Source organism: Blennius ocellaris, assembly GCF_963422515.1.
Source record: "Blennius ocellaris genome assembly, chromosome: 10".
Classification (NCBI taxonomy): Eukaryota; Metazoa; Chordata; class Actinopteri; order Blenniiformes; family Blenniidae; genus Blennius; species Blennius ocellaris.
The window spans coordinates 20987034-21114511 of record NC_137659.1 but is presented as its reverse complement, the minus strand read 5'-3'; the positions used below and the strand labels follow the sequence as shown (position 1 = coordinate 21114511).

At 40.1% G+C, this 127478-nt stretch overlaps 5 protein-coding genes across 6 annotated transcripts in view; 4 read left to right on the top strand and 1 right to left on the bottom strand.

The window, feature by feature from the left end:
- Positions 1 to 17725: 17725 nt before the first annotated feature.
- On the top strand, positions 17726 to 26839 carry kiaa0040 (KIAA0040 ortholog). Its single transcript, XM_080503991.1, has 2 exons — positions 17726 to 17862; positions 22854 to 26839. Exon 2 carries the CDS (start codon positions 23423 to 23425, stop codon positions 23753 to 23755), a length of 333 nt encoding a protein of 110 aa, XP_080360117.1. The 5' UTR covers positions 17726 to 17862; positions 22854 to 23422; the 3' UTR covers positions 23756 to 26839.
- Positions 26840 to 32210: 5371 nt separating this feature from the next.
- tnn (tenascin N) lies at positions 32211 to 84630 on the bottom strand. 2 transcript variants are annotated; one of them, XM_080503848.1, is made up of 18 exons: positions 84495 to 84630; positions 76633 to 76830; positions 76334 to 76534; positions 75835 to 76209; positions 70476 to 70609; positions 69021 to 69150; positions 60701 to 60883; positions 59873 to 59962; positions 51308 to 51571; positions 48036 to 48299; positions 45610 to 45873; positions 42211 to 42341; positions 40926 to 41064; positions 40549 to 40700; positions 39652 to 39748; positions 39366 to 39530; positions 37625 to 37788; positions 32211 to 34969 (listed from the first exon to the last, which is right to left on the bottom strand). In XM_080503848.1, exons 2-18 carry the CDS (start codon positions 76826 to 76828, stop codon positions 34820 to 34822), a joined length of 3099 nt encoding a protein of 1032 aa, XP_080359974.1. In that variant the 5' UTR covers positions 76829 to 76830; positions 84495 to 84630; the 3' UTR covers positions 32211 to 34819. The 2 variants fall into 2 exon arrangements, with proteins under 2 accessions (XP_080359974.1, XP_080359975.1); XM_080503849.1 differs by having other exon boundaries at positions 84566 to 84592.
- A 23030-nt stretch (positions 84631 to 107660) lies between these two features.
- On the top strand, positions 107661 to 111146 carry mrps14 (mitochondrial ribosomal protein S14). The gene is made up of 3 exons (XM_080503674.1): positions 107661 to 107738; positions 109657 to 109821; positions 110766 to 111146. The coding sequence occupies exons 1-3, from the start codon at positions 107670 to 107672 to the stop codon at positions 110946 to 110948; spliced, it is 417 nt and encodes a 138-aa protein (XP_080359800.1). The 5' UTR covers positions 107661 to 107669; the 3' UTR covers positions 110949 to 111146.
- Positions 111147 to 111932: 786 nt separating this feature from the next.
- cacybp (calcyclin binding protein) lies at positions 111933 to 118580 on the top strand. The gene is made up of 6 exons (XM_080503164.1): positions 111933 to 112053; positions 113284 to 113494; positions 115035 to 115131; positions 115218 to 115317; positions 117226 to 117320; positions 117569 to 118580. The coding sequence occupies exons 1-6, from the start codon at positions 112036 to 112038 to the stop codon at positions 117729 to 117731; spliced, it is 684 nt and encodes a 227-aa protein (XP_080359290.1). The 5' UTR covers positions 111933 to 112035; the 3' UTR covers positions 117732 to 118580.
- A 1532-nt stretch (positions 118581 to 120112) lies between these two features.
- plk3 (polo-like kinase 3) overlaps positions 120113 to 127478 on the top strand; it is a 10681-nt gene continuing 3315 nt past the window's right edge. The window contains exons 1-11 of the mRNA XM_080503911.1: positions 120113 to 120436; positions 121384 to 121491; positions 121582 to 121698; positions 122034 to 122163; positions 122305 to 122392; positions 123259 to 123354; positions 123602 to 123800; positions 123951 to 124077; positions 124308 to 124423; positions 125432 to 125552; positions 125690 to 125773. Of these exons, the coding sequence (XP_080360037.1) occupies positions 120221 to 120436; positions 121384 to 121491; positions 121582 to 121698; positions 122034 to 122163; positions 122305 to 122392; positions 123259 to 123354; positions 123602 to 123800; positions 123951 to 124077; positions 124308 to 124423; positions 125432 to 125552; positions 125690 to 125773 (1402 nt within the window). The 5' untranslated portion in view covers positions 120113 to 120220. The remainder of the gene's footprint in view (positions 120437 to 121383; positions 121492 to 121581; positions 121699 to 122033; positions 122164 to 122304; positions 122393 to 123258; positions 123355 to 123601; positions 123801 to 123950; positions 124078 to 124307; positions 124424 to 125431; positions 125553 to 125689; positions 125774 to 127478) is intronic.

Below are 127478 nucleotides of genomic sequence, written 5' to 3'. Positions count from 1 at the left end.
AGTTCAGAGGCCACATAACAGCCCAATTTCATGAGCCGGCCTGACCTATATAGATAGTGCCATAATAACCTTCAAATTTAAACTTTAGGGTGTTTCTTTGTTGCGACACAGTCTATACGTGATGAAAATGTCTATACGTTCGCTCAACCAAACAATGACAAGCAAAAATTTAAATAATCTCGACGTAAAGCCAATTTCAATGAGCACTTCTGGTACGAAATACAATAAAATGTCCAGAAAGCTTCTCCTATAGCTTTTGCATTATGCATGTTTTTACAAATTCACCCTGACAGCATGGCTAGAGAGACAAAGTAACTGGCTTTCTTGCCAATATTGTAGCTCAGTTCTCAGTGTTGTGTTTTGTCTGCTCATCTCAAGGAATTTGTTTCAAAAAGGAAAAAACAATCATTCTTTTCTTTGAAAATTTAAAAATGTGCTTGGTGGTTTGGCCAGATTGGAGCCTCTTGTAGGGCGGGTTTACTCCACAGGCCTTAAGTTTGACCCCCATAGTTTAAAATTGTTCCTTTAATGTGATGCGAAACTCCTCGGGGTTGAAGAATAGCCACATTTCCCTTGCACATCTACAAATCAAGTTAAATTAATCCATGCTTTGAAGTGTTTTCTGACGCAGCAGGAGGAAGCTAAACCTACTTGTGACTGTTTATAAAATAAAACAACAACTTTCAAATTATATTATTTACTAATTAGTGATTTAATTGCACATAAACCCAGTGCAGCCATGTGGAGATATTATAAAGGTTGTGTCCACGTCAACACTTTGTTTTCCAAGCATTCAGTGAGCTGCAATTATAATCTAATACACCACCTTAATGCACTCTGAAAATAAATACATGAATAAAACCAAAGCTGTTGGGCAGAAAGATTAGTTCATGTAAAATGAGATCTTTTCTTTCTGTAAAATATTATGAGACGTGAATATGACCTTGGTTACAGTGTGTGGGAAAACAAACTGCATTCATTAATTTATTAATTAATCGACATGGTGCACTGAGTCACCTCTATATTACTTTTAGATAGTTATATTATATGAAAGAGATGGATGTTTGAATAACTTTTTTTAATATGTTTTTAGGAGCCTGGACTAATATGGAATTTCCATACATTTTTCAATCTTCTTCCCTGCCTTGTCCGTTGCTTAGTCTGTAAAGGTCCAACTTTAAGACCACTGTTTGAGTGCTGTTTATCTGCTTGTCAGTTCTCTAATTCCCAGTGTCTTCCTTCTCCGCTTCATGGATTTTTTGGGGGGCAAATTCAAGTTGGGTCCATCAGCTCATACAAAGTCCCGGGACTGTCTCCGCCAAAGAGCCAGAGGGGCAAGATATGTTTGTTTTGATGTTATTGTGCGGCTGCAAAGCAGCAAAAACCCCAGGAAAGATTACTGAGGCCCAAATACTTTAGCTTCACTTTTCGTGGTCAAAGAAAAAACAAACAAAAAAAAACTGAAAACTCTTGGTGAAGTTTGTTTTTGCTTTTAGGATCAGATTCAGTCACTCACTTGTTGCACAAATGCGCGATGCTTAGTTTAGCATCAGAGATGAGCTGGTGATTAAATAGTCTGCGACCACACACTTTTCAACTGCAAAGTCATGCTTTTTCATTTTTCTTTTCAGTTAAGAGTCAATCAGTGTAGTTTAACTGCACGGCACTGCAGTACGTGATACAAAAGACAAATTTTGAAAAATATCAAAATGACAATATGTACAACACTGAATTTAAAACACAAATGGGACAGATTACTGAAAACAAGCTAAAAATAATTAAAAACATTCTTTTTCCCAAAATTTCCAACCAAAACATGTTTCAAGTAATAAAATTACTGTCCATATCAGTAGTTGAGGTGTTTTTGTGACATATGATCAATAAATTGGGAGATGATTGGGAGACATCTTTTTCTTTTTGCTGATGAGAGGAGATGAGAGGAAGACTCTCTTCCTCTCATCTCCGTAATGCCTCCACATGTCTCACCAGGCCGGAGCATGGGAGCCAGCGATGGCGTGAAGCTGATGAAAAGTGGCGTTGTGAGCCATCCCCAGTCTCCCACCCGCTCCCAGAGTCTCTTTACATCTCACTGAGCCCAGAAAGTTAACGGGGCCTGGCATGCGTCTGGAGGTGCAGCGCAGATCTTCCCTGTTAGAGCCTCTCAGTGATGGTGCAGTAAACACTGGGCCTTTAATTGGAAGAGCCGCCGGTGAACAGCTTGATTTCATCAGACGTTTACTGATGCTCAGTGCTCTCTGACTTTGGATGAGGGAGAGTGAACGGGGTCTCCCATCAGTCGCAGTCGACTCCTCACACCCTCAGCAGAGTTCAGTCAGAGGTAGGAAGTGGCAGATTTGTTTCACAGCACATTTTACAACTCTAAGAAGTTGACTTTGTTTGTGTTAACTGGTGGTTAACAAATGAAAATGAAAATGAAAAAAAAAAAAGAAGCTATTGGACAGGATGATCAAACCATTCATTAAGGATTTCAGCACACTTGAACACTTGCAGTTAATGAATGAACGCATGAACAGAGCTTCTGCTGTCTGATCGTTGTTTAATGAGACTGTTTCTTCTTCCCTTGAGTAATAATGACTGACCCATGATGGACCTGCATTCATTTATCTTTTAGCTTTAAATAAGTCTTCACTTGCAGCCGTGGCGTTTTGAAGCTTAAACCATAAAGCAAAGAAGGATTCTACAGCCAACAGGCCACACCGGGGCCTTCAGCTGTCCCCACCAGCCTGCAAGATAATATTCAGACATCATCATGCTTTATTTCCATTTTGAAGACGGCTGCTTTCATCATGTAGTTCCTGCTCGTGGATAGCAAATCATTTTAGCTCATAATGTAATTGAAAAAGACAGACTATACAGCAAAGTGCAGCAGAGATATGTAACCTCTTGTTCAGTCCCTCTGTTGTGGCTTTAACATGATTGTATGTAAATGAATGTGATAATCTATATTTAATTGTACTCAATGCAAGAGATTCCTAGTTAGAAGAGACAAATGTTACAGTCAAATAATTTAAAAAAGAAAGAAAGAAAGAAAAAAAACAAAAAACTTAAGTGGCCAAAATGACCACCACAGTGAAAATGGTTATAGAGATAGATTTAGAAATAGCTACAATGGTGAAAGCAGCTGAAATTGTGTGAATTCCCTAAAAGGTAAAACAATAATAATAAAAAAAAAAATCATGCATGCAAAATAAGCTACAGTTTTGGTTAATATATCAACATTTTATAGACAAATTTATGAGCTGTTTTCTTCATTTTGAAGGTTGTGATGGTGGAAAATGGACAAAAGATTACGATCCCTGGAAGAGACAATAACACAATGCCCCTGCTTGTGCTCGTTTGATGGTTTCATTGTGAAATATTTTTATATAATTTTATATTCATATCATATAATTTTGTTTTTATACACAGTTTTTAATTGCAACTAAAGTTCATTTTGATATTTTAATGTGTCTCTTACAATAAAATCAGTTCTAAAATGTATGTTTTACAGAGTAAATGTATAGTCCTACCCTTCATTTATTTCTTTTCATTTGGATTTATTCTCAAACATCAAAAGGAAAACTTTACATCACAGAAGAAAAAAAACAGGCCTCCCCCTGACCCCCAGTGAAACATTACCCCTTGAGTTTGAGAGTTTTTAACAAGACAGGGACATACAATATAAATACTTAAGTTGGTAATCATAAAGATAAATCTGTGTGAATAGTTTGTGGGGAACAGAACAGTGCTCAAGGTTTATGAACTGATTTGTAGCAGAATCTCATTGTAAACATTTCAAGCATACCTTGTTTTATCAAGAGATATTTTCATATTCAGCAGAACTGAGTTCAAACACTGACTCCCCTCTTCCATATCAGTCTCAGTCTTTCATAAGACCTTTCAGGAAATAATATATTTGCACGCCCCTGTAACAGACGCATCTCACTGCAGTATCCGCCTCCTGGATGTGTGTGCTATCCTGGAAATAGAAGCTGACGTGGTTCCGACACTGAAGACAGTCAGACTGACAGCACAGCTCCAAGAATTAAGAAACAAGCAAACTTGAATTCCAAAAAACAGGAACTCATGACAAGAGTGAATTTGTTAACATTCATTTATTTTAAGATTTTTCTAACCCTAACCCTATTTTGTAATATTTGCTATTGGTTGTTGTTATTTCAGTCCCCATGTAACCATCCTGTCCTCTGACGTTGTATTCGCTATACAATTCACGTCATCCCAGTTTTATTGAATATATATACTGAAAACAAATATAAACACAACACCTTTGTTTTTGTTCCCATTTTTCATGAGCTGAACTCAAAGATCTAAAACATTTTCTGTACACACAAAAGGCCTATTTCTCTTTCAAATATTGTTCACAAATGCGCACACACCTGTGCAATAATCCTGCTGTCCAATCAGCATCTTGATAAGCCACACCTGTGAGGTGGGATGGATTATCTCGGCCAAGGAGAAGCGCTCACTAACACAGATTTAGACAGATTTGTCAACAATATTTGATAAATATAGGTCTTTCGTGTATGTATATCGTCACACCCTGTTTTGTTTTTTGTTTTGTTTTTTTATAGATATGTTGTATTTATCTGCAGGGAAACACGGCCTGTCAATCACAGCTTAGATTTTTAGTTTAGTTCATATTTACCAACATCCATATTTTACAGGTTTTTATCAATTTTGAAACAACACAACTTTGTGTTGCAAAGAAAAATGCAGTATGAATAATTTACAACGCCAATCGCTTTCACCTTATTGATGTTTTCTTTCAGTCTGCGTACAGCGACAGTACCAGTATTTCATTAAATTTTCATAATTTTTTATTCATTTCAATCACGTTATTTTCTTATGGCTTATACGGTTTGATCATTATCCTGACAATAACCCAATACTCACTAATAGTTTAAAGTGGCAATGTTGCGCTTGTAAATTAATAAAGCTGCTTACTACTCATTACTTTTGTTACACATAAAAATACCTTGAAGGCTGCAGAGCTGCTATCTCTCTCTGTTCTGCTCACTGACGATACTTTTAGCTTTATCATCACATGAAGTTGGTTTCCTAAGGTTACTGTTTCACTAAATTCCTAGAATGGGAATGTTTAACCAATCCTCAACTTGCTCAGCATAAGTTTATATAACTCTTAACATTTTACAACATCTTTTTAACAATACTTGTCTTAGATGAACATTATATAAATGCTAGTTGTATGTTGGTAGTTTAACTCAGCTGTTTCGTACCTGCTTACTCTTGTTTTAAGTATTTCAGAAGTTTTTTTTTTTTTTTTTTAAGAAGTACTGAAATAATACTGGCAGATCAACTTATTAAAAGACCTCAAGAAAAAATGTTCGACTGATATTTGATGTGACAGACTTTTATGTGTTTTCCTTAAAAGTCAAACCTGACTGTTTCCGGTTTGATTGGCATTTTCAAAAGTCACTTGCCCTGTATATACATCACACACTCCTGACAGGCACAGTTGTAGGTGCAGTGGAAACGCTCCACAAAGCTGCATAGGGCTTTTCTTATTGGATTTTCACCGGATTAAGAAATGCCCTTGGGTGTTGGATGACTCGTCTGACATCTAAATCTGGCTTATAGGAAAAGAAAAGTATGCGATTTGATGCGAAACTTGTCCCGAGATATTTTTTGGAGGGCAATTATTTGGCACAGATCAAGGAGTGAACAGTTATTTTATGAGGTCATTAAATTTACATTAAGTCAGAATTTCAGAGGCATTTTTAAAAAATTGCTCCTTCAAAAAAAAAACATTTGGACTGCTGGCCATTTGATTTACAGCAAAGGAGAAATGACTTTTCTAACCTTTATAACGGTTTGATTTAACTGACTGTGTCATTCATACATGGAATATGCAGTTTTATTCTCTGATTTTCGTGTGATTGTGAAGATTTTTTTCCCCTCTTCAGCTGTGAAGAGATTCACCCTTCACCATGTAGATTGTCATGCATCTGTATGAGTAACGCAAATTCAATTTCACACATGTTTGACACGTGTTTTACGACAATATAAATATGTCGTCTTCACTGATCTGGTTGTCAAGCATGTCAGTATTCTTTTTTCTCTTCCTCTATTTTGCACTGACATGTTTTGCCATTTTCTTTCAGTGATTCCGTGGGAAATAGGAAATGGAGTTTCATTTTAGTAATGTGCCAGCAGGGATCCTTAATGCCCCTTCGCATCAGCAGAACTGCACAGAGGTCCTCAGGAGCCATTCAGATATGAGAGCTGAGACATGTGAAAGAGGCTCTCAGGGCGACAGTGACCTGAGGGACCGGCGCCGCTGAGAGTTTGTCCACTGCTTTATCACATCACCTGCAGGAGAAGCAATTCTCCATACATACGACTTTTCCTCGGCTGAAGGCACACTGCAAAATGCGTGGGTTGTTGTTTTTTGTTTTTAATGTGCGCGTGTTCATGAAAGCCAGAGCGTGCATTAGCTATTTGAGAGCAAATTTACGACGCAGCGCACAGAGTTGAAAAAAGTGAAAGGGAATCATGCTGTCAGAGCGTTAAAGTAGGGCTGTCAACTTTGTTTTTGTAAATTATGACTTGAAATGGACTGTCAGTCAGACTGCTTAAAAGGAAAATGTTTATCTCATTAAATGACATTTGGTTACACGACATGCAGCACATTGGTTGAGATATTTTAACTTCTACCAAACTTTGCAGGATAGATCCAAGTACAGTGAATGTAAATGTATCGGAAGGCAGAGGAACACATTCATACCCTTGTCTATCACACTTCATCAAACTTACGGTCCCAGACGACGATGGCTGAAGGCGGGATACATCCTGGAGAGGGCATCAGTCCGTGACATTCATATGAGCAATCGTAGTCACCAATTACCCTCAAACACATGTTTTTTTTAGACTGCATGGGAGGAACATGCAAAGTCCACAGACAAAGCTTCCCAACTATCGAGCACTATGTTCCTGATCACTTCAGCCACTGGTCAAATCCCAAACAGACGTTGTTCTGTCTGTTGTTAACCAATCACCTCTGCAACACCGTCTAGTATAAAAAGCAACTGAAGGCCCAGAAGGTGTAACAGCATGCTTTGAAATTATTACTATTTGTTCGATATCTTACATATGTGCTTCCATTGTTGTTACTATTGCAACAACACATCATCAGTAGGGTAAAACTAACCGTCAGAAGGATCGTGAGGCCCCGCTTTCTCCCCCTTGAACTGCAACCTTATCGTGGTGGGGGAGTTTGAGCACCCGAATGACCCTCGGAGCTATGTTGTCGGGGGGCTTGCCCCCCCAGTAGGGTCTCCCAAGGCAAACAGGTCTGAGGCGACGGGTCAGACTAAAAGCAGTTCACAAGACCCTATGGACACACTCACGAGGAACAAGGTGACGTCGCCCGGTTTGGCGCAGCCGGGGCCTCACCCTGGAGCCAGGCCCGGGGTGGAGGCTCGCACGCGAGCGCCTGGTGGCCGCGTTCTTGCCCGCGGGACTCGGCCGGGCTCAGCCCGAAGGGACGACGCGGGCCCCTCTTCCTCATCCTCCTGTGGACCCACCACCCACAGAGGCTGCCGTAGGGGTCGGGTGCAGTGTGGATTGGGTGGCAGTCGACAGCAGGGGCCTCGACGACCCGATCCCCGGACACGGACTCTGGCTTTTGGGACATGGAATGTGACCTCGCTGGGGGGGAAGGAGCCCGAGCTTGTGAGGGAGGTTGAGAGATACCGTCTAGATATAGTCGGGCTCACATCCACTCACAGCTTGGACTCCGGAACCCAGCTCCTCGACAGGGGCTGGATACTCCACTTCTCTGGAGTTGCCCGCGGTGTAAGGCGGCGGGCTGGAGTGGGCTTGCTTATTGCCCCACAGCTCAGCCGCCATGTGTTGGAGTTCACCCCGGTGAACGAGAGGGTTGCGTCCCTACGCCTACAAGTAGGGGACAGGTCTCTGACTGTTGTCTCGGCCTATGCACCGAACAGCAGTTCAGAGTACCCAACCTTCTTGGAGTCCCTGGGAGGGGTGCTGGATAGTGCCCCAACTGGGGACTCCATTGTTCTCCTGGGGGACTTCAACGCCCACGTGGGCAATGACAGCGAGACTTGGAAGAGGGTGATTGGGAGGAACGGCCTCCCCGATCTGAACCCGAGTGGTGTTCTGTTATTGGACTTCTGTGCTAGTCACAGTTTGACGATAACGAACACCATGTTCGAGCACAGGGGTGTCCATAAGTGCACATGGCACCAGGACACCGTAGGCCGGAGGTCAATGATAGACTTTGTGGTCGTGTCATCTGATCTCTGGCCGCGTGTCTTGGACACTCGGGTAAAGAGAGGGGCAGAGCTGTCAACTGATCACCACCTGGTGGTGAGTTGGATGCGCTGGACTGGGAGGAGGCCGGATAGACTTGGCAGGCCCAAACGTGTTGTGAGGGTCTGCTGGGAACATCTGGCCGAGCCCTCCGTCCACGCAGCCTTCAACTCCCACCTCCGGGAGAGCTTCTCACAGATCCCGAGGGAGGTTGGAGACATTGAGTCCGAGTGGACCATGTTCTCCACTTCCATTGTCGAAGCTGCTGCTCGGAGCTGTGGCCGCAGGGTCTCTGGCGCCTGTCGTGGCGGCAATCCCCGAACCCGGTGGTGGACACCGGAAGTAAGGGATGCCGTCAAGCTGAAGAAGGAGTCCAACCGGGCACTGTTAGCTCATAGGACTCCCGAGGCAATCGACAGGTACCGGCAGGCCAAGCGAGCTGCAGCCCGGGCTGTGGTGGAGGCAAAAACTCGGGTCTGGGAGGAGTTCGGAGAGGCCATGGAGGAGGACTTTCGGTCGGCCTCGAGGAAATTCTGGCAAACCGTCCGGCGCCTCAGGCGGGGGAAGCAGTTCTCCACCAACACTGTTTACAGTGGAAGTGGGGAGCTGTTGACCTCAACTGGGGACATTGTTGGGCGGTGGAAGGAATACTTCGAGGACCTCCTCAATCCCACCACCACGTCTTCCATTGAGGAAGCAGAGACTGGGTTCTCAGAGGTGGACTCGTCCATTTCCCAAGCTGAAGTCACCGAGGTTGTTGTGAAGCTCCTCGGTGGCAAGGCACCGGGAGTGGATGAGATTCGCCCAGAGTTCCTTAAGTCTCTGGATGTGCAGGGGCTGTCGTGGCTGACTCGTCTCTGCAACATCGCGTGGCGGGCGGGGACAGTACCTCTGGACTGGCAGACCGGGGTGGTGGTCCCTCTCTTTAAGAAGGGGGATCGGAGGGTGTGTTCCAACTACAGAGGGATCACACTCCTCAGCCTCCCTGGGAAAGTCTATTCCAGGGTACTGGAGAGGAGGGTCCGGCCGTTAGTCGAACCTCGGATTCAAGAGGAACAATGCGGTTTTCGTCCTGGTCGTGGAACACTGGACCAGCTCTATACCCTCCACCAGGTGCTTGAGGGTTCGTGGGAGTTCACCCAACCAGTCCACATGTGTTTTGTGGATCTGGAGAAGGCGTTCGACCGCATCCCCCGAGATGTCCTGTGGGGGGTGCTCCACGACGTATAGTATCCAGACGTATAGTTGTAAGTTGTGCTCGGTGACTCGGCAACTATTTCTTTTGAGAAATAACTTTATTATTCCAAGTTTATGGGATCTTTTTGTCTTGGTAAATAGGAGGAATTCTCAAGTATTTTCTGTCTGACTTGCTGCAGCAAACATCAGCAGTAAAATGTTACAAGTTCAATAAAATGGTGTTGATTGTAGGGGGAGCGTTAATCCTGGAAAAGACTGAATCATTATTTTAATTCATCGTTAAATATGTCTGACTGTGAGAAACGTCAACACTTCAGCTTTACATTAATGCAACGAAACTGCCGCCGATTATTTTTATTCCTGAGGTGTTTGTTGTTGCTGCTCTTTTTAAAATCAAGGCTGTATTGCAGACTCATTATAAAGTGACAAGTTACAATAATACCACTACTTTTATCAGTAACAAGTCAGTAACTAATTACTTCAATGGAAGAAAGGCAAACATTGACTTAAACCTACTCATGCATCCTACTCAAGCTGCATGCATGCTGGCAGTTCCTCTGCACTGTTGTTGCGGTTTGCTATATAGAGTATCGTCCCTCAACTAACTAATGCAACCTAAACTGAACTTAATGATACAGTGCAAGGGTTTACTCTGAGTGATCCGGTTTCATACTGCTGTCCAAAACCACAGCTTGAAATTGTTGTGTTTTGTGAAAGGTCTGTGTGCAGATGTTATTTTCCAAAGTAATTAAATGATAGTACAGAACATGCTTACCTTCAAAAGTCACTTTTATTTTTAAATATGTGAAGACTGTCAGACAACTTTGCCCCTCAGTTCTTTACAACGACAATTCAATTCAATTACCATCATAGTGATGATTAAATGTTTTTTTTTCTTGTTTCTAACTGTTGAAAAAGTGACTTTTTAATCATCGTGTTGCTGCTTTAACCTTAATAATTAACCACCACCACTTCAGTCTAAAGGTTTGCCATCATTTTTTTTATTAAAAAGCTGGGAAATTCTGACTTTTTAATACTGTGTAATATTGTATGCGCAGACACAGCAAGCAGGAAATCCTGAAAATTTGAATGATCGGCGCAGAAAGTCCCGTCACAAAGTGTGTTCAACTGTCAGTCTGACGCTGCTCGGAAACCACTCCAGGTCTGTCTGTGGGAGATTATGACACAGCAAATATTATGTGCCACCACATTTGTTCTTTTACCCAGTTAACTGATTCGTGGATATTACACAAATATGAGCATCGATTCTTCCTCATTCACTCGCAAAAGATCTGCTGGGAATCCAAACATAGTCAATAACAATTTAGAAGCCTGTTTGTTCAGCTCAGTGGGGAAGGATCAACTAACATGCCTTCCACATTTGAGTGATTTGCAGTTATTCATAGTCTGTTTTTTTTTCCACACAACTGGAAATTCACATGTCCATGACAACCAAAAACTTTGGCAAAGATGAATGGCTCTTTATTCCCACAGTGTCTCATTTGGCTTCTCCTGGATTTGGAAATTCTAGCAACACAAAGAGGAACTTAGAAAGTCCCCGCTGATTAAAGTTTAAATAACGCTTCCTTTACCGTGTGCTGACAGACTCGCTCTTTATTTATCTATGCAGCACGAAAACAAAGGTTGAACTTCTCTTCCTCACAAGCCAAGAAAAAGCTGTTTAAAAAGAAAAAAAAAACAGTCCCAGAGTGCAGTATGTCATATGAGAACTATGCTGAGATTATTGCATACTGAAATGTTAAAATAGCAGTATGACTTCATAGCTGGAAAGAGTAATTAGACTCTTTAGGTTTACGTGCCAGCCAATAGCTCTTCAATGATGGCTTCTCCCGGGAGTAAGAAGCAATTCCTTATATAGACTAATCAGGGGCTTCCTCCTGCTAGTTGTGTGTCGCAGTGCTGGTCCAAACATTTTAGAGGAGCTGAATCACAGCTCAGGTTTGCCTGCAGGGCGGAGGGGCAGGGTTTTATTAGCCGGCTATTTCTAGACACTTGTCAGATTCCGCTACAACAACCCTTTAGTCACTTCATGGCAGAACCAGCAGGTTGTAGTGATCGGTAGATGCCATTTAGTACACTCCAGTAATTCCGTGAGGCTTTAGCTTAATACCACTGGTAATGTCACGGACATTTTTTTTTTTTGCCATCATGATGGTATGAGCAGTGATCCGACATGAGCTCAGTGATCTTCCTGCAATTTGTTCAGCCACAGACCCGAGTGGGATAAAAGGATATGTTGTGCGAGCTCTCCCTCATAGGTGAACACACTGTGAGAGGATTTTCGTAAACCTGATGGGAGCTACACCAACTATTGCACAGGATCAATGTGGTGTAAATTGAGAACGATGTTTCCATACAGGTAATGGGACGTATATGAGGGTCAATGCAATGGCACATACGGTGTCCTCGGGGAGTTTTGAAAGAATAATGAAGTCCTGATTTCATATGAACGAAATAGAAAGAAATACAATTGAATTGCCCAGTTGTCCTGAGACTGCTATGCTACCTCATGTTTTCTTTTTCAGCAACCTAAAAATAATCGGGATGATCCATGTCCTTTTTTCTAAATTATATTGTCATGTCAACTTTAGTTTAGTTTAGTTTAGTATTTTTGCACAGGGGAGTCAGTATTATAGGGGCTATGATAAATGGTTATAGTCATTAGTGTGGGGTACAACACTTTATCTATTGTACTCAGGCAGTGCACTTGCATTATACTGTAACAGGGTTGCACTGATGCAGCATGTCAGTGGGTGTAAATTTGGTCGAGAGTTACTCATCAAAGATTTATTTCTCACACTGGTTTGTTTAATAAGAAGATTCTTTCTGGCTTTCTTAAGTATTTGTGCAACAATTCCTTGAACTTTAGTCACATCACTTTGATAATAGGTTATACAAGGACTCAGCGAAAAATAAAAGTTGGAGGTGAAGATGAGGTGATTATGGCGACCTTCTAAATAAAAGTAATTTTTTCAATGGCAGAGTACGGAGCCCCTCTGGTGACATTGGTGAAAAAAAATATTATTGCTTAGTGTTAGACCTCGGATCTCCGATATGGCCTCAGAATGGCTGGCGAGCGGTTTGAGCAGTGAGTAAAATCAGGGAGGAGTCAGCTTTGCAGGTGGTCCACATCTTTCTTTCTTTTATTTTTCACACGTGCCCAAAACAAAAACTTACAACGTGCTAACATGCATTGGAGGATTGAGGAGTGTGGCTTCTCCAGCAGCAGAACAGTGAATGATGTACAAAGGCGCCTTAAATCCACTTCCCTCAACTGGGTGAAACCATTAAAACTCCATAGGTACTAAAAGTTAACATTAGTGTCTAAAAACCAAGTTAAAATCCTCCAAACCAAAACCCTAACTATAACTTAATGAACCAAAACTCCTATCAGCCAATACTTCTAAAACCAAACCCCTAAATAGTCAATTAAATCCTAAACCCCACTAAAACTATGTGCAACACCCCCACTTGCTCCTCCTCTTGGTTCAGCCCGGAACCTTCTTCAACGTGTCTGTCCCAGGGGGAATCTTTTACTGGGACACCAGCCTGAACACAAGACAAGGTAAGTGGAAACTCCTCACAGACCACACAACACACATCTTCAAACATTCACAGCACACACATCAACAATTAAAATAATAAGATATTCTTAAATACACATATTGCACATTGCTCAATTCATTGTTGTGTTTCTCCACAGGTGGCCGGACCTATCGACAACAGACGATTCAATAAATAAGTTAAAACAACAATTGTGTGCAAATTCATTTATATATGTGCAAATATCTTTATCTTAAAGTGCCGTGTGCTTCTTAAAGTGCTGATGAACATTATAAAGTGCTGAAAAAGTGCTGTGAGTGCATCAAAATAAAGGAACGAGCTTCCTGTTCGTTACACTTAGTAACGCGTGGCCACGCGTTATTAAGGCGTGAGATATATAAGACGTGACCTTTAACTCATCATCATTGTTCCTTTAGCTGCTTGCAAACATGGACGAGTTTGAATACATTTCGTTTTATTTCAATCTGGGAATGAATTACAATGATATTCTTCAGGCGCTTGCAGTTAGGCTGGGAGTCATTCTTAGCAAGAGACAAAAAGCATAGGCTCACACGCAAACAGTATGCTACGGAGCCCCTCTGGTGCTAAAGGAACAATGATGATGAGTTAAAGGTAAACGTCATATATATCTCATGCCTTAATAACGCGTGGCCACGACTTATTTATCTCGTTCCCACGCCTTAATAACGCGTGGCCACACGTTATTAAGGCGTGGGAACGAGATAAATAAGTCGTGGCCACGCGTTATTAAGCAATAATATTTTTTTCACCAATGTCACCAGAGGGGCTTCATAGCAGAGACCTCCAGAAATTTGTTTATTTTAAGTGCTCAATTGAGTGGTTTTAGAGGAATAGATTTTAGAAGTAAATTTTTATGTCATGTAACCCACACTTTATTGTAACGACCCTAAGCCACACCTGTGTAATAATCCTGCTGTCTAATCAGCATCTTGATAAGCCACACCTGTGAGTTGGGATGGATTATCTCAGCAAAGGAGAAGCACTTACTAATACAGATTTAGACAGATTTGTGAACAATATTTGAAAGAAATAGGTCTTTTGTGTATACAGAAAATATTTTACATCTTTGAGTCCAGCTCATGTTAAATGAGAGCAAAAACAAAAGTGTTGCATTTATATTTTTGCTCAGTGTATATGTCTCATATAATATATCACTGAACAGCTTCTTTTTAATAGTTTTCTATATGTTGTATGAACATATTGAACATAACTTAGAGGGAAAGTAAAAAAAAGTAAATGTTAAGAATATGATAGAGTGTGTCAGACATCACATGTTATAAATAGCAACATCAGCATCATATACCCCCTCCCAATCTGCTCAGTGGATAGATAATGAAGAATTAACTGAAAAGGAAATAACAATTTCCAAAACTCTCGGCTGCACTTCAAAATATGTTGGTGCTTGTTGAAGGTTTAATTACAAGGATAAACCCATTGAGATGTATCGGGTCAATTTTCAAGGGTTATGAATAACATGAAGTAAACAATGAAATAACAGAAGACAAAATCTGGTACAACTTCAGAGTGGGTGATGGAGTAATAGAGGGCTTATTGTAGGAAGACAAACATTTGTCTTTAAGTTGCAATATATTCCATTTTCATATATATGTATATATATATATATTTATATATATAATTACATGTGAACAACAGTGAACTTTCATCATGATCTTATACTTCAGAATAATTAAGCTAAACTTTTCTTCTCCCTGGAGGTGAATTGATTTGAGTCTTGACCCTGATTTTGTGGTACAGAATTTTAAATCTCAGTTGCTGAGGGAAGGACATTTGCTGTGAAAATCAGCCAAGTCTACTGTGCTTTGTGATTTACTGTTGTGACCTCTGTGAAAGGGTGCAGCTCAATAGACACTTAATTTTCTTCAAAGTAATGCATTTGAACAAAAGTGACCTAAAATCAGAGGCATATTTATGAGGCGATAATGGTCATGGGATCATGTCACATATATTCTGTGCTGCTGATTTATCTACTGAAGTTAGCAAGCCAAGGAAGACGTCCAACCTGTCCAATCTTGTTGTCCTATTTCACGTTACAACATGGCATATTGAGCCACCAACACCTTATCTGTTCTGCAGAGAAAGAAGAAGCAATTCAGACACTCAATGTCTCAATCTCTCTGCACCACCAAAGTGTCAGAGCAGCTGGATTGAAGGTGAACTGGATTCTACAGTGTCTCAAGCTACCTCCATCCAATCCATTGTATGTTGAAAACATCTTTTGACTTTTCCATCAGCCTTGTGTTGACTCGAACTGAAGAAGAATATCAAAAATACACTCATATAATCTGGGGTTTCTAAATAACCATGCAGGTTTAAAATCATCTCCATATAAAGCACATCTAACCCAAAGAAATGCTGATTTCTGCATGGAGGTTTGTGAAGACGCAATCACAAGCAGAAAATGGAATATATTGCAAAGCCATTTTCATATAAACTACTGTAAAGAAGGATTTCCATCAAGGGAAGTGCAGCTACACTGAGGTCATTAATCAGCACTTGCTCGAGGTGACTGGGCACTGTAGTGCTCCTGCAGCAGCCGGGATGTAGTTTCACAGAGTAGCACTACACACCCTGCCAGTCAGAAGGCTGTGTGTGTGTGTGTGTGTGTGTGTGCGTGTGTGTGTGTGTGCGTGCGTGCGTGCGTGCGTGCGTGCGTGCGTGCGTGCGTGTGCGTGTGCGTGTGTGCGTGTGTGCGCGCGCATGCAAGCGTGCGTGGATATAGGAGTGGATTTGGTGTAAGATGGCTCAGACACACCTGCAAACGTGGTGAGGCTTGTCTCATCAATTTCCATGTAAGCATGCCCTGTAGCTACAAAAGAGCCCGCTGCTCGTTCAGCCACTCAGGAAGTGACTATCGGACAAAAAGTTTCCGTCTCTGGTAGCTGCAATAGATCACTACAAAACAGCACCGGTGTTTCGATCACATATTAAATATAGACCATCCAATTTTCTTTACTCTTAAGCGTCAATGCACTTGTTACAACTTGTCAAATCATTCACCACTGACAACTTCAAAGATCCTTACGGGTGAATTCCTCCTCTGGGTTTGCTAACACAGAGCATTGTTATAGTAAACTCTAATACAGACACAAATCTCCCATGAGAAACCAGCACCACACTGCAATAGTAACTGCACCAAGGTATTCCTTTGCTGAGTGATATAGTGTCGAAAATAGTGATTGATATTGTACCATTATGTACAACGTCATACTGTCAACAATACTCCGACATGTAAAATGGTTATTGCAGACACCTGAATATATGGTTACTGGAAAACCACCATAGCATGCTTCAGCATCAGAAGATAGACTTGTATAGAGTACTGACAGTATCATTATGTCCAGGAAGACCACGGAAGAAGAGCATTTTATTTGTCACACATAAACCCCAATGGGGACCTGATGTGACATTTGAACAAACACCCTCTGATCCAAAGATCCAAATAACAGTACTGTATGATACTACTAAATTACCAGACCATTTATAATAATAAAGCCAAATTGCATGGTGAATAGTACTACACTTCAAAAGCTGCGTGCTATACAGAGGGATACCATGGTCAAATCAGCCATGCTGTCAAGCATGACACTATCAAGTACAATAAATATGGTATATACATCAAAGAGACTGTGTTCTACTCTATGATTATGTCAGAAATGCTGTACTATATAGTGTGATACAGTCAGAATCATTTTCTGTGTTAATTACCATGTTATAGAACATTTACTATAAAATTTTGACTCAAATGCGAAGCCACTATATTTTGTACAATGGCTGACCACGGTAAAAAAAAGTCTTGTGTGAACACTTTTTGAGTTCTTTCGGGCGGCTGCACGTCCAGAAGCACACATTATACAGTATGTGAGCACATATACAGGACACATCTGAATGAACTTTAACTCTAAAGTACCCCTTAAAGGAGCTGCACACTTTTTTTGTTTCCTCACTTGAATGAGAAATCAGCGTTTGCTCGACTGAGCTGAAAGGGCATTGACCACAATGCCACAGGCACAAGATGTGTGTATGTGTGTATGTGTGTGCACTTCGCGTGACCTCACTCTTTCATACGCCGCTTGCGTCTGACTGCTTCACCTGGTCTTATTCACCACACATGCACAGTCTTGCAGTCTTCAGTTCCCATTTGTATTCACACTTTGGGGCTCCAACACGGGCGGCGATGTCGTTTGTTTAAATAGTAATTTTGTGTTATTATGCAAAGTGCTTCAATCTTTGCTCAGTGCAAGGTTTTATAGAGCAGTGCTCATGAGCACCTCTTTATGAAGAATGTGTTTTGAGACATTTAATCCAGCCTTTTGTGGGACTATTTCACACATATCCTGAGTGGGTTTACTTAACTTTCTGCTTCTGCTACTGACGTCATCCAGCTCCACTTGTGTGAGTTATAGTGAAGTAACCACAAGAATCCAGGAAACACATATGCGCAGACAGAGGGCCCATTCTTACACAAAGTGGGCAGGGTGCAGTGACGCTGTGACCAAAACACACACTCACAGAGCAAGGAGGAGGTGGAGTAAATGAAGGAGGATGGGAAACAAGGGCAGGGAGGGAAACAGGAACAGAAAGTGAAGACTTGTCAAGATGTCTGGGTGAGGGGGACCAGAACTGAGCAGAAGCCAGATGCCAAAACAACAACAGAAGTCTGAGCAGCTGACTGGATTAGACATGAGGGGAGACCTGACCTGCTACTTCACAAGTGCCTGTGGGGTAAGATGCTGCTTTCAAAGAGATCTGGAGTGCCAGCGAACACTTTGAAAGTGTTCGGAGTGGCTTATATGAGCTGGTGATGCTTTCTTGTTGTGTGACTCAAGGTAAAACTGCCGCCTCTGTGGCAGACTCCTCTTAAAAACATGTTGTTTTGGCTACGGTTCGTTTTGACAGGATGTATGACAAGATGCAAAGATAAACTGGTAGGTTTCTTCCTGTCTTTGTGTCACACTCTGAACCTTTTCCTTGGAAAATACATTCAATTCAAAGATCATTTCATGGAAAAACATTCACATTTAGCCATTCATTAGAGCTACTTTATGGGCAACATCATGCATTCGGAGCGATTTAGTGATTTATGACAGCTTTTAGTGTCATCTGGAGACTTCCCTCCTCCCTTACAGTGAAACCTCATTTCATTTTGCTCGCCTCATTCAAACATGATCGAGTTGACACAAGTTTGTACTATAACAGACTTGTATAAATGCTTCACTGTCGAGAACTGTACAGAATGTCAGCAGGCCTATTGGTAAAGAAATGAAGCCGCTGCCCTCTGATCCCAAAAATCGTATGTCTTCTGCCCCCAAAATAGAGCAGCAAGCAAAAATGCATTGCCTCAAGTTGTTTATTGGTGTTTGACTCAAGTCCAACTGAGCATGTCTGAGCACTTCATTCTGATACTGACTGATAAAGGATCTGCTGTGACCGTGTGCTCGGGGCCACTCATTAAAGATTCCTGCTTTGCCTTCTGTCACAACTTTGTCTTTTAGGTCACACATGTTCCTCGAAAAGCAGCAGGGGCTAACTGAGTGCAATCCTAACATTTCTCAGCTCCTTCCTGGCTTTGTGTGCTTCAGAAATGGCCTTTTCCTGTATATGAATTGCTCAAGGATAGCACAAAGTCACGAGAAAGCGAAGGAGTCATCGAATCAGTGAGGTCATTTGAAGTGGAGATATATTTAAAGACTTTAGTCTTTTTCAAACAGCATTGGGAAGATCCTATCAATCGCAGCTTTACTCCCTTCATGAGTTGTGTTCCCTTTTTAAAATGACTTGTACTCTGTTTTATTGAATCTTAAACTATTCTTAGCCTCGATACAGATTGACGACTTGAACCCCAACCCTAGCTAAGGCATGCATGGTCATCTCACAAGTATTAGCATAGTTGCAGGCATTTACCCAAATGTTTAACTGTAGCTAGGACATGCATCTTCAACAGTGTATCGAGGTTGGTATATCCCATTGGCCTTTACCCTAATGCTAACACCAGTTTTGTTAAAAGTGTGAAAACGCCCAGACAGGTACCTCTGAACTCAGCAGTGATGTTAAAAAAAAAAACAGGGACTCCAATTAAAATCTCATAAACCTCTTGTGGTTGAGGTACCATGCACTTGCAAAGCACAGTAACAGGTAAACAGACATACGAGCCTCCTAAAAACAGCATCATTCCTTCTTCAGTAAAACCCTTGTGTTACCACCGAATCCATTAAATACATCCTGTTATTTGTGCAGTAATACCTGCTGGCCTGCTGAGGCACAAACTTTTATTGTAATCACTTTGTTTACCTTCTTATGTGCAAAACAGACTTAACTGGGGAGACACCTATTCACAGGCCACTAAGTAACAACAAAAATGACATCATAATATGAATTCTCCAAGATCCCTCTTTACATTAAATCTGTTAGCTTGAAACCCACACTTCACCAATGTGAGCACATATCTTACAGGGAGCTCATTGTCCCCTGCCAAACACTGTAATCATCATAACTCTCTGTGACTTACTCATTCTATTAAATAGCTTTACAACTCATTCAGCATTAGTCATACCTTTCACGTGGCTAGATCATACCTCTGTGCCTTACCTCCCTCTCTCTCTCTCTCTCTCTCTCTCTCTCTCTCTCTCGCTCTCTCTCGCTCTCTCTCCTGCAGACTTATTGTTCGGTGACTCTAGTTGCTTGTGTTAACAATGTTTTCATAATGTGAAGAAGATCAGAGAGCGCACAAAGGGGCTGCAGCTCACCCACACTCATCACAACAACATGTATTTGCTGCCAGTAATCAGCAAAGATGCGGCAGCAACATTGTGTTCCCAAGGTCTTAAGTGGAGAGACCAACAATAAAAGAGTTCAATAACTACAGATGTATTCCATGAAAAGGTTGCATTGGTCTAGGATATGACAGGTTTTGCTGTCTATATGCTCCTGATGAGACAAAAGCTGTACTACAATCACCAGTCAATTTCCATCCATCCATCCATCCATCCATCCATCCATCCATCCAGCCATCCATCCTTAACAAGAAATGTGGGCTCTTAATGCTCTACAGGGTTCACCAGTTCTTCCATCCATCTTCCATGGCACGTCAATCAAAGTTGTGATTTCCCGTCACTGATCCACGGCAACAATCCTGGAGTCTAAACTGGACAGGTCACCAATTCATATCCCGGTTAACACAGTGTGACACACATTACAATTATTTTCCTTCTGTATGTATGGGCAATCAAGAGCCATTAACTCATCCAACATGCATGTCTATTAATTGTAAGAGGAAGCCAGGGTGCTTGGAGAAAACCTATACATGCACATTGAGAACATGCAAACGTCACATAAAAGGGCCCCTGACACTGAAGCAATTCACCAAGCGCTGCAGTGGTTTTCCAATCCCTGAGGGTGAAATCTGCCTTTTTATATGCTGATTCTTTCACCGTTTTTTCTCTTGACATAAAAAAATCTTAATTACAGATGTATTAATCAACAAGGGTATATATATTTAACATTTTAAATGCAAAGCTCTTTGTTGTCTTGCTTTTAAAATTGCTATTAAATCATCACAAGTGATGAGCCACAGTTGCTACTTGAAGAAATAAAATAATAGTATCTCTGTTCCTTATTATCCCTACTTCAACCTGATTAATTCAACTATATAATAACTGGAAGATAATATCCACCTCTGGGTCAGCTGTATTTAGGCTTTGTAAGCCTGTCTAAAGTTCCCATGCAATTATGATGTGAATCTAAACCCTTAGAATATCTAGGATTCTTTTGTTTTTTGGAAATGAAGAGTTGGTGAAGGAGGTAATTTTCCCCCTCAGTTGCCTTTAACTAACTCATTATGATGCGGATGTATCAGATGTTTTTCACTGTCATTATTTTTCTTCACATCACTGGAGCAATGATTAGCAATAAAGTTGCATGATTTGCAGATTAATCACTTAGTCTGTTTGCGTGTCAAGTTTATTGCTTCATCAAAATGTCAGCGCCGGCCTCACAAGTTGAAATATGCATAAAAGTAATTGGATGCATGCAAAAAGGGCTTGTGTTGTAGTGAGCACCCTCATCTCATAACGAGACGTTTGCATGTTCTCCCTGTACTGGTGTGGATGTTCTCTGAGCACATTGGCTCCCACAATCCAAAAACAAACTCAAAATGTGACTAACTTTGGTTTGCTATTTCTACTGAGATGAAACTGCTACCTCTTGACTGTTGTTTTATCATTTCTGGCACTTGTAGCTTCCTGTTGAGCAAATGAAGAGGTGGAAGTTAGCCAGCCGTCTGCAGGTCAACTAATTTCGCAAATGAGACACAATGTGTGGTGACAGCCACATCGGATCTATTTGCTCTCCTCTTGCAGGCGTATCTTCCCCTGTCGCTTTGTCTCACTAAAAGAAACTGAACGTAAGATGAAAGTCTTTTTGCTGTCCTGCAACTACAAAACAAAGTCTCCATAGCTTTGGGCTAGGGAGGCTCTGTAAGGGGAGCACTTGAGTTAAACAGTGTTTGAAATCATTTGAAAGACCATAGTTGTTAAACACAATTTAAATAAAGATGTTGCCTTGAGGCTTCTGACTTAATCAAACAGTTTATTCTCTCATGGTAAAAGGGAACAATATCACTTTTATCTCTGAGGTGGCCTCTTTTGCAGAGTCTTGAGTGGCGACACAGTGGTCTCTGGGTTACCACACTTTATCACAGTGGGAAAAAACCTCCAGTTCAATTCCATGTACTTTGCATGTTCTCCTTCTGCGTACAGTATGTGTGGGTTATTTCTTATCACCCAGTCCCATTGACAGCAACACAAAACACACCAGGATTTTATTAACAGTAACATCAAACCATATCCACATGTGACTCATTAGCTTTTTCGTATTAATATCACCTTTCAAGAGCTGTTCTTGTAACAGTGTTAAATCAGGGTTTTTTTTTTCAACATAGAGATTATAGAGAGCATCTTCCTCCAACTGATGACTCACTGCTGACAGCTCAGTTAATGTCACTAAAATTAAACCACCACATGTTCATAAAGACAGGGGGAAACAGGAAGTAACAATTAACTTTAGTTTATACTGTTTAATTTGCTCATTTTGACTTGCTTGAGATTAACCTATTACCTCCTGGGATTGACTTCAGCAGAGCACAACATCAAATGGGCTTAAGCAGGTTCAAAGAATGGATGAATGGAAGTTCATCGCCTCACTTTATTTTGTCCTGGATCAATGTGAGATTTGGCGTCAGCTGAAAAAACATGTGATACAATCAGACACTTATGAAAACTTAAACCACATTCCATCTATTTCATGCAATGGGAACCATTAGCTGAATATATTCGTATGAATCTACTGCAGCAGGTCCGTTTCTGACACTCTGCCACACTCTCCATCTCAGTGGGCCGCTTTGGAAGATTGCTTACCTCTATCACTGTCCTGCCTTCTCTCAGACACAATCTCCCTCCATTTCTCCCTCTCCTTCTTCATCTCCTCCTCTTTTTCCTCAGTGGGAGACTTGGCGAGATCTGCCTTGAATCCTGAATGACGACTCTGCAATATTAATGAGAAAGAAAATAAGAAGCTGACATTGACAGTGGGGGAGAGCAGGAGAAGAGATGTTAAAGACAGACACAAAGATGGATTGAAGGGAGAGAAAAGAGAGGAAAAGTGAGGAAGATGAGCTGAAAAACCTCCTTTTTAACTGTCTTCATTTTGTTATTTCACAGGTGCATCTATGTTGAAATGTCGGGCAAGAGGACGAAAGGAAACAATCAGTGAAATGTCCACCTGCATTAAAAAACCTGGCTTTAGTGCAGATTGTGGCAGTCTTCGTCAAGATCTGGATCAGTTCTCCTGATTTCACACGAGACCCTGGAGACCTTTTAATTTTTGGTTTGAAAATTGCAGGCGGGGTTTGAGGTATCCATGAAGTGAGCTTTCAGAGGCATTGTGCTCATCGACTGGGGCTGTGAAAATCTTTCCTTGGATGTGCACAAGTCAAAGGAGAGTGTCACAGTTGAATGTCAAGTCACAAGTCACACAGAAACTGTCTGACTCGACAGCTGTTGGATTGAAGGTTGTTTTATTGAAGACGGAGTCAAACTTCAAACTTTTAAAGTGGATGCAGGCCATGTAAAACTCAAATCAACACCACATCGTCTTTATTTCTGGTTTGTGAACATTTACTGCCTTATAAACCTTTCCGGTCTCTGAAGGATTTATTAAAAAAAATTATTGTTTTACAAGAGCGAGGGAGCCTCAATTAAAAGAAGCTTCAGCTGTGTATCTGAAAGCCATGGATGGGAATACAGACGGCATTCTGGATTTTTTCAACCAGCTTTGGAGCTTCGCTACGGAGAAACACAACCAGGGGGTGTACAACACCGTCTGCCTGGTAGTGCTCCTCACTCTGCCCCTGCTGGTGCTCCTCACCGCGCTGGTGGTGTGCTGCCACTGCTGCTGCTGTCGCCATGCCAACAGCTGCTGTAGCTCCTGCTGTGGAGACGGCGTGGCAATCTCCAGGTCAGAAACAAAAAAGAAGAAGAACTCAGCCAACACCGATGATCTGTGGATCTCCGTTAAGACGGGGCCCATGACGCCGGACAGGGTCGCTCTGGCCATGGAGTAGCAGTCTGAACAGTGAGACGAAGGATATTCGCATTTGGTAATTATTTCTGGGCCGTGACAATGATAAAATGGAAGCAAATATGTCTTATTTATTTTCACTTTAATTCGATGATGAGTAAGCTCTGACGCTCATCCCACAAATGCACGTCGAAATGATCATTTAAAGGTTAAATCAACAGGCTTTCCAAGAATCACTGATTTATTGCCATTAAGTACATATATTAACAGCAAAGAAATAATCATCTACCAAACAGAAATGACCTTTCTTCATGTACCATGTTCAGTCCTCAGTCCTCCCACACTGTTGGTCCTGGAACTGATGGAGTGTCTCACAAGTGTAAATCTGAATCTGCCCTGGACTCAATGGAGGCTGAACACATTGTTCAAACTAATAGGAAGGACTTTGGGCACCGGTTGGGCTGAAATATGTAAACTATGTATATAGTCTTGTCACTTTGTATTCATACAATGCCGTGCAAGGTGGTTTTATGACAATGTTTACAAGATTTTTATGAGCTTTTTTTTGTGTGTGGTACATAAAGGAAGAAATATGCAGGTAGAAGCCTCTAACCTCTGTGTGTGAGAGGAGTACAGTGTTATTGGGAGCACTTTGTTCTTAGCACTCCCTTGTGAAATTCGTTGGCTCTGTATTTGTGGTTAGAGCCAATCTAAGGTCTGCCCAGTGTTCAAATAGCTGTATTACTGCTACTTTTCATATTCAGTAGGAAGTGTAGACCATGATTGGCTCTCCATTTTTGAAATAAAAGGCACTGACATGCAACTAACTAAAAAGACCACCTGCAATAAAATGCCGTCTTCTCTTCATTTGGATATTTGTCCATTATTTGAAATCACATCATTCACAGGAAAAGAACTTCTCCTAGTTTTTGGAGAGTTGCGCTACTTCTCAAAATAAATCCAAATCTAAACCACTAAAACACACAATATTGACAGTGAAGTTAATTAGACAACATGGAATCATGGTGAGTACAAACCACAATTGTTGACTAACTTTACCTTTTTACTGTAAATATAAATTATTACTTTGAATGTGAGGTCAGCATTAAAAACCAGTATTGATGTTGTTCTCATCAAACTTTGCAAAGACTCTACTGATGCATATTCATCATGTATAAATCATGTTGACCAATGACTTAGTATTAGCTTACTTAGTATTATCCCAACAGTTATTTGCACTTGATCACATGATATACTACTTTCGTCTCCTTTTCAAAATATTCAATATAAAAACAACATTAAAATTTTTTGGACAAAGTTTAAATTGCAAAACATTACAAAGAATAAGCAACATTTTTTTCTTTCCTTGGCTGTTCCAGGTCCAAACTTGACATATTACGGTGTTCTATTGCTTTGTTCTCATTTCAAGCACACAACGGCAGAATTAGCATCTTGTGCATTAAGTGCTGCTGAGAAAACAGGTGTTACTCATTCAATACACTTCAGACAGAAACATCACATTGGACTACATTGGATTTACAGACACTGTGAGTTTTCGACTAAATTTAGAGGAATTTTTCAACATGTTGCGATAAAATTATTTCTGCATTTGCTTGCTCGGATGAGTCACTGTCACACTTTTGTGCTAAGTGTGAGGAAGAGACATCCAAGTGGTATCTATGCTTTCGTCAGCCCGACACATTCTCAAACCACAAGCAGAGTTTCACATGCAAAGGGGAGTGAGAAAAGCAATCTCAAGTTTCTGAGATGTAAAACGTATATGAACAGTTCAAGAAAACTTGCTTTGCTTACAGTATTCTGCCACACATTTCATCCGTGAAATTCAAAGATGGGAAAAAATATGTCTTTGCATGACACTAATTTGTTTGAAACATGAAGACCGATAGTTGGAAGTTTCTTCCATCTACTTTGTCTCCAATAAGTCAAAAGATGATCATAACAATGCAAATAGATTTTTTGTTACATAAAGAGTTTGCAATCACTTTTTTTTTCTCTTTACATGCACACACTATTCAGGCTTTATTCAACTTTTTTACAGTGCTTGTAAACAAAAATGTGGAATTGTCATAAATTGCTGGGGCTGCGTTCCTTTAATTCTAGAGTTTTTGTTTAGATTTTGATGGTTCATATAGAAGGATTAAATCAAGAATGGTAAGTCAATTTAGACCATTTAAGTAATATTAATGTTACCATCATCAGAAATAGAGGATATTGAGAAGAATGAAAGTATCTTTAACGTTCCCTTCCTTATTTTTGTAAGCCAGTTACAGTGGGTCAGGTTTTTTTTTCACTTTGAAGCACTTCCACTGATCCACAGGCAGGGAAATGGACCAAGCCATCGTATAACGAATTGGAATTGATTTATACTTTTTAGAATTTACAAATGCATTATTTTGTGTGTATTTTTGGCACATGGGATCTCAGTTTGAGATATTTTCCAGTTTGAAATTGTACAGTTTCTTCAAATGTTGTGTTGAAAGACACATTTACCAGGAATCCACGTCCATGTTTGTCATGTTGAGCCTGACTGTGTTTCACTTTCATTCACTTTAATAAAGCTATTTTCCCTGTTTGATGTATTATGTAAATCGGTTTGTGGGAGTCAATAATGGGAGGGGTAATATGAAGGGTATATGTCGCCCCCCCCCCAAATCGTCAGTTTTCTGTGATCAAAGGGAACGGAGGCGTGAGGGTTTTGTCATCTGTTTGAAGACAATCTGCCCCAATGGATAGTTTCTCCATACAATGACAGGTTGTTGTTTTTTTTCTTCTTCTTTTTTTTTTATCCCATCCGATTATGCATGACATTGTATATTTAGGATGTTTGTTTGATGCTCCACAGTTGAAAAAACACTGAGGTGATTTCTTCTTTTGTTTTAATTATGTGCCTGGCTGGTTTTTGTCGGTTGTTCCGCATGCGTAATTACATTTAGAGACACAATGATAATGCACATCCAGCTCAATGTGAAAAGTGGCACGGAGGGAATAAAGTATTTTTCTATCACTCTGGAAACTTTTTTTTTTCTACATCGAAATGAAATCCAATGTAACAAAGCTTTTAAACTTTGAATTAATATGTTTACGCCTGCTCAGGCGCTGTCATTCAATTTACCAGAATTACCAGAATAAACTTCATAAACAATGTAATGAAGGGGTGAAAAAGAGTTTTGTTAAGGTACTAACTGTGTAATCAACCAGAACTGAAAGCTGCTGAGGCAACGTAATTAATAAACACTTTTGCCCCCAGTGATCTTTTAGAAGATGTGATTTTCATCACTTTGATGGCCGTGGCTGAGAAACCTTTGATGCAACTAATCAGTTTGGCTTCAGGAGAGATTTGTCTTTTACAATACATATGTTTAGTCGGAATTAGTTCTGTCTCACAGTTTTGTCACCTCGGAGGTGTGAGAGTCTTACCTTCACTTAAATTTCAGTTTGTAAACATGTTTGTTTATTTCCTTCTTTGAGGCTCGAGGTCAAAATCGTGTGATGAGTTCTCACTTTTCCACGCTGACGTGTGCACAAATGGTTATAATCGTGCAAGTTGCATTTGATCTTGGGGTGTACCAACTCCATGACAACTGCTCTTTAGCCATTGATGTGCTCAGTCTGCGTGTGGAAAATTCTCAGTAAATCATTGGTGCGATGACAGGAGGTTTTAACACTTCAGAGACATCGACTCTGAACTATTTATGAAGATGCAACACCTTGTAGTTCAGCTGACGTTATCCTCTCCCCAGCAACACCTTAATGGTGCCAAATAAAAATTCCATGTGGAACTGTGTTAGTAGTCGAACTGAAACTAAGTGAACTGTTAAATTAATGTAGAATATTCAATATCTGTTACAACATTTGTGATTTAAATATATTTTAGGAAATTGTAACAAACACCTCACATTGTGGCTGCTGGGATTAGAAAACAAGCCAGTGCGTCTTCCAGCATGTGGACATACTTTGGTACTTGTCTGCAGTGTTGTGGAAGTTAGTGAGAACTCGTTTATGATTACAATCACTCATTACTTTTACTGTAAATTAGTGGGGATTTACTTCCTGTAAATAAAACAGGAACACGTTTAACACGCAAAATGACTATTGCATTCCATTTAATGTTCTCCCTCAGTTCGGCCTGCCCTGATGATTTGAACTTTGCTGCGGTGTTTCTTTCTTATGTTATCTGAGGTGCAGTTGATCAATTCATTTGGTTCCGCTAAAGCTCCACTGATTAGATGGAGGGAGATACTCTATAATCTGAATGTTAACACTTTGTGGAAAAAAAGTGGATTTATGATCATATGACAATGAGAAAATGCAGCAACAAAACAGCTGAGATAAAACACCCATATGCAGGCAGCTCTTATTAAGTGAAGGGATGATATTTATTTAGGGCTGCAGTGTGTTGCAGCAGCAGCATCACTTTAGGGAGACTGGAGAAATCACCAGGCTACAGGATCCTTATTTGATCAGAATCAGTAGTGAATGAATTGTGTCTTTCATGCAGCAGTCAGAACCAGAAGAGCAGATCTACCGTTGCATAATATCCAGATGCGGCCACTTGATGAGCCTAGTTTACTGGGATTCTGTATTAAAGCATGCTAATTGGCATGCTCACGTGAATTTATTGCAAAAGAGTTTTGTGTGTATGAGAACCTGCTTACACAATAACAATCAGCTTGTATCATTTTTTTTTTTAAAGATGATTGGGCAAAAGGTCTAAGAAGTTGTACAATAATATATCTTATCATCCTCCCAGTATTTTAACACAGTATATTTCAACACATAGCATACTTCAACAAACTGCATATAAAAGAAGGCCAATGTTCTAAATGGATTGAGTGAGTTGCTAAGCACATCTGTGGAACGCCATCAGTGCATCTCATCAAAAGATCAGCTTCAGCACGTGTGAAAGCTTTAATAGCATCATATAGTGACTAACGTAACATAACAGCTCAATGGTGTCAGGAGGGAATAAACAATCAGTAGCCTCAACTCACTGTCGTGTTACACTAATGTGTCCCCTCATCGGTCTTAACTGAGCGTCTTGTGGGGCACACCTGACAATTCAGCCAATCATGTTCATTGGTCTGAGACAAACCTCGTTTTTCACGCTCAACAAAGCACAATCATCTGGAAACATGGCCACGTGGTAACAGATGCCTCAGGGCAGTCCCCTACAAACTGCCTGGCAGGCTACGGCAGGCTGATTACAGCCACACAGTCATCAAACTGTTAAATTATAGTACACTTTGTTTTTATTGCTGTTTAGAACCATCATAGCTGTCACATGCAAATGGTGATGACTATATCTTTTACCAAACTCCTCATGTGCTGGAATGAAATACAAGCTACATGTTGTCTTGCATGATTTGTCCCTTTGCCTTCATAGTTAAGCTGGATATTTTTTATTTACATTGATAGATTTGAAATACATTGGCAATATTGCCATAGTTACCTTAATACCACAACTTTATCTAACGTTAAGGCTGAGAGTGGGCTCAGCGAGCTGAGACGGGCGGCAGCTTTCCACCAATAAGGACCTCACAGAACATCACTAGTTGTAATTACATTACTAATCTCACTATCAGGGCCGCCCCTGGCCAAGTGGGGGCCCTAAGCAGGATTTTATTTTGGGGGCCCCCTTCCAATAACATAATAATAATAATAATAATAATAATAATAATAATAATAATAATAATAATAATAATAATAATAATAATAATAATAATAATAATAATAATAATAATATTACAATTACTAACGAATCAAATGAACAGCCTCTATCAACAGTGGAACAAGAACTTTACAGATGCACACGTCTGAAAAAACTTTGTGACATAAACAGTTTATGCCACAAAGTTTTTTCTTTTTTATTTCAACAACATCCCACCTTCAAGTGAAGCACGAGCCTCTTCTTGTTTGGACTTTTTCTTCCTTTTGCTAGCTCCCAAATCGTATTGACGTTTGGAAGCCGTCTCTCTCTCTCTCTCTCTCTCTCTCTCTCTCTCTCTCTCTCTCTCTCTCTCTCTCTCTCTCTCTCTCTCTCTCTCTCTCTCTCTCTCTCTCTCTCTCTCTACCTGGAAACAACTGCCTGCCGGCCCTTCTGACCGCTGATTGGTCAGATGCTGACGCTTCGCGCTTTCAATCATTGCGTCTCTTTTCTCTCTCTCTCTCTCTCTCTCTCTCTCTCTCTCTCTCTCTCTCTCCTGCCTCAGGCTGACTTGGTGGCGGTGCTCTACGCACCTCTCGGCAAAATGCACGCGCATCCTTTGCACATTTGCAGAGAATGATGATACTTTATTGATCCCGAGGGAAATTCAATTCACTTGCACAAAATGGGGCCCCCCATGGATCGCGGGGCCCTACGCACAGCGCGTGTTCTGCGTGTAGAGAGGGGCGGGCCTGCTCACTATAATAATCAGTTTCAAGCTTGTTCCATCCCCAAACCCTTGTTACTATACTACAGTATGTTATCCCCAACACCATCTGCGTGTGTGTTTTTGCATGTAACCTGACAGCGAATCGGTTTTTCACTCTTTCCATTTTGGGCTCACACTCCACCCCTTTAAACAAACATTTCCTTGTTGCCACATTACCGAGACGTCTCATGGAAAAAACGCGTCACGCTGAGCCCAAGACGTAAGCGTCAACTCAAGTGACACAGACAGACAAATGTGTGTGTCAGCATGCTTATACTGCACTCTCTATACGTGTACATGCACACACACACACACACGGAAAAGATTGAAAAAGAAACAGAGAGAGGAGGAAAAATGCTCCTTCCCCTTCCTCTCTGTTTATCCTGGCACACAGCAGACCACTTGCCTCACAAAGCAACGGCAGGAACCAATCTTCTTAAAGTAATTTGCAATCACTGTGGCTGAAAAGGCCTCTCGCATCAATGAGCTTTTGTAAGACATTTCATTTCAAAGTTGAAATGAAACGTTATTCTCGAAATGTTTGCTGCCAAATTTCAGGCTGGAGTCCTCTCAAACACTCATTTGATTTTGATGAATAAACACTCGAAAATATTATCATTTCACTTCCTCATTTGGCTTCTTGGAGGGATCGTCACGCCTCCCAGTTTCATTGTTGCATGAATGCATAATATCTTTCATCCGTATCTGTTTGTGTTTGTGATGCACTTTCATTATCCTTTTTGTGCACTTTTAACAGCTGTGTGAAAACAGTTCCCGCCCAGGCTGGTTCTGTGAACAGATTATGGGAATTGGGAAACTGTTATGAGACCAGACGGCTAACAGTTATCAGTTCCTGCAAGTACAGTTGCTCAACTCAGTGTGACAAAAGCATCGGCCTTTAGAAACCCTGCAGTTCTAAAAACAGAAACTCAGCTACAGACATGTATAATACCACACTCAGGGTAGGGAAGGAGTGGATTGATTTATTGCTGTTGTCAAAGTTAAAAAAAAAAAAAAAAAAAAAGAATTAAAGACAAACTTTGCAGCCACAAAAAAAAGTAAGGATTTCAGCTTAAATTGAGTCGATTTCCATCAATCAATTAGAAATGTATTTGTAGAGTGAATATAGCCTCAATTGCAAAAAAACCCCAAAACAAAACACAATACTTTTTTGTGACAATCATTGCTGTGATATAAGTCTTCACATAATGGACATATAAAGACATCAGACTGCTTTTGGAATACTTTTGGTGGTTTTTGAATTTGTGAAAACTTGCTGTGAGATGTCTTTGCATGTCTGAGGTGCTCTTTACTGCCCCCTATTGGCCATTATGGCACACAGCGTTTAGTCGGTCGAATGCTCCGTTCTAATGCCACTAAAGTCCTGTTTCTGCAAAAAGAGTCCCTCATTAATCCTGAAATAACTCCTCCTACCAGCAACATGAATGAGCCAACACTGTACAGCATTATATTTACTATTTTCAGGTGTCGTTTCCATCAGCTATTTGTAAAGAGCTTTATTGACTAAACTTTTATTTCTGTTTCAGTTAAGAATCATGATAAGATTGTAACATTTGTAGTAGTTGAATTTGTTTTTTGGTTTTTGTTTAGTTTTTTTCAAAACTCGTGAGAAAAAAAAGTTGTACAAATCACAATGTATAGTATAAAGAAAAGAAAATCCATTGGTTTGACTGGAAACATGTGAACACAATAAGGGAGGGCCAACAGAGCATTATTTCAGATTGTTTGAACAATTAATTGAAAGATTTTGTATTTATTGACTTAATATGTATAATTGTTTGTATTGCTGTTCCAATATTTTTTAGCAGTACACATTTTTCCTTATACATTCGATGGCACTCTTTGCAGATAAACAAAGGTTAACAAATTTATACGAAATATCAAAAATTCTTATTCAACTCCCCGGAGCAAATGACTAAGCTACTCACCTAAAAATATTTATTTCCAACCAAAATAACTTGGATTTTAAGCAACAAAAGAAAAACCACCATGTCATCATGTAACAAAAATAATTTTCAAATATTTTTATTTATAAATGGCGAGATGAATATGAATGTGGAGTTCAACAATACAATTAGTAAAAGAAATTATTAATATACATTTTTTTTGCTGTAAATGAGGACCCTACTTCCTGACCTTGTATATGCTGATGAAGGAGTAGACGAGTGAAACTTTACAAGCTATAAAATCTCAAAAAGAGATCTTTTTTTGGGGGGGGGGGGGGGTGTTAAAACATATGAGAGGAAGAGACCACAAATCAATTCTGGCAGATTAGCTGAAAGGTTGATTGATGAGCTCTGTCTTTGTCACATAAACCGAGTTTGTGGGGGGAAAAAAAAATGTAATTAAGTAACGTCAAAGTCAAAACAGTATTAATAACTGCTGTCAGGTTTCCCGATTGAACACACGAGTTTGGTCATTAAGTTCTCGAGGTTGGAGCAAACAAACTTCATTCTTATTGACATGTGATATAGACACATCACGGTGATTGATATGAGCTGTCACCAGCATATGAATGTAAAGCAGGAGCAGTATGGCTAATCCAGACAGCCGTCTGTTGTTATTCTTGGGCTCTGCCCGTGCAAACTGATGCAATGTGACAGCGTTAGAGGCTCTGTGGCAGTTTAATGTGACAAAGACAGACAGCTTCACAATCGATAAACTCAGGGCACTAACTCCTAATAGTTTGCACCTGATCCATAAACAAAGCAAAACAAGCCAGCTTTGACACTTTCAGTTTTACATTTATGCCTTCAAGACAATACCACTATACAGTTCGTTTCAGCCTCGGTCGTGAAATAAACAAATATAATACAAGTCACTCAGGCGCGTCCTGAGGTTAATAATACAAATCAAATAAATGCAGTAATTGGAGGAAAAAGTTTATGTTCTTCAATCTACTCTTTCCTGATTATAGTTTCTAGTATAATCAGGGAAAAGGAGTTTTCAAAATTGTAATTATACCAAAACAACAACTTCAGCAAAGTTCTTAATTACCTTTAAAAATCATGCTAAACGTAGAACAGATAATAAGTTATGAGTGTGAGATTTGTCTTTCTTTTTTCCCCTCCATAATGTTCAAAGATGTATAGAGTTGTAGCAGTGGTGAATGGGGATGGGTATCAAAAACTAGTATTAGGTTGATAAAAATTTAAATCATGTCTTTTAAAGTTTGATATCATGCTGGTTTTAGTCTCTCACCCGTCCGCAGACACAACGTGAGGACACATGATGAGTGCGCATTAGAAGAAAAGAGGACGGCACAGAGAGACACAGCTGAGTGGAGAAGTCATCACGGAGTCATGAGGTCAACGCACATTAGAGCAGACAGGACGCTGTGGAGATATGGAGTGAGCATTGCACAGTCTGTAGGACACCATGGAGACACGGGGTCGGCAAATATTAATGCTGAAGACGTGAAGTCACCGCCGATTAGAGGAGGGAGGATGACATGGAGACACGGGGCGTCGTGCATGGCGGAGGACACTTTGAGACACAAGGCCAGCGCACAATAGATCTGAGAGTGAGACATGGAGACAATATGGTGGATGCAAAGCACAGCGAAGAGGACATAATGGAGACAAGAGATCGAAAAACAGGAGGGCCGACACAATAAATCTGAAAGGGAGCCACAGAGACACAATGTTGGAGTGTGGAGGACATGGTGGAGACATGATGTCAACACAAACCAGAGCAGAAAGGACAACATTCAGACACAAAGTCAATGTAAACAGCAGAGCTTAGATGACAACAAGGAGACGCAGGTTCAGAGCATGACAGAGAGTGGATGGCAATGTGGAGACATGAGGACAGACAGGATGCTCCGGAGGTTAGCAGACATTATATAGCGTTATAATAACATTATAATAGCTACACTCATCGCTGTCAGCAGGTGCATTAATAACTTAAAACCCCAATAATTTATCAAGACATTGTTTAATGAGAGAAACATTGAAAACTACTTTCATTCCGCTCTGTCTGCAGTCTCTCGTCCACCACCCACCAAACAATTAACAGAAAGAAAAGGAAAGAAATGTGCATAGTGGGGGAAAATAGGAGCGATAATATATTATTGTTATTACTTAAGCTGGGAAGTAAATGCAAAGAGGAGACTCTATTGCTTGTGACCCCACTACACTGCTTGTTGGTGCAACTGAGTTTGTTGAAGGAGCTCAGCAGAGGGTTTGCTACAAAGCAGTTGGAGGAGTCACTGCAGAGCCTCTGTGGTTGGAGGCTCAGTGGTAGTGGATCAAGACTCTGTGATCGCCACACTTTCACTTCGAGGACTCCTTGTTCTTCTTCACACAGAGAACAGTTCGCAGCGACCTTGTCTGTATGTGTGAGATCAGTGTCTTGCCGCAGTATAGATCTTGACACTCAGATGTCTCCATGAAGACACTGTTTGATAAATAAAAAGTCTTCTAGTATCTTGGAAGCAAAGTCTCATCTCTTTTTTTTTTTCTTTCATTTCTATCTTCATCTATTATATTTCAACAATTAAAGTACATTCAGAAACTTAAGGGAGATATTGATGGAGTCTGTTATATTGTTTAAAGGTGTATACCCATCCCCAGTGGAGCACCATCACATATGTGTGTACAAGACAAATCATAGGGCCTGATGACTTGTTGTATGGGGTTTAGTTGCAGCTTCTATTTCGTTTGAAGCTTTGGATGTCTGCTTTTCTCTCTGGCCGTCAGCGATCGCCTCTTCCTGCTGGACAGCGCTCCCACCGGTCGGATCTTCATCTCGGTGAAGTCGAGGGACACCAGGTGGCCCTTCCACGGCTCCCAGTTCACTCCCTGACAGCAAAGCAGCAGATTGAGACAGAAAACAGGTGGAGAGAGAGGAGCAGCAACCACGTTTAGAGACAGACAGGGAGCAGAGAGACAGCGTCTTGTGGACAGCAGACAGGCAGAATGACAAACAGTAATAAATACCAGCCTCGGGCTTCATTTCATGTGAGTACAAACTTGTTTTGACTGTTATTGCATTTCGCCGACAAACATTGCAGGAGACATCTGCAACAGCAATATTATGGATGAAATCTCGACAGGAGCAGAGAAATCCCCCAGCATTTCCTTCAGTATCAGTCTCCTTTAGACATAATAACTGTTGTTGTTACCCTATCAGCCTGGTAAAAAACACTTATGGTTTATAGCTGGTGTGAGAAATGTGTTTTCTTATCACCGCTGATGGATTCTGGCCATTTCTGCTACACCTCAACAACTGTGAAAAAAAAAACAACTACGGGTGGGCTGGAGCGAAGCCGTCTTTGATTGCTGACCAGGGAACGGCCTCCAGGGGGGGCGGATTTTGTTGTCTTGGCACAAAAATGCTTAGCAGCCTTTTCGTTTTATTTATTTTGGGGTTTTTTTGTAATCCTAAAGAAGCAAATTAAGTCTTTAAGGTTGGGTGCAAAGCAACTGTACAGATGTTTGCTTACGACAGTCATTTTGGCCTGCGATTGATTGAAATGAGCAAACACATTAAACCATTGCGGGATCAATACTGTCACAATTCTTTTTGTGGTTTTAGCAAAAAAAAAAAGGTCATTATTATTTAGTTACTCCATCCAAAGTAGCTGTGTATAAATGGATTATTTTCTATGTGGCACTGCTGAGTCACCAAGTTTCTTGCAGTTTCTTAATGGATTCCTAATTACTGAGATCTCCAGTTTTGTATTTCCAGTCCAAACAGCCATTCTTTGTATTAGACTGACTATATGATGCACGTATTACAACATTGGTCTTGCTTGTGCTCGCTGGCTCGTTTTCTAAATGCAGTCCTTTAACATCCTGCATGAAAAGGCCTTACTTTAAATAGTACTGTATAGAGTACATTTAAGATGCACTTGAACCCCGTCTGTGTTTACGGTGTTGAATAATGATATTTTATAAGCAAACTGAAAGCATAATATTTGTGTTTGCTTCACACGAAATGACTGTCAGTCTTTTTCAGAGAATGATGGGAACAATGTGTGTGTATGAATACAACTTTTCAGAGACATGCAGGCGGTGAAAATAATCGACAGAAATAACTGGCGTGGGCAATGATGATGGACTTGCTATCAGTGGAAAGGTATCTAAAAATCTGGATGAGCCGCGCTGGTCTAAGTATCCTCTGATCCATCGATCCCTCTGCTCACATAATATCAGCACCGGCAGGAACAACAAATTATTTTAACCTCTTACACCGACTTAATGAGACTTTGCCATCAGTTCTCATTTAATTATCAATCTATCTTGTAGTTTTAGTTGAACTTTCAGTTTCAAGCATTGGAAGTGAGATTCGCGCAATTAAAAACTGTATCCTCACACGTTCACATTTTTCACCTCAGCAAGTGTGTTTTTTCGATGAATGGCAAAGTTTCTGATGTGTTTCATATTAGAAGACGCCGTTGCTCAGTGGCATCGTGCTCCAGAGGCGACAGAGACGACTGGTGAGAATCTACTCATTCAGGGGTCTCTGAGCTCCTCCTAGCATTCCCAGCATTAAATGTAATATATTTCATTTCTCTGTTCTTGTATCAAAGTAGAATATCTTTCAAAAATCATCCTATTTGTCTAAAAAGTATCAAGAGAAAATGTGGTGTTTGAATTAATATGGACTCATGACAGGAAGGCAGCCATAAATTAATTTTCATCATAAAGGTTATCAATCTATTTTTTTTGTTAAGTACTGTCTGCATTTGCACTGCCTGCTTCCTGTTAGCCTTTTTCAATTAACCTCACTCATTTTTGCCATCATTTTTTACTTTAAAAATGTTAGTTTTCCTAAATAAATCTGCTTTTATACAAGCAGATTATTTGCAAGGTTTTTTTTTAACAAAAACTGTGTGAAATAAAGTTTTATTGTAGAATTCCCTCCTTGTTTTTTCCCCAATTCACCCCCTCAATGGGGTAAAATTACAAAATACTGTCAGTGCCACCTGTTGGTGTCAATGAACAATACCCACTCCCATAAACACCCCCCCAATAAAACAAGTAATTTCTATGGCTCACCACTCATTTTGAATACAAGGTCGAGAGAAATAATGTAATTAATTGTAATATGATAATGTAAATGTATTGTCACACTTTAAGTGCTTAATTAATTTGGTGAATGCTAATCTTGTCAGAGAATGAATCACATTCATACTGAGATTGCATCCAAATCACCTCGGTTTCATCTATTCACACAGCGATGGCTCAGATCTGCCAATGAAAGTCATTAGTGTTGTGTTCAATGATAAAACGTGGACAACACTGTGATTACTGGCTAAACCACTCTGCTGCTGTTTTTTTTTGTTTTTTTTCTGTCCACATTTTCAGCCTTTGAAAGGCCTTTTAATAGCCCACCTTAACATAATTAGATGTAGCTGAAACACACCTCATCACAGGATAATTAGCATTAATTTTTGTGTTTGTGAGCCAATGAACTGCAGGTCAGCGATGCAAAGCTGCGTCCTCACTCACCAGGCTGTGTCTGTTGTCGCCCCACTTTCCGTTGATATTGGCCAGGTGACAGTTTTTGTACCACCAGGCACCGCGGTGGGTCAGGGCACAGTTCCCCAGCGCGATGTCATTATCTGAATCAATGGTAGTCCAAGGCCGGCCTTGGTGGTAGGTCATCGCATCACCTGAGAATTATCAACAAAATAAGGAATTTCAAGTTACTTGTGCAAGAAATCATGATTATTCTGCTTAGATATGTTGTACATTTCATCTGATGGATGTAATTTCATATAAAGCCGAATGAAGAGTGATTCACTGCTGTGGGACAAAATCTTTCAGGTGTATGTCGACACAAAGTCCCATTTGTGTCCATATATGTCTTCCTTCCAAATCCACTTAATCCTTTATTGTGCAAGTGACTATTACGTGTATTCCACAGTAACATTGGGAAGTTATGGGATGAGAGTAATACAATACATTTTTAAACTGTTTTAAGCAACAAGGACCACAGCCATCAAGCAGTTTTATTATGCATTTTCATTTGATTGATTATCAACTTGAGTAGAAAAAAAGTGGAAAATATCTGATGTTATGAAATTTTAGAATGATTCAAGACACCAGATATTTTACTGTTTTGCTTTTTGAGCTAAAATTAAGAGTAAACAAGCTTGAAATGCCTGTTTATTGAATGTAATATATTGAAAATGGATGAAAGTTCAACACTTTGAATTACATTTTGGAAAAAAATTCACTTTTTAACTGCCTTCTATTCAGTGCATTTAGTTTATTATCTTAAATGACATCACATTGTAGGGTGGTAGTATAAAGAAAGTGATCACAGAATTGTTTAAGTCATAGGTCTCCAACATGTAACAGGACTCCTTCATGGTAGCCTACAAGGGTTATGAATTAAATAATACAAATTGGATTTGTCATTTAGTAAACTGATATGATGTTATATTTAATCAAAATTAGACGCATCGGCCCGACTCAAGATTGATCAACTGTTTGACAACAAGCTGTCAATCAAAGATTTGCAGTGTTCTGAAAAAAAAACAACATACAAACTGATTGTATGGGGTTGATTGTTGCTTTTGAGCATGAATTGTAATTTTAACAACTTATTAAGAATTTAAATGAATGTGTATGTTTTGATTTTTATGATACAGTATTGTTGCATTTCACAACTTTTGAAACACATGCATGTGATTTTAAGTTAATAATCAAATCACCTTTTTTGTATTTTTTTATGTTTTATATCTAAAAACAAACATATTCACTTCTGTTTCATGGAAATTCGCTACGTGAGTAAATGCTGTGAGACATGAGCTTTTTCATTTTGTGAAAGTTGTAGAAGGTAAAACATTGGAAACCCCTGGTATAAGTATTAATTAGGGAATTAATCCAATTTAACTCCATGTTTATAACATTACAAGGGAGAATATGTGTTATTTTAGAAAGCTTTACAATCACCATCTTCTGCGCTCATGTTTTCCAAGTAGGAGCGTTTCCCTTCTAACAACAAGCAAATGGTCTGAACATGGAGATGTGTAGATACTGTATGTCGTTGCTGTGTCAGAAACAAATATCCCTCCTACTGTGAGTGCATATATGATAGTGTCACACAGCACCATGAAAGGGGTGTCTAGTTTGAGTTGCCATCTCAATTTTATTTGACAAACAGGGAGGAGATTTGATTGCAAAAGCCTGTATTCACATTCTTAATTATTTAACATATAAAAAAAAAGACTGAAATTCCCACCTGCTGTCCCTCTGTATTTGCCAACACTGAGTTTGAACTTCTGTTTGACCGGTGCGATCTTAAAGTCGTCGTACACAGCGTAGGCCCTCTCTGAGCCCAGGCCCAAGTCGAATCTCACCTCGTACCGAGTCGGAGTGTTGGTGAGCTCATATATCTTATCCAGACCTGAGGAGAAAGGCACACAGAGTGAGAGAGAGAGAGACTCAGCTGTGCATGTTTCACCACCTGTAGAAACTACACCTCCCCACCTATTAAAAAAACAAAAACAACCAAAAAACGTGCTCACCAATCCAGAATTCGTCGGTCATGTCGCCAAAACCCGCTATGTACTGCTTCCAGCGTTTCATAAAGTCCAGCCTGCCAGTGTTACGGCGCTGAAGCACCTGAATGCAGAAAGCACAAGGTTGTTACCAACAGATGTTGCACAAACATTTCAAAACATTTGCTACAGGGTGTTAGTTATCATGTCCACCACAAAAATACAAGCAGTAAATGCATCCAAGTGTCATGACCACCTGAGATTTTCTATTGTATTTTCATAAAGCTCGAGAAAAAGTGATTTACAAAGACTGAGGCAGGGAAAGCTGAAAAAAAATCCTTTTCGTCCCATGGCTTAGACAAGCTATCCAACCTGGATTTGTTTCCCATAATGCAACTGAGCAGCATGTAGGCATCATCGGGATCATTTTTTTAAAAACTTACTTCAGAGGGGATAAAGACATTACACTATGTATTTCACCGGCTGAGTGGCTCTTTGAGTTAATGCTGAATAAAGGAAACGTGACAGTCTTCACTGGTATCAGAGGAGCACGTTATACACAAAGTGAGGGTCTAATTTACCGCACTGCCTTCTTCTGCTTTATTACCACAGTGATTAAAGTTACAAGACCATCACAGCAGCGAAAACATGTACATAAAATACAAGTAAGCAAACTCTCACTCAGTGAATTGCACAAAAATCAAACTCAAAGATGCATTCTTTTGATAACAACCAGTATGTTTAATGTTAAGTTCTGAAACAGTGTGCTTTATTCGAAGTAACTATTACTTTTACCATTATTGATTTTTGTTTTCTCACAAATCCCAGAATGACCATATTGCTCTCCTTAGATCATGTCTGTACGGATAAATGTGTGATTCTTATTATAAAATCTGGAAAGAGGCTTTTTTTGTGTGAGCTTACCACCCAGCCGCCTCCATCAGTGTCCATGTCACAGTAAACCTCGATGGGTTTGGAGCGGTCATTGTTAATATAGATCGTAAAAATGCCACTCTGCATGTTGCCATTCTTCATGATCTGAAGACAGTCCATGGGGAAGGGGTACTGGACACCAACTGAGGAAATAAGAAAAAAACCATCACCACAGTTTATTTTCTATTCATAACATGACGTGACATTTCTAACACAGAATAATAAGATGGTGAATGAGATCCAACTTGGGATAAACTATGATTAAAGCAAAGCCGGTCAAAGCAAAGCCCGTTTCATATTACCTTATGAATACTTCCCCTGTCAATTGAATGAATACATTGCTATGCAGTTTAGTGGTGTGCGCATACTTGTTTTGAAGACGGTCTCCACCACCTTGCTCCTCTTGTTTCCCCGGTATGCAATGATCGTCACGATGTACCTCTTCCCCGTCTCCAGAGTGGATGTAAAGAAGCTGTTTTCATGGGCTCGAAGCTGCTGCTCAACAGTCTGATCACAACACAAAACACTAAATATCACTGCATCACTGTAAGCCAACAAAAGGCTCCTTAAGTTTCTGATATGAAAAAAACAATTCTCCTTGAAAAAGAAAGAAGAAAAACACCAACAGATGTTGAATACTTCAAGTATCTTCTTATTAAAGAGCTATTTTTTGGGGAGGGGAGGGCAGGTGTTTCATTTATGGCCACAAGAGGGCAATGTTTTACATATTTTAACATGCAATTTTGGCATAGATCGTTCTTAGCCAGTCTTCATAATATTCAGAGAATTAGACGTTTTGTTGTTGTTTTTTTTCCCTCATAGACTTTGTTTTTACTCAGTGGATTTATGTGACCACCTTTTCTTCAGGTGTGCCATTTGCCATTTCTGTGATTGTTGCAAAAAAAAAGAATACCAGCTCAATACACTTGATGCACATTAATTCTGCTCAGCTCTTGCAGGTTAACAAGAACATTTCTCAGTGTAATTCGGAGCAGTGCTAAACAACTGCAAACTGCAATCTCAAAAATTGATAATTACACTGTTTAACAGCAGAATTCATGCTGTACCGGCTCATTTAAAAACTGGTCGGTGTATTATTGGATTGATCAGCACCATACTGTCATTTCATTGTATCTTTAACACCATACTCTATATATATACATCATGTTCATCGACCTAATATTATATGTCATATCAATGAACTGATATATTGCAACAGCTTTCAATGTATAACATAAATCTGAATTCTGATGTCTGAATAGAAATCTTATAATAATAAAATATTTTAGAAAGAAAATCCCAAAAAAGCTCCACTACAAGCAATTCTGATGTAATACAACTGAAAGACATCCTGGAGATCCTGTTAAGAATGAAATTGTGTCAGTGTTCTTTAAAAACATGTCTAAAAATAAAAATAAAAATTTGCTATTTGTTATCACGATAATAATACTATAATTTTTCCCTTAGGATCAAATTGCGTTGCAAACTCATACACATTCTAATAGCAGGTGACAGACCTTGTTTTCAATGTATGCATGACCAGCACAACTAATGAAGAGATCATAGTTTTAAAAATGGACCTAGATGTGGGATTAAACTGTCGTAGTGGTGATCGGTTCGAGTGAGTGAGTGAGTGAGTGAGTGGTTGTGTACCTCCATGCTGCCCATTTCATCTCTGTAGGTGAGAATATATCCATCAATGTCAGCCAGCGGAGGAATCCAAGTCAACGCGGCCGAGTCCATCGTCACATCTGTAGCCTTCAGGTCCTTCGGAGAGTCTATGTCTGTGAGCACGAGTGTAAATCAAAGTGGATTATAAGACAAGACAAGGTATTCATGGAATAACTGGTCTGCCCTTTAAAGATCCTCCTGGGTTGAGGATATGAAGGGTTTTGCTGCTGCTTTCATCAGACTGCTTCATACACAAGAACAACAAAGTTGAATCTGTCATCTTTTGTTAGTTTGTGTGAATCTGTCCTATTTCCATTTTTAATGGTGCAAATATTACCATCTTTATTCATTTCCCTTTATTCCTCTGATGAAACTCAATGATTGAATGTAAGGTTTGTCTCGCACCCAAGAGCAGAAATGACCACTACCTGCTTGAACTGTCGCCATCTACATTATTTATATGCTTTAGTGGCTTAATCATGAAACAGACGCTGAAATAATGTGTCTGTCATGGAGAGATCTGACAGCAGAAAACTGGCCAGAAACCTTGTGATGTTTTCAGAAATGAGAGGAAATGTGCTGTGCTGCAAAACCAACATAATCTTCTATCTTCATGCAGGAATGATGAGATCATCTATTCCACTGTAAGCAGTATAAAAGGTGTGAAAATCACTGGCAACACTGGTATGACAAACAGAAATAAACATTCCTGAGAAACCTGCCACGTTCTGAGATGTTGGTTTGAGCCAGTATTCACTGACATATTAATGGTGTTTGTTACCATCCTCAATAAAGTTCCAAATGTAATAACATTCTTGTTTATGTATCCCAGATGATTTGCTCTGGACATAACTGTCCTGTTTCAACCCACGTTACTGATGGTGTCTGATGAGTTACGACAAGCAAAGTTTATACTCCAAAACTGGGCCGTTTGCTGCCTAATTGAAAAGGCTCCGGCTTTCACTTAGAGCTCCCCGGAGATTTTACACATCATCTCTCCTACACAAAGGTACCCGTGTTGTGAGCCACTCGCCGTGTGCTGCCGTTTTTTAACACCACAGTGAGTTACGAGACATACCCGTTGACCTGGATTGGGCAGTACGAAGTGTTTCCTGACAAAACAGGCCTGTTTGTACTTCCTGTTACTGGGACCTGTCGTCAGTGTTGACTTTATAGGAAACCTGCTCACCTGAAATTTAAAATGCTAAAGGTGTTCCCTGCTTCTCACCCTGTGTTGGCTGGAAAAGGTCCAACATAGAAGACGAAAAGATTGATGGATTACAATTAAGGACGGCACATGGTGGTATTAGTTTGAACTATCTATACTAAGTTTTCTGAGTTAATTCAACTAAGAAACAAAATTTGTCTTTAATTTCATGAAAAATCCTGAAAATAGCCACCTGGACACTTTAACCCACCACAAGAATTTAAAAAGTCAAATGAATTAATACTTCTGCTCCTTTTTCTAAGATAACATGCACTTTCGGACTCCTCTTAGCAGGTGTGTGATGATTCTTGTGATACTTTTCTGTTTTCTGCTTAATTTAGAATTTCTTTAGATAGCAAAAGCCCTGGGGGATGATTAAAAAAAAAAAGAAGTCTGGATTTGTCTGTTCAGCTGTAACAGAGTAGAATGGGTTAAAATTGTTGAGTTTAACCAATTGTTATTTTCACTTAAAAACCTTTTTTCTTTTCTTTAATATTTACTTTCATTAAGCTAATATAATGTGACAGAGGGCTTTAACACACAGTTCAACCCCGCCTAAAATACTATAACAGATCTGTTCTTCCGATTCCATCTTGAAAACTACTGCAAAACAACCATGATTGATGTCCGTAGCTTCTAAAGCAAACAATGTGACTAAAAAAAGAAAAAAACAAACAAATGTGACCTACATCTTCCCTAAACATCACGGCAGAGATTCTGTCATGATGATTTGTCTTTGCTGTGGCTTCTGTTCAGTTCTGCAAAGATGAACACTGTTCTGCCAGCGTTTCTTAAGATCAAACTTTGTGGTACGAAATTGAAAATATTGATTTGTAAATAAGCTAATATAAGTGTATTTTTCTATATTGAACATTTTGGGAATTTCAAATTGCAGTTATGTGGAATTTTATTGATGTTTTTGCTCCATTTTGCTCAAGTTTTTTTTTTTTTTCTTCTTAATAAATTGTTTATTTATAAAATCATACATAGTTACATGATATTAGATAGTCTAGCCTTTAAATATAGTATTATGGTAGCAAACTTTGTGATTACATTTATTAAACTTAATGTAGGTTTAACACAAGAAAAAATGTTAGGGGGACATTTCTGGGTTTGCTTGTTTTTTTTTTTCTTTTTAATCTTAACCTGTTTTTAATCAAAATTATCAAAACATTAAAAAAAACATCAAATCCCTTCACCTATGGCTCCTACATAGTGTCTGTTTCTGCACTAGTTACTATTCTAATGGGTAAACTAATGAGTTCCTGCACTTTCATCACAAACTATCACATGTGAGTCTGGCTAAAGACTGGAAAGGTTTTCAGCTGAAACAAGATGACCGAGGATCTATTTCCTAAACCACTTAACCCCTCGACCCCTGTGAATGCCAAGCTTTGCTGCACCGTCATTAAAAACAACTTAAAGGAGTCCTGTGCAACTCCAGGAATCCCTGACCTAATCTCATGTTTTTCATCATCCGTGTACAAATTACCAGCTCTATAGGAGTGAAATTACTGCACTTCTTGTCATCACTTGGAAATGAGCGGTTTTCCTCCATCTGCACATAAAGCTGCTCCAGGTGGGCAAACGACTGTGTCTGTACTTCTGTGTTAACCATAAACCCCCTCCTCACTAAATTATGGCCACATGTAGCAGACCCTGACTGAGTGGAAACTCTTATCAACGGTTTCAGACTAAGATCGTTTTTTATTAACAGTAATAGAGCAGTAAGTTTGAGCTTGTATATTTAACACCACCCACCTGGGACTCATTACTGAAAGGCAGCATTGTGTATTGATGATAATGATTATGGTCTCGCTTGTTCTAAACAGTATGCAGTTGAAATACTATAGGGTGCCACACGGCTCTTAAAAGATTTCCACAGTAACCATCTTTGGTATGTCACGCATATAAGGATTTGGTAGTTTTTTGATTTGTTTGACGTTTAGTTATTTATTTCACTGTATTTATTGTGTGTTTAAAAATGTTGGTATAATTGTGTAGCATGGATGATGGGGAAAACACCAGAGAAAATCAGCTTTTAATTGGAGGGTAGAAAACAACCTGTTGTTTTGTTAAAGTGCAGAATGTAGGGAGAAGAAATCTTAAAAAAAAAAAAAAAAAAGAGTTTAATATTCCAGGTAGAAAAATCTGCCTGTTCAGACTGTATTAACCTGTCTCGGCTTGTGTTGAAATCTTCCTGGTGGCTTTATTCCCCTTGGTGGCCCAGACGTAGACAGTGTAGAGGACTCCAGGCCTCAGGCTAGACAGTGTGTAAGAGGTCCTGTCGGACCCAACTGGGATTTCCTCACTAGAGCCCTCAGACGAGCTATAGGTCAGGATGTAGCCATCAATTTCTGCCTGGACTGGATCCCAAGACACGGTGAAGCTGGACTCTGTCTCGTCTTGGACTAAGAGGTTAGCGGGAGCATCCAGTTCTGGAGGAAGACGTTAGTGAAGGTGGATTAATACACTACTCATGCAAACTACCAGAGGAGTTGTTTCATCTCGCACTCAGAGTGGTAATGAAACAACTCCAAACGACACAAATGGACTAGCATTAGTAATCATTAAACACGAATTACATATACATACCAACATTTTTGAAATAAATTAGTATATTACCGAAAAATCATTAGATCAGTATTGCCATATGAAAACCTCAGAATAACAAAAGTAATCCTAACATTGCTCCAGATGGGATCTGTATCTACAAAATCGGTGATGTATCCAGTGAAAGAAGCCCGTTCTCAATGTGATGACAGCAAATGGATGGACTCCCTCTCAGACCAGGAACATCCACACCTTTCAAGAAATTGTATTTTAGCCCAAGCTGAGAAAACCGGGATGAAGTCCTCCAGGCTGTGGGTCTTGTGGTTGGGTCAACCCAGCAGCTTGGCCAGTATGCTAAATGATAGCACAGATATGATGGAAAAAGCCCAGACTGATTTTAATGGTGTGGATGACACCTGTATGAAAGTCACTGTAGGTACATGATCTTGAAAAGGAGCCAAAGATCCAGATTAAAAAGTGCGGCTTGAATCTTTTTTGGCTCACCTGTACTCAACATCTGTTCTTGGACTGGACTTGTTCTAATAAAGTATTTATCCTGTTTGGGCAGAAGTTTTCTATTTTGAGTAGACACGCTCACAGATTCGGGCTGATGCATAGTTGTAGATTTGCTTCTCAAAGTTAAGCTCGACCCTGGTACGGCTGAAAAGAATGCATTGTTTTTTTCTGCCAATAAAAAGTCTTGGCTCTTGTCATGCTGTAGGATGATATGGACAGTAGATGGAGAATGCTTGAGGATGATAAAACTGAGTAAGGAGTCCTTCTGGGCTTTCTTTCATCCCCACTGTCATAAAATGTCTTATCCCATTCAAATAGAATGAGGGCAATGCAAAGGTCAGGTCAAATGCCGCCGTGGCAATTCATCCATTTATTCCACTCTGCAGGGTTGCTGATAGCAGGTGAGCAGGTGAGACCAGAGCTCATCAAACATTTCCACCAATGGTTCTGAAACTGCAATTTTGACATATGGGGTCAGCCACCTTGAGAACTAAAACTCCTGAGGTCCTCACCAGTGGTGCCGGTAATAAAAGCAGAGCTATCGCTTGCAAATCAGGGATTAGGCCCCGTCAAGCACCTTTTGTTTGAACACAAGAAGTTGCCAACATCCAATGTTGATGCACAAAGTTTCATATTTCTGAAGCCAAAAGTGGTACCAAAACCTTTTCCCCCATGCTCAGACGCTGTGAGGGCTTCATAGTCTTGTAAAAATTCCAAAGTCGATGCATCCCTCTGTGGGCTGTGCAAAGGTGAGTAACTGACTAACTAACTAACTAACTAACTGAATAAGTGCAGTTCTCCAGGACTTTGACATTCATGCCAGCAGCAGGGACTGAGTCAACGGAAGCAAAGAGTGTGAGAGCTGATTGAAGGCCTCTTTAGTTTCATCCAGACGGTATTCCAGTACCTCTTTGCTGGGTTTCACATGACTCCACTCTCCAGACCCTCATAATCTTCTTTTTCTTCGCTCACAGACCCCTCAAAAAACACATTATATACTCACGAATAAAGGAAAATGTTGATATGAGCATCTTCTTTGCTAAAATAGTTAAGTTCTCCAACATGCTTGCGGACTCCAGTCCGAATGATTGAAGGAAGGATTTGTTCATTTAAAATTAACAGCTACTCAGCCAGCATAACAAATAAAAGAAATACTGTTAGGGCACTTGTAAAAACTACCATTGAGCTCTGAGTCTCTCTTTGTACCAGGATAAGCTCCAGCCGCTGCAAGGGACTACTGAGGAAGTTATTTGGGGGAAAGGACGTCTGGGCTGCTCTTCGTGACCCAAAGAAGAAGTTGGCAAGTGGGTGGATGAACCAATGGAAGAATACATTGGAAAACTACTTTAAACAAACAAGCAGAGTCTGATTGGTCTACCATGTGAGACTTTTTTTTCCCCCCTGTCGGAGGTGCACAAGGGGCCCTTGTTGTCTTGTCTAAATAATTGTAGCTACAGGCTACTTGTAGCTCTGAGGCATTGAACATGGATATACCCAATGAGTGATTTGTTTGAACAAAACGGTTTGACACCTGTCTCAGCTTGGGTTGAGGTCTTCCTGCTGGATTTGTTCCCCTTGGTGGCCCAGATGTACACCGTGTAGGGACGTCCAGGCTTGAGGCCAGTCAGTGTGTATGAGGTACGGCCAGGCCCTACTGGGATTTCCCCACTGGAGCCATCAGAGGAGGTGTAAGTGAGGATGTAGCCGTCAATGTTTGCCTGGACAGGATCCCAAGATACGATGAAGCTGGACTCTGTTTCTTCTCGGGACAAGAGGTTAGCAGGAGCATCCAGTTCTACAGAAAGATGTTAGTGGAAGATATTAATGACAAAATTACAACGATGCAAAGCCCAAGCTGCAGATGGGTGAAGAATAAATGGGAAAACATAAACTTAGTTTACACTTTTACAATACCAAAACTGAATGCTAAAAAAGTCATACGCTTACAACAAAAAGAAAAACTGATTCCTGTTTCCTGTAATAAGTCGATTATCCACAGAAAACCTGTACTTGTACTTTTTTTTTTTTTTTTTTTTTTTTTTTTAACTTAGCCAAAAACCTTGCAAAAAAAATTATTTTTCCTATAATCCGTCACCCATCTACATATTTGGATATTCTTAATCGCTCAAATTAAGTTAGAAAACAAAATGTGTCACAAGGACAAATCAACTTGAAGAACAGTTGCCTTCATGACCCCACCAAAGTTATAAAATGTCTGATAAATGTTCACATAAATGATTGTAAATACATTTACGGACATTATATATCTGACAGTGCTAGACAGTGAATCATGTTACAATGCTACACACAGTTAAAAAGGTTTACTGTACAATCGATGGATACTGATTAAAGGTTTTGCTTTTGAACAGAAAGCTGCATGTCGGAGAGAAGTCTCAGCTCGTTCTGAGCTCTTCTTGCTGGCTTTGCTTCCTTTGACAGCCCAGATGTCGACGGTCTCGGGCCTCGAGCCAGTCAGCATGTATGGAATACTGTCAGACCCAATTAGGAATCCTCACTTGAACCCTCCACAAAACCCCAAAACTATTGGTGAGGATGTAGCCATACATTTCTGCCTGAGTGCAATCCCACTCCACCCTGAAGCCAACTCTGTCTCATCATGAGCCAAGACATTATTAAGAGCATCGAGCTCTGTGTGAGAAATTAACATTAGTAGACATGATTAAAAGACAACACAAACATAATAGACTCAATAATGTGAAGTTGAGTCTGTATTCGCTGTATAAGAGGTTAAAATGGAGTGAGTATGTTAAACTTGGATTAAACAGGATGGAAAGGTTTTTCAGATAGATGCGTTTTAAACCTGTCCGACATCAGTTATGAAGTCTGTATTAAGCATTTTCTGCTAAATCCGAGTTTGACTTCAAGAGAGGGTACTTATTGTGAACTATGAGCTATGTTAAAATCATGCAAGATATGCAGCAGCACACTATCGGTTTCACTAAGACCAGACTATGAAATTAAGTTGTCAGGGGTTGGACGAATCACAAAAGTTGAATAAATCGCTTAGGTATTTCTATTTGGTTCACTGATTCATAATAAAAAGCTATGACCTATATTATGACTTACAGTAAATGTCCATAGTGTAATACTCCTGTATATCTCAACAGTCAATATAATTGTAAGCAATTAAATTATATAGTATGAAAACTATTAGAAATATGAAATAATCTGACATAAAAGCAAAAGTTACTGGTGCAATGTTATTAGGGTGCTCTTCATCTACACATTTAGAATCTCTGCTTTACCCCAATCATGACAGACTTTTTTAAATGTATGTTCTATTTTCAAACATCATAATTATGCACATTTAGTTGGGAAGAAACTATTTGTAAGCTCAGAAGATAAGCTTAATCTCTGCCTCTGGAGTTACTGCTGTTGTCTTTTGCAGGACAGTGTCTCTTTAAGTATCCCCTGTAAGTAGTCCTGGGGACAAGTACATTCTTTTAGCATTACGGAATTGTTGAAATTTTCTCTGGACTTTCAGGAGAACCTAAATGACATGTTCTGCAATAATTCAGATACCTGAGGCGCATCCTCTCATGCTGTTTTTCTTTACCGGTTTTTGCATTGTGATGGATGAGTGATGTTATTGGAGCAAAATGTGGGACCCGGTGCCCAAAAGATCTGGGATATCAATCAGGATTTTTTTTTAAAAATGAAACATGAAATCGAGTTTAAAAAGGGTAAAAAAGGACATGTGGTATATTCACTAAACTGGAACTGAATGGCAACAGTACAAAGTGATATTAAGCAATATCCCATCTTATATAAGATGCATAGTGAAGATTACCTTCAAATTACTAATAATGTATCAAATGTGCTAAATGTAGGTCATGATACATGTGACTTCTCATACTGTATTTCTGGACACCTCGAACGTTAAATCTGTTTAATCAGTGAAAACATTAGAATTATCTCTATCTTATTTCATTACTCAGGAGTATGCAAATATTCTGAAAGCTTTTGATCCTGATGCTGAGCTGCAATTTTAAAGCGATTTGGATAAATGCCAGTCTGGACTCACAACTGTTCTTCCGCGGACTTTCCTCCAAAATGCAAATGCGAGCAGACAGCAACAGCTGCTAACCCCCACAACTAGATTAAGATTAAGAGACAGGACAACATAAGAGACTGCAAAAAACAAAATAAGTGTCTTCGTTGACCCAGCAAAATCGTGTCTTCCTCATCCTTCCTCAGCCTCAAGCTACACTAAACCACGTTTAACTGAGGTGTCCAGACTAATTATGTTAAATAGCCCCTGTTAAGGGAGAGTTCAAGTTTCCCCCTTGGCATTTGGGATAAGACTTGTTAGTGCACTTTGTGTGAAGTGTCTCCGCTGATGCTTCTCACTTCTCACCACCACGGAAATATAAGCGAGCTGTGCATGGAAATCAAAATCAAGAGATCAAAAGGGAAAATGATTGGTGCATTGTAATATCTGAAGGTAAGAGTGTTTTACACCTGAGAAAAGAGATACTTAATGCATTCATCTTTCTGTTAAAAGGCTGTAAAGCTCAAAGCCGGAATAGATTCCCTGTGGGTTTGAACACTTTTCTGAGAATCACAGGTCATTGGGCAGGTTGTAGAAAGGTTAACAGGAGGTGGAAGATATTTGTTTGGACCTCGTGGGTTCTACATCAACTTTAAAAGCAAATGTTAGAAGTTAATCTTTTGTGTCTTACCTTGTGCTAACTGAGTTTTTAAACTTGGCGTCCACCTTTAACCCAAATAGAAAGCTCTTCTGTGAAGCTGCAAAATAGCGAGTTCTGGGGTCGGGTTTACCTGTCTCAGCCTCTGTTGAGCTCTTCCCACTGGCTTTGTCTCCCCTGTAGGCCCAGACATAGACAGTATGGAGAACTCCGGGCCTCAAGCCAACCAGCATGTACGAGGTCCTGTCGCGTCCAACAGGGATGTCTGAGCTGGATCCCCCGGAGGACGTGTAGCTCAACATGTAGCCGTCTATTTCTGCCTGGACCCCGTCCCAGGAAACGGTTGCAGTGTCCTCAGTTACCCCAGTGGTGACAACGTGTGTCGGCACATCAATGTCTAAAGGAATGAGGATAAATCAGAAAAATAAAGAGAGAGCTTCCTTACGATCTTGCAATTTTGGCTGTTAAAACTCAGCTGGGCAGGTCGAACAGTCTAACTGCTCTCATGAGACACATAACAGTAAAATGGATTATATTGGTTATTAAATCATAATGATCATGGGTCATCTCGTTATACTATGTATACCTTCATAGAGTTATTAATCATTGAAGTTAGGGTTGGTTTTCTTTATCTATTTACATTAAATCGAAATCAGTCTTTTTTCCTGTAACTGTTATGATTTATTGAGTACAATTCATTTTTAGGCTGATAAGTGGTTAGCACTACTACATCCCTGTGGGACTACTATGGGATGGATAAATCATATTCAGGCTTCCCTTAACAACAGGAAATATTTTTTTATTCCTTTGACTTGATTGCAAAATAGCATGGCATACTGAGACCAGATGTAAATAGACTTCACTTACAGTATATGTAGCCTTTGTATTTTTTGAGCACTGGCAAATGCCTTTGGGCATTAGTCTAAAATAATGCTGTAAACAAATTTAAGTTTCTACTTTCTCATCAAACTTTTGAATCTGATTTCTTGCAAGAATTGCACACACTTGCTTGAATGGCACTTCACAACAAACCTGCCATGCCTCATATGATTTGTCTTTCAAATAACTGTTTCCCTAATGTTGTAATATATTATTAATAAGGTCTATTGGGATCCGGAGGCTTTTAAACAAATAACTCTTGATGATACGATGATAACGGTGATAACTTCGACGACATTAAGTTAGAATGACACTGTAAGTCTCTATATTATACAGTAGTACACAACCATGTCACTTTCTCCATTCTGTTCTAAAGTTATGTGGTTTAATGCAACAACGTAGTTCAACTTACCTGTTTTTTTTTTGTTTATTAAGAGGAAAGAGCTGTGGAAATGAATGCCCTGACCCCTCGTCTTTTGTTTTAAAGAAGAATGCGCTGAAAGTTTAAACTCTGAGCAGCTTGGTCGTGGGAAATGAAATGCTTTAATTTGTGTCCGAAAAATATTTGTTTCTACATTATATGGAATCGAAACTGTTTATTGTGATCCCAATGGGCACAGTCTAAGGCAGCTTGAAAGATATATTTGATGGAGAGTAGTGAGGGGTAATAATGAGATGCATATGTGGGTATTATTCTATTCTGGCAGACATGTACAACGTTGCACTTTCACTAATCCGTTTGAGACAATTAATCAAAATTGTTTGGAGAGGAAAAAAAAAAGAAAAGCTGTGAACGTTGTTTAAACTGCCAACTTTGTTACTCCAGCACAGCTGGGTAAAGTGAGTGTGAAAAATTGCAATCCTGACATGGGGCATCTGTGGAGAGAGGCAGTTTATGGAGCTGTTTGACCAATTTGGCAACCCCCTCGATGGGTAAACTGCCAGACATACAGACGAGGCTGTACAACACTTTTTTTCCCCAGCATTCCTGATAAAATAGGTTAAATTTAGCTATATTTCCCCTTCGCCAGACACATTTTCTTGATGACACTGGAAATATGTATTTGAACAATGGAAAATCTACCTATTGAAGAGAGGGTTTGGCATATGTGTGCTGAAGATGAAAGGTGCATGAAAAGAGAATTTGTACTCTGGCGCAGTTGAAGTGCTCTGTGAAGCTCTTCAAAGGAACATCATAAGCAAGCAGTCCGGCGCATGGCCCTCTCCTGATTATTGCACTCCACAGCAGGAGCGGCAGGCGGAGAAGGACAGGCAGACAGAACAACACACAGAGCCTCTGTTTTCAAACATCGGGTGGACTCGAGGAATCACAGGAGACATATGGGAAGACGCGGGCGGAGCAGTTGGTGGTACACGTGTGTGGATGGGTGTTAGGGTCTGCCGAGGCAATGAAAGCAAAGACAGGGAGTAACAAAGGGAGGAAGGCAGATTATAAAAGGGAGAGTCACAGAGGCCTAGCGGGAGACGTGCAGAGGAAGCGGAGGGAAATGTAAAAGTAATCATCATTTAGGATTATTCCTCTGTGGCAGCCGAGGTCAGTCTGGTGTCAGTGTGCAGTCTGCATCGTGAAAACTGATTGATGATGCATCCAGGAGAAGAAAGGAGCTGCGCAACTGTCCAACTCCATATCCCCCTTTTTGGTCTTTCCTCCCATCCACTTCTGTCACTTCCGTGTCCTTGTGGTTGCACAGCCTGACAGTCTGTCATGAGCTAGGCCACAGAGTGAATTTATAATGGCACTGCTTTTATTAGAAATGAGCATCTCCTCCAAAACATAGAGGGAAAAAAAGTGGCCATTGAATAGTGTAAGTACTTTAAGGGAGCTCAGGATGCTGACTTAACGGCTCACTCCAAGAAAGAACATGTTTATAAAATCATTGAACGACTGTGTGAGACGTCTGAGGAAAATCATTATCAGATATGGAAAGGGATTCATAAAACCTCACCGAAAATACTACATGTGGACATCCCATTTCAATTACCGAAATCTCAGAGGTGCAATGTGGGTTTTTAGAAGGCCCCTTCTCACACAATTATATATTTCAATTTCAAAGATCCGTTACAAGGCCAGACATGAAATACAGACCGTCAATAGTGAGATTTATATTCATCCAACCATATTCTATCCTGATATATTAGGCAAACATTTGGTAAAAGGCTGGGTACACACAGGACAATCACATATGCACATATTTACACCTACAAGCAATTTACAAGCACAACTACAAGGAGAGCATGCAAACAGAAAGCCTCAGCAACGAATAGAACGCTAACCACTAGACCTTTTCATAGTAATAGAAGGACATCTTTAAAACACAAGACAAAGTTAGTAGCATCTATCACCCCAGCATTACCACCTGTTGTATAATGTTTTCATTCTTTAATTTCTTTTAACTCTCCCTGATATCTCAGTTTTGATTTTCTACTCATCCGCATGGGTTCTCTTTCTCTGGATCCGTTTGCTGCTCATACACTTGTGATGTTTTATATTATTAATCTTTATTCAAACTCCCGAACATACAGGCCTGTAGTCATGATCTACTTGGAAATAGGCAGAGCCCTCGAGTATAAGAATGAATTATGAACTCCTTTCAAAATGTCAGAAAAACACATTTGCAACTCAAAACACTCAACCCCCCCCCCCCCCCCCCCCCCCCCCAGTAGTACTGTAAGATATATAAAAAGCTGTTAAGTTGTGTTGTCCTACACTTTCGCACCACGTCTGCAATATTAATTTCACAGTTTCACACGTATAAGTGCATAAATGGCAACATGGTCTACTAGGCTCCAAAATCATGTTTGCAGCTTTTAATTTGGCAGCAACTGCACAGTGAACATCACACATACTTCTCTTGTTAAACCTGAGCAGCATTCTGGCAGCATGTGGACGTGTGACCGTCCCTTTACAGCTGGAGGCTGCGTGATTTCACCACCTCAGATGCTTATTTCTGCAGACTTTGATGCATTTCACTGATTTGTAGAGCTGATGATGTGATACTTCGCTCACAGCAACAGTCTGCATGTTCCACCTGTGCATATGTGGCATTTCGGCTACTGGTGACACTCAAGTATTCTTTAGTGTATGTGATTCTATGTCTGTCTGGTGTAATGTACTGTAAGGTGTTATGATGTCCCAGGCGACATTGTGTTAAACATTCTTGATAAAGACAGAAAACCATTGTTGCATTTTATCACAAATACCAAAGGTAAAAACTAAATTTTATCTTATTTAAAAAACAAAGTGTTACACCAAAGTCTGACAGTAGGCATTGTTTTTCATTGCATAACTTAAATGGATTAGCAATTAAAGTGACTAAGTGTCTGATTTCTTTAAAGGTTCATTTGAAAATAGGCTGGTTTTGGAACCCTGTGAATCCAGACCATGTTCAAAAAGGAATTCAAAGTTTCCTTTTCGCTCTCCGCCGTGTTTTTCTTTTCTTCTCAACAAAGAAAAGGAGTTTCCTTTGCCGCCTTGGCTTTCTGACATATTCTATATGTTATTACATTTTCCTCGAGGTGCTGCAAGCTACAATAGCATCGGCGCTGAAGTTTCACCATGTGATGGATCCAGTAACTTGAGGCGCTCTGCCTCAGCAGCACAGCAGAGTCATCGGCTATCAGGCAAAACACAACACAAGCTGTGACCTTGGCCATTTGGAAAACAGCTTATCCATTACGCGTGGCGTGTTCAGCAGAGGCACTGACCACAAGGCACGCAGTAACAGGCCGTCTCTCACCATATAGAGCCTCACTGTACGCTGGAAGAAAACATTGCGTCCACAGATGGGAGTCAATAAGGTGCTACTCGTTTGGAGACTACAATATGTCAGGCATGACTTATGCTCTGCTGTGGAGACCTCCGGCAACTGTAGAATTCTTCTGTTCGCCAGAGAATCTATAGATACTATAAGCAGCTCATAACTCTTCATGCCAGCCCTGACTTATTTATTGAGTTACATCCAGAGCTAATATGTAATAGGAATGATATGAAATCTCTTTCACTGGGTTTGTCCACTGGAAGGCAGCTTTACAGCCTGGCTCAACCCATCCACAGCTCGGCTTTGGTTATGCTTTGTCTTTAGAATAGGTAATATCCACAATCCAATCAATAAGCAAACGCCACCGTTTCCCTTGGACGATTATGAAAGTGTACTGAAATATGAACACGTAAAAAGCTTAACATGATCATCACTCGGCCAACCACAAATATATACTCTCAAATTAAACATGCATGTTTGCATTAGAAGAAACATTACTTTAGCAAACATATTAGTTTCTTTTTCTATTTTTGCTCCAGACCTTTTCACACCTTAAAGAAGCCCATTCATGGCCTAATCACACGAATGTCGTGGCTCCCGTTACATTTGTGTATTTGTCAGCCTCAGTTTGACTAATCGATTTGTTTATTACTTGCAAAAATATCAAATATTAGCCTTTGACTTGACATTTATCTGCATCTTACACATAGAGCTAAGTGGCGTTTTGATGGACAAGTGTGAGTAGACAGAGTAATCCCACTGCACCACATGAGATGCTATAGTGTATCCCGATAACAGAAAGCCTTAAAATCCAACCCATTTTCTCCAGCCAAGCCATCTGCTTAAGTTATACAAGCCTTAGTGGTGACTATATTGAATCTGAATCAGCGCTCGCAGCCCGTGGTATATTGTGTTTATACTCCTTCAAAAAGTTTGGCAGGTCAATAACTTTGCTACGCCTCCTCCGTATTGAAATTTCTTATATGTTTGGCATTTTCCTAAAAGTTGGCCTTCACTAGATCGTTTTAGTTTGGAGCTGCTGGTGAAAACACATCCACCTACAGAATCACACATCTTGCACGACCTGTAAGAGGAGCATAACGTTAACATACCACAGACTGAAAGATGATAATGTATGGAACCACACTGGAAGCACATACGGAGGTCCAACCACGCAATAAATAATAAATGTAGATGTTGGAACTGCTGGTTCATTACTTTGTGCTGAATATAAAAGATGCTTCAGTGCATCTATATGAAGCTGCCACAGCACGGACTCCATCATCAAATTTGATTGGTTAAATAAATGGAGATATCAACTGGCTTTATGTGGAATATATTTACATTTTACATAAATGTAGGTGAAATGGAAAGTTATTTTCACAGTGTTTACATTGAAATATAAGAAACGTTCTCTTCCGAGATCCCTCACAACATTTTACTGACATTTATCATTGTGTGAGCAGCAGAAATGTAGGATATACTGTATGTGTCCTGTGGTAGTGTCACCAAAACATTTTCCATATTTGTTTTTTTTCTCCCACACCAGCCATGGTTAATTTCAATCCAGTTAAATTGATGTCATGTAAACACTTTGATCTGATCACTTTGGCCCGGTGTAGTTGAAATTAGACGGTAAACCCGAACAAGCTCACAGAACTCAAAACGTTTTATGTAATAGATTACACGAGAATATTTAATTGATGTTGTTAAACGTTTATTAAAGATAATATTTAAATAATTTATTTTATATTAACTTAAAACATTTCACACCATCACTTAAATGTTTTTGTATAATCTCTTACACAAATAGTTTGGAGTTCTGTGAGCTTTGTTCAGATTTACAGTGTACAAATCGAGTAGGTGGCACTTTTTCAAGAAAGTAGTGTAGTAATCCTACTTTTTGAAGAAGTTAAATAATTACTCTGTTCAGGTGCTACTGTCCAGTAACTTCACCAATACTTGTACCTTTTTTTAAATTTTCTATGATATTGTCACACTTGAAATGTTGACATTTTATCCACCCACTGCCTGAATGAAAATACAACCAACAAACAATGTTTGACACCCAATGTTTGTAATAAAGAGTAATAAGAATTCCTCTAAGGATAACTATAGATTATCTAAAGGTTTCATGTTCTAATATGGATCAGGACTGATCGCAACTTTGATTTATTTTCACCAGCTTTGGTCCTGTCACGTCATGATTCGTAGAAAGAGGGAAGCGTGTGATCAGTCTTGGTTTGTTTTGTGTTGAGATGTATGACAGTTTTCTTTTGACCACGGTTAAGCAATAAATCTTTAGGGCTCATCAATACAAAGTTATTTTAGATCATTTGAGTTTCTAGTTGGAACTAAACCAGGGGGATTGTTTGTTTTTTTTTACTTAGAAATATCTCTGCAATTGCTCATTATTAATGACTCATAACCATCCTCCAATTATTTTAAATGTCTGGAGCCACTTTTTATGATATAAACATTAAGTATTTCTTCAATTTGACGGACTCCAACAAATTATTCTTAAACAATGTTGAGAAAGAGAAAAAAATTAAAGAGCCAATACAATTAATTCTTTCAACAGTTTTTAGAAGAGAAGTCGTCAGCTTAAAACCAAGTTGTTTGCTTCACTTATAGCTCCACAATAATGAAATGTATGTTACATAATAGCTTTATTATTTTCACAACCTCATATTTGTTGCTGATTATATTTAAAAAAAAATTTAACCTTGTGATGCAATTTGTGTCATATATTACTTAATTACTGCTTGCTCTGCGTGTGTGCACTTTCCATATATTTTTTCTCCTTATGTTTGCTTTCATCTCTGGCGCTGTGTAGCCACACTGGCCACAGGCGTGTTTAGTGAGATAATAGGTGAGTGCGCTTTCCGTTGCGCCGTGCCAGTCATCGTGAACCCGGCATATCCTCTCTGGCAGCCGGAGCTAAGGACTATCCTCTTCAATCACCTCTAAGCCTGTTTGTGCTACACCTAAAATGAAGGATTGTAGCTACTGGAGTGGAGACAAGCCACTGTCTGTCTGGTGTAGATTAGCCCATTCACACACACATAAACACACATGTGAGTTGAGACACACGCAGGTCGCAGACTCACACAGAAAAAAAAGGATTAGCAAAAACAGGAGCCCTTAAGTACCTGCCTGGTTTCAAAAGAAGAGGGGCGAGGCTGGAAAATGCCCAGAGAACGCTGATGACTAAAAACCATTAAATTGGCTGACGTTGGGGCCAAAAATACGGGAAGAGGCGTCAACCTGGGGCCTGCTTTTTAACTGACTAAGCTCTGGAGGAGGGTGGGAGTGAAGGTGAAGGAGGAAAGAAGGGAAGCAGGATGGTAAAGCAGAATAAAGCGAGATGTGTTGTGGAGCAAAATTGAAAGATGAATTTCTCATCACGTCCTAAAGCCAGTCCAGACCAGCATGCTAATGTTCAACATTACCAGACGAGCTCGGTAAATCGCGGATCTTCTCACCTCAACCATGAGGGAGAATCTTTTAGTCGTCACACTCTTCATATCATATTTCCCCCGCGCTCGCCACAGCCACGAGAGTAGTCTACATTATTAGACAGTAAATTACAGCCCCTCGTCATTAACCCGTGAGCTTGACTCTTGCTGGTTGAATCCCTTATGCTTTTATCATTGGCTATGTGTGGAAGCTAATCACAGGTTGTGTAATACAGTATGACAGTAGTTTGTACGACCGATTATGTGTTTTTCCTATTAGGCTGCAACCACTGGCGAATGATCGGTGACTCGGCATGAGCGAAGAGCCGTTTCTGATACTGCATCCAATTCAAAAATAAGTGGAACACGGTGTCTCCGCCGTATACTTTAATGTATTTATTGCGCCACAAGTGGCTGATTCATCCCTTCAAGTGTCATCCACAGCCAGACACTGCCAGTGGTGTCAGATGCTGTCGCAGAGTGCAATTAATGTCAGGCAGGAGTCAAATTCAGGAAAATTTAGACTATTTTGTGCTTTATAATAAGCACATAAGTCAACAATACTGATGTGTTGGCACTGACCTGTGACACCAGTGACAGAAGAAGGCTTCCCCTCAGTGTTTCCTCTGATAGCTTGGACTGAAATCTGGTACTCAGTTCCTGGATATAGACCTAGAGAAAGAAAGAGACACTTTAATGCGACATGGGCTTGAACGAGGCTTTATTCTGTGCCGCAGTGCTTTTAACCATAGGCTGACCACAGTTACAAGATACTTAAAAGGATAAAACCTAAATATCTTCATCTGTTTCTATTTTGCTGGCCTTGATTCTTGAAAACTTCTAGGTTCCAAGCCTAAAACCTGACCAGAACAATCTCTGAAGGAAATCTGAGACATAATGTTTTGATTTAGGGACACACAATCCAAAATAACTAATACCACTGTGAATAATATATGCAAGTATGCTTTTTTTCCCTGAGATTTAACCCAAAGATATAGCGTGGGAAAGACATAATTCACTATGTCAGTGTTTTTTGGTAGTTTAGACTTTTTTTTTTTTATTGTTAATTATGAAAACGATGACTTCAAGCAATTCATGGTTGTATTTGAGAATAAAGAATGTATATGCAGGCAAATTGTACCGGTGACAAAAGAAATGTTTTGTACTCTGCTAAAGTCTAAAAAGCCTAATATCACCTGAACTGGAAGGTTAGCTGGTGAAAGTCTTATGGGACAGAATTGAAAAGCAAAGATTTACAGCCTCCGAATGTTAAGAAAAACAGCAACTTCAAGGTTTTCCCTTTATATTAATAGATTTTAAGTAAATATGCAGGCAAAACAATTTCAGAAATGACCACAGGCATTTTTAAATCCTCTGTATAATGTGCGCTCCCTCCGTTCCAAGACTTACCCACAATAGTGTGTTTGGTGCGGGCCTCCTGGCTCATCTTCACATTCAACTCCTCTTCCATTCCCGCGGGGTCAGTGTGTGTGAGCCTGAAGTAATCCACCGCGGCTTCTGGGTTCTCCCAGTCCACCTGGATGGAGACTTCTGTCTGGTCGAGCACTTGGATATTGTCAATGACGGAGACATCTGGGAATGACACAAGGGTCGATGGAACGGAGTGCACAGACACTAAAGTCACACTGAAAAGTCGCCGTTGGAACTTGTCTAACTGGCAGCATCTGGCTTGGCTGGGTCACACAAGTCTTTAAGGTACATGAGGATGCTACTGTAAATAACATTGATACTGATGATGATGATGATGATGATGAAGCCCATTACATGGAAGTGACAGAAATCAGAGTGCAATATAGGATTACATAAACTAAAGTGGAGAGAGCACTGAAATAATCTTGAATCTGCAAAAAATGAAGTGGATTGGCATAGAGTGTTACATTTAGAGCCTGTTCAGAAACTTGCTCATAAAACTAAATGAGGCGGGAGCCGCTGCGCAGCAGCGTTGTCGCATGCCTCATTTACGGCGACGTAGCGTAACGGCTCATGGGCGCTGAGATTTAATTCCACCATATCTGTTAAGGGCAGACTTGAAGCTTCGTGCCAGTCGTTCAATCGTGTCGATAGACCAAGTAAAACCAGATTCACGATGAAAACAAAACGTGATGTTGTCGGCCGCGCTTGGTGAATGGTTGGAGCTGCTAATAACCGTTTTTTTTAATTAATTTGTGCATGATCTATGATCTATGATCATAAGTTTCAATTCATTCTACAAACATACCTCTATCTCTATCCTATAGCTCTATGCTCCCCCCCTCCCTTGCAGAATCAAGTGAAGCCCACATCCAGCCAATCAAAATGCAAAAATGGCAGGCATTTCAGGAAATGAGGTTTTGTTTACGGTCTGAGTATTTCAGACGATAAACATCATCAAGTAGATAACAGCTTTAGAAGCGATCGAAGCAACTCCTCTTTGATTGTCCAATTCATTTGTTTTTGTAATCAGCTGGCAGAATCACGGCGGCCGCAGCAGTCCACGCCTGCAGAGCTAAACTTAGCTGTTGGCTAATCATCAGGACTCGATGTGAAAAGTCATTTTGCACACAAAATATGCAACTTTTCTCACGAGAATTAGAGTTTAGAGGTCTTTTTACATATAAGTGTGGAGAAATCCCATGTTTTCAGGTGCAATACAAAAGAATACCTCCGCACACCGGGGTCTCTCGGACCACCTATTCAAAATATACGTCAGTTGGCCGGCGTCTGAGCACATGAAGCACCACTGATTTAGCGTGTCACATCAAACTGGTGCCGTTATTCATGGTACAGTGGAGAAATTCATGGAAATGTTTGTTTATAAATGCTATCCGGAGCTTTACAGCCAGAGATGCCCGCTTCTGCCCCCAGCAGAGTGGCATCTCAGCCGGGGGGCACCGCCTGTGCCTGTGCCTGTGCCCCTGCTACTAATTAGAACATGCACCAGTCACGTGAAAACTAATTTCCACGTATAAATTGTAACTCTTTTAGTACGAATTCAATTAGATATGCCTCAATTCATCTTTGTTTATCTTTGTTATTATGTTTGTGTGTGTCAATATCAAAACCTATCTTTTTCATGCTCATATTTTGTAATTTGTTGCAATTTTATGTCTAGTATGTTCATCTAGTATGTCCAAACAAATAAATAATTGTAGAATCAAAAAAACGATACCTAACACTCCCGATTTATCAGCTTCTAATAGTGAAATATGAGGTCAAATCAATAGTAGGGATGTCCGATAATATCGGTGGGCCGATATTATCGGCCGATATTGACTTAAAAATGTAATATTTGGAAATATCGGTATCGGATTTTTACAACCGATATCGGAATTTCCGAGTCTGCATGAACGCAGCATGGGATGTTTACGGGCGCGCGCTTGATGACGTTTAACAACAACAAGTACAACACGCTGGACTCGTGGCTAAAAAGGAGAAACCCGGTGAATGAAATGTCCGTGGAGGACTGGAGGCTCAACCAGGCCCTCTTCCCTGCTGGTGCAAGTACCTGACTGCACCCTGCACCAGTGTTGACAGTGAACCACTGTTCAGCACTGGTGCCAGTACCTGACTGCACCCTGCACCAGTGTTGACAGTGAACCACTGTTCAGCACTGGTACCAGTACCTGACTGCACCCTGCACCAGTGTTGACAGTGAACCACTGTTCAGCACTGGTACCAGTACCTGACTGCACCCTGCACCAGTGTTGACAGTGAACCACTATTCAGCACTGGTGCCCACATCATTGATGAGAAGAGAAATCGCAGACATTGCGACAATGCTGAGACGCTTGTATTCATACAGGGAAATCTACCTCTTACACATGAGGACATGGGGAAAAGAAATAGACCAGTTATGTGGACGAGTCAACTTCAGTCTTTGTTTTTGTTGCACTTTAAAGGACGGCTGTTTTAATTTTGTGAGCATTTCTGTGCCTTTCTTGTTTATATTTGCACTATTTTGTTACTCTTAAAAGAGATTGAGCCCAGTTTGAGTATATTATTTGACAAGTTATGTCCAGTTATTCATTCATTGACTGTTTACAACTAATGGACTGAAGATATGCCTCTTCCTTTTTTTTTATATTGTCTGTGGTGTTGTTGAGGTTTCTCTCTAACACTAAATAAATATGGCACTTTTTTCCATAATTTAAGTTGTTGTTCTCTTGTTTTTCTCAGTGTGTACATTTGGAAAGCCATGTTTGATTCACATATGCATCCAGTGGGGCATCACAATAAAATTAGGCATAATGTGTTAATTCCACAGTAGGAGATATTTTATGTTGTTGTTACCTAACAGTTTTGATGTAAAAAGCCAGCATATATCGGTATCGGTGATATCGGTATCGGAAATTAAGAGTTGGACAATATCGGAATATCGGATATCGGTAGAAAAGCCAATATCAAGCATCCCTAATCAATAGTATTGTCAAAATGGTGACTTTATACAATGGTCTATATATTGAATTTGGTATAGATTTGTATACATTTCACATTGATTTGTGTAATGACGTAGTGGGATGACCTGACAGTTGTGAAATAATTTCGATAAACATCCTCTTGGCACCAAATTTGAAAAAAAATACCAAAATATTTCTTAGTTTTTTGTTGTTGTTTTTTTGCTTTTTGGTTTAGTGTGTTCTTCCAGTGTGTCAAAATGAAGAAATGATTGTAGAATCGTGTAGGCGAGCTTGTGCTTCATAAAGGGACACCAGATAGTCACGATAAACACTTTAAATAGTGAGATATGAATGTAACAGCAGTGAAAACAGTCAAAATGAGCTTAGGATAGGAACAACATCTTTAGAGAAGAATGTTTCCAAGCAATTACAAAAACTAATGCAGTGAATTTACTTGTTGGTTGCATTTGTTCCTTTGCTTAATTTCCCTTCATTTTTATTGTGGCTAAAGTGAGTTCATAGAAAATAACTTATTATGTTGCCATAAAACATAAGACAATATGAATGACATACAATATTAATATCAAAATGCAGTGATTGTTATTGTTATCCTTTATAAAACAAGAAACCTCAGACTAAAACCCTGGCAGAGTAAATCGATCAAATAAATGATTCATGTAATTTTTTGCTACATTTATATTTAAAATGATGAAAGAAAAAATATACATGGTTAAAGTGCTGAGCATGATTTGTATTGAATAATGCTCAAGCACATATTGTGTACTTGCAGATTCATTCAAGAATAAAGCACACAACCACACACACACTTAACTATTTTTAGCACATCTAATTCACTTTGATACAGACTCTGCTGTAACAGGCTAAGAATAAAACGCACAGGACAAATAGCAAACAAATGGAATGAGATAAAAGAAGCAAAGTCAGCAAACAACAGGAGGGCAAACCATCTCTGCATCCAGCTGATGTTCTGGGGATAAATACCCTAAATTTTCCCAGTAAGTGAGCCAGCAGCAAAGGTGCATATAATTTAATGGCGTCATGTAAGTGGGTGGTGGTCATCACGAGGAATTTGTGAGGACGTAAAATAAAGTTGCATCCACTAATCCCATCTAATTGATGACTAGTTTAATGCTTCACTCAGTAATTATGTTAAGTGGCACAAATTAAACACAATCATGTGGCACAGTCAAAAAGTGCAAGCTGGGCCTGAGTAAATGCTAAATGCTAAAATGGTTGAGGTGGATGTTCAAGCTGTTTAGTGAGGTCTATAATTTTTGACAGTTCATGCTGTGACTGTAAAGCAGCCGGCCAACTGTGCAGCTGAAACGCAGATGCTGAATGGAAACATTACATTGTGCATTAAAAATAAAATAGCTTTCTTAGACATAAAAAGTAGAGCTGATCGAGGTGGAATTCATCGAGCCAAAGCTCATAGAAAGTCATTTACAACAACAAGCTGACTGATAAGTAACTCGCAGTCCAATGGGTCCCATTTGATTTTTAAAACTAATGTTGAACAACAAGTCTCAAAAGCACTGACTGTTGAAAATAACAGACTGTTGAAAATAACAGACTTGCATTGCAATAATATTGCAATGCAAACTGTTAAATTGATGTATCTTTAACAAATTCCCTGTTGAAACACTGAACTTCCATACACTGGATTATGAAAACCCTCACATCCGCAGCACTTTGAGCCAGACTGGATTGCTTATTGAATTCGATTGCACAGACTGATCTTCTCCAATTCTTTAAGCTTGGATATTTTTTTGTGATACGCCAACATTAAAGAAAATACGATGCTCACTGACTGCTGAACACTGACAGGAGTACTGATGAAGAGATCCTCAATCATCAAGTACTTAACCAGCAGTATTGCCACAGTTAATTAAAAAAACTAATCCGATTATTGATCACTAGTTACTGCTTGAAAAAGTAACTTAGTTACTTCACTGAGTACTTGTTTTTAAAAGTAACTATGTTGGATTACAAGTTACTTTTGTAGTTACTTTCAGCAGCTGCCAACACCACCCCCCATCGTCTGAACATAAACATTACAACAGGTTTTACCAAAAACTCTGCTGACCCCTGCCTTCTGCACCTGCTGATGCATATTTAACCTTTGACCTTCATTCTTCATTGTATTTATATCTGACTCATGCTTTTATGATCACATTTTTACTATTAATGGTATTTATTTACCGGGATATGTAGTTGTAGTCTGTTGTTGCACTATTTATTTATTTATTTATTCATTCATTTGCACTGCCTGCTCTCTGCGACTTAATTTCCCCCCCCCCCCGGACAAATTAAGTCTTTCATTCATAGATTGATCAATTTAAGAAGAGGGGGTTTATTGCAACGTTAAGGTTTATTGATGACAGTGGTTGGTTCCAATTATTTTGTGTCACCTCAACGCACAGTTCCAGCATTGGCCTGTGATTGGCTGAGAGTGGAGAAGGGGGCGGGTCATGCAGTGTCTGCACGCGCTGCCTGTGTCTTTCTCAGTGGCAGAGAACGGAGGCGCGGCGGTTCTGTTTAGTAATAAAGAGGCTTTGCAGACAAGGAACTCGTCCTGCGGGACACTATAATAGTAACGCCCAGTGACTTGGACAAGTAACTTTAATCTGATTACTGGTTTGGAAATAGTAACGCATTAGATTACCACTAGAAGTGGTCATATGAGAGTAACGCATTACTAATTAACGTGTTGCTGGTATCACTGTTAACCAGTCAGTGGTCATATGGTTATGACTGATTAGTGTATCACTTTGTCGCGGTTGCTTCTATGTGATTGGCTGTGAACGATTTTAATTACATTTCCCTTGTTTGTCTTATTCTGTGTCTGATTCCAGTAGGTGCAGGAATGCAATAGTATATTGGAAATAATTTCTATGAGGGGAATGTATTATTGTGCTTACTTTATTGAGTACAACGTTTCACTGACTTGTCTCATCTTTTCTGTCTTTTTTCACGTTTTTCAGCTATTTTTCCTCTCCTTAGTGTTTTTTTTTTTTTTTCATTTGAAAGGATATAAGGGGTGTGGGTGTGTGTGCACTTCTGAAACAGCAATTTCCTGTAAAGAATCTATGAAGTGCTATTATATTCTCAGCTGAATATTTACTGCATCCTTCTACTTGAAAGTGTTTTAAGTAACAAGTTCTTCACATATTTCCAGTATCGTTTCCATGACGACATACATCATTGTACATATATCCACTGACTATATTTAGAGGCATATTTTTCCACACCTGCTTGTGAGGAACATGCATCGTATATACATATACATGTACGTATATATAATGTACAGACAGTGACCCCCTGACAACACTGAATCTCATCATAATCAGGAGGGAGAAAAAAAGCTCATGAAACAAATCAAGCATTACCAAATGAAAAGGTTGAACATTTTTTTGTGCCAGCTTTTTTTGTTTCTTCCTGAATGGAAACAGAAAAGTATTCACTGAAACCCTCTTTTGAAGTAGACCGTCTTTTGAAGTTCAAACTGTGCGACCAGTGAAACGGCCGCCTCATACTGTGCACAACCTCACACGACATAAACGCCAGATGATGGCCTGTTTTCATACACCCATATGGGAATGCCATGCTCTGGGAGGTTTTCCACTGGCAAGCCGGGCCAACCACACGTGAGCGTCAACCTCAGTCACTCCTACTTTCTGAAGGTTTCAGTCACTCCCATCAATCCTGTCGAGTACCGCCTGTCTTCACACATCTGTCTTCCACCACATCTGTGAGCCAATGCTATTCACATTAAATACATCCGTGCAGTCATTACCTTGTAATTGCTTGAACAGTTAATGGTTAACAAACCAGAGTGTAATGAAACACTTAGTGATGTCAGGCTGCTGCTTGTTCATATGTATGGGAGATGAATACATCTTGGGAGAGTATGTCTCATCCTGTGCTGCTCGGACCCTAATTATATTATTTAGCATAAAGGATCTGAACTGTCCAATCACTCACGTTAAATAGAGGATCCCTCATTATCTCTCTGCTGATCTGCAAAGCTAATCTTCTTGCCTCATCACCCTCATATATTCTCTAATGTGACTATGTAATCCCCCCAAAGGAAAAAATAATAAAAATCTAAGTTTATCCTACAAATGTGCTGGCCACACCTAACCACATGAGTCTGTAATGGGTCACATCTGCTTTGAGCTTTGTACCACCACCTCATTTAAATGCAACACATTGCATCCACCTTAGCAGGAAGAAAGCTTATTCTCAAACTCAAACTTTAAAAGCCTGGTTGTTGTTTTTTGTTGTTCTTTTTTCGGCTTTTTCTGTTCATTATCACTGGGTTTATAATTATAAAACTTCAGGACATCCATCAACCCCAATGTATATTCATTTAGTCAATCATAAACATAACACAAACACAAAAACAATCCATTATTTACATTATTTTTATTGCTGTTTCTTTCTTTCTTTTTCTAGATGAAAGATTCCACCATTTGAATCATGTTTTCCTTTTTCCTCCCAGTTTTCTATACCCACCATCACAGTCATAGGTTATTCAACTCAGAGCTTTCAGAAATTAAAGTGTCCAACAATGAGGACTTTTTTTTTTTTTTTTATTCCTCTCAGTTGACACGCATGTGGAGCACTCACTGCTCATTCTGCTGCGGCTTTACCTGCACTGTAAACCCGAACAAGCTCATAGAACTTAAAACTTTTTGTGTAACAGATTACATAAGAATATTTAAGTGATGTTGTGAAATGTTTGAAGTCAATATAAAATGTATTATTTAAATATTATCTTTAAACATTTAACAACATCACTTGAATATTGTTGTGTAATCTGTTGCACATAAAGTTTTGAGTTCTGTGAGCTTGTTCGGGTTTACAGTGTCATGTGCTGCTATCACCATGACCATCATTGAAAAATGTCGCTTTTCATTTATCTCGGGTAGAATGAAAAACAATTAGGAGTCAAAATCCTGAATACTCATGATAAGAATTGAAGGAAGAATTGCGCATCTGCAACTGAACATGCGTATCGCTCAACATCATGACATCAGAATGTCAGCACGTTGGATTAAACTATTCGATTCGCGTATGAAGTGGGACATTATATCAGTGGGCTGTACAGTCATTGCTTCATAGTGTGTGTGTGTGTGTGTGTGTGTGTGTGTGTGTGTGTGTGTGTGTGTGTGTGTGCTGGGGGGACTCCAACTAAAAGCCCTTGATACTTTTTTTTTTTTCATTTAACTTTAACTTTAAATTGCCTGTCAGTGTGACTGTGGGTGTGTGATTGTCTCTGTGTCTAATGGGACATCTCCAGCTCTCACCTGTGGTGGCTTCAATCTTGTCGGCTTCACTCTGGATTTCTTTGATCACAGCATGGACTTGGACAATGTAAGTTACTCCCGGGGTCAGTCCTGTGACGAGGTAGGAGTTGTCTGTGTTTGGGATACGGACCTGGTACAGGGAGGATCAAAGAAGAGACATTTACAAGATACTAATAATATCAATTATGATAACAATGTTATAGTACAATACTTGTTGTATGATTTATAGAAACTATAATTAGTATTATTGACAGCTAGAGACATACAGTACAGAATCTAGCAGCAAAATACAAAACTAATGTTTTGATGGTGATCAAAAATTGTGTAATAATGAAAAAAGTGAGCTTAGTTTTAGTCTCTAAAGTTAATATATAGATAAAAGGTTGCAATAGCATTAATTTAAATGCCACTTTAGGTCTATGATGGTGACAGTTAGTAGGATTCTGTGTACAAGTTACCCAAAATGTATAGATAACTCCAGTTAGTAGACACTTATCTCATGTGCTCAAAGTTCAAATTTTGTATTATCAACTGATTCACATGATGAGTTGAGCTTAAATTACAATGAGTTAGTTGGTAGAAGATGGCAGCTGTTTTTGGGCGGCATTGATTCCTGAAAAGGAAACAAAATAGCTACAAATCAGCTGAAACAAGAGCAATCAGCGATTTCAGACGTCCGCCAAAGGTTGGCCTGCACTCAGGAAAAAAGTTTTCAAATCACCTCAGAAATTTGATGGAATCTTCTATAGCCTAATATCTATCTGTGGTGAACATTTTTGACATAATCCATGCAGCAGTTTTGATATAATCTTGCAAACAGACATACAGACAAACAAATATACGGCAAGTATCATATTATGTCCTCGTAATAATACATCTTCATACAGCAGCAGACAGCTCTTATAAAACCTGCATCTGTGGATACAGGTTAGTTAAAGTCAGACATCTGTTGTGTGGCTGTCGGTGCGAATAATTGATATTTCTCTCCTCCCGTAAACTGGGGTTTAGTGATACTGTTAAAACAGCTCTCCAACTGTTTTTATTTCTAAAGAAAAACATGATCGTATAAAATATAAAGTCTAAAAGTGACACCATTACTGTTACTGTAACATGTAAATCGATATAAAGGTATTGATGATGATGATTGTACATACTAAAGTAGTTGAAGAGATTTTAACCCTGCAGAATTGCTTCTTTCACCTGTCAGGGTTGAATTACAGCTGTATAGAAGCCCCCTGCAGTTGCACCAAGGTCATACAGTCAGAATCTGGTGGGGCGGTAGACCATAAACACAGTCATGTGTTTTTAAGCTCCAACAAGAAGACCAGTATTACTGTGTGTTATGTTGGATAAAAACAAGAATCATCCAATCAATATGATGTGAATTACATTTTCCTGTCTGTAACATTAGATTTGGTTTAACTTGGTAGCAAAAAACCCACCCAAAAAACATACCTTTTCCATTGCACCTTCATCATGTTTGGGATGGTATGTTAGCAAGTAATACTCGGCCCTTCGTACGGACTCCCACTCAACCAGGAGAGAGACATCAGTCACCTTGACCAACCGCAAACCTTGAGGTCCGAAGACTGGGTGAGACGGAAAGAAAGATGTAAACACGTTCATAGGAGTTGGAAAAACATTTTAATTTTTTTATTATTTCATTTTATTGTTATCCAAAGTCTTTTTTGTTTTCTCCCAAGTATGCCTATCAACCTCATGGAGCTACTTGCCATTTTCTCATTTGGCTTGTCTAAAGGTGCGAAGAACACAAAGTGATGAACCAGACAAAAACTGTACTCCACTGCACTCTGTGGTCTCTTCCCAAGCTGGAAAGAAATACTGCTTTTCAGTAGTTTTACAAGGCCACTGTGCTTCAATGGAGATGATGGAAAAAAATACAGTTGGGGAGGTGGGTGAGAAGGTATATAACTATGGAGGTGTACAATAATAAAACACCAGCCAAAAAGACAGAAGACAGGACGTCAGCACTGCTGTGTGGAGTGGGGCTTCCCACAAACAGGATGAACTTTCTGCGGGTGCGATAGGGGCAAATAAAAAATAGACAGAAGTAGATTAAAAAAAAAAATACAACATAGTGCATAGAAACATAAGTATATGTCAAGGGGGGGATACTGAAACGGGTGGTGAAGGCGTCTGCCATAGGTTTGGCAGGGAAGGAATTCGCATCAGGTTCAGATGCTGTTCCACAAGTAGAAGTCAGGAAGCTTAATGTTTTTCCTGACAAGTAGCGCTCCTTTTCCATCCAGTAGCACTTAATATCCCCCTGTTGCCACTCCAGGCATGACTGTCAACAGTCTTCACCCTCAAATAATAGTTTGTCACACTTGGGGTGAATAAATTAACATATTAAAATTGTAAAAGTGGAAAGTGATGGTCATTTGTGTTTTCTCTGATTGGAAATGATTGAAAAACATTGGAAAGGGAAAAAATGACATCTGGAGGTCTCAGAAAGACTATAAAACTGCAGAAATCCAACACTAACTGATGAAATGAAAGAATAAATCCCCATCTGGTTATTCATACTCTGGATAGGTATGTGTGACATTCCTGAACGATTCACCAAAATATGGACAAACATGGTTCCAAAATGAAGGGGCATTTCACAAGATACATTATGCATGACTGAATCTCACCAAATGTGTGTATATATGCAAAGGAAAGACTTCTTAGACATCAATAAAAGACTAAATAATAGAATCAAATCAAGAGCATCTCACTTTCACAGCAAGAAAATACTCAGTTTGGGTCCAGTCAGGGCCTTTTTGTGTGGGTTTACCCACACATGCACATTGTGTTTCCTCCCTCGATCCAAAAATGTACTTCTGAGGTTAATTACTGAAGCAAAATTGACAGTAGGGTGTTGGTATGTTTGTTTCTCCGTGTTTGCTGTGATGGACTGGTGACCGGATGGATGGATGGATGGATGGATTATGTCCCCCAAAATTATGTAACTATTACTAAATTTACTAAGTTTCCTACAAATGTTATTCCAAGTGAGGAAATGCATCGTGATTATCTGCAGAAATAAATTATTGTATTCTACTTAGATTAGAAAAAATTACATATTTAGGTTTTATTTTTTAATAACATAGATATGAAGTTTTTCTTTTTAATAGCCTGTGTGTACTTTGTGTTTTCTTGAAATGAAACACTTAAATAAAAGCAATAAGGGATGTTAAGTGTGTGGTAAAAAATAATATTTATTTCATTAAAACACATATTTGAATAACTGAACGTACTACTAATGTAACCAAGATGTGGCGTGAAAAGACCTTTTGTCTGTCCAAGGGTTTCTGAACATCCATCCTAATCTTTCCACAGCCATCATTAATACTGTTAGTCACAGGCATCTGCATATAATATTGAAGATAAAGCTGGGAGCATTAACATCAATTGCACCAACTGGAACTGCACTATGCTGAATGAATGGTACTGTATATCGAAAGCCATATTTCAAAAGCCACATTGCCGTCATCACCCACCAGAGAGCAGATTGGCGTCCATCATCCAGGTGTTGAAATGGACACGAGCCACATAAAACAAAGAACGTTTCCACTGTTTTGCTTTTGTGATCCCCCTCTCCTGCTGCTTATTACTACTATTATTACTAACACTTTAAATCAACTCAATGTATTTTTGTATCCATGACTCCCACTCTCTCTTCCGCCCTAACTTTTCCTCTGACACGGTGCCACTGTTGATGTTGGACTTTGATCAACGGCTCCTACACACCAAGCTGTAGCGCTCGCCCTCTTTCTCCGGCTGTTCTCTGCCATCGCGGAGCAAAGCTCAGCGTGAGGAAACTAAATCGTCATCTAAGGTTGGCCATAACTGACCTGCTACTGTAAACCCTGGACGATTTACGCTCTGACACGGTGTCTACAACTGGAGTTGAGGAACAGATGAAATTTATGGGGCTGCTTTTGATGGATTCACTCAATGTCAAAATCCCTGTGCTTCAGAGTTTAATCTCATACGTTACATTCGAGGCAAATGAAAACATGCCTGAGACAGATATTCCCATTAGTCTGCTGAAAAGTTTAATTTATATCGCGCTCTTATATGTGCTCTTAATCCATCTTCTACACCCACTTTTGAACCTTGGGGTGATGCTGGAGCTGATAATGGGTCAAAGGCAGGTCTTTGGACCACGGACTCACAGGGAAACCATGCAAACCCAAGACCAGAATCGACCAGGTTGTTCTCAATATAAACTGAGACAGATAACCACTCCACAACCATGTGCTCCCACACTTGCACCAAACTCTTTTATTTCTTTTTTGAGAGCCTCAGAGTGAATCCAGGACTGTTTTTGCTCATTTTTTTGCCTTAAATTGCAACAAATTGCAGTTTTGTCCTGAACTCCTGAAGCTGCATGGTGCTCGTCTCTCTGAACTGCACATTTAGCAACAAAAGGGATCATTTTACTCCAGGCTAAAAGCCAAACAGAGCCCCAAACGACTGATGACTGTGTTTAAGTTCCTGCGCTATCCTGTGACCAGATGTCATATGTTGTATGGAGGCCAGAGATTCAGTGGTCATGAGGTCAGCCCACTGAAAGCTCCCCTTCAGAGGCTAAATCTGGAATAACTGTTCAAACAGATACTTTGAATGCCACTCAAGTAGGTCACAATGGACATCAGGGTAACTGGCAACACTTCATGTTCGGTCAGAAAATCTTGCATCATAATTGAATGAACCAGTTATAGCAAGTGATTAACAAATAAAATGGGGAACTACTCATCATTGAAAGGCCACTCAAGTCCAAATGACTTTCACAATAAAATCCTCGAGGCCAAAAAACCTGAGTAAGGGTGTGAAGGCAGTGGTTCCACTGACAAATTAATGTTGGTGAAATATGCTGAGCTGCAAACTTCTGATTAGACTTTTATCTTTGGTGTCTGTTAATGATTCCGATGCCCAGTGTGCTGTCAGGTGATTACCATTCAACTGATGCATGAGCTGCTGACACACATCAAACAGATGGCAGCATATAGCTGACTCAAGCCCAACCACACCGAGTCTCCAGAATCATTCAGACGGGCCCCGAAAAGATTTCATTAAATTACTGTGGGAAGAAAATTTATAAGAAGGTGAACTGGATATGAGGAACAAGCCTAATAATTTTAATGGTCCCAAAGCTCCCATCAGCATATGCGAGATAACCAATAAAATGCTTGGACAATGGAGGTGACTGTATGACAAAGTTGGAGGAACACAGGTCAAGCTCAATGCAAACTTTGGTCATGAAATGTTATCATCCGCTCACCAAATACCTAACTGGCCCATTAAAGGTTCATGGTGGAATATGTTCACTCAGACACTAATATTCTCCACAGAACACATCAAATGTCGTCCGACAGGATAATGGGAACTGACCACGGGAATGAATTCTTTAACAATGAGCAATGTGTGAGGACACAAGTTATGACAGAAAATCATCGCCAGATAAAAGAGGAAAAAAATTGTAGATAAATGATTTTCTGTTTTCCCTGTGGCAATGTCTACAGCTGCAGCCTGTAATATTTCCACCGGGTACGATTATAGAGTGCCACAATTAATGTCTTGAAATTCTGTCACTGCTCCTTCCACTGTTGGTGCCACTTTAGTTTTAGCATTTAAGCGCTTTCTACCTGACTAATTGTAGTGCACATGTTACATCTGATGAGTTCTTATAGTAGTTTCCCAACAAAAATTAGCTGACCACTTTTTATTGGACGTTTATTAAGAATGTCTAAGTGAGCATATAGCTTAGGGGAGTTTAAATCTCAGTGCTGACAGGTTGTGAATCCGTGAGCAAGACCCTAAGACCCCAAATCCCAACTGCTTGGGTGTCCTGTGTAAAACTTGTGCCAAATAAAACTTACATAAACCTGCAAACACAATAGAGCGACCATAGTTGTTTTTCTTTTACAACCACAACTGTGTGGTTAGTCTAATGTCTAATTTACTCATTAAGTTTATCTGAAGTGACATCAGTTGGAAATTAAAAGGTGGTTTGAATTTTCAAGTCTGATATTTTCAACTCCAAGAACTCCTCTGCTCTTACTCCTGGGAGGGGAATACAGTTTTCACCATAACATCTGTTCTTGAGGGAAATGGATCAATGAACACATGAAGATAACAAGACTGAGGAACAAAACAGCTGAAACAAACTACAGACATATCGACGGCAGCAGGTAAGTTAATGGGGTTTTTCTGTGCCTGTGAATGTATTTACATTGTGGAGAAAGGATAATGTCGGCTAAAGCTGGCAGTCACAGTAGCCCTGTTTTCATCTACGGCAAAAGTGAAGAACTGATCCAGCTTTGAATCACACAGTTAGTGGCTGATGATATAAGCAGAATTAAACAATAAAAAGTCCTTTAAAAATTGGTGTTAACATCAATATAATGCAACTAAATAACAAAACACTTGAATGAATTGTTTTGTTGTTGCAAAAATACATAAATTGATTATGTATCGTAACTATAACAACTATATTAAACTATACTACAGGCCATACCAATGGGCATTACCTTTCGCATCCAAATTTAAAAAAGAAATAGACATTAAAAGCCAACCTTATAACCTTTGAAAAAAAAAAATTAATTAACATTCGCACTTCACATCTCTGATTCAGTCTCTTGACAGTTTATCTAATAAATTAATAAATAAATATGTTGTCAATATTTTTCCGATTGTAGTTTTTACATTTCCGATTAAGTAAATAAATTATTGGTTGTTTCGCAACATCATATTTGACCCAACAATATCCTTATTGGCAGGATTTGAGATTACAACAGCTCACCCAACGAACAGTCCTCTCCAAAGAAGCCTTCGTCGCAGACGCACTGGCCATCCACACACCGCCCATTACCGATGCAGTCGTTGGGACACTTCTGCACGCTGCAGTCGTCACCCGCGAAGTGTGGGAAGCAGACACACTTTCCATCCACACAGTGTCCCTTGTCATTGCAGTTGTCTGGGCACAGCAGCTGATTGCAGTCGTCTCCTGTGAAGCCCTGGTGACACACACACTTCCCGTCCACACACCGCCCATTGTCGTTGCACTCATCCGGGCAGGAGGACACGGAACAGTCTGGGCCTTCCCATCCAGGGTTACAGAGGCAGCTACAGGTGTTGTGCTGGTAGGCACCATGGCCGCTACAGCTTGTGTCCACTCCTTGAGAAAGTAACAGAGTGCGACTGCTTGATTTAGTCTTTATTCTGTGTAACCTTTTTCCAATGTATTAGGAACCCCACACTTGTAAAATCTCAACTTTGCAAGTCTATCACTCATCGCTCACCTGCAGCACCAGCAGCTCCACAGCATCCCTGACTGCACTGGGTCTTCAGGTAGTTTACCTCCTCCTCCAGTCCATTAACTCTGTACAACAGAGACTTGAAGCTTTCTGACTCTCCGCAGTCACAGTTTGGCATTTGCAGCCTAATGTTGTGTCGAAAGGTTATGTCATTTTCTCCGTTTGTCATGGTCTCCGTCTGCAAACCTGGAAAAATGAAAGAATGAGCTTTTAAATTGCCAATTACAGCATACCTGAGCCACAATGGTCATCAACAGAAGTATTTCAAATTAGTTCTTAATGACCTGCTTCATCCCGAGAGGGCAGGTTTTCTAGTTTACAACTTGGGCTTCCCGGGATGTCAATTTTATAGACGTGGCTGAAGGTGACTCCCTGTTCCTTGGCTGATGGGTCCGGATGATTGTCTGCAGAGCAGAAGTGTGACATGGTGCAGAGCAGGGCCAGCAGGCACGGGGGCCTCCACAGGAATCTAGTGGTCATGGCTAGATCGTCGAAATACAAGCACAGATGTATTATTATGTTGTTTTTTTTAATGAAATATGGATACATTTCTAATGATTTTAAGATGAATCTTGGAGGGTTCAGTTTCAAATCCAACTATGGAATATAACAAGTGTCAAAGGTCTAAAAAACAACATCCAGGAACCTCTCTTTTATTATTTGGAGAGAAATCTGAGCTAAGAGTACAACGCTTTTTCCAGACTGAAAAACCTATCATGAATACAATATTTCCATGACCCAGTAAAAAGGAAATAGCTTGTATCTCGCTACACAGAGACACCATATGCAGATTGGCAGTCCACACCGGGGCTCACACATTAGAGACGCTATCACCCACACAGACATCACCTTAGTGCCAGTTTCACCTATCATGTATGTCTTTGGATTGTGTGTAAAGGACAGGATGCCTGCAGGAAATCCACACTAAAGGCTTTATTTCCTGAATCGTTACACAAAATGTCAGAGACTTTTTGTTTAAAAGTTTTATTAATTTCGTCAGTTTGACTGAATATCTTTAGGAAAGTGTATTGGGGCAATATGATAATGAACCAATGGAAATTGATTTATTTAGACTTGAATATTCTTGATAGAAACAAACCTGACTGCAAAAAGAAGATGTGTCCTCTGCAGGCCAAAAAACACAGAGGGGAGAAATAAATCTAAAACACATGCCGCAGGGTCTGTTTGTTTGTTTTTTCTGTGTATGTATGAACAAATTTCCCAAAATGTTAAACCTTTTCTTTAAAAATATAAAGTAAAAGTGAAACAAAATTGTGGCGTCAGCTTGAGAAACACTCCTCAGCTCCAATTCCCAAAAGGTACGAGGTATACACATGCTATAAAACTTTCAGCAAGAAGTCACCAACTTTATTGTTCCCAGCATCTAAAATATGAGTGTGAGCATTTTTGACTGCACATTTGAACAGATGGATATATTGTTTCTCACCATTTCTCAACATCATAGTGAACCAGGAAAATTTATTACACCAATAAATATGAATAATCTCAACTGAAAAAGCTCATGTCTTCTTGCAGAATAGGATGAAGGTGGGTGCTCATTTTCCTCTGTGCTGAATCCAATTATGAGAAATGAAAGTGAGGAGAACGTGGGCATTAAGGTGAGCAAACTGTCATTTTTGGGATGTCCCAAACAAAGAATGTTTCTTAACCTTTTTAGTTTGGCACAAAAACAGTGTTAATACAGAGTGAAAGTGATTCATGGACAGCTGTTATTATGCTGTTATGACTGAAAGAAAAATCCTGAGCTAATCCTCTGAGAGTATCAAATGTTATCCTACAATGTGACTGGTGCTATTATCTACGGCTATTTGGGAAATGACAACAATCACTGCGTCAATGAGACCAAACGACGATTCAAACTTTCCCACTGGATTAAAGAACAAGACAGTGTTTTCAACCATCCGTCTCCTCCTGGGAGACACGGGTGGCACACACTGATGACATCACGTTATGAGGACAGGATTAACACACTTCGTGGTCAGCTTCTTTCATTTTCTTTACATTATGCAGTTCACACATACCAAACTTCATGTGAAGTTGGTATTGCTGCGTGTTGAAGGTGTTCAGACTGACTGGTTGTGTGTCAAGTGGCTAAATCTGTCCTTCCTTTGATAACTAGAAGAGGAGCTGAAAGTGTAAACCAGAGATCAGACCAGGTTGGAGTAGGTCTATATGGAAAAGTGACATTGGCACCATGACAAAATGTCAGTTTCTCTCTATAAAAGCTGTCTGCTGTCATTGTGGTAGTTTATCTCACTATTATCCTAATTCGTTTTTAGGAATGTGCACAACACTACTCAAGGCTGAACATCAAATCACTCCCAAGGTTCTCAGTGAGGGGCATGAGTAAGAGCTGTACAGATGAAATGTCCCATCTGTTTTTTTACTACCGGTCTTTACATTTTGCAAATCTTTAGCTTGAACCAAGTGCAACAGACCACTGAAACTATAGATGTTTGTCGTTGTGCCTGGCTGAACCCGAGTCTCCAGGTTGAACGAGGGTCACGTTTGTGCTCTCCACATGTCAGAGTTTTACAGAAAACAGAGGACAGAAATACTGTCAAGATACATAAGTTACATTACACTGACACTACTGTATCTTTCATCAAAGGGAAACCTGAACCATGAGGTCACTGTGTGTGTGTGTGTGTGTGTGTGTGTGTGTGTGTGTGTGTGTGTGTGTGTGTGTGTGTGTGTGTGTGTGTGTGTGTGTGTGTGTGTGTGCGTTTGCGTGTGTAATGAAACTAAATCTACATCAATGCAACAGAAAGTGAGCAGTCATCATTTTGCCGCAGATCCTCCTGCTCTAAACCATAAATTGCGCTCGGTCAGGCGTTTCAAAGCTTCAGAGAGTGTCGGTGTTTGTCCTCACTGCTGATGTCATTGTGTATAATGACAGTGATGTCATGTGAACCCAAAACCTTGCAGCGGCTTCCCCAAGTAGCTAAATTACATGCTTCTAAAAATGATTCGCCTTTTTTTTTTTTTTTAAACCTTCATCCTGTCATTTTTGGACTTTGCTGTGAATTTATCTTACGATGAAAAAGTTTTAAAAGTGGCAGAGGGGAACATCTGATCTAAGCCTGCAGCACTTGTGTGGTCTATGGAAACATAAAACCACTGATGGAGTGAATGAAAGTTCAGCAATAAAGAGTGCAATGCTTGACAGCTTGCATAGGATTGTACAGCATCATAGGCTGGACATGAAATTAATTTTGAGAAGTGAAAAATACTAATGAATCCAAAAGACCTGTTACAGTATTGCAGACAACAAAAGCTTGGCTAGACTTTTCCTACCTGGCAAGTCTTTTCTCTAAGTTTTTTAACCCCCAACATTTTACTATGAAGTGCTAAGTGACATTTTGAAGAGGAGAAGTGGACCTCCTGGAAACCCCTGTGAACGTTCCCTCATCGAGCATCAAGAACCAAAACAGCTGGAAAAGTAGAAAGTGTGCAGAGATAGAAACAGATCCTAAAACTCCCAGCAGACCCATTGAGCTTGGGCTAGAATATCAAAATATCAACAAGTGGACCCAGAACCTGCCAACCCTCCGTCTGTCATGATGATACCATTATCACATCTGCAGAGATCCTGAGAGGGGATCCGAAGAACCTAAGAGCATATGACATTTTGAGTTATATGAAAATATTGTGCTTTTTTCCATTTATTACTAAAGTGGAAAGCCACTTATCTCACTCAACTGGATCTAATTTGTTTTGCACCCAGTGTATGTTGGCACACAAATCCTCAATCTGATGATTTATAGATGATGTAACTCAAGTAGTTCTGCGATTCAAATTACTTCTGTGTTTTTTCAGTAAAACAAACAGGGGTTCAATTATTGAGATCTGTTTCTAACAAGTCCAAACCCAATATACTTGACCTTGTGTGCCTTTTTTTTTTAGCTGTCGTCGTAACTGCTGCTGGTCAAAAGTATGAGGTTAGAGACTGGAAGCTGCCCAAGCTATGACATCACTAGCAAATTGTTTATTCTACCCTATGTAGTGGTAAAAGCCTGGATATGAGCAGATGTTGGGTTATTTTATCAATGGCCAAGGCTTAGGAGGGTAAACCAGAGATGACGTGAATGGACTTTAAGATGAAGGACTGGGGGAGGGAAAAAAAAGATTGAAACGGAGACGAAGATTTGAAAATAGAAAGAGACCGAGTGAGTGAGAAAGATTGAATAGGTGAGAGAAGGAATGATGTAGAGTGTGGGTTTAAAGCAGTGGCACATTAAGGACGGTATACCACAGCCATGTGTAATGGTACCATGCGTTGGCTTACAAAGCTGCTTAACAAGCATGTTTATAGCTCCCCGTCATGGTTTTATTTGATGCCCGCAGTTTTCAGGCCCTTTTCTTATTTCTCTTGGAGGAGACAGCACGGTGACTTTCCAAGCACAGCAGCAAGCTGCTACCGGCTGCTGAGAATATCCTGATGTGGGAAAGAGAGGCAGATGGAGGGATTAATGAAGGGAGGAAATAAGGAAAAGAGGAGGGAAGTGGGACCGTCACACGAGATGTTTTATGGCATAGCAGAATGGATGAATGGGTAAAAGAACAGTTAATGGAGAAAAGATGACTACCTTGATGATGGATGGGTGATAGCCAGATGGATGGATGGAGTAAGATAGAAGAATACACACAATAATATACAAAAAATAAGTATATCCCAAACCTTTTTTTAAGTTTTACATTTTGAAAATATTTCTAACTAAAACCTACACTGGTGTCCTTTCTGGATAGTCTTTTGCCTGCATCTCCATTGAGTGCAACATATTTGGTGTCCTTTGAGATTTCATTTTGGATCAAACATTGTTCTTGGACTAACCTTTTAGAGACGGTCAATCCAGGGCATGAAATTTGCACCACATGAAGATGATATTCCTCACAGGAAAAAAAATAAATAAAAGGATTTTATTTCAAATTATTTGGGGATCTTTCAAAACCTTCTGCCAGGCTCAAAGAAATCCACAAGATTTTTTTTTTTTTTAATTCCCTGAAGGCCCTTAAGAGCTTATTGGCATGGCAGCGCCACACAGTGAAAACATGTGGAGAGAAGCAATGTCACCTCTATTAAGAGGCATAATTTCAGAGATGATCAAATGTTTAATTGTCCAAATATGCCAAAAACCCGAATACTTCCTTGGGATGTACTTACTGTTGAATATGACTGAAGGGATGGATCAAATAGACAGAGATAATAAAATTACAGGTTTTCAAATGATAATTACTAGTTAATGGATGAAGTGACCAGATGTGGTTGGAAGTGAAATGCCAGGCGAGATTAGGTACCACTAAATGAAATACTAGATGTTTGCTGCATAAAGCGTCTGTCATGACATAAGCCAGAACAGCAGGCTTAGTTAAATTATTATTAAAACAGAGAGGGTTTATTGGCCTTAACCCAAAAGTCAAAACTCAGAAGTTAACCCTTTACTGACTGTATTTGGCAAACCCACAAATTCTTAACATTTCTTCCAAACTAAATGGCTATAACGTTTAGTCACATTTAGTGACTTGGCATGTCATTGCATCAGTGCACCTAATTAATGCATTTCTGACTTGATGACAGCTTGATTATTCCAGGAATTCAGAGTGCTGTTCTTTCCATTTCCACAGTATGTCGGGAAGTATCTCTCAGAAAGTGTATCGGATGTGTAATCCAGAGGCTTTTCAAACTATAAATGGTGTGATTTTACTCAACTTGACAACTTCAAACAGATATCTAAAGACAAAAACAGAACATCTTGGTGGCTTCAAAAAGAAGTGCCCTCTAAATGCTTCAGTATGTCTTTAATTTAATGAGATGTGACTATCAAGAGCCATTCTGAGAGTGCAGGACCCAGACCTCCATTAGTGGAGGCTCTACGTCAGCACATGGCTCCCTCAGACAGTATCTCCGCCAGCCTGTCAAACGGAAGCAAGTAAAATTCAACATGTCCATAAATACTGTGAAAAATTCCTCCCCGACAATAACTTCTCTCCATGTCAAAGCTGAGCTATGTCAATGGGCCTGTAAAGTGTTGTTGCCTAGATGTGGGTTCAGTTTTTTACATGAGAAAAAGAAGCGCTCTGTCCATGTGTGTACAGTACAGTATGTGAAACTTGGCATTCAAAGCTTACAAATGGAGGGGAGGGTTAGAGGGCCTCCACAGGTAGCTACAATTTAATCACCTGGAGACAATACTGTCTGGGTCAACAAACACAATTTTCTTGAAGGCATCTTGACAAGCTGAGAGGGAAGCTTGTGCAACAAGAAGAAGAAAAAAAAAACGACTTTAGAGGTTTGAAAATGGGGGTTGCATTGAACAACGGGCTTTGATAAAGTAAGTCAGGAAATAAAAGACAACTGTAAATGAAACAAAAGCAAACAGCGGTAGAGAAAGAAAACCTGCTGGGAATACAGATATAGACAAGGAGAGGTAGTAGAATAACTTTTGGTCAGTCTGAGCACATGTGCCCCATCTTCTCTGGAGATCCATTAACTGTCAGACAAAAGGCTGACTGTTTCACCAGGTTGCAACTGAGGTTAGGCTATGCCTTTCCAAGTGCGGTTGCAAACGTGTGGACGTTCACCTCCTCCCCACCCTCCCCCGCCGCCACACAGCAGTTCATTGACAGAACATGGAAACTAAAACGAATAAAACGAAGCTGAAAGCAATTATCGTCTGAGTGCGGCGCTCATATCTTCATGATTGTCTCTGCCCTGCTGACCACAAGGAGACATCGATAAGGACCCTTGACCACAGACGCTCCAGTCGCCGAAATGTTGAAAACCAAACGAAGTATTAATAAAACAGCCTAAGTTCTTGGCACAGATAACTGCTAACAGATAAAGTGTGATTTTAGTATAGGTAGAGGTCATTTTTCAATCATGAAGCCAAACAAAAAAAAGATGTGCTCCTTGACTTTTGTTTGGATGTTTCTATGAAAGCAGTCACATTGTATAATCTCAACACTTTTTATGAGCCACCCACTCAGGGCCATGGGTCTCCCTCTCTCTCTCTCTCTCTCTCTCTCCTTCTCTCCATCATTTCTGGCGGCTGAGGACCCACATCTGTAGCTCATTTTGCGAGGGGCTTCTGTGTATTCCCAGAGCCAGCACAGTAGCATTAAAGGCAAATCTACTGGATCGACAGTCTTGTGAGAATACATATAACCCCCGCTTGCATAACTATTATAAATATTTATGTTAGTATTGATGAGAAAAATGAGTGCCGACAGCTTTGTTGACTGACAATATGAGATTATCAACAGTACAATGTGCATATCAACAGAGACACAGAATCATAAATAATCATCTTAAGGCATGTTTAAAGGCAGTGAAATCTTTCACAGCTTCTCAAAAGGGAAAAAGTCCAATTTATTTGTGTGAAATTATGTCAGCACTTATAAAAATGTCTTAGTTTTATTATATTTGTCATCTGTTTCAATTTCCATATTTCAGGAAATGTTCACAATATTTGCTTTCTCTATTTTACCTGTAATGAAAATGTGAAATGTTTCCACCATATCTGGGTAAGAAATATAGGCATTCTCTCACATGTGAACATTTAATTGCGTTTCACAAAGGAAACAATATGCAACATTTACAAGATGCTTTCAAAACTCGTGCACAGCTGTGTTGTGGCCCACATCACCAACATCTGCATCATGTTCAATCAGGAGCAAATCACTGCCATGCAAACTCAAACTGACACGAGAACAAGTTGAGTCAATAAAGTTAAACTAAAGGTGGCATCATAACCTTTATATTGTCAAGTAACTGTCGAGGTGAGAAGCTGTGGACATGCACTGATCTGAGAGAGAGAGAGAGAGAGAGAGAGAGAGAGAGAGAGAGAGAGAGAGAGAGAGAGACTTAGGATTAAAAGAAAGAGGATACAAAACAGTGAGGAAAGTCCTGCACATTGAAGAGGTAAATAAGGCCTAAATAGAAAAGAACAATTGTAAATGACCAGTTATTAAAATATTTTTTTAAGATTATGTACAATGTCCCACTCAACTGAACAGAAACTAAAAAAAAAAAGTGTGGCAGATCTACAGGTTAATGCCACAAATTGTGAATTTCAAATCTTTCCAAATAGAACTGGGTTAGAAATAAATTCCAAAGTTGCCTTACCCTTTGGGGTTTTCTTTAACTTTCTCCTCCTTTCTTTCCCTCTATTCTCTGAAGGACTGGACGTCACTCACCAAGCCTCTCCCTCTGCCACCTGCTGACTGGCCTGGGCCAATGAGTCAAAGATCTTCAAACTTTCAGTCACTTTTACTCTCTCCTCCTTCTTCAACTCTTAAAATCTCCTCCAAACGCCTGCAGGCCAATGGGCAGTGAGGTTGGGAGTGTCTCCTCGCCTCTTCTTAGGTGATTCAATGAAATGGGAGAATTACAGGAGGAGGAGAAAAGATAATGAGGAACATTTACTTGTTTAGCTCCTTTCTGGAGCTAATCAGTCTTCACCCAAACACACATCACTCACCTTGGTTGTCCTTGTTCTCCATCATCTCAAAGAGCTCTCATTAATTGATTCCTCCCCCTCTGTGTGTGTGTGTGTGTGTGTGTGCGTGTGTTTTTAGTTACAGTAGCTGTGGTAGCAGAGGGGCTTAATACTGATCTCTTTAACAGATGCGGACGGATCACGAACGCAGCGACTGAATAAGGGTTTGGTTGAATGGGACAAGACCAAGGCCAAGAATAATCATGAAGGGGATTCGGAAAAAAGTGAACCAAAATAATAAAAAAAAAAAAAGTAAGACAAGAGACAATCACATTTGGTTTCAGAGAAGCAGATTTAGCTGTGGCATACGGAGATGGAGATGAAGAGCGGCACCAGCGGGTCGTTCTTGGAAACTGTCTCAGGGCACGGCTTCGTGAAAACAGTGATAATCTCTCAAACGTTTACCGCCGGTTGGCTGAGTGGCAGTCAAAAATCAAAAAGTCTTGACTTAATTTGACACGTAAGTAAGTAAGTAAGTAAGTAAACTTTATTTATACAGCGCCTTTCACAGACCAAGGTCACAAAGCGCTTCACAGTTTCAGTAAAAACATAAACAGGAATAAAATGCAAATACACATGTGAGTTATTCTAGTTTTGTCAACAGAAAAAGAAACACAATCTTCAAAAACTGCCCCCCCCCCCACTCAAACTGTGAAGCATACACAGGAAGATAAACACATGTGCATACATGCAAGCACGGACAGAAAACATGCATCAACATCCACCGCCATGACCGCCGGCTCAGACCCCCAGGTGTCAAGGTTGGCCATAGTTTACGTCGACGAAGGCCGTTTGTCTCTAAATATACGAGTGAGGTTTCGGATTTCTGTAGCGGCACACAGGAGGATGGGATTGTTCAAGTGCAACTGGATCTGAAGTCAGGGGGCCAAGTGTGGCTGTTTGTGCAGAACAAACACTGCTCAGAATTCTAATTGTACCCTTGTTCATGTAGGAAGACAGAAACAAAGACACCCGTTTTTTTCCTTCTTCCGTCAGTTTAATCAGATAATATCCAATGAGATGCTTTTCACTATTCATTACATGTATTTAATTACATGTAAATAATCAAGAGGATAAAAGGTGATTAATGCTGTTTGTAAAACTCTTTCCGATATTTGTAGAGAATTCAAGTGTCACGATCATGATAAATGCAATTTAACTCAGGATCTTTTAAAAGATCTCTTAGTACTCTCTAATACTAATAGAAGATCTTTATACCCATTTTTGTGGGGGGAAAAAAACAAGTTATGAATATATTATTTACAAATTATTTCCATAAATGGATTTTACTTAAACTTATCTGAAAGTAATTAAGTACGGTTAACTGGAGAGGTTAAGTAAATGGTTCATTCATTGTTCTGTCAGTCTGTGTGACAGGAGGCTTTTATGAGACACTGTCTCATAACGAGAACAACTCGTCTTGCCCAAAGACACTTGGACACATGGAGGTTGAACAGCCAACCCCTTAGGATTAGAGGAGGATCCACTTTATCAAAGTATACCAGCTAGAAGGGTGCAGGCCCCACATAAAGACTTACACGTTTAAAATATGAGCTTTGAATCAACACACATCAGCAAATGTTATTTATTGGTTATGAGTCCCAACAGCTGTTAACAACATCCGTCCATCCAGCTGCAATACCTGCAGGATCACATGGGGCTAAAGCATTTTCCCAGTTGACATTAGTCAAAGGACAGGCGGTCAGTCCATCACAGATCTTGCAAATGTGACACAATCGCACGCACATATTCAACCGTTGCAGACGGAAACCTGAGTACCAGTGGAAGACTCATGCCAGCAGAACACTTCCCATTACTTTCAGAAAATGTGTTCCTTGGTGGTCCTGCCACATTTACTGTTGCATGATGACGTTGCATACCTGCATCATTACACAGCCGTTCACAACCCAACTACATTTTAAACGTCCTCTCTGCGGTGGACCGCACAACAGAGTTGGGTCCGGGCATGCTTTGCCGTGCCGTACCAGCACGTACTGCACAGTGGAAACAAGGATTATCTGGCTCATTTACAGTCTGTATCTAGCAATTTAACTCAACTGGTTAAATAAATGTTACCCCAATGAAGAATAAAAGACAGATAATCAATTAAGTCATAATAAAGGCTATTTGTGATCCGTTTTGGTTGGCACCACAATCTGGTGAATGCTGGATTTCTAAGCAATCAACCGACTGGTTTCATATAACCAACAATGTATAACATTCCATTCATGAAGCTGTGTTGTCATATTACTACACGATATTAGACATGCAGATGTTTCAGGTCATTGTTTGTTCAAGCATAAATAAATATAAACATGCATCATACTGTTGTGGAGAGAAAGTAAAATGATTTGAACATACGATGTGTCCTCCAGCAGAGGTCCCGGGACAGAGATGAAGGACTCATCAGATGCTCGATGATGACACAGTCATTACAGAAAGTTTGTGTTTCAGAAGTTACCGTGTGACCTTGGAACATCAGAGCATGCTCCATTCAGCCTCAGATTCAATCACGTACCAGACTTTTTCTTTGTACACCAGCTTTCAAATTTGCTTCATGAGAGAACTATAAAACTGGGACGCTTTCAATTAAGCTACGCCTTGAGAACAAAGACCAGAAATTATAATTAAGATGCCTTGAATTTCTTTTTTATCGTGTTGAAAGATTAGTTTTAATGACTACAAAGCTGCTCAGTCCTCATCTGCAGATATGAATCTCAAGTTAAATTAATTTACTTTGTAAATTCCAAAGGTGAATTTCAGAAGTTGCATTAGAATATAAGAAAGGCTGATTTGATGACCTCGATGAAGGAAACCCTTTGTCCCAAATGCCAAAGACCTTTCAGAAGAAAACATCAGAAAAAACCCCCACTGTCTTTTCTTTCTTTTTTTGCCTGACTTCATTCTGCAGTGACTTGTACAATGTGTTCAATAATTCATATTGCATTCTGTCCATTCTGCGAGTTAACAAAGGTTCATAGTTTGGGCTTCACATGATGAATCTGTAAACTCTGTGTTGGTGTTGTTAACACACCATCGCTATCAAGAAGAACAGGTTAGTTTCTCTGCAAGATTTCCATATATAATCGTGCACCAGGCTTGGAGGAGAGGGAGCCATTCACATCATATCACATCAGCATTTACGATTCAAATACATACCAGGGATTGCTGAGGAATATTATAGGCTTCGATGTCACAATGTATTTTGAATGACTGCAAACTCTATTAAAGTGTCTTGCATGAGTAGCTTGTTCATTTTCACAATTGGTGGCTAATTTACAGTGATTAACTGTGTCGTCTCCTCGTTGGGTAAAATCACCATCAACACCCACGACATGACACAGACAGGGGATCTACACCTGCATATGAAGTGGAATGCCATGAAGATCTACATTAAACTCAAGTGAATCATTATTTATTGCTTCTGTACCTTGAGCAGAAACATTTGAAAATTAGTTTGAGCCCTTTAAGGTTGACTCTGTAAGGGCAATTTAGGAGAAATTGCCATATTCACCAAATGTCTTCTATATTTGAACATCTCTCAGAGACAAAACTTCAGAGTGCTCCAGACCTGACGCAGGAATGCTCTGCGACTGGTTTACCATAATTGACCTTTGAAGCCATTTCTATGAAGTAACACTTTCTGTGACGTGTCGGAGGAGCTTGCTGATCCCGACATGCAATAACTGGGGCTGCGATTATGGAAATCCATCGCATTTTACAGTGTCAAGTCTAAAGCTCCATAGCGTTCTTCTCCTGATGTGAAAGGTTTGACACCCTTGCAGTGTTCAATGGGTCCCACTCAAATAGTGCTTTTCCCAGAATTTACATTTCAAGAGGCGGCAGTCAACTCGAATCATGTGCGACGTCCGAAGTTAGTTGTTAGCTGGAGGTGAAAAACGTTTTACAGAAAAAGACAAATATTGAATGTTGCACAAAGTGTTTTATACAAATAAACAAACACACATGTGTCCTAACTAAACACAACATTCAATAAATTAATTAAATCTATAGCATTAAATGCATTTCAACTCCCAGGCATGTTCAACAACAAATACCGCAATGATTACTTTCTAATTCTTTACCCTTTATTTTTTAAGACTGCTTAGCAAACACAAGACTCTGGTCAACTGGCTGCTTCTCTGATCTCAATGATATCTTGAGGATGAGCATGGTAACTTTAAAAAAAAAAAATAATAAATTTAACTTTTGCTGTGGCGCCATGTCACACGAGCGCCATCAAACCTGCCCTGAGAGTGTGTGTCCTTCTTCAAGGCGGCTGCACACAGGTGTTCATCATTAACCAATCAGAGCTGTCTCTATGCAATCCAATCCAACCCAGCTTCACATTCCATCAAAGTGATCAGTTTGATCTGATACATCATAATTACAAGAGTCACATTCCACAGTTATCTCCAGTTAGGAACGTTTAATTAATCTGCAAGAAAGTTACAACTGCAGTATGTGAATATTGTTGTGTCATGTAAGTTGCGTTATTTCATTTAAGCTTGTTTTCAGGATCACTTTCACACTGGTCTAAACGCTAAACTGACAACTCTGAGATCAAATATTTTGCATGGTTGTTCACAATTTAACTGGAGTGTAACTGACATTATACTTGAGAGTGAATTGTTTATAACAGCTTATCTACATACTAGACTCTTCTTCACTTGGTTCTACCAATGTGCTCTTCTCAACTGAACTCACAGTCATTACTTCTTACGTTCCAATGACATTATTCACCTACATATTCCTCGTGTTTGGACTGAAAGGGGAAAGCGAGCTTTTAGTTTCTCTGCCCCCACCGAACCCCTGGAACAACCTTTAAACAGAAACTCAAATGTCCGAACTGCGTTCTTTATTACTCTTCAAAGAGCGAAGATCGACTAAACACTGTTCTTGTTTTTAAAGTTTTTACAGTTCATGAATTTGCCTTAAAATTTACATTTCTTGCGGGTTATTCGCCTTACAAAATCTGCATTGTATCTATGGTAATTCGCACAATCTCATTTGAACTATTGTATTTGGTTAATTGTGTCAAATCAGTTTTAGATGTGTTAAATCGAACGATGTGATGTGCGCTGCGGACTTCTTGGCCAGGTCACCCTTGTATAAGAGATCTTATTTTCCTGGTTAAATAAAGTTTAACTGAAAGAAATGAAGAAATGACCACAAGGTGACCTACATGTACAAAAGAAGACCTCACACGGAGCACACTGACCGTGTGTCACTTTTTAAATTGTTTTCCAACCGGAGCCTTTACAATTAACACTGAATGATAAAAGGAAAAAGAAGATTAAGATAAAAGAGAGATCACATTTTGGTAGTGGCATTCTGTGGAGCAGTGGCTGCTCTCTCTTTACCTTCTTCCATTAGTCTTCTCTCCCTCTCTATCCAACTGTTCGGTGCTGGATTGATGCCAATATGTCATCAAACACACAGAGACACTTTTCCTGCATTCGGGTGGAGAACTGGAGTAACAAGAGAAAACCCACATATGAACGGGGGAGAGATCCAAATTTCAATCAGAAAGACCCAGTCCGGCCTCCACCACTTTCTCACTCTGAGGTCAAAGTGGTAATTACTTCTCTGCATGTCTCACTTCAACAAGTTGGATTAAATGTTACAGGGCTGCTCAAAATAAGGACTCATTGAAAACAATGGACTTTTATTTGATTAAGTGCCACATGTTTTCTGGATGTGAGTGTATAAAATCAGATTTGAGCTGTCATAAAAAGTCTGATTTGGTTGACTTTCGATACAATGTGAATGTGGGACTTTGTTTAAAAACTCATTTAAGCTTATAAAGTGAAAATGATACAGGTTTTCAAAGTAGATGCTAAAAGGTGTTTAAATCCATAAAATGCAACAGAAACATAACTTATACCAGAGTCCAAATTACTTCTTTTTAACACCAGGAGTCCGAAAATACTTAATCTAAACATTTTAACTGCATCTGCTGTCTCCTAAGTGTATATTTGTATGGGTTCTTTGTGAGCTTAAAATCCAGTCAATCAAAATGACAAGTCTTTCTGTTATTTCAATGGTTTCTACCAGTATTTGGTTGAAACTATTGATGAATGTCTTTAAATAAATGCCTTTATTGTGGAAAGCTCATTCGTTAAACATTTATGGCAGAATTACAACATCCTACAAAAACCTATTTCTTGTTGCTCTGTATTTTTTGTAGAATTGTGAAAATGTTTTGTTAAAAGTCTCACAAGAGGAAAATGATACCGTCACCCACGCTGTTCATGTTCCAACACCCTATAGTTTTTATTCCTCATTTGACCTGTCAATCTATCCAGCCTCACATCCCATCAATTCAAGAAATCTGTTGATTTTTCCCAACGAAACCAGAGAGGTCCTGAACACGACGAATACTCCACTCAGCGCATTAAAGCTCTTTCACGCACACTTTGTTGCGTGGACGTGCTGCGTAGGAGGTGATTACATTTACAGTGCTTCACGGGACAATGAGAAAATGTTTCATGCATGTTACTATACTGTCAGGAAAATGTGGCGCTTTTCTATTGTGCGTGATGGTTGCAGCCCATGCCAGGAAATGTACCCTCACACTCGCAGCAGATGTAACAGAACTTGTGACGGCTGTGGGAATTTGACATTATGTTGTGTTGAATGTGATGCATGCCTCTACCCGCCTGTATCCTGTTCATTTTCCTGGAAAAATGGCTGAACTGCCATGAGAGGAAGCCACATATTTAGGTTTTTCTTTTTGTTTTTTGTCCTGCTCTCCCTGGCTTGTTTCTGTCAGGCTGAAAGTTGACTATAAATTTAAACAAATTAATCAGTCTTTGGCATGCGTATGTAGATAATCCTATTTACTGAGCCTCTGCTAAACAAGCAGTGGTTTCCATACGTCTTTGTGTCTGTTTAATATGAGTCATCGTTAAGGCAGAAGAGTTTACGTGCATGCAACAAAGTGGCGAAAGTGGAAAATGGTCAAGTTTGGACAGTTTTTGTATTGCAGTAGATTTTTTTGTGTGTCTTTATTCTTTCCTGAGCCGAATAGTGGTTTTGTACTTAGTACTCGAGCTTTATTGCGAGGATGTCTGGTTAGGCTGGTGGAGCCTCTCTGTGCTGAGTTTGCATCTGTGGGTTTTTCTCTGGTGACGTCAGATTCATCCCACAGTTCAAAAAGAAGCATCTGACGCTCACTCGTCACTCAGAAATTGCGCCCGTATTTGAATATAAGTGTGAATATCTCACTGACCTGTTCACATGACCTCAAGTCCAGTAACTCAGAGTTCAATAAAGTCGATGAGCTATGACAAGCTGTATTCCCAAAAGTAAACTTACGGAGTAAAAAAGTACTTTCATCCTTAATTCAACATGAAAATATCTGAAATCGGACCCAAGACAGATTAATGAGTTGACAAAGAAAATGTTTGGGAACGATAGAAGCAGTAACACATGATCATAATTGATGTTCTTGTTTTGTTTTGTTTTGTTTTGTTTCGATTTAGAGAAAATGTTGGCTTTAACTTCACAGCTTCACAGCATGTGGTTTCCATTTTGCTCACATTCGAGCAACAATTTCAAGAACAAAGTGAGTAATCATGCTAAAGAGAGTCACACACTGAAGTCACATATGGTTTTGTCTTTTAGTCAAATGTATTCAGATTGCAGATAAGATTTCTATCTCACTATATTCCAGTGTTTCTCAATGTTTTCTGGAATACTTTTTTCAGGATTAAACTCAGTTCAGCAAGTTTTATACAACTAATCCGTGATCCATCAAGAAATAGAAGTTACCTCTGCAGTAATACTATAACGATGGTGTAGACCGGTTAAAAAAAAAAAAGCTCCTAATTTAAAACAAGAAACTCTATTAAAAGCCTCAAAACACCACATTCCTTCCTATGAAGCTCTGAGAGGAAACCAGCATCAGTAGACACATTAAGAGCTTCATTATAGTTTTAGAACCGCATGACTGAATGGCAGAAGTATTACCAAGGATGTAGCTTCTTAGTCATCAAGTTTGTAAAAGTCGAAAATGTGGAGGTGCATTCATGTGTCTGACTTGTCAGGTTTTTTGGGGGTTTTTTTTTCATTGAGGTGAGATATGGGTATCAAATGTAGCACAGTTATTAAAAGAATATTCAGAGTTGTTTGACAAGCTAATAAAGTGCTGAGCATGCAACATTTAACATGCTTTTTGAAATATTTCACAAGTGGTTGTAGTTATTCTTGTTTTGTAGAGCAGCGTTAATATAGTGTGAAGACATTTACATCTCATTTGTTGGACTGAAACTGGAAATAAAAAAAACAAATCAAGCAAAACCACAGATCCTCTTCAAAAAAGTATTTCTGTGGTTGTAGAGTGTAGCTTTATGAGACGTCTACAACCCCCGGAAACATCACACTTCACAAGGAAGCAAAAACTTATTCATGTAGTTTCTTTTATATATTATTGCTCCTTTTAGATTTCAGAAACAAACGTATTTAAAAAAAAAAAAAAAAGAAGCTATTCCACCTGAGTTAGTGCATTTTGAAACTACAGAGTTCATACCCATCATGAACACATTTAGTTGAAGTATATCAGAAAAACTCACCACTGAAGATCGTCTGAGGTTTCCGACCATGTTAGTGTAAATACATTTGATCATCGTCAGACATTCATGACTACTGCGAGTCGATCTCATGTTTAACTGCTTACAGTAATGCGAACCCGAGCCCTCATTTGTTTTGTTTTTTAAAAGTAAATATACAGAAAGCACATTAGCTCGACCCCTTTGAGGCACATGGTGTGTTTATTCCTGCTGAGACTGGCTGTGGTGCAGAGAACTGAAACATCCCTGATTGCGTGTTTCCTCTTGGATCTGGAAACTGTTGATGGAGGGGACTGATTTCAGCCAAAGGAGAGCCACACCATGAAGGTCTGTGTGTGAAATGGGAACTGACAGACAGATCCAAATACCACCCGCAGATATCTTTAACACATGAAATATGTTTAAAACCTGACGGAATGTCTGGCGCTTCGAAGGAGTATTAGGCTAGACACAACAGCCAAGTCAAATTTGGCAGCTTCCCATCAGTGTGGTTAAAAAGTTCGTTTTTCCACTGACATCGAATCACGGAATTATTGGAGGAAAATATATTCTCATTGTTTGAACGGGAATGGTAAGATACTATCAGAGGAAGTGGTTGACTCCAGTGCCACGCTCAAACGTCTGGGAGGCTGCTTTTATTTTCTGCAGGAGTAAACTCAACATGTGTGACTTTGGTCTCCACCAAAGTCACACGGATCAGATTAGAGGATCCAGTGCGGATAAAGCCCGAGTCATCTAAGGATAAACAAATTAAAGCCATATGAAAGGTTGGTTGAACGTGTTCCCTTCTGAGCCCTTTGTTGTGCGTTTGCTTTCTTTGATGCCGACCACGCTGTGGCCCTACGGCCACCTCAGGGACGCTCATTAGACGTGACACAACGTGTTCATAAACCGTTAATAGCCCAGTGAGCTTAAACAAGTTTTCTCTACCACACCACATAACAAAACGTAACATATGTGGTCTACATCATCCGCTAACGCTGTGTCCAACGACAAGCGGCCCACGCACACAAGTTGCTTGCAAAGATAATTTCTAATGTGGCTTCTGTTTTGCTCCGCAGCTGAAGAGCGACGGAAATGATCCGACAACATGTTGCAGCAGCTGTGGTTTGCGCTCAGCTCCGACCAGTGTCCTGTCCAAAGTATTGTGCACAGCAGCGCGTCACATGTCTGCTGTCAGAACACACACAACCAGAGACCTGATTCAGAAAGGACATCCAACACACTTCAAACTCTGACCCTGCAGTTGGAATAAGGAAATACTTTCTTCCCACTTCATTTGATCATCTCTAAGTTTAGAAATGAAGGTAAACTTCTGATCACTGGAGCGCCGATGCTGCAGACCGCTGTGGCAGAAAAGCATTGAAGTTTGGACGCTGTATTCAACCACAACATTTTCTTTTTCATTTAACAGATTTAATAGTGGTTAGATTAATATTTTTGTACTTCCTATCCTATTGTTTCCACTTTATTGTTTGGAATGGAACCCTTAGAATGATTACCAGAAGCTCGCAAACACAAACTCAGCCATCAAAAGATTACAACCAAAACCAGACGTAAAACACGTTTGCCATAATATTTTGATGTATAATTTATTCTAACAGATGTAAACAAATCTATGAGTCTTATCTCTAACGAATATAACTGTCTATATAAAATCTATTGTGTCCAAGGTGCCTGATATAAAAACAATGTGTGATGGAAACTGGAAACACTTCATATTGGAATGACAAAATATCTAGTTAGGGTCTTTAAATTGACTTTAGCTTAAACATCTGCCAGGTTCATGAAGAAATAACAGCTCATATTTGACAGCTTCTTTCGGCTCGGGAGGACAGAGGAGACAAAAAAAAACCTCTGAATTCATTAATAAAACTTACCAAAGAACATGTAAACTCAGGAAAAAAGGTTTAGAGTTTTACACCAAAAACAAAGAAAAAAACCTTGTAAAGACTATTAAGTGTCCATGTATCTGTCATAAATCACAAGTGCCTTGCCATCAGAGTGGCTAATGAGTCCTAATCCATGCATAAAGACTCACTCAAGCACATTGGTGAGAGAGTAAATTAAAAGAGACAAGAGAAGTCAAGCTGTGGTGTGTGATTGATGAGACAAAGTCAGCAGCTGTTGTGGAGCCGATGTGGACTCTGCTCCTCAGGGTCCGGTCCTCCTGTCTGGAGATGTAGAGACCTGCCTCCTGGTCACTGGCTGCTCGTACCTTTTTAAACACTCAGCCGTGGTTTGTGTTTGCCCCAGAGAAGATCAAGAAGGTGGCACTTGAGACGGAGGCAAGTCAGTGCAGGTGAAGTTACACCGACAGCAGATGCTCATGAAGAGGTCATTTTTCCAAACATACAACTGAAATCAAACTTCTCGTAATTTACAAAGCAATATATGAACAAGCTTCACTCTATCTTATTTCCCATAGCATATCGTATCTGCGTGTGCTAATTGTTTAGAAATCTCCCCCTTTTTGCTTTCTGCTAAATGATGCCAAATAAATAAAGTATCAATCAGATTTAGAACACCCTCCTTTATATAAAGCTGATATGTTCTATTAAAGGTATACATGAGGATTTTCAGGAATTTTAGGAAAGAACCGCCCTCTCCACCGTTTGAAAAAAATGCGCATGCGCAACGCTGTACCTGCTCCCGAGACGGAACGCCTACTAAAACGCGTGCGAGAGACATGCAGGAGCCCAGTTCTCCTCGTGCACGCTCTGTTTACAAGTCATAAGTCGGCATCGCTCACATAAGCTCACTTTACAAGAAGATTTGCACCAGAGGGGGTGAAACTGTGTAAAAATGTCAGAGAATAATGCGTCGGGTCGGCCACCGGCATGATGAGAACCGTGTGGAGTGAGCTGCGCGCAGGGACGGGCACGTACGACGGGCTTACGTCATATATCACCAGAATGATTGACAATTGGGAGGACCAGTTATTTTGATGATCCACCCGGAAGAAGAAAATCCTCCACTATACCTTTAATATGTAATCAAATATTACTTGAACAAGGTCTCCAAAGAGCTGATTACATGTTATTGTTACAGCAGAGCAACTTGTTATCCAAAAAGTAGAAAGCACCTTTCAGCTGTTACACTCCGCTTGTGGAACCACTGTCCAGTTTTAGAAGAAAGATACTGAAATCATAAATACATTAGAAAATCAGGCTTAAAAATGTTGGTCTTCCTTGGTTATTATGGACCATTTTCCTATTTAAGCTGCTATAGGTTTAGAATTTGCACAAGGCTTCTTTCCTTGTCTCTTTTATCGCATGTCACCTAATTCATGTTCTTCTCGGGCAACGTTTTGTTTTCAGTGGCTCAGTTTCTGTGTAAACGGACAGCCAAAACGCGACAACAGATATTGTTTTTTCGCTTGAAAATATTGCTGTGTAAACAGAGTCAATGTTCTCTGTCTGTACCCTCCTGCATGGAACTCCTGATCAATGGAACTTATTTATTTGTTTGTGCTGTTTCTTTATCTCCTTAATCCAACCACTTATTCTCCGGCTGAGTCTGGCTAACAGGAAGGATTCTTCCTGTTAAAAGAAAGGTTTTCCTTGAAACTGTCACCTGTTGGGTTTCTGTGACATTTTATTGGAATGTTAAGTACTGTGAGATCGACTCTGTTTTAATTGGTGTGGTAAAATCGAGCTGAATTGAATGGAAGTTTACATTTAACAGCATAAAGTGGAAAGAACAGCCCGGATCGTAAACCTTTCGCCACAATCGTAATCATCCATGAAGTGTGACTTATCAGCAAAAACTCATTAATCTTAGCCTGGCGGCACGATTGTGTGAGTTATTTGATTTCAGAGTACAGTGAAAACAAAATAGAGATTGCTTCCAACTGACAGGTCAGGACCTCCGGAGTCTCAGCTGGAAAAGAGAGGGACTCATTTACAGAGAAAGTGACAGTGACAAATGATACACAGGTTCCTTGTGGCAACTCTTGTTGCTGCATAAAACACCCGCTTCCTGTCTGGATTAATACAGCTACAAAAAAAATATCATTGGAAAATGAAAGCTCTCACAACCAGCGCTTCTTCACATGCTGACACGACAGGAATTATTTCAGTTTTTGTAAATCGGCAGAGAGTTACCCTCTCGGGTCAAGATATATTTGTTTTCATAGCATGCAGACTACACTTCCTAGAGCGTTGGAGGTCCTGTAAGTATAATCACAGATGTGTCCCCCACCTCTTTCTCTCTTTTTCTGTGGCAAACTCTCATTTGAATTTCTAAGTGCTTCTGTTCTTCACCTTAACAATAACTGTATGGCCTATCCATAAAATCCAGCAACAGTTTTACCTTTCATAAACTTTGCTTTGTATCAGCTGAAATTAAATAAAAAAAAAAAAATGCATGCGAGGCTACAAAAAAGCCAGACAAAGATTTTCATAATGAGATTATGCACCAAACATGTTATTTGCACAAAAAAGGAATAGAGCAGTGCCCAAGTCCAAACATCAGGACTTGTTATTTTCAGGAAGCTACTCCTATTTAATGAGTGTTTGCAGATGGGATCCCAGGGACTTCGCTTCATGTTTTACAATAATGTGATTGATAATGTTAAGTTGGTAATCCATTTCCCAGCAGACAAAAAAAAAAAAAAAAGATAAAAACAGATGCTATGAGGCAATCTTGCATATCATGAATACTCACTTTGACCTAACTGGAAGAGACACTGTATCCTTGAGTGAAACTTTGGAAATACATACGCAGTAACTTTTTTATTTTTTATTTTTAAATAACTTGTTTTTACAGTGTAGAGACTTGCAATAAGATTAACTCGTAACAGTTCCTGGTGATACATCATTAAATATTCATCTAAATTTCCCAAGATTTTTTCCCCCCTTTTTTCTTTGTCGTTTAACAGCTTGAACCCAGCAGGTGAGTCGTCTTACACAAGAACCATGTGTCCAACTGGAAGCAGAGCAAGTAAGGTGCATGTCCGTTGAAAGCTGTGACAGGTCAGTATTTTAATGCGGTTTACTGGCTTCATGTGTGATGCAAGTGTCCGAACCTGCACACATGCCAGCCACTTTAAAAAGTCTGTCTCTCCCTCTCCGGGGGGAATTCTGGACATTCCTGAGTTATGGAAAGCAGGGACCTTTGAGTCTGGCAGGTCGAGGCCCCCTTGTTAAATGAGCTGTATCTGCTTCACATGGACAGTGATTACTAAGAAGAGAGGGATTTCCCATGTTGAGATGTCATTGACAGTATTGTACCACCTCATTCAGTACAATATATAAGTTGTATGTTTTTACTGTAATGCATAGCTCCAAAGGTCCAATTAGAATTAGGGCTGAAATTGCAAGAAGGCAAAACCCAGTGTTGAATTTTAGCAGCACACAAAAGTGTGTTTTGTTATAAATCTCTGGAGGACCGAATAGCTTTTCTCCTAATTTTATTGTCTCTCTTGATTCTTCCAGTGTACGCACACTTGTTATTAATATACTTTCAGCACTGCACAAGTTTTCCATGATCAAAACTCCAGCCTGAAAGGTTTGCTTTGTCACTGATTTATTAAAGCACCTTTAAATGCTGTAACATATGCGCACTTCTTTACATTTGGCAAAAAAGTTTACCAGAGATGTCCGGCACAGAATAATGGGCTGATTGAAGACACGAGAACTGTGGCTCCACTTGTGAAGTTTACAACATCTCAAGGAGAGAGTTATTTATTTTTTATTCAGAAATACAAGAAACCCCAGTTAGAGTTTCCCTCCTCACACCAGGTACTGTCTGCATTTTATTAAGGCTTCATTTACATGTTGTACTTTTTATTTTCTTAAGGAACTGCAATCAAAAGGCTGTCTTGAATGACACTACAGTGTTGGGAGTCCTTAAAATGTTAATTTAGGACTTTAAAGGCTTATTCAATATAATTGTAACTTCAGCTGAATATGTCAGCCCATAGCTCAAAATGCAATGCACAATACATGACATGCTCAGACACAAGTATTTATTCTGCGATAGTTACATAGCACTTACAAAATGTCTTTTTATTTTGTTCAATGGATAAAAGTGTCAATCATGAGGTGTCGGGTAATATTTGAGGCTTTGACTATCAATTGAAATTATTTTGGGAATCCTAACAAATCATTTTTACTACCACTGGCGACTAAATGAAAAAGCACCTTCTATTGATTATTACTACTTCACTAATCAAACCGCAGAATAACACAGAATTCCGATTTTTTTTTTTTAACTGAACCAAAGTGCTCCAGGTTGACAATAGCCTACAGCTTAAGTTGTGACGTAAGAAGTGGGTCTTTACTTTCAGCAATCAAACTCATTTAGCCACAGAGCTGAAGCCTGAGAGCTGATCCTGGCTGCGCTGTGCTGGGTCGATGCAGAGGTTTTGTCATTAGACCCAAAGAGCATGATTCAGCAGGGTTGGACCTGAACACCCTGTGATGCTGTGCACCGATGGGAAAGTACAGACTGTGCTACCATGTATCTTTCTTTAAAGCCAACTCCAACAATATGTTATTTTATTGGTGCCACAAAGACTAAATCTATTACCTGATCGCACATGCTGGTGACTTTGCTTTTTTATTAGAAACAAAATAAATGATATGTATGTATATAAAGATTTTAAAAAATGTGATCTCCTGACAAATGTAAAACCACATTTTTCAAGAAAAAAAAACTGCCGGATATGACCAAGACCTTCTTCGGAGTGTTATTTTTCTAAGAATTTCTTTTAAATACACCAGTAAGGGTGCAACAGTATTTCTTTATCCTCACTACAAAACACACAGAAAACAGTTAGGAGCTTTACATTTGTAGAAATGTCGCAAAGAACACTCTGAAATGCGGCGAAGCACTCTTACACGACTCATCACATTCAAATGTATACCAACAATTGAGAACTAAGCTGCTTTTTGGAATCCAGACACTTTTCATCCCACCACAACATTCGTGAGGTGATGCCAGCTATCTGCAAATCAACTTTCCTCGTTCCGCAAATAAATGTTGAAATTTTAAAGAAGTTGAAATTGTATAGTTTTGAAAAAGGATCCACCTGTCAAGTAAATGAAATTATTTTAATGTTACAAAGCATGGACAAAAGCTGCCTCAGTGGCGTGGTTTGATTCTGCCTGGAGATTATCAGGCTGACAGACCTGAGCTCCTTCTGGAATAAACGGGAGGCTCAGAACCTCCGAGAGATCATGAGCGATCTTATAAGTTAGGGATTTTTCCTCGTGCCTTCAGGCAGGCGTTACTTTTCCTTTGACAAAGTGTTTCTTAATCAGTTTGTAGCATTTTCAAAGACGGAGTGCTGCACAGTGGTGTGGTGGTGAGCACTCTTCCCTCATAGCGAGAAAGTCCCAGGTTTCAGTCTATGTTGGGTTTTGTATTTTGACAACGGCGGGTTTTTCTACAGGTACACATATTTCTCTCCACAATCCAGAAACATGCTTTTCATGCTAGTTGGTGACTCTAAATTATCTGTCGTGTGAGTGTTTGTGACTGTTTTCCTCTCTTTGCTTGTCCGCTGACTGACTGTGAGTCGTGTGGAGAGTGAAAACAGAAGGAGTGGAGTTGCTTAGTCCTGCTCCTAATACAAGGTGTCACCCCACCCCCCCAGCCCAATCAGGAGCAAAGGTTATAGAAACTACTTTAATGCTGTGCTGCCATGACCATGTTATATAATTCTTTAGATTAAAGCTTAAAGCAGGAATCTCTTAGGTCGTATTGGTTTTCACATTATACCCACTTCTAAAACTGACAGAAATGTGAGGAACATCGTTGTTTTGACAGCTGGATGTGACTGTGCTCATAAGGGCTGTCAAGTGTTTGAACATTCAAAGAACTACAGACTGAAAGGTGACGCTATACATACTTTGACTATGGTCAGAGACTCTGGGAAGCTGAGAACACAGGTCTCCCCGAAGTGGTAAAGTTTTATTGATGTGTTTTTGACTACTGTTTCGCTGCTGCCTGGTCCCTGTCTGTGTATGATTTACGTCCACGGGTTCACGCAAGTTCACACGACCGGCAGCAGTTTATTTGTTGTTTACAGGGGGACTGGCAGCCATAAAAATGTCTTTCTGAACTGAGGTGAGGACACAGTCATTTATTTGTAGGCATTTAATGCATTAGTACCTGCGTGTTTGCATCTGTCTTACATGTCATCAGCATAATATTCAGATAAGAAAACCCCAGAGAAGCTGCCGACAAATACACCATTTCCCTCATTTCCACGAAACCAAATTATGTCTGAATAAAACTGTCTCCGAACGACCACTCAAGAAATATTCAGACATACTGTTCCTGTCACTTCTTCGTCCCTGTGTGGCGCGCATCTAAATCAGGGTAATGTTTGATCAGCCGAGGCTGCTTTGTTTGCTTTAATCATCTTGTTTGGGGAGGGACGTGAGAAAAGGCACTACAGCAGAAGGTATCGCTGATGAACACCAGAAAGGTTAACGGGACGCTGACGGCCGCCTGGTATGTAATAACGCAGCTTTCCTGCAGTTTAAAAGTGTCATACAGAGGACACAAGCATTTACTATCAAGGGCTTTATAAGGACATCTCATCAGCAGGGGACGCGTATGCACTGCACGAGCACCTGATTAAGGTTCGTTTTGGCATGTTTTGAAATGTTCCAGATATTTTAATTAGACAGTAAAAAAAAAAAAAAAGTTCAGGAAGATGTCAAACATCCAAGTTGTCATGAAAAACTTCGATTCACGTCGAGTCTTTTGTGAGGAACCAAACAAACTTTCAGTGGTGATCTGGAAGCAGATGGACTACCTTTGGTTATCACGTGCCTCTTTTTTAGTGACTTGATGCAGCGTTGCTTCTTCACTGCACCCAGTCGGTCCAGCCTCAGTTACACTGTGTCATTGTGTTCACTGCATTTTCACTCCTGTCATTTTTATGGATGAGGCCACCTGTCTGCTGCCTGGCTGAGTCATCTCGACTTATCGCGGAAGAAGCATCAGTTTTATATTGTTATATTGTGCTGCTTTGTTCCCAAGTCTCTCAAACCTTTGCTGTGATCTCGCCTTCAGTCTCAGAATCTCTTGTAAAGCATTAAAAGCTGTTGCAGCAGGACACCACTGCGAGGCATCTGCATTTTCTTTTCACTGCTTCTTGGAATCCAGCTGGAGAGAATCACGGCAGTGCACCTGGTTACTCATCAAGCACGCTATTATATCCAGTTTTGCATTTTCTCCTCATTTCTCTCAAACTAACAATGATAGGTTCATGACGGTGACATCTCGCATAGGTTTGAATAGCTCTGCAAAACAATGGCAGAGGTGTTGCTTCTGAGATTTGTGATATGAGTGAGGATAATGAATAAGCGTGGCACATTTGCTTCACACTTTTCACAATACCTGTTGTGATTTTGGCGCTCTGCTTTGGCAAAGCATGTTTTCCTTTCAGCCACTGCACTTGTGCATTGGATTTAAGCTTTTATTGGAAAACATGAAAAGCATGATTACATCCATTTTGCACATCAAACTACGGCAAGAAATAATGTATTTAAGATAACTCATACAGCAATAATGATTCAAATAAGGTATTATATGCAGATATGATGTACCTGCACAAGAGAAACTAAGACAACCATTAATAAACACAATTGATTTGGACATCATAAATCACTGACTGAGATACAAATTCAACATCCAAAAATACAATTTTGTTTCCGCATGATTACACGAATCAAATAACTGCGTTCATTCATCAAGTCAGACAAAAGTTAAATTATGAAGAAAACAAGCTGATTGATGCAGTTCACCTCATTCATCCCTCTTGCAGATGAAAAAGCTGGGTAAAAACAGAAAGACAGGCAGTTACACACACTCATATTCACACTGATGATGAATTTAAAGTCAAAAATGTAACTCAAAGAAAGGTTTTTGGACTGTGGAAGAAAATCTGAGTCCCAGGAAACAAACAAATGTATGGAGGCAAATACACAAACCCCCTGCCCAGCTCCAGACTTGAACCAGAGATTATACCACTGCCACACACATTATTACCAGATTATTATGACCAGATTCAAGACAAGCTACTCTGTGAAAGTTCACGTGGCATCATGAGGAAACGATGTGGAAAAGGCCAGAGCGGGAGCTGATTCTTTCAGACTGGGTGTAGAAAACAAAGTTAAACCAGCCGTATGCCGCACCAGATGTCCAGTAGCTGTAAAACAAAGTGGATTATCTGGGATTATGAAATGCCCGTTGAGGGACTGTCGGTAGCTTTCAGTTTTACCCTGAGGTGGTTTCTTCATTGCAGGACTTTGAGCTTCCTTGGGATCCTCCTCACCATCATGCAAAATACATTAGCGCCTTCCAGATGGCCTTGGAATTTTCAATCGGGAGGCATTTTGAGTAGCGAAAGTTGTTAATGACCTGTCCCTTCGGCGAAGCAAGAGAGAGTTAGATTTCAGCGCGGCTGCACACAGTCTGACATGTTAACATAAATAGTCTTTGATTGTTTTGACAGCACTTATCACATTCCAGTTGTTATTAAAAAAAAAAATTTTTAAACAAAAAAAAGACACTTCTATCGATCACATCACTGCAAGGCGATAAACACTGTGAATATGCCCGTACAAAAAGAAAGTAAATAAACAGTATAAATTAAAGCAGTGTATAGTATTTTATTACTCCATGCCAGAGATGTATATACAAGTCTTTGGCCTATGAATTTTAAAAACAGAGTTTATAGTTACATGCCTCTCTCTTTGCAGCCATGTTGAAAATTGGACTTGGGGTCCTCGAAGCTCTCCCAGGGTCAAACTCGGAATTCCAACTTCAAGTAGCTGCATTTCTTAGAAGTAGGAGGCCCAGACACATGATTTTTGGGACAACTTGAACACTGGAGCCCATTTTCTTGAGGAAGCTTTGTTACTTTACTTCACAAACGACAGCTGACTTTATGAACAGGCTGGAATTCAGCTTCATATAATGTCAACAGATGCGACATTTTAAAGTTTAAATCACTGTCATATCTGACAGAGAAACTACTGCACCAGCTGTTTGTGTGATGGCTCCACGTATGTTTCATCATTTTGGTTATGTTTTATTGGATACATCGGGTTTTTTTTTGAGAACTCACAGAAAATCAACGTATGCATCTATCTACTATACTATACTATACTATACTATACTATACTATACTATACTATACTATACTATACTATACTATATAATACAATACTATACCATTAAGTTTGGTATGAAGTGATAAAAGGGAAATATAAATCCATTATCTTCAGCTATAAAGTTTTGTTTTGAAATACAGTAAATAAAGACTTGTGCAGGATAATGAGTCACTTCCAATACCACTGAGGTGTTCTGAGGTATCAGGATATAGATTGTTTGATCATTAACGGCATTATAAACAATCTGCATGTAATGTCCACCTTTGCTGATCTTTCTTTCTATAGCAGGCCCGTGACTCAATGCACCTCGGGCTGCACACAACAGCTTGAATGCATCTAATTGGTGGGTTGTTGTTTTTTTTGCTGAATTTGGAACGAGGCAGAATCAAACAGTCATTCTTCATACAGTCAAACCAAGTCACTGTAGTGCTGCTTATAGCAGGGAGATATACAGTACCTCATTAAAGCAGCTTTGTTTGCTTCTTGAACAATGCTCCACATTGTGCACAATAGCTAAACCATGCGCTTTGATTGCTTTCACGTCGAGCTGACTTGCATGATTATCATACACAAGCCGGATCAAACGTAGACGATGATGCATGTGTTGCCTGATGTTCAAGGGAGACCTGTGTGCCGCTGATGATTGGTTTTAAAGTTTGACTAATGATGACGTGAACTCCTGGAGTGCAGCGATATTTTTGCTGACTGACGCAAAGGTTTATATCTGCTTGCTGAACCTGGCAGTGTGATTTTTTATTTCTCACAGGTTTTAGGATATGAAAAATGCAGAGAAGGTCACCTTTCAGATCATCTCCCCCTGTGACACCTCCGTTTAGATAGGTTTAAAATAAATAAATACTAAATGGTGATCTTGGAACAGCTTCTTCGGGAGGTTTCAATTACGGGCAAAAACCAACCGAGAGCCAAAAAGCAGCGTAAGTATGATAGACTGCTGCTGTCAGATGACAATGGTGAATTTTCCAAACTTTCATATCTGAACACAAACGACCTTTCTGTGGTTGAAATCCACATATTTCCACAATTACATTGATTTGAATGAATGTGTTGCTCTCTAAGCCTAATATAAAAGGCAGTAGAGTATTAAAAAGATCACTTACCAAGAGAAAGAATCACTGTTCCTATTGTAACAATAAATATTGAGTGTGGCTGTACATTGACTGACAGGTTTTGAAACACCACTATCTGTAAGCATTAGTCCAGGACTTGCTTTCCTGTCATCTATCATTTATTTCAGAGGCCTGCGCTGAATTTCCAGACTGCTAAGAAATGTTCTTTATAGAGGAAGCCTGGAGTTTGTCATGTGTTAATATTTAGCCAAGAAGGCATCCCCGGAGGCTTCAAAATAATGGGGATTCTTTAAGAAAACCTCCATGGAGTCTGCTGCCATTGTTGTTTCATTCGTCCTATAAAACTTTTCAGACAGCACCCCGCGGAACCAAAAAGAGTAACCGGGGTGAGCTGTTTTATATCTACGCACTTCCTTAAAACACAAGGGCTTCATTGTTAAGGGGTGTCAAGGGAGGAAAGATGGGTTTCAGAAAATTTAGGAATAGGATTTCAGTCAGACACGAGGTTTAGATTCAGCATGAAGACAGGCCGTGAGTCTCATGAGTGGCGAGAGAAAATACAAGCTCGGGAGCACAGAGTTACACTGCCACCTACAGGCTATTAGGAGTAGAAGAAGAGTGACAGGTCAAGCACAATGCAGGATAAAGTGTCAGTTTTCGCAAAGCAACTGCATTCATGACATCGAGAGCTGATTGGCCCACAGTTCTATAGAAGATCGACATAGATCTTAAAACCTCCACTGGAAGAAAACTATTCTCTTCAATGAATCTAATTATATTAATAAACACTGCATAGAGAAAACCAGGATTCAGAGCTCGAATCTCAAACACCAAATAATATCACATCACCAACCAATAATCAACACTCACCATGAGACGTCAGAATAAAACGATATGTTGTTGTTGTTGTTGTTGTTGTTGTTGTTGTTGTTGTTGTTGTTGTTGTTGTTGTTCAGAGCAAAGACATCAGTGATTGTTTTCTCTTTTTTTTCTTCTTTTTTTCTTTTTCTTTATTTTGCAAAAAGCGCTCCATGTTTCATTACTATTAGTAATTAGTAACTTACGTTAGTAAGTTACGCAGTCACCAGGAAAAATGCGCTCGTAATAACAGGAACTAGTAAGTTCAAAGGTTAATGCATGCGCTGCAGTGATTGGCTGAATCACATCACACAGCTGTTTAAAAATAAATAAATAAAAAACGTGTTTTATTGGTGTATTTATTCATTAACCAGACAGCACATGATAATCTTCACACAAAAAGAATAAATTAAACCACTGAAAAATAAATCCCATTTCTTGGGGGTGCTATGGGGGTGCTTTGTCTACCCAAGAGGGAGCTACACCATCCCCAAGCTCCCCCCTGGCACCGCCTATGACTACACATAGCAAGTATGGAAATCGACATTTTTCTTTGGTGTAGCAAAGACAATCTTGACAATTCTGTCATTAGAAAATCTGCCTATTTCCCTTGTGGACCATATTTGTAAGTAAGCTATATTTGTGGGACGAGCAGCAGAGTATGTGGGTTGATAAAATATTCTTGTCAGCTGTTTTATTTTACCATTTAAAAGGTGAAGGGAGACCAGCAGACATACATCCACGGAGCTTTTATTGACAAGCTCCTCACCTGTGGAAATAACTTTCTGAACACCTGACACAACACATGACCCTTTTCTCAGACTTTTTAATAAACAATAGATTATTCCAGTAAAACTTTTACGTTATTAATTCTTCTTGCTTGGTTTGCTTCTGTTCTTTTCATGGAAAGCATTATGTATTGCATTGTGTCTGAATACTGCTGCATGGATTAACTTACATTTGAGTAAATAGATTAAAAAAAGGAATGACGTGTTGGTGATTTTCTCGTGTTATTCACAAAATGACGTGTTTTGTTTCTTGTAGGAATTGTTTGAACAAACTGCAGATTGGTATCAGTTCCCCCTCCTGGCCGGTAGGTGGCGGAATAACATCATTTTCCTTCTTCTGTGATACAACAGAAAAACATGGCGACGCACAGGCTAACATGTTTGGGGCTAAATGCCCTTTATTCCTCGATTTGCGCCCCGAAACAGGTAAACTCATTCTAATCTAATGCTTTGTAGTTGCGGTGTGTTTATTAACACTGTATGACACACACATGTAGTGGCATGATCGAGACACTAACTGCTGGCAGAGTTAATCTATATTGTCAGACGTTAGCTTCGCGGCTAATGCGAGTTGTCTTTGCGTGACATGACGCCAAAATAGAAGGTAATTCACCGCTTTTCCTCGTTAAACTGTCACATTTCGAGGGTATTTTGTGTGACTGCTTCACGTTGTAATATTTGCAGTCTTGTTTGATGTATTTCACAGGTTTATCTCGCTTTACAACTTCGAATACAAGAAGCTGTAAGGGTCAAACTAATATAAACACATATACGAAATAATTGTAACTTAGCAGCAAACATAGAGGTGCCATAATATTAAAACCAATTCGTGTTGATATTTGCTTGATAATTATTCACACTAATGTAAGTGGATTATTTATACGTACCATGTTATTTAAGAAGGCTCTTCAGTTTTGCATGTTCAGTGAAATTTCATCCACTTCAGCAATAATGACAAGATTAATGCTCCTACAAAAGTTGGAATAAACCCTTTAAATGCTGGCTTTATTTGATGGCTGGAGATGTGGGTAGAATAATAGATGCTGCACAGCCTGTGGGTTTTTACAATTGAGTCTGTTTTTATGGGCAGTTTGTCTTTGTATTTGTGTAAAAATCACATAAACTATCAAATAGCCTGAATGATCTTCTGAAAAAGCTATTTTAGTTTTACTTGACTATGTAAAGTTTCCTTGGTAGTTCCAATATCTAGTTTTTGATGGGAATAATAAATTGTACCTCACTGTTACGCGAATGCAAAGTTTCTTTTGTAGTGAATTGGACATATTAAATTATTTCCTTTGTGATGACTGATGGCCAAATGAAAACACAATGGTTTTCTTAGGTTCCACTGTTGGAGCTCTTGACACCAGAGCAAACGGGGCCTGATGGTCCATCATTGCAGGCTTCCTAGCAGCCTTATAAGGACGACGACTGGCCATGTTCCTCACTGTCTGATCAGAGATCTGTCTGTGATACCGTTGTGTAAATCTCTGGAACAATGTCTACGGTTCCTCAGTGAATCAAGGTTAGGGGAACCAGTCTTCTTGGTGTGTTGTCTTTGGGGACACCCACTTCTTATTCTGCCTTTGACTTCACCAGTCTCAAGGAACTTGGTCCTAAGTTTGGACGTGGTACCAGGGCTGACACCAAGTGATGCTCCCACTACCACTACCAGAACACCAGCTTCCAGTTGCACTACTGCAGAGGCCTTATCCTGAAGGGACAAATGTGGCATGTTGATGCTTGGAGCAACACAAACACAACAAAGTAGCAGGACCCCTGCACACATGTGCTGTCATTTAGGGCCTAATCAGGTGCCATCACACACCTTCCAGCTCAAAACAAGAGTCACAACCAGCAGAAGAATATTGCAGGAGTTTTGGCACATTTTTGGGAGGCATATCCAAAATAAATAATGATTATTTTGATAGCAAAAAAGAAAACCTCTTGCATACTACACACTTGTGGCCGAAAAGGTGTGGATATGCTGTACATCAATATATAACAATCCCATAATTATTCTTAATATTTTACTATTGTGGGACCGTAATGATGTAATAATATTTTGGTTTAATATTTTCTAGTGGGCTATAATACACAATGTCCACCTTAAAGTTATGAATATTCCTTACATTTTATTTGAGATATGTTATCTTACACATAGCAATATAATATTAACCACGATTCAATTCTCTCAGTCTGATATTTCCCCTTCGATCACATGCAGCCATACTTATTGTTTCATTTCACGGGCACAAACGTAATTTCCTGGTCTGTGATCTCAGATCCTCCCTCAGTCTCTCTGGTACCCAGCTGTTAGTAACTGCAGGGCCACTGTGTGCAGGCCCTGAGGAGCTGCTGGGGGGCGCTGGAGCAGGTCAGAGGGTACTATGTGGACTGGAGGATGCTGAGGGACGTCAAGAGAAGACAGATGGCCTTTGACTACGCGGATGAGCGGTTACGGATTAACGCGCTGAGGAAGAACACCATCCTGCCCAAAGAACTTCAGGTAGACTCCAGTGTGTTTTATGAGCGACACGAATGGAAGCGCTGCAGAATTCTGGTGCATTTGTTTGACCTTGCGCTTGGTTTTTGTCCAGCTGTGTACAATTTGAAAAAGTATTTGTCATCTGTGCCATCTGCTGAGTTGTTGATGAGTTATTTAACTTTGTTGTTGCCCAAAAGGACCCCCCCCCCAATAGGGACAATAATGTGATATCGGGCAATCACTCATTAAGCATGGTTTAGTTTGGCTGTGAAAAATTTACTTGATTCACATCTAATAGTTAAAAATGGCTCTAGTCAAATTGAATGAATGGGTTTTGTTTGTTTTTTTGTGTGTCTTGAATGTGGTTTTTTTCTCCTGTTTTAAATACGGCAGCCACATTTATTGAATCTTAACTTACTTATTTGTCAGAAATGTTCAATGAAAAATCCGAATACCCAAAAGTTCAAAGTCGTTTAATGTCAGACCTGTTTTTAACACGAAGATGACTTTATTTATTCCAATAAGCAACACGTGACTGCTTCTGTCCATTTTTCAACTGAATAACTGGCAGTTTCTCTGTATGACTGTGTGTGTTGGATGGTGTGTGTTACAAATTGGTGGAATGCTGGTCAGTCTTGTTGAGAGAGCTGGTGCAATTCATCATGTGGATGGAAAACTCAGTGCTTTCTGGTAGTTTTTGTGTTGTTTATAGATCATAAACCACGAAGGAGTGATGTTAATGAGGAATAAGCATCCTCGAGTGTGAGACGACAGTAATAGACGTGATTGGAGGTTGACGAAGAGTGAATATTGAAGCAAATAACAAAATAGATCAAAATTGTCTTTTAAGAGGGTGAAATCAAAGTTAAACTAAAATATGAATAAGTCTGATGATTTGAATATTTGCTATGATACAAAATACCATTTAGGGGTTATTTTTCAGCATATTATTCGTATCTTTGCAGGAAATAGCAGACCAGGAGATCGCGGCGTTGCCTCGGGACAGCTGCCCCGTGAGGATCCGCAACAGGTGTGTGATGACGTCCCGTCCCCGGGGGGTGAAGCGGCGATGGAGGCTGAGCCGCATTGTCTTCCGACATCTCGCCGACCACAATCAGATGTCTGGAATTCTGAGAGCAAGGTGGTAAACAAACGGACTGTCTGTAGTTTTGAGCTGAAGGGACGGAGATCGCCGTCACACACGTCTCTAAAGGGAGATTGTTTCAGGCTGAACTTTTTTCTTAAGCTTGTGTAAACTTGAGGAATGACGGTGATGTGACTCCCAAGAAGAACAAAATGTCAATTTTTCTGTCTGATCTCACAAGCAAATAAATTAATTAATAATATCGCACATTATTCGTGTCACAAGTCTGTTGATCCATAGACTATCAATGTCTCATAGTGTTTTGGGGATTCAGGCTTTTTTTCAATTTCACCTTTGGGTAGGAAATGTTTCCTCAAGTGAAAATTGTGTAGTACAATAAGAATAATTTCTTTCTTGTGAACATATCGATAAAAAAGCCACATGTTTCGTTTTATGCCTCACTGAATTCTCTGCCGTATTATGTTAATAGATTTATTTCCAGTCAAAGTATCGTGAAGTCTGCAATGTAACTGTCAACATGTAAGGCTCACAATGAATGTTGAACATTGTGAAATATGTCATGTGTAACCTGAGTTTATTTCATTGTGAGCCTTACATGTTGACAATGAAATAAACTCAGGTTACACATGACATGTTGAACATTGTGAAATAGTTAAACTCAGGGAACCTGGTATAAGGGATCTTTTTTAATTTTTTGGTATTGGATTATTATAGTGATTTAAGGTTAAAGGTTGGGAATTATTCAATGATATAGCATAATAGATGCTTTAATCTTATGGATGACTATATTTATAGGATACATATGTGCAAATGATTTATAGTAATGGAATGCATGTTAGTTAACAAAGATTTCCCTTCCGCCTACGGGTTTTCCAAAACTATATTTTTTTGTTTATTGCTATAGTATTGGTTTAAATTTTGGTTAAATAGTTTTGCTACAATAGTGCACCGGGGGAATTACCTGCAGGAAACACATTCGACCGCTAGGTGGGGGTGGCGTCCTTCCAGCGCGATTCGCCGACCAGCTCACTGGACGAAGAAGGCGAGACTCCTCCAGAGTCGCACACTTAACCACTTTCGCTTTTATCTAATATAACGCGTATATAACGACATAAAACACTCTTAGCGATATGGATTCAACCGAACAGGTGAGCAGAGACATTTTGATGCTCTTACTTTATGCTGAAAATATCCCCAGCCTGAAGGAGTTTCTCGTGATACTGAAAGCAATGCTAACTTAGCTAACGTTAATTAGCAAGTCACTGCATGCGACCAGTGCTGTCGACTGGTTTTTGTTTAAAATAAAATTACAGCTAAACACGAAACCCAAACGTTTGATTGTCGGCTATAACAAAGACGTAAGAATGCAAATTCGACGGCTCGCTGTCTGTGTCTCTGTTGCTAACTTAGCGATTAGCTTTGAATAGAGTTCACCAGAAGCTTCTCTTGAATGTAGCTCGAATGTAGAAACAGTTTGACTCCGAGGGAGACGTCAGACTGCAACTTATTGACATGGACAGTGCCTCTGTCATGTTTGCTCTCGACAGCGACGATGATGACTGGTAGATGCATGCATTTCGATCTGTATATTTCCCTCTTACAGTCAGATTTGTATTGGCCTTGATGGTGGTCTATTAAAAGTCACATGTTATGGGTTGAGATTATAAAACAAGCGGAATATCTCATCAGAAACGGTGTTATTCAGAATATTAGCTTGACTACTGTTTGGTCAAAAGATAAGTAATAAAGGAATTGAATCACTTTAATAACGTTGTTAGTGAAATTCTCAGATTTCCTAAAGACAACCAGTAAAAACGTGATGTCGAAACAAAAAGGTAAGATAGTATAGTCCTTTACTTGCCCCACAATGGGTACATTGGCATTGTTGCAGCAGCACGTGGTCAATAATAACAGTAGCAAAAGAAATACGAGCAAAGATATACATTAAAAAAAATCACATAAAAGCAAGATATAAGGTACTTTTATTGTCTATTATTTGTATGGTTGTTACAACTGTTGTCATTGATGACAGTATTTAAAGGAATTTATTTGGAGCTGGGATCATTTTGTTGAAGCACTTAAGTTTAGAGGAGTGATTCAGGGAATCAGCATTTAAGCTCTCAAGAGTTTTGCAGTTGAATTTATGTGAAAAGTACTTGCTGGTCAATTTAAATCTTTCAACCTTTTCCTTTTTAATTGTTTCTTTGTGCGAGTAAATATGTGTTTGTGCTTTAGATATTCACCACAAACATAGTATTTCTGACCAACGCTTAAATCAATGGGCTTGAAAATGTGTGGACAGGATGTCTGTATTTGATATCCTCTCCAAACACGTTTAAATCAGGGATGTAATTGGCTTCAATTTTTCTTCAACTCAGATCAGCCAGTTGGAGGCAGACTTGCAGGAGCTGGGCTCCCTCCTGGAGAAGGCAGAGAGGAAAAGAGTGCAGGATGTGTTAAAAGAAGAGCAGAAGAAGGTAGAAAAGGAGCTTGCAACCAAACGGCAACAGAAGGAGCTTCAGGCCAGGAGAGAGGCGGATCCATCTGCAGGTTCTAAAGCAGCATACACAGTCAAAATCACCAGCTACGGTAAGAAGGGCTTGTGTCTGTAATGAGCCTCCCCACAAATAAACACACTTCTGGATATGATGTTATGTGTTTTTGTTTTTGTGTTTGTATTTCCATTTCCAAACAGTACTACTATGTCGTTCTAGACCAATTCTATCTAACTGAGCCATGTTTTTTTTTTTTTGGTCTTTTGGGGTTTTTTTTAATGACACGCTCATCTGTAGTTGCCACAACACTGTTTCACTTGAATGTTACTTTAATGTTTCTGACTTCCAGCTTTTTGCCTGATTATGATGAAATAAAGTGTAATTCCACCCAATCACAGTAGCAGGGCTCCATCTGATTGGCCTAAATGGGTTGCTGCGCAGAGCATTCATGCATAGAGACATAATTTATCATAGTTCAGTCGAGGGCTACTATTTTCCCATATTAGCTTAAAAGACATTCATGTTTTTTTACTTTCTTTTTGATGATACAGAGTTCTTTTAACAGAGTTCCCACCCTCTTGTTAGCAAAGTAGAACATTTGGATTGACAATAAGTGCCTAAAATAGAGGTTACTGCTTGAATATCCTATTAAAGATAAAGACAAATTCAAATGTTGGTCAAACCGCTTTAGTGAAACAACCACCAACATCAAGATCACTGTTGAGGTGTTGTCGCTTTCTATCGTGTCATTTTTTCTCCTCCTTCTGTAATGAGAAAGATACAATGCGTATGTATGACACACAACACATTAAGCTACCTAAGGCAAACATTTTCTTTTTGTTTGTTCCGGGACTTGTTCCAGTATTTAGAATACTGCCTTACTCCTGTCCTATACAGTGCAGTGTCTTAACCCAGACTTATTCTGTGGTCTTGAGGTCTAATCATTCAATTTTCTCCTTGTTTATCTATTTTATATTCATATTTATTTACCTATCCATAAAACACATTGAAACACAGCACCAGTGCTCGATTACTGCAATTAACCAGCATCTTGGCGGCCATCTTGGTTGGGTCCCTGCTTTGCTTCCGGTGTTTTCACATTCCATTCACTTCTCTTTGTCTACTTGTGTGTCTTTGGGAAGAAGTGACTTAATCCTTTCGCACATTTTGTATTTCCTTTACCTGCAGTTGACGTTCCTTCGTTCCCGTCGATGACGCAGTGCTCTCGTGCCATTTTATACCACTTTTGCACAGCTTGCATGTCACGCACTTGTTTTGCGAAACTGCCTGCACACTACAGACGTTTTCTTTAAAAACAACGTCTCCGTATCACTCCGTTCAACTCATTCACTCCCCAGTGCAGTTTTTCTTTTTTCTTTTTCCCCCTAAAGCAAAACACATGACACCAGCACTCTTTTGCCCACGCACAGCTATTGTCACATATTATGTAAACTGTTACACCATTTACGCTGCCAAATTTGTGGCATTTGTTTTAAATTGATGTGTTATTGCAGGCGTCACTCAGACTTGTTGATATCATGATAAATCCGCAATATCTTGTGCTGCCTTGGTGTAACCTTGCTTACCTGCTACGCATTCTTAGAGTTCTTCTCCCTCTTGTATCTTCCCGGCAGCGTGGGACCAGTCTGAGAAATTTGTCAAGATTTACCTTGCCCTGAAGAACGTGCACAAAATCCCAGCAGAAAATGTGGAGGTCAACTTCACAGACAAGTAAGATTCCAGTCGTTATAGAATCTCCGCTGTCTTCGCTCCTCGTGTGCCGCCACACGTACAACGTAACACGATGTCTGTTGCAGGTCGTTTTCTGTGCTCATTAAGGACCTGGATGGAAAAAACCATCAGATGACGATTCTCAACCTCTTGTATCCAATCGATGCGAAGGAGAGCTACAAGAAGGTGAATACAAATGAGGCGTGCAGATCTTTGATGTGTCTCTGTCCATTAGAAATACTTGGTGAAAATAGATTTTCATTACATTTTTGTTTAGAAGAGATTTTCTTTTCTCTTTTTTTAATCGTAAAAATAGAATCTACAAGTATCAGTCCTACTTAATGGTTTTTAACATCTGTAGCAACTGTCAAAAACCATTGAAAGGCATTAATTGGCATGGAAACCAGTCGGTCTCACGATCTACATTTCATGTCACAGGCTGCGTCATGAAGCGACTGCACAGCCAGCGTTCCGCAACACAAAGCGATTATCACATCTGTCGGCAAACTGTTAATGATTTTTGGCTGCGCAAGTGTTTTTACTTGCGTTTGACTTGTCAACAATGACGGACACTTGAGTGGATTTAGGACGCAGGTCCACCGGCGCCAGACGATAAACATATTGGCTCACCTCTTTCACCCCCGTTAAGCCAACAATAAATAATTTGCATACACCAGTCAATCGTTAGCTTTGAGTCAACTTGTGTGTCTCTTTTTTTTTTTTAAGATTAACTTGTTCCATAAATCTCCAACACATGTCACTGACTGTGTTGCTCTTCCTGCAGCAACTAGAATTTTGAAGGATCTAAAATAATCTTCTCACCCAGCGTGAGCAATCGATATCTGTTGTGAAAGTTTGACCTCTGAGCGTCTCTTTCTTGGACTCGGTCCAAAGCCGCAACATCGGCTGCACCGAATCCAGAAGGAAGGCTAAAGGGTGAACCGTGAAGTATTGATTGGCTTTTGAGGAGAAGGCGCTTCGGGAAGCATGCTTTCTTTTGGCCTCGCATGCAAACCAGCACACTGGTTCTCCGCACCCCGTAGCAATACTTAGGTGTGAAGAGATGTCTCTACTTTTGGATAAAGGATGTTGTGAGTCATTCTCTTTCAGCAGATATTTATTGCTGTACTTATCTGTAATTGATTTATTTGTCAGGCTGAAATGAGCAGTGCCACTGGTACTAATAGTGTTTCACTTGTAATGTGACAGAGCACCTTAAATCGGGTTCTGTGTTTGCCGTTCGGTCCTCTCCCTCTATATAGTGCCAGCCCAGGATTTTGGACGCCTTCTCGTGGTTTTTCAGTATTTATTTATTTTTCTACTTTGTGCAACTAAGAGTTCCCAGCGGTGCTGAACACTCGCTGGCTGCTTTGCCTTCACTCTGCAGTTTGAACTCGTCCTCAACCCATGTCGGTTGGGTTGATGTGAGGCCGTCTGGTGCAACCCTCCATCGCTCTCTTTCCTGGTCAGATGGTCCTTACGTAGCCTGGACATCGTCTTGAATTTGTTGAAACAACTACACACTCCAGTTGACATCAAGCACATGTTTATTTGCACGTTGTGAGGAATGTCCATGTATCACTGGCAGTTCTTGCAAATCCCACACAGAAAGTCCCTAAAACTGACCTTGGATTTAGTTTAATCTCTTACACAAGAACAGGAACCACTATGGTGCTCTGTGGCCCAGAACAGGAACCACTATGGTGCTCTGTGGCCCGTGACTCCCTACCTTTCAGTGCCAAATGAAAAAACGTAACCCGCATTTTCAATTTCCACCATGTCCTGCGGTGCCACCTTTCCCCACAGTTGCACGTTGAGACTCTGACCTTCAGCCTCTCCGTGGATAAACCCCCCCCCCCACCCAAAAAAAACAACAAAAAGTCTTGAAATGGAATCGATGCAGACTGTCTCTATCTGACCATCAGAAGAGTTGTAGTGAGAAAAGACATGGAGAGGGTTGGTGTAACAGTACGGGTGGCAGGGAGAAGAAGTGAGATGGAGGCATAACTGTATTGTTTGGCTGCATTGGATTGAAAGCGAGAAGTTAATATTTGTCTTCTGAAAGCCTTCGAACTGTCTTTCCTCCTCTGACAGATAAAAACTGACATGGTCTTGATCATGTGCAAGAAGCAGACGACAAAGAAGTGGGAATGCCTTACAACGGTGGAGAAGCAGTCTAAAGAGAAAGAGTAAGAAAAACACTTCAAACTGAAATGATGTGGATTATGAAATATTGAATGTGCCTGTTGCATGTTTTAACTCATTACTTCATAAAAGAAGAGATTTCAAGTCAATGTGGTACAAAAAAACCGCCTTAATTTGGAGTTTTATATTCATTTTACTGCATTAAGATGTGTATGCAGTTTACCATTCTGCAACGTTTGATTTAATTAGTCCGTCCGCATACGAGATTACTCTTCTCGTCTCGTCTCAACAGGAAACCCTCCATGGACGAGAACGCAGACCCCAGCGATGGCCTGATGACCATGCTGAAGAAGATCTACGCGGAGGGAGACGACGAGATGAAGAGAACCATCAACAAAGCCTGGTCCGAGTCCCAAGACAAGAAAGTGAAAGGAGATAACACGATGGACTTGTGAACGATGCAGCGGGACCAAAGCGGGGCCGAAGTCCATCTGGACGTTAGAAATATTCCAACTAAAATACCAAACAAAGAAAAACATATGCAGGAACATTTCCAGCTCTGAATGAGCAACTGATATCCTATTAGTCTTTGGCCGTGATGCAGAAGTGTCTCGGTGTGTTGAGAGGAAAACGCTGGTACAGATGAGGGTGTCGGCCAGCAGGTGGCAGCCTCGACACATTTCCACCATTGCTGATGTTCGATTAGGACTCTCAGGAAACAAGTCTGTTTTCCTGAAACATAATTAGTTTTTCCTAATGTTTGAATTCCAGCCTTTTCTATCTTTTTTTTTTTTCCCCCACCGAAGTCACATTCAAAGGGTTAAAGAATGACTCTGCAGCTTGTCTTAATCATTTATTTGTTTATCAGGCAGATGGTTTCGGTTGGACTTAAATGTACGTGGTGAATGTAAGCAATGCTCTTGTGGTTCAGTGCAGCTGAGCTGTAAAATATGTTCAGATGTAACTTTGTTCACATTCCTACGTCAGCCTTTGAGTCATTCCATAAATACATGAAATAATAGCTGCAATGACCGTAGAACTAATATTACTGCATGCATCTGTGTTAAAAAGGACTTTCGTCCGTCCTGCTGTGGAGTTTAATGTCCCGATGCTCTTCAGTGGAATTCCTCATCTTGTCTCATTTCTGTACACGTGAAGGGTTTTCAGCTATAATCTCTGCCTGGTCGCATCATTCTCATTGTCGCTCCATTCCCCCGCCAACATTTTTGCAAAGGAATGTCCGCTTCGACTTGTTAATCTTGTCATCTTACTCGTGTTGCCCCCCCCCCCCCATCAGGTTACTCATGCACTTCCAATAAATGTGTTGAATTTAACTCCTGTCGAAGTCTTTTGTCACTCTTTAGTCACTTCTGATGTGCTTCCATTGCAGTCCGCCCTCCAGAAACATACCTGTATCATTTGTGTTCTGAAGACACAAATGATACAGGTATGTTGCACGCATTGTTTTCTACAGAAAGAAACTCAAGAGTCTTTACATCAAACAAATAATACAAGGAGCCCCAATAAATGCAGTCATACTCTTAAATAATCTACGTTAAATCAATGTGCGGCTACCACTGGCTGAAGGGCCTTATTTCCTCCCTTTCACACAAACATGTGCCTCCGTCTGTTTTTCTAAGTCAATGTAAACGGCACAAATTGTTATGAAATGTATCTTTGTGTACATGTAACCTAATCAGGGGTGGTGCATGATGACAAGTGTTTTTGTTATCTCTCGGGCCTGTCTGATTGTTGTTGAGTCAAACTTCCTGTAGGTGTGAATGTGTAATTGTTTCTCTGTTTACCTTGTGATGAACTGATGATCGGTCCAGTGCTTTTATCTGCAATCAGCCGCCTGGAGTACTCTATGACCCTACCTTGGATGACATGTTTTTGAAGATCAATAGATAAAAAACTGATCAGAATAGACTGCTGCAACCGTTTCAACATCCAAACTCGACTCTGAATGAGAAAAGACTAACAGTCTTGGCAGTTGTTTAGGTGTTTTCTGCTTTTAACAGGTACGTCACGCAGACCGGTACAACATAGTGAAACTAAAAAAGAAAAAAAAAAACCTACCGGTATGTGTTTAATAATTCAAGAGTCAAAATGCTGCAGAGGTTGAACTTTAGAGCTGCACGTTTTGGCCACCAGGTGGCAGCTGTATTCTGGAGTTCACGTTTCTCCAGAGACACAAGAGGAATTTAGTCGAACTCATTATCAAGTGTAGTTTAATGTGGAGTTGTCACATTTTTTTGCACGCAAAACGTTCTTGATTTCTATAATCATTGTAAGCTAAGTTGCCTCATTGAGGTAATTGTTTAAAGGACTTGGGCTCTGAGCAGCACAACGAATCCACTATTAATTAATTGGGATTACTTGGATGTTTCAAGAGGGTCTGATAAACGGCTTAATTTGGAATATGAATGCTTCTTCAAAGCAGATGTACCTTCAAACAACAAAAGGGAAACGTTAAAACTTTAGATTGGCCACGGATTAACTGCGTTTCCTAATTTAGATACTAGTGATTTTACCTCAGTAAAACTGTAAAGACGTTTTGGAACATGAAGCCACTAAATGACGTAAATCAACACCGTTTTCATTAGATTTCATTCATTTTTCAGCGATGCCAGTTTAATATTTGATTGATCTGGAAGCGAATCGTCTGGACTTTCTTATACCAGTAGTCGCCGTCGCGCCCCCCCCCCCCCCCCCCCCCCCCCCCACACACACACACACACACACACACACCCCCCACACCCCCGGCCTGTGACGTGTGCGCACGTATAAAGCGGCGGCGCGCCGTGCCCAGACAAGCCAGATTGATACAGTTGGAAGTGCAGGACGCATCGTTACGCACCAGACCGCTTGCTGAAAAATTAAAACGCGATAAGGGGATTTGATTTTTTTTTTTTTTAAACACGAGTCGTGCCAGCGTGCTTGAATGGATACCGGCTGTTTCACCGCGGCGCAGCGTCTTTCGTGCCACACCATGAATGCGGATTTATTCAAGCCCGTTCCGGAGCGCGGACCCCAGCAGTCCTCCGCGTCTGCGAAAAACAGCAGGAATAAACCCGACCAGACCAAATCCGAGCTGGCTCAGGTGGTGACGGACTCCAAGACGGGGAAATCCTACAGCAAAGGGAAGCTTTTAGGAAAGGTACCAAACGATCCCTTCATTTATTCTCTCCTAACGTGCGCTTGAGCCTCATCGCCACCGGCTTTCCGAGGCTGGCAGGGGGGGGGGAGCGTGTAGATTTGGAATTTGTTGGCTGTTTTTAGGCTGATCTCGGGTGGCGATTGTGGCTGAAATTGATCGTGACGCTCAGATGTGTGTGGTGATGTGGGGAAATGAGAATGACCTCGTGGTGGATGTGGCCAGTCTCTGTTCCCCCCCTGCTGAGCGCGTCATTGCTGAATGAATCAGGCGCAAGGTGTGCCCGGCTCCTGTGCGCACACATGGCAGCACATTCTTTTTTTTTTTTTTTTTTTTTTGGGGGGGGGGGGTCGACACTCCTTGTGTTTTGAAGAAAACTAACTACTTGTGAACCCAAATACTCCCCTGTCTGATAATGTCTCTCTCCCCCCCCCCCCGCCGGCTGTGACACAGTATGTTGCGCGCATGAATGAAAGCACTGTATCAACATGTTGCTCGTCATCGATACACTGCATCGGGCGGTCAGCCAAGTCTTTCTTCCCCTCTCTCTCTGTCTGTCTCTCTCTCTCTCTCTCTGTCTCTCTGTGCTGCCTGCCGCAGAGCTGCAAGCGTCTCCAGTCAGTTTCACGGTTAATGAATGCAGCAGCTCGGCCTCGTCCCGCAGCTTTGATTGCAATAAACGCTAAGCGGCCAAATATCTGCGCCGATGCAACGCGCACGATCTGAAATGATTTGTTTTGCCTTTTTAATGTTTTATACCCTCCACAGTAGGCTTTCCGTATTGGCTAAATAATGCATCAGTCATTTTAATTGCCAAGTCTCAGGCTTATTGATCCCCAGGTCAAAGACTTTGCTCTTGAGGCCGATTATTTATGGCCATTGCAGGTTTTTAACCTGCTGCTTTTGCTTAACTGCCTTTCTGTTGTCTCCCCCCCCCCTCCCCCCCCAAGGGTGGTTTTGCAAGATGTTATGAGATGACAGACCTGTCCAACAACAAAATGTATGCTGTGAAGGTGATTCCTCAGAGCAGGGTGTCCAAACCGCACCAGAGGGACAAGGTAGGCAGTCATACCCCTTTGTCTTCAGTCTTTCTTTTTTAATGATTGAATCATGAAAGCACAAATTGATTTTTTTATTTATGTCAACAGATAACAAATGAAATCGAGCTGCACAAAACCCTGTCGCACAAACATGTGGTGAAATTCTCCCATCATTTTGAAGATCAAGAGAACATCTACATATTCCTTGAGCTCTGCAGTCGGAAGGTAAGGCGTCAGAACATTCTGGAAGGTGCTGTGTCGTAATGCTCCACAGGGACACTGTACTCGGGTCCTGTTTAGCTTACGAAAGTAAACAATCAGCCCTGAAAGGTTATTATTTCAGCAGAGCACAGACCTTTTAATTATATTTGCTCCTGCGGTGGTAGATTATGATATGAAAAATGGTGGCAAAACACGCAGAGGGTTAAAGTGTCCTCGTTTTCCGGCCGAGTCACTGTTGATCCGGGGTGCTCACCTGAATGACAACACGATGCTGTGTGTGGTACAGTCCTGGTGATGGATGCAGGGCTGACGGCTCACTCATTGGTCTTTCTCTGCAGTCCCTGGCACACATTTGGAAGGCGAGACACACGCTCACGGAGCCAGAAGTGCGGTATTACCTCAAGCAGATCATATCTGGCCTCAAGTACCTCCACAGCAGGAACATTCTGCACAGAGATCTCAAGCTCGGTATGTTTGAGAATGGCTGAAATGTGGCGCGGGGGCATTCGCTCGCACGTACACTGGCATCCCAGGAATTCTGCCATTGCTGTCGCCGTGCACATTTTTCACGTGGGGGAACGCTGACCTGATTGTTTTTGTCTCTTTCAGGCAACTTCTTTGTCAATGAGAACATGGAGCTGCGGCTGGGCGATTTTGGTCTCGCCGCCAAGCTGGAGACGGTCGAGCAGAGAAAAAAGTTAGCATTTAATTGTTTTTATGTGTATGTTCTGTATTCTACAAGAAGCGTTTCAAAACGGTGACGTGCACTGGTGACTCGGCTTTTGTGCGTACATTTCTCTGTGGAGGGAATGTTGAACATCTGCATACCAAACATTTCTCTGTTTAGCTAGTGTCTAAATTGTTCCAGTTTGACACAAAGCCCGTTAACCCCAAAAACCCATGACGTCACTCACAAAGCACATCTCGCCTCCCTCTCAGGAAGTACCTCGCTCAACCGGTTTCCCAGTGGCAGTTGAACGCCGCACTCTGAATAGTTTCAATACCCGTTTGACATTTTCCTGTGGAATACCAGTAAGAACCCGGGTGAAAGGGAAATGTTTTAACTGCCACTCTGTGTGCACGACGCCAATTGTTTTAATAGTCGAGAGTCGAGGTTTTCGGTGAAGGTGGCTGGGTTGAGGTTGAACCACATTTGACATTTGACTTTACTTCACCAGTTTTTGGAAATGATCCAAACGGCTGCTTTCTAAACATCTCGCCTTTGTTCCTTTGACACAACCGCAACAGTACACTGCCAAATTTGCCTGCATTTACCACGTTTAAGGTTGTGATTGGTGTTAAATTTCTAAAAGGGAATTTGTTTCCTTTACAAAATCTCTTCATGGCTGAATGACCAGATTTGGGCGAAATGTCCACATGAGCTGACTCTTCGCCAGCTTCAACCACTCTCATCACCACACTCTAGCCTCTTTTACTTTTGATATGTATTGCCACATTCTGCTCCATGTGGGCTAATCAGAAGATTGTACTTTTTCATGGTTAATCTCACCCCTTGCTGTTTAAAAGGCAGTGAATAAAAGGCTTTTTTCCCCCCTCTCTCAGGACAATTTGTGGTACTCCCAACTACTTGGCGCCTGAGGTGCTCAACAGACAGGGCCACGGTACGGAGTCAGACGTGTGGTCCCTTGGATGTGTCATGTGAGTTTTATTTAATTAAATTTTTTTGCCCTCTTTGTGTTGAGTATAAGTCCAGAATACTTGTCCAGGCTGTAATCTGCCTATCCTCCAAAGTCGGCTGGGATTATCGCCAGCCTCCTGTACCCATTTGTTAGGTATTGTAAAAATAGATGTGTTCGACTGGATTGATCGCTCTATGATCATGAGGAAAGTTTATTTATTTATTTTTTGCATCGGTCAGTAATTTACAATGTTTTCTCCCACACAGGTACACTCTGATGTGCGGTAACCCTCCCTTTGAGACCCTGGACTTGAAAGAAACCTACAAGTGTATCAAGGAAGTGCGATACAACCTGCCCACCACCCTCTCCCCCGCTGCACAGAAGCTCATCTCAGGCATCCTACAGAAAAACCCCAGTGACAGACTGACACTAGATCAGATCCTCAACCACGAATTCTTCACCAAAGTACGTCTCGCAGATTCAACATCTCACTTCTTTTTTTTTTTTTTTTATCATTTTACAAGTTGTTATAAGAAGTTAAGATTTACTGTGAAGTTGTGGTGCTTGAATGAACTGTCCTCCTCACATTTTCCTCATTTTCTTCTTCTCATTCAGGGTTTCACCCCGGACAAACTTCCCCCCAGCAGCTGTGTGATGGTGCCAGAGCTCCACCCGCCCAGCCCTGCCAAGAAGTTCTTCACTAAAATGGCAAAGAGCCTCTTTGGCAAGAAGAAGGCAAAAGGTAAGCAGCAGTCAAGTGGCGAGCAGCCTTTATCAGATTAGGTCCTCTGCTTTGCAAGTTATGTAGTCATGAAAGTACCTGTCGACTCGTCAGTTTTAGTTTCGTGAGAATATGTGAAACTGTTCAGTTTGTCTCCAAACATTTCCAGTAACTAGTAGAGGTATTCAAACAACCCCGAGGATAAACCTTTGTTTTGTTTTGCTTTATTCCTTCTGTGTGTGTTTTTGCAGTGGACAAGATTCCGTGTGAAGAAAAAGACGACAAAGACATTTCTAAGCTGGTTTCAGGCATCGTTAAATGTTCCATCAACCGGCAGATCAGCTACAAAACCGTGGGACCTGGCGATGTACGTCCTTTTTTTTTTTTTCCTTCTTGTTTTGCAACCTGAAACAATGCAGTATAGTTAAAGTGACGAGGAAGAAACTGAAGTAGATGATTTTATACAAGATAACCAGTCTTGTAATGGCAGAATGAGCTTTAAGATTTGACACTCAACACAGTGTTGATTTAAATTTTTAAATAATAAAACCAACCCAGAAAGGGCACTCCAGCGGGATTACAGCGAATACATTTCTTTTTAATTAAGAGGTGCGCCTTTGGGATTGTTCCTCTGCAGTGCTGCAAATGGCAGCCTTTTGGACTAAATGTATTGGGTGTTGGATTTTGCTTTTAATTGCACCATCATCTTAAGAGAACTTTGCTTCCTAATGATGAAGCCTTTTCCAGACTTGCTTTTAAGCACTTCATTTCCAGAAGTCCTGGAGTATCGCAAACGTATGAAATTCCGCAGAAAATAATAAATAAAAAAGCCATGGTTATCCAATGAGAAGTGTTTAATTATTTTTCGATTATGCACTCTCTTTCAAAAGATTGTGATCAACAACCATTGCTGATTCTAAATGCCACAGCGGCAGGATGCTCAGCCGGCCAATCTTTAATCAGGGTGGTCTAGTTTCTATTTTTAGAGACCAATACGAACTGCGTCGCTGCTCTTCGGAGGAGATATTTACTTTTTCCTGCTGTAATGTGTCAGATTCTGGTAAACCTCACTGTTTATTTCAGACATTGTGTGTTAATTGAAGACCTTTTACACTATTTATCAGGATGATGACACAATTAGGATATTTTTTTTGTCATCAAACGACATGCAAAGCACTGTGGAAAAAGCATGCTAATTTTCACCTTGTTTTTAATTTAAAATCAAGAACGCAACACTTGCTTACCGAGAGAAGATTTTGGAGGATAGACGGCAGAATATCTCTTGCAAATAGTTGCTTTCTCATTTTAGTTTTACTTGAACTGTCTTTGTTGGAAAGCAATGAGTGATTACTAATATCTCATGTTGTTCCTCAAGGTGGCTTTGCCGTCCTCCCAGCTCGTCAGCTCTGTGCCTCTGGAACAGACTCCTGCAGAGGAAGAGTCCAGGAAGTCCATCTCCCGCTCCTTCAAGGGCACAATGGCGAGCAGCACTGAACGTAAGCTTGGTCATTTTTTTTTTTTTTTTTTTTAATAACTGGAAATGGATTACTAGGTCATTTTTTTTTTCTTCTTGTTTCGTTTTAATTCATTTCATTTGGGCCTCTACTTGACATTGTACGTGTTCTCCCACCAGCATGCGACGATGTCCCCACTCCTTCGGCTGTCGCTGAATCTGCTGTGAAAGTTCTCAACAACTGCCTGGCCACCATGCCGACAGGTGAGGAGACCCAGATTACTGAAGTTTTCAACACAATAACCCCGAGGTTTTGCATCCTTTGCAATAGGCCTCGGGACTGTTAAGGCATTAGTTGGCGCAAGTAAGCATCACGACTGCCTTTTTATAGAAAACACGGTTTTAAAACGCACGCATTTCACAATTTTCCATTTTTAAAAGGATTTAAAGTGTCCCTGAAATAATTCTATTAAAATACACCAGTATTTAGCATTATTTTCCCCCTTTCGAATGATATATGACACACCAATGACAATCACACCACTATCTTGCTCTTGAGCGCCGAACGTCTAAATATGCCTTTAAATCTCCCGCCCTGTGAATCTGACCTAGTTTTCCCAACTTGCCGTAGTTTTGCGCTGTGACGTATGAGGGGTTATTTACTTCCGCCCACAACAGCTGATCGTAGCGTCTTGTTTACATGTGCTCTGCATTATCGCGTTATTTAGCAGTTTTTTAGAGCCATGCCTAAGCGTTGTGTTGCGGCTGGGTGTTCCCAAATGCCCAGTCCGTCTGTAAGTGTCCATAAATTCCCAAAAGATCAAACTTTGAGGAGATTATGGACAAAACAAGTGCAGCGCACTCGCTCCAACTGGACACCAACAGAGGCCTCCTATCTCTGCAGTCAACATTTCACAGATGACTGTTACGAAACAGCACCCGCAATCCGAGTCACTTGGTTTTGCTGTGAAGAGGAAACGTATCCTGAAACCTGGTTCTGTCCCCACCATTTTTAAACGGCTTTTTAACGGATTTTTAAACCCAACCTTCAGTAAGTCTTTTTAAAACCTGCTAAAACTTAAGACAAATAGACCAATAAACTTTGCAAAACACCCACTCTGACACAAGGGTAAATACCCGGTCACACACAATATGTGCACACGGGTAAATACCCGGTCACGCACAATATGTGCACACGGGTAAATACCCGGTCACGCACAATATGTGCACACGGGTAAATACCCGGTCACGCACAATATGTGCACACGGGTAAATACCCGGTCACGGACAATATGTGCACACGGGTAAATACCCGGTCACGCACAATATGTGCACACGGGTAAATACCCGGTCACGCACAATATGTACTCACGGCTCAAACATGTATGGTTGAACGCCTTGATTTTCTTCTAATTCTTCCTCCGATGATTCCTCTCCTTCATCTTCGTCCAAAACCAACGATACGTCACTTAAATCTTCGCTAACATCGCTCCTAGGTGCTTCTGTATCGCCAAACCCCTCCATTCTTCAATCAGCTGATGTTGTTTTGGCTGGGACATATAACCCCTCGTACGTCATATCCGGTCTAGCTCAGGCGGCTCACATTTATGGCCCGCAAATATACCGTCGTCTGCTGCATCATGTAAAGTCAATTAAAAGGGTCGGAATTCGGACTTTTATCTGGGAATGTTATATACCTTTCGAAAGCATATTTATTCTTCTTTCTAAAGATGAAATCTGAAAAACATTTCAGGGACACTTTAAACCAGATACAATTTCACAGTACTTGTGTAAAAGATGAGTTCACACAGTAATGAAGGAAGTATGTTTTGTAACAGACTTGTGCTCAGTGCTCCTGTTCAGCCTTATTTCGAATAGAAAATCTTGTTTCCCCAACTGTGGGTGCAAATGTACAAACTTCTTACGATTCGGCGTGCCTCTTAAATCATGTTTTTCAATTAACGATGCG

What these genes read in the sequence shown, in the direction of transcription:
- kiaa0040 (XM_080503991.1), top strand. Translation starts at nt 23,423, where the DNA reads ATGGATGGGAATACAGACGGCATTCTGGATTTTTTCAACCAGCTTTGG.
- tnn (XM_080503848.1), bottom strand. Translation starts at nt 76,828, where the DNA reads ATGACCACTAGATTCCTGTGGAGGCCCCCGTGCCTGCTGGCCCTGCTC. An exon ending in ATGAAGGTGCAATGGAAAAG is followed by an intron (nt 69,151 to 70,475) that starts GTATGTTTTTTG and finishes TCCCTGTACCAG; the next exon opens with GTCCGTATCCCAAACACAGA. An exon ending in GACCGACGAATTCTGGATTG is followed by an intron (nt 39,531 to 39,651) that starts GTGAGCACGTTT and finishes CTTTCTCCTCAG; the next exon opens with GTCTGGATAAGATATATGAG.
- mrps14 (XM_080503674.1), top strand. Translation starts at nt 107,670, where the DNA reads ATGGCGACGCACAGGCTAACATGTTTGGGGCTAAATGCCCTTTATTCC. An exon ending in CGATTTGCGCCCCGAAACAG is followed by an intron (nt 107,739 to 109,656) that starts GTAAACTCATTC and finishes CACTGTGTGCAG; the next exon opens with GCCCTGAGGAGCTGCTGGGG. An exon ending in TCCTGCCCAAAGAACTTCAG is followed by an intron (nt 109,822 to 110,765) that starts GTAGACTCCAGT and finishes GTATCTTTGCAG; the next exon opens with GAAATAGCAGACCAGGAGAT.
- cacybp (XM_080503164.1), top strand. An exon ending in AGTCAAAATCACCAGCTACG is followed by an intron (nt 113,495 to 115,034) that starts GTAAGAAGGGCT and finishes TCTTCCCGGCAG; the next exon opens with CGTGGGACCAGTCTGAGAAA. An exon ending in AAGCAGTCTAAAGAGAAAGA is followed by an intron (nt 117,321 to 117,568) that starts GTAAGAAAAACA and finishes TCGTCTCAACAG; the next exon opens with GAAACCCTCCATGGACGAGA.